The sequence below is a fragment of the Cherax quadricarinatus genome, chromosome 38 (assembly GCF_038502225.1).
Source record: "Cherax quadricarinatus isolate ZL_2023a chromosome 38, ASM3850222v1, whole genome shotgun sequence".
Classification (NCBI taxonomy): domain Eukaryota; kingdom Metazoa; phylum Arthropoda; class Malacostraca; order Decapoda; family Parastacidae; genus Cherax; species Cherax quadricarinatus.
In genome coordinates this window covers 32,744,667-32,888,845 of record NC_091329.1, presented here as the reverse complement: position 1 = coordinate 32,888,845, position 144,179 = coordinate 32,744,667, and the positions used below count along the sequence as shown (strand labels likewise).

Genomic DNA, 144,179 nt, shown 5'->3' with positions numbered 1-144,179 from the left:
ACTAAAGTTAAAATCCCCTACTATCACTATGTTATTGTGTCTAGAAGCCCTAACAGTTTTGCCCAATAGAAGTCTCCCTCTAGCGTGACTGTGATAGTGACTGTGATATTACATAATTTATCTTCTTCAGGCCCACTATAAAAGTTAATTACTGGGGTATTGTTAGTGTCTTCCTGTGTGAAAACCGAGAGAAAATAATTATTAAAAATCGAGCACATTTCAGTCTTCTTGTCAGTAAGATGCCCAGAGATATTTTTACGGGAACCTATCTTATCTCTAACTTTTGTTCTATAAATCTGACAAAAAAAACTTTTAGGTTTTCGAATCCCTAGCAACTTTTAATTTCGTAGTCCCATTTAGCTTTTCTTATTCCTTTTTTAACGTCCCTCTTAATGTCAATATATTGATTCAAAAGATGACCCTCGTCTCTTTTGATGCGCCTATAAACTCCTTTCTTCTGCCCTAAACGATATTTGAGCCTATTATTCATCCATTTTCGGTCATTTCTATTCGATCTAATTTATTTATATGGGATAAACGTTGTTTGGGCAGCATGTATAGTGTTCAGAAAACTCTCATATTGATAACTCTCTTTGTTACCCCAGTTAACAGATGATAAGTGTTCTCTAAGCCCATTGTAATCTGCTAAGTGAAAATCTGGAACCGTTACTGAGGTGTTCCTACTATCATACTTCTGGATGCTTGTGCCGAGTTCCTCAGTAATTTCTAAATTATTAGCAAGGGTTTCCTTGTTTGCCAGAACCGAGTCAAGCAGGTTATTTCCCCTTGTAGGTTCTGTAACAAACTGCTTTAAAAAACAATCCTGAACTACCTTTAAGAAGTCGTTAGACTCTAAATTCCCAGTCAAGGAATTCCAATCAGTCTGACTAAAGTTTAAGTCTCTTAAAATTACTACATTATCGTGCCTTGTGGCCTTAACAATTTCCCCCCAAAGTAGTCTCCCTTGGTCCCTATCCAAGTTTGGGGGACGGTATATCACGCTTAAAATTATTTTTTTCGTGCTCCTCTGAAAACTCTACCCAGACAGACTTTATACCAGTTTTTATGCAGCAATTCAGGTGATCTAAGACATACAAAGTGCCACCCCATCCCCATTTCCGATGTTTCTATTTATGTCTCGATTTTTCATGTTAAACCACTTCTCAATTATGACAAATACATCAATGTTACCCACACTTGCAACTAATCTCAGCTCATCCATCTTATTTCTAGCACTACAACTATTTGCATAATATAAACTTAGAAACCCTTCTTTCTCTTTTCTCTTCTTGTTCATTTCTGTTCTTCCACTATCCCTATTACTGTCCTTGTTACTTAGTGTCACTGGCTTTCCAATATTCACCAATAACTCTACCATATTCTGCCTATAACTGGTTTCCCTAAAACTCACAATATCACTACACTGAGACTTTGTTTCTTTTCCACAAAATCCCATATTACTATGTCTAGTTTAAACCCCTAACCACTCCCTCCAGTGCATTGGCCAGTGCCTCCACCCCCGGACCTAGATAAGTAAACTCCATCCCTGGCATACATGTAATTTCTGCCATAGAAGTCCCAATTATCTGAATGTTACTGTATTTTCCTTAGTGTTTGTCTAGACAGGAATTGACAGCAATTGCTCTGGACAACCATTGATTTCCAAGTTTTCACCTTGGCAAAATGCCACATATCACAGCTCTTCCTCCCTTCTTCCTAATTGTGTCTATCACTAACCTATAACTGCTAATCAGGTCCTCATTCTTACATCTGCCAACATTGTTGCCTCCTGCACAGAGACAAATAATAGGTTAACTCCCATTACCTCTTATGATGTAGTCCAGATGGCTATCAATATCTTTCATCCTAGCCCCTGGAAAACAAACCCTCTGCCTCCTGTTCCTATCTCTAAGACAAAAGCCCCTATCCATAAACTTGACCTGACTGCCTCCATCTGAAACAAAGTTCTTTCCTTGGCTGGTGGCGTGCATGACGTTCTCGGCGGTCCTTGTAGTGATGGCCTTTGCTGGGATGTCTTCACTGGCTGGTTTTGCTGGGTCGTTAAGTGTTCTTTGTTGGAACTGTCTTTGGCAAGAGGTCTTGAAAAGTCGATTCACATTTGTCCGATGACAAGGAAAAGAAGTTGCTGGCTTTCACAGCAGTCTCCTGGACCCTCTTCAGCTTCTGCTCTGTCTCTTCAGTTACAACTAGCATCCATTCATTGGTCCGATCATCAACGATGTTGCTCCGGGGATAATCCTTGCATATACCCTTTAGTCCTTGAATTTCTCCTCTTGCTTCCGTTAATTCGGCCTTAAGTTGGAGATATAGCTGTTCATAGTCGAAGGAAGCCATCATCACAGTCTCAGGTAGCACACTAGACACGTCTTGACAAATATCGTTGAAACAGAATTCAAAGGTCACAAGGAGGAGTAGGACTCTATGTGATAGATACTTTCTGTTGCACAGAACTGCTGAATCTTACGAATGATACCGTAGAAAATCTTGGCATTAAAATTGAAAATAGTAATTTGGTAATTATCCTAATATATAAACCACCGGCAGCAACTGCTAAGTAACTCCCAGATCAGTTAAGGAAGATGGGTAGATGTCTGGATTCACCTCATTTTTCATAGACTCATCTGCTGACACGTCCACTCCCAAATATCTGAATACATTCACCTCCTCCATACTCTCTCCCTCCAATCTGATATCCAATCTTTTGTTACCTAATTTTTTTATCCTCATAACCTTACTCTTTCCTATATTCACTTTTAATTTTCTTCTTTTACATACCCTACCAAAGTCATCCACCACCTCTGCAACTTCTCTTCAGAATCTCCCAAAAGCACAGTGTCGTCAGCAAAGAGCAACTGTGGTAACTCCCACTTTTTGCTAGATTCTTTATCTTTTAACCCCACACCTCTTGCCAACACCCGAGCATTCACATCTCTTACAACTCCGTCTGTAAATATAATGAACAACCCCATGGTTGTTCATTATAACATCACATTTCCATGTCTAAGACCTATTTTTACTGGAAAATAATCTCTCTCCCTCCTACATACTCTAACCTGAGCCTCACTATCCTCAAAAAACTCTTCACTGCCTTTAATAACTTACCTCCTATTCCGTACATTTGCAACAACTGCCACATTGTCCCCCCATCCCTATCCACCTTATCATACGCTTTTTGCAAATCCATAAATGCCACAAAAACCTATTTACCCTTATCTAAATACTGTTCACCCATGTGTTTCACTATAAACACTTGGTCTATACACCCCCTACCCTTCCTGAAACCTCCTTGTTCATCTGCTATCCTGCTCTCTGCCTTACCTGGAGTTTACCTGGAGAGAGTTTCGGGGGTCAACGCCCCCGCGGCCCGGTCTGAGACCAGGCCTCCTGGTGGATCAGAGCCTGATCAACCAGGCTGTTGCTGCTGGCTGCACGCAAACCAACATATGAGCTACAGCCCGGCTGATCCGGAACTGACTTTAGGTGCTTGTCCAGTGCCAGCTTGAAGACTGCCAGGGGTCTGTTGGTAATCCCCCTTATGTGTGCTGGGAGGCAGTTGAACAGTCTCGGGCCCCTGACACTTATTGTATGGTCTCTTAACGTGCTAGTGACACCCCTGCTTTTCATTGGGGGGATGGTGCATCGTCTGCCAAGTCTTTTGCTTTCGTAGTGAGTGATTTTCGTGTGCAAGTTCGGTACTAGTCCCTCTAGGATTTTCCAGGTGTATATAATCATGTATCTCTCCCTCCTGCGTTCCAGGGAATACAGGTTTAGGAACCTCAAGCGCTCCCAATAATTGAGGTGTTTTATCTCCGTTATGCGCGCCGTGAAAGTTATCTGTACATTTTCTAGGTCGGCAATTTCACCTGCCTTGAAAGGTGCTGTTAGTGTGCAGCAATATTCCAGCCTAGATAGAACAAGTGACCTGAAGAGTGTCATCATGGGCTTGGCCTCCCTAGTTTTGAAGGTTCTCATTATCCATCCTGTCATTTTTCTAGCAGATGCGATTGATACAATGTTATGGTCCTTGAAGGTGAGATCCTCCGACATGATCACTCCCAGGTCTTTGACGTTGGTGTTTCGCTCTATTTTGTGGCCAGAATTTGTTTTGTACTCTGATGAAGATTTAATTTCCTCATGTTTACCATATCTGAGTAATTGAAATTTCTCATCTTAATTCTTTCAATAATTACTCTACCATACACTGTACCAGGTATACTAAACAGACTTATTCCCCTACAATTTTTACAATCTTTTGTCCTCTTTGCCTATTTACAAAGGAACTATGCATGCTCTCTGCCAGTCCCTAGGTACCTTACCCTCTTCCATACATTTATTAAATTAAAACACCAACCATTCCAAAACTATATCCCCAGCTGCTTTAGCATTTCTATCTTTATCCCATCAATCCCAGTTGCTTCTCTGTCTTTCATTCTACCCACTGCCCCATGCACTTCCCCCACACTCACAACTGGGTCTTCCTCACTCCTACAAGATGTTATTTCTCCTTGCCCTATACACGAAATCACAGCTTCCCTATTAACAATTCCTCAAAATATTTCCTCCATCTTCTCGATACGTCTAATTCTCCATTTAATAACTCCCCTCTCTTATTTTTAACTATCAAATCTATTTGTTCCCTAGGCTTTCACAACTTACTAATCTCACTCCAAAACCGTTTATTATTTTCAACAGAATTTGTTGATAACATCTCACCCACTCTCTCATTTTCTCTCTTTTTACATTGCTTCACCACTCTCCTAACCTCTCTTTTCCTCTCCGTATACTCCACCCTCCTTGCATCACTTTTACTTTGTAAAAGCCTCTCATATGCTAACTTTTTCTCTCTTACTCTCTTGACATCATCATTCCACCAATCGCTCTTCTTCCCTCCTGCACCCACTTTCCTGTAACCACAAACTTCTGCCTATACTCTCACTAGCCCATCTATCCTTCAATAGTTGTTTATATCTTACCCTAACTGCCTCATCTTTTAGTTTATACACCTTCACCTCTCTCTTACTTGCTGCTTCTATTTTCCTTGTATCCCATCTACCTTTTACTCTCACCGTAGCTACAACTAAAACGTGATCTGGTGTATCTGTGACCCCTTTATAAACATATATATCCTATAATCTACCCATCAGTCCTTTATCTACCAATAATAATTTAATATAATTATAATTGTAATAATATTTTGTGGTGTGTTACAGTTGGTGGAGGTGTGACTGGAGGTGCACCTGCAAGAGGTATGAGTGAACGACGCCACGACATGGAGAGACGACTGGTCCTCCTTTTGGTCTCTATCACTGTCGCCTTTTTCGTCACCAACATCCCGGCTGCTGTTCTCTCCCTCACGTTTAGTGATGACAAGAGGAACGACCTCAACTATCAGATCTTTCGTGCCGTGGCCAACAACCTCGAGTTCCTCAACTTCGGTCTCAACTTCGTCTTGTATTTCCTCTTCAGCAAAGACATCCGCAATGCCTTCATGGCCCTTCTTCGGCAAACAGTTGATCGACTGAAGGAGCGTCTTGGAGGAGCTACAACGAAGTACACTGCTGCTAATTTATGATGCTTCAGTTGTCATGCAGCTGCTGAAGCAGAGATCAGCAGCTGCAGTCTGCAGCCTTTGGGGTTGCGAGACTGCACTGCTGGGTCCGTAGCTGCTGTTGGGCCCACAGCTGCTGCTGGATTAACAGCCTCTGCTGATTCCATGGCTGCTACTATGCCTGTGGCAAAAATGAAACCTGTCAGTGTCCCGTTAAGTAAAAGGAAGTAATGGTAAGTAAAAAGAGAAATTTATTAACTACCATTCATATTAAGGAAAACTACCTATTATTACCAATATCAGACTTGTTTTTAAGATTGTGAGGCTTCAGATCCAGAAGTTGAAAGTTTCTGTGAATAAATACATATCAATACGATACGGATTTACTGAACCGAAAGTAATGGAGAAAGTATTACTACTAAGTTTCGACGAGACCCTAAAGAAAAGTTTCTCGAGAGAGATCGACATTACCAGTGTGTAAGAACTGGCGAAGTGTGTCGAGGACACCAGCAGCTGACCTCTAAGAGATTCCAGAAAATTTGTTTACAATCTGGCTTTCCTCCGCAGGTTACATTGTATGTAGTATCACTCGTGAGGCTGGTACACAGATCTAGAGTGAAATAGCTAAGAACCATGTTTGAGTAAGTAAGTTTATTCAGGTATACATAAATACAGTTACATAGATTATCATACATAGCAGCATATGTGTAGAGAACCTGGGATAATCAAAAAAAAAGTCAGACAGAGTTATTTATTTCCACTAGGGTCCTTTCCCATATTGAGGCTCACATATACAATATATGTGCACTCAGTGGCCATTTTATTCCGTACACCTGTACACCTGCTCATTAATACAGGTTAATGTACCATCAAGTGGCACCTCAATGCCTGAAATCATGCAGAAAGGGTCAGTTGTTGCTGTCGTCGAACATCAGAATAGGGAAAGCCTTTAAGGGGGACGTGAGTTGAAACATATCGACTTCTTTATTTTTCAACCGATTACGTTCATTTTTGGTGTACTATTAGAAGCTTATATCGAGTATCCTGTTGCTAGAAAACTCGCATAAATGTCACCTTCAAACTTTCGTATCACTTTAAGTAATAATCAGATTTCACTCATTCTTGTCGTATTTCACTTCTGAAATCGGGGTGAACTTTTGAATAAGATACAGTACATTTTTTTAATCACAGGCAATAGGGAGCCCATTCATTCTGGACCCCTTTGCAGCTGGATGGGAAGTCCTTAACTATTTTCCTCTGGCTGGGAGAGCCATAATGAGAGGTGACTGGTGTAAGTGTCGGGAGAACTGAAATCCCAAGATCAGATCAAGAGTGTTGACAACACGGAGTCAACACCCCGTATATAAGACTATCTACCACCACCACTGTCACTAAGCTGCTGCTGCTGCTGCTGCTGCTGAAGCCATTGCTATCATTGCCTTTGTCACTATATATCTGCAACATTTATCGTATATTAGGAGGGAATATTTGGGGGGAAGATATATAACAACATTCAGCTCACCAACTTTGACAAGACATTCTAATGTTAACTTTCAACTCTCACTATTTTCAAGGGAATGAAAATCTCTTAAAAAATCCCATAAATCCTGTATTTATATATATGAAAAAAATAGATTAGCGTCTAGATTATTAATTTTATCTTAGCAAGAAGTGTTTTGGTATACTTAAGAAGATATATTTATCTTTTAAATGAATATTATATGGGAAGGGATATAAATGGCTTGGCTTCCCTTAACTTAGGAGCGTTCTGAGTGTTTGGCAGTGTTACTCATGCTAACATTCTGAGTGTTTGGCAGTGTTACTCATGCTAACATTCTGAGTGTTTGGCAGTGTTACTCATGCTAACATTCTGAGTGTTTGGCAGTGTTACTCATGCTAACATTTGGATTGTTTGGCAGCGTTAACCAGGGTCGGAAACAGGGCGATTAGATGCCCCAATTTCAGGCACCTCTCCCAGAGATGTCCGCTCACCAGCAGCTCCCTTTGATTCCCTACCAGAGGGTAGGGAAGTTGGAAGGCCACCAAGATCAAGTCCTTGTGCTCCAAGCGGTCGGTCCAAGTGTTCAAATTGAGATATTAGACTTGCCTCATCAGTATCGTCATTGTCATCCACCTCCCCTTGTTCCGGAAACAACATGTTGCTCAAAATAGATCGAGTGGTCTCGGCGGTGTAATATTTGTTATACTTCACTCCTAGGCGTACGACAATTTGCCAGCACTTCTGAAGTTTTAAAGACTTCAAATCTTCCAAGGTTAACTCACATATTAACTGTTGTATTTGAGCCTCCATAGTTAATTTTATGGGTACCTGAACAGCAGCTCGCTTTCATGGGATTGGCACTTACTTCCTAGGGCTGATATTTCCTCCAGTACCTTGGATCAGAGAGCAATTCCCGGACAAGCCCCCACTTTGTTACGAACATAGTCAGTTGGTCCCTGGGTTATAGTGCTTTTCATAACAAAATAAACTTAGTACGTCTAGGTACTCACTTCAGAGGAAAAGGAATTTTCTTAGTTTCTATTTAATTTATTAATAATCATAATAATCCCTTAAATTCACCTTCTCATATTTTGCACTATGAGTAGAATACTTTTACCATTCCTCATTAAAACAACACAGTACTGGGTTTAGTATTTACAAATGGCTCTGAGTGAGTCACGAAATATTAGTATAGGCACATGCACAGGCGTTGCCTAAAAACTCGAACACATTAATAGATTTCTTATGATAGGGTTCAATTTACTATAAGTCCTCATACACTACAGAGGCTTGCTCACTTGGCTTCACTTTCTCTAAGAGCTTCTCAACCGCCTTCTCCAACCGAGATAAGTCTTAGCAGTAAGCTCCCGAAAATTCCTGGGATTTTCTAGGGAGGCGAATGGTGGTTTAGAGGTGGATACTTCCCTCGACCCTTCCTGGTCCAAAGGAAGGTATAAACTGAAAATGTGAGGCTTTACCAGCCCACTTTGTCTCGGTCGGAACAGGGGTTGAGCAGCTCAAAACACCTACTGGTGCTTGGCCAGGTCACCAGCAGTTGACACTAATTAAACGACCTACCTAAATACAAAGCTAAGTAATACGACCAGATAATATTATAAAGTCGAGTAAATCCATTTTAGCTACTAATGGAATTGCTCCTGAACATAATATTTAATGAAATAGCAAAAATAACATGTAAAAGTATACCATTGTGATAAGAAACAGTACTTAAAATGAACAAAAGGGTGTAACACTGGGATAACCCAGTGCTCTGTGAAGCTCTGTGAAGACCTGTTTGTGTGCTCTCTGTGAATCTGAACCAGGATGCCCTCTCTTGAGCAGCTTTACCAGCAGCTGAGAGAAGAACTCAGAGTTGCTAAACTGGAGATACGGCGATTAACGGAGGAGAACAAGAGGATTCGTAGTAATCCTCCTGTTGTGAGTCCCCAGGTTAAGAGGGGAGCTTGGTCAGTGGTCGGGCAACATGGAACCAAGCTGAAGATTAAGAAAACGGTTGGAGAGGCAGAAACAACGAGAAACCAGAAGACTGCCGTGGAAACTTCCAACTCATTCTCGGTGCTACCTGACGAATGTGAGTGTTCTACTGGGAATGCCACAACGAGCACCAAGGAAGCATTGGCAGACGTGAGTGAGACATCCCTAGAAACCCCAACGAAGACCATCGAGAACGTCATGACGAATTCTACAAGTGGTGTAATGCTACCTGGCGAATGTGAGTCGACTACTCGGAGCATCACTACGGACGACGCCAAGGAAGGTAAAAACATTGTTGTTGTTGGGGATAGCCAGATTAGGTACATGGATAGGGCATTCTGTTTGAAGGATAGGAGTAGGAGGCAGAGAGTGTGTTTTCCTGGGGCTGGGATGAAGGATATTGTTAGCCGTCTGGATGACATCATGAGAGGTAATGGGAGCAATCCTATTATCTGTCTCAGTGCTGGAGGCAACGATGTTGGCAGACGTAGGAGTGAGGACCTGATTAGCAGGTATAGGTCAGCAATAGAGATAATTAGGAAGAAGGGTGGCAAACCTGTCATATGTGGCATTTTGCCAAGGAGAGGAGTTGGAAATGAATGGTTGTCCAGAGCAATTGGTGTCAATTGCTGGCTGGACAAATACTGTAAGGAAAATGCGGTAACATTCATTGACAACTGGGACCTCTTCTATGGCAGAAATGACATGTATGCCGGGGATGGGGTTCACTTGTCTAGGTGTGGGGTGGGAGCACTGGCCAACGCAGTGGAGGGAGCTGTTAGGTCTTTAAACTAGGAATAGTTAGTGGTATGGGTTTTGGCGGGAAAACTGTGAAGTCGCAGGGTAGTAACATGAGTACTAGGAGAACTAGTAATAGGCAAAATGAGGAGGATATTGGAAAGCCAGTGGCACTAATTGACAATGACAGTAATAGGTTTAGTGGAATAACAGAAAGGAGCAGGAAGGGTAAAGAGATAGGAGGGTCATTAAATATTTATTACACAAATAGTCGCAGTGCTAGGAATAAGATGGACGAGTTGAGACTAGTTGCTAGTGCAGGTAACATAGATGTATTTGCCATTACTGAGACGTGGTTTAATTCAAAAAGTCGGGACATGCCTGCAGAATGTCACATTCAGGGTTTTAAATTGTTCCAAGTAGATAGAAGTATCGGGAAGGGGGGTGGGGTGGCATTGTATGTCCGAGATCGCTTGAACTGTTGCATAAAAACGGGTATTAAGTCTGAAGTAACACATACAGAGTCTGTTTGGATAGAATTTTCAGAGGGGCATGAAAAATTAATTTTAGGTGTGATATACCGTCCCCCAAATTTAGATAGGGACCAGGGGAGAATACTATGGGAGGAAATTGTTAGGGCCACAAGGCACGATAATGTAGTAATTCTAGGAGACTTTAACTTTAGTCATATTGATTGGAATCTCTTGACTGGGAATTTAGAATCATACGATTTCTTAGAAGTAGTTCAGGATTGCTTTTTGAAGCAGTTTGTGACAGAACCTACAAGGGGTAATAACCTGCTTGACTTAGTTCTGGCAAACAATGAATCCCTTGTTAATAATTTAGAAGTTTCAGAGGAACTGGGTGCTAGCGACCACAAATCAATTACATGTAGAATTGAATGGAAGTATGATAGTAGGGATAACTCAGTAACAGTCCCAGATTTTCGCTTAGCAGATTACGATGGGCTTAGAGAACACTTATCATCTGTTGACTGGGGTAACGAAGAGAGCTATCAATATGACAGTTTTCTGAACACAATACATGCTGCTCAAAGAACGTTTATCCCTTATAAGGAAATTAGATCAAATAGAAATGACCCAAAATGGATGAATAATAGGCTGAAATATCTACTAGGGCATAAGAAAGGAATTTATAGGCGTATCAAAAGAGGCGAGGGTCATCTTATGAAGCAGTATATTGACATTAAGAGGGACATTAAAAAGGGGATAAGAAAAGCTAAAAGGGACTATGAAATTAAAGTTGCTAGGGATTCTAAAACTAACCCAAAAAGTTTTTTCCAGGTCTATAGAACAAAAGTCAGAGATAAGATAGGTCCCCTTAAAAATAACTATGGGCATCTTACTGACAAAGAGAATGAAATGTGCTCGATTTTAAATAATTATTTTCTCTCGGTTTTTACACAGGAAGACACTAATAATATTCCGGTAATTAATTTTTATAGTGGATCAGAAGAAGATAAATTATGTAACATCACAGTCACTAGTGAAATGGTTGTGAAGCAGATAGACCGACTGAAGCAAAATAAGTCACAGGGTCTTGATGAGGTTTTTTCAAGGGTTCTTAAGGAATGTAAAATGGAAGTCTGTGAACCATTAACTAATATTTTTAATTTATCTCTTCAAACAGGTGCAGTGTCTGATATGTGGAAGATGGCTAATGTAATTCCTATTTTTAAAACAGGGGACAAGTCGTTACCGTCAAATTACCGCCCAATAAGCCTGACCTCAATTGTAGGCAAATTACTAGAGTCAATTATAGCTGAGATTATAAGAAGCCATCTCGATAAGCATAGCTTGATTAATGATACTCAGCATGGATTCACAAGAGGCCGGTCTTGTCTAACTAATTTATTAACTTTCTTCAGTAAAGCTTTTGAGGCTGTTGACCACGATAAAGAATTTGATATTATTTACTTAGATTTTAGTAAGGCATTTGATAGAGTTCCGCACCAAAGACTGTTGAAGAAAGTAGCAGCTCATGGCATTGGGGGAAGGGTGCTCTCGTGGATCGAATCATGGCTCACAGACAGGAAGCAGAGAGTGTCCATAAATGGGGTTAAATCCGAGTGGGGATCAGTAACAAGTGGCGTTCCACAGGGATCAGTCTTGGGCCCGTTGTTGTTTATAATATATATCAATGATCTTGATGAAGGAATTACTAGTGATATGAGCAAATTCGCCGATGACACGAAGATAGGTAGGATAATTGATTCAAACGTAGATGTTAGGGAACTTCAGGAGGATTTAGACAAACTTTACTCTTGGTCAGAAAAGTGGCAGATGCAGTTCAATGTAGATAAATGCAAGGTTCTGAAGCTCGGAAGTGTCCATAACCCTAGCACTTATAAGTTAAATAATGTAGAACTTAGCCATACAGATTGCGAAAAGGACTTGGGGGTTATGGTAAGCAGCAACCTTAAACCAAGACAGCAATGCCTAAGTGTACGTAATAAGGCAAATAGATTACTGGGATTTATATCAAGAAGTGTAAGCAACAGAAGTCCAGAGGTCATACTGCAGCTTTATACATCATTAGTAAGGCCTCACCTAGATTATGCAGCTCAATTCTGGTCTCCATATTACAGAATGGACATAAATTCGTTAAAAAACATTCAACAGAAGCAACAGAAGTCCAGAGGTCATACTGCAGCTTTATACATCATTAGTAAGGCCTCACCTAGATTATGCAGCTCAATTCTGGTCTCCATATTACAGAATGGACATAAATTCGTTAAAAAACATTCAACAGAAGCAACAGAAGTCCAGAGGTCATACTGCAGCTTTATACATCATTAGTAAGGCCTCACCTAGATTATGCAGCTCAATTCTGGTCTCCATATTACAGAATGGACATAAATTCGTTAAAAAACATTCAGCGTAGGATGACTAAATTAATGATGATAAATTAGACACATGTGCAACTCTTGGGTATCTTTATTGAGGAAACGTTTCGCCACACAGTGGCTTCATCAGTCCATACAAAGGAGAATCTTGAAGAATAGGAGGAGAATGAGGTAATCAGTCCCTCAACCTTGAGTCGATGTGGTCAGTCCATCAATCTTGAATAGGTTGAGGGACTGATTACCTCATTCTCCTCCTATTCTTCAAGATTCTCCTTTGTATGGACTGATGAAGCCACTGTGTGGCGAAACGTTTCCTCAATAAAGATACCCAAGAGTTGCACATGTGTCTAATTTATCAACATGTCGGTTCTCTGAACCATTCATCTACATGACTAAATTAATACATAGCATTAGAAATCTTCCTTATGAAGAAAGATTGAAGACTCTTAAGTTACATTCACTTGTTAGACGAAGAAAGTGGTGACCTGTACTTTGAGTGCTGACCTGTACTTAACTCTGTGAAGAAGTGTCTTGTTTGCTCCCGTGGACTGAACCAAGATGCCCTCCATCGAGCAACTTTACCAGCAACTTAAGGAAGAATTGAAGGCAGCGAAGATGGAGATACGGCGATTGACCGAGGAAAACAAGAGGATTCGTAGTAGTCCTCCTGTTTCGAGTCCTCAGGTCAAGAAGGGATCGTGGTCAGTGGCTGGACAGCAGGGGACGACGAAGTTGACGATCAAGAAGACGAATGGAAAGCCAGAAACGATGAAGAAGAAAGAGACTGCTGTGGAAACTCCCGTGGAAACCTCCAACGCATTCTCGGTGCTACCCGACGAATGTGAGTCTACTACTGGGATCGTCACGACGAACGACAAGGAAGGTAAGAATATTGTTGTTGTTGGGGATAGCCAGGTTAGATACATGGATAGGGCATTCTGCTTGAAGGACAGGAGTAGGAGACAAAGGGTATGCTTTCCTGGGGCTGGGATGGAGGACATTGTTAGCCGGCTTGACAACATCATGAACGGTAATGGGATCAATCCTATTATTTGCCTCAGTGCTGGAGGCAATGATGTAGGCAAGCGTAGAAGTGAGGATTTAGTTAGAAAGTTCAGGACAGCTATAGACATGATTAGGAAGAAGGGGGGGCGCCCTGTTATATGTGGCATTTTGCCAAGAAGAGGTGTTGGTAATGAATGGTTGTCCAGAGCAATTGGTATTAATTGTTGGCTGGATAAACACTGTAAGGATAATGCAGTACCATTCATTGACAACTGGGACAACTTCTATGGCCGAAATGACATGTATGCCAGGGATGGGGTTCACTTATCCAGGGCAGGTGTGGGTTTTCTTGCTAACTCAGTTGAGGGGGTTGTTAGGACTTTAAACTAGGATTAGTTAGAGGTATGGGTTTAGAAATGATTAATAATGAGTATGGATATATTGACTTATGCTCTGATATTAAGAATCTTAATAGTAACTGTCATGGAGTAACTCTGGGTAATGATAATTTCAGAAATTGTGTAAAAACAAAGATGAATAGGAAAAATGTGCAGAAGAAAAAACATATGATGGTATTTTATGCTAACAGTCGAAGTGCAAGAAATAAAATTAATGAACTACGTTTGGTAGCATGTGCTGGGAACTTTGATATCATTGCATTAACTGAAACGTGGTATGATTTAAAGAGTCGGGATATGACTGCTGAGTGTAATATTCAGGGATTTAAGTTATTCAATGTGGATAGATGTAATGGGAAGGGGGGAGGAGTTGCATTGTATGTTCGAGAAAATATTAATTGTTGCATAAAAAAAGGTATAAAAATAGATGGAGCAGTAACAGAGTCTGTTTGGGTAGAGTTCGTGGAGGGTCAAGAAAAACTAATTCTAGGTGTAATATACCGACCTCCAGGCTTGGATCACGATAGAGGGAGACTTCTTTGGGACGAAATTGTTAGGGCTTCTGGACACAGTAACGTAGTCATAGTAGGGGATTTTAACTTTAGCCAAATTGACTGGAATTCTTTGACAGGTAATCTAGAGTCCAGTGACTTCATGGAAACAGTTCAGGACTGTTTTCTGAAACAGAGTGTAACTGAACCTACCAGGGGTAATAATTTGCTAGACCTAGTCTTGTCAAATAAGGAAACACTAGTGAATAATCTGGAGATCACTGAAGAGCTTGGCGCAAGTGATCACAAATCCATCACCTTTAGCATTAATTGGGAATGCAAGAATAATGATAATACAGTAAAAATCCCCGATTTTCGTTCTGCCGATTATAATGGACTTAGGGAACATCTGTCTAATCTTGATTGGGGTTATCTAGCTAATGATTTTATTGACGATAATCATACTTATGAATATGAAGGGATCTGCTTTTATGATTGTTTTCTTAATAATGTACACAGTGCCCAGAGTATATACATTCCCCAGAGAGAAATTAGGTCTAATAATAACGATCCCAAATGGGTTAACAGGAGGTTAAAGCATCTATTAGGGGAGAAAAGGGGAATTTATAGGCGCATCAGAAGAGGAGAGGTTAACCTTACTGACCAATATGTTCAGCTTAAAAGAGAAGTAAAAAAGGCGATTAGAAAGGCTAAACGTGACTATGAAATTAGAGTCGCTAATGAATCAAAGACTAATCCAAAGGGGTTCTTTCAAGTGTATAGGACGAAGGTGAAGGAAAAAGTAGGACCTCTGAAATCTGGGAATGGACAGCTGACGGATAATGAACTGGAAATGTGTTCCTTATTTAATGACTATTTTTTGTCAGTTTTTACACAGGAAGATGTAAATGAGATTCCAGTAATTAACAATTATTTAGTTCCTGATGAATTTAAGTTAACTAATATTACTGTCACGAGGGACATGGTTATTAAACAGATAGACAAACTGAAACAAAATAAGTCCCCGGGACCCGATGAGTTGTTTTCAAGGGTACTTAAGGAATGCAAGATGGAGCTTAGTCAGCCATTAACGAGTGTATTCAATGCGTCCATCCTTACCAGTGTTGTGCCAGAGATGTGGAAGATGGCTAATGTGGTTCCTATATTCAAATCAGGGGATAAGTCCACTCCTTCAAATTACCGTCCAATAAGCCTGACATCTATAGTGGGCAAGTTATTAGAATCAATTATAGCTGACATTATCAGAAGTCACCTTGAAGAGCATAACTTGATAAATGAATCTCAGCATGGATTCACGAGAGGTCGTTCCTGCCTGACAAACTTACTGACGTTCTTCAATAGAACATTTGAGGCAGTTGACAGTGATAAGGAATATGATATTGTTTATTTGGATTTTAGTAAAGCCTTCGACAGAGTACCTCACAAGAGACTCTTAAGAAAAGTGGCAGCTCATGGTATAGGAGGTAAAGTTCTAGCATGGATTGAGGCATGGCTTACCAATAGAAAGCAGAGAGTTACCATTAATGGAGTGAAATCTGAATGGGGATTAGTCACTAGTGGCGTTCCACAAGGATCAGTTTTAGGCCCTCTCTTGTTCATAATTTACATTAATGACCTTGATGAAGGGATTACTAGTGACATGAGTAAGTTTGCTGATGATACAAAGATAGGCCGTATAATTCACTCTGAGGAGGATATCAATGAACTCCAGGACGATTTGAACAAATTAATGTCTTGGTCTGAGAAATGGCAGATGAAGTTTAATGTGGATAAGTGTAAGGTACTTGCCCTTGGTAATGAAAATAACCCTCGAAGCTATAATCTAGGTGAAGTAGAGCTTGGTCATACAGAATGTGAAAAAGACTTGGGAGTCATGGTAAGCAGAAATCTAAAGCCAAGACAGCAGTGCCTCAGTGTGCGCAACAAGGCCAACAGATTACTTGGATTTATCTCAAGAAGTATAAGTAACAGAAGTCCAAAAGTTATTTTACAGCTCTATACATCACTAGTGAGGCCTCATTTAGATTATGCTGCTCAGTTTTGGTCCCCTTACTACAGGATGGACATAGACTCATTAGAGAACATACAGAGAAGAATGACTAAAATGATTTACTGTGTAAGGAACCTCCCGTATGAAGATAGACTTAAAGCCTTAAATCTCCACTCTCTGGAGAGGCGTAGAATAAGGGGAGATATCATTGAAGTGTATAAGTGGATGACGGGCATAAACAAGGGAGACATTAATAAAGTACTGAGGGTGTCGAACCAGGTAAGAACCAGGAATAATGGATTTAAGTTGGATAAATTTAGATTTAGAAAGGACATAGGTAAGTACTGGTTTTCTAACAGAGTTGTAGATGCGTGGAACAGTCTTCCCAGTGGGGTGATAGAGGCTAGGACCTTGGGTAGCTTTAAGAAGAGACTGGACAAATATATGAGTGGGAGGGGCTGGGTTTGATTGGTGTTGGGGGGTGCGGGAGTTGTTTCTTGAGTAGCTTTAGGTAGATGTCGTTTTGATAAGGACCTGCCTCGTATGGGCCAGTAGGCCTTCTGCAGTGTTCCTACATTCTTATGTTCTTATGTTCTTATGACCCCACCACCAGAGATATTACCACCACCAGGGATATTACCACCACCAGGGATATTACCACCACCAGAGATATTACCACCACCAGAGATATTACCACCACCAGAGATATTACCACCACCAGAGATATTACCACCACCAGGGATATTACCACCACCAGAGATATTACCACCACCAGAGATATTACCACCACCAGAGATATTACCACCACCAGAGATATTACCACCACCAGAGATATTACCACCACCAGAGATATTACCACCACCAGAGATATTACCACCACCAGAGATATTACCACCACCAGAGATATTACCACCACCAGGGATATTACCACCACCAGAGATATTACCACCACTAGAGATATTACCACCACCAGAGATATTACCACCACCAGGGATATTACCACCACCAGAGATATTACCACCACCAGAGATATTACCACCACAAGGGATATTACCACCACCAGAGATATTACCACCACCAGAGATATTACCACCACCAGAGATATTACCACCACCAGAGATATTACCACCACCAGGGATATTACCACCACCAGAGATATTACCACAACCAGAGATATTACCACCACCAGAGATATTACCACCACCAGGGATATTACCACCACCAGAAATATTACCACCACCAGGGATATTACCACCACCAGGGATATTACCACCACCAGAGATATTACCACAACCAGAGATATTACCACCACCAGAGATATTACCACCACCAGAGATATTACCACCACCAGGGATATTACCACCACCAGAGATATTACCACCACCAGACATATTACCACCACCAGGGATATTACCACCACCAGAGATATTACCACAACCAGAGATATTACCACCACCAGAGATATTACCACCACCAGAGATATTACCACCACCAGGGATATTACCACCACCAGAGATATTACCACCACCAGAGATATTACCACCACCAGAGATATTACCACCACCAGAGATATTACCACCACCAGAGATATTACCACCACCAGAGATATTACCACCACCAGAGATATTACCACCACCAGGGATATTACCACCACCAGAGATATTACCACCACTAGAGATATTACCACCACCAGAGATATTACCACCACCAGGGATATTACCACCACCAGAGATATTACCACCACCAGAGATATTACCACCACAAGGGATATTACCACCACCAGAGATATTACCACCACCAGAGATATTACCACCACCAGAGATATTACCACCACCAGAGATATTACCACCACCAGGGATATTACCACCACCAGAGATATTACCACCACCAGACATATTACCACCACCAGGGATATTACCACCACCAGAGATATTACCACAACCAGAGATATTACCACCACCAGAGATATTACCACCACCAGAGATATTACCACCACCAGGGATATTACCACCACCAGGGATATTACCACCACCAGAGATATTACCACAACCAGAGATATTACCACCACCAGGGATATTACCACCACCAGAGATATTACCACCACCAGGGATATTACCACCACCAGGGATATTACCACCACCAGAGATATTACCACAACCAGAGATATTACCACCACCAGAGATATTACCACCACCAGAGATATTACCACCACCAGGGATATTACCACCACCAGAGATATTACCACCACCAGAGATATTACCACCACCAGGGATATTACCACCACCAGAGATATTACCACAACCAGAGATATTACCACCACCAGAGATATTACCACCACCAGAGATATTACCACCACCAGAGATATTACCACCACCAGAGATATTACCACAACCAGAGATATTACCACCACCAGAGATATTACCACCACCAGAGATATTACCACCACCAGAGATATTACCACCACCAGGGATATTACCATCACCAGAGATATTACCACCACCAGAGATATTACCACCACCAGATATATTACCACCACCAGGGATATTACCACCACCAGAGATATTACCACCACCAGGAATATTACCACCACCAGAGATATTACCACCACCAGAGATATTACCACGACCAGGGATATTACCACGACCAGAGACATTACCACCACAAGAGATATTACCACCACCGGGGATAATACCACCACCAGAGATATTACCACCACAAGGGATATTACCACCACAAGGGATATTACCACCACCAGAGATATTACCACCACCAGAGATATTGCCACCACCAGGGATATTGCCACCACCAGAGATATTACCACCACAAGGGATATTACCACCACCAGAGATATTACCACCACCAGGGATATTACCTCCACCAGAGACATAACCACCACCAGAGATATTACCACCACCAGGAATATTACCTCCACCAGGGATATTGCCACCACCAGGGATATTACCACCACCAGAGATATTACCACCACCAGGGATATTACCACCACCAGGGATATTACCACCACCACGGATATTACCACCACCAGAGATATTACCACCACCAGAGATATTGCCACCACCAGGGATATTACCACCACCAGAGATATTACCACCACCAGAGATATTACCACCACCAGGGATAATACCACTACAAGGGATATTACCGCCACCAGAGGTATTACCACCACCAGAGATATTACCACCACCAGGGATAATACCACCACCAGAGACATTACCACCACCAGGGATATTACCACCACCAGAGATATTACCACCACCAGGGATATTACCTCCACCAGAGATATAACCACCACCAGAGATATTACCACCACCAGGGATATTACCTCCACCAGGGATATTGCCACCACCAGGGATATTGCCACCACCAGGGATAATACCACCACCAGAGACATTACCACCACCAGGGATATTACCACCACCAGAGATATTACCACCACCAGGGATATTACCTCCACCAGAGATATAACCACCACCAGAGATATTACCACCACCAGGGATATTACCTCCACCAGGGATATTGCCACCACCAGGGATATTGCCACCACCAGGGATAGTGCCACCACCAGGGATATTACCACCACCAGGGATATTACCACCACCAAGGATATTACCACCACCAGGGATATTGCCACCACCTGGGATGTGCCACCACCAGGGATATTACCACCACCAGGGATATTACCACCACCAGGGATATTACCACCACCATGGATATTACCACCAACAGGGATATCACCACGACCAGGGATATCACCACCACCAGGAATATCACCACCACCAGGAATATCACCACGACCAGGGATATCACCATCACCAGGAATATCACCACTACCAGGAATATCACCACCACCAGGGATATCACCACCACCAGGAATATCACCACCACCAGGAATATCACCACCACCAGGAATATCACCATGACCAATGATATCACCACCACCAGGGATATCACCACCACAAGGAATATCACCACCGCCGGGAATATTACCACCACCAGGAATATCACCATCACCAGGGATATCACCACCACCAGGAATATCACCACCACCAGGAATATCACCACCACCAGGAATATCACCACCACCAGGAACATAACCACCACCAGGAATATCACCACAACCAGGAATATCACCACCAGCAGGAACATAACCACTACTAGGAATATCACCACCACCAGGAATATCACCACCACTAAGAATATCACCACCACCAGTGATATCACCACCACTAGGAATATCACCAGTTCTTTCTGAGATTCTTGTATCCTATCAGATTCCTTAAGCTTAAGTTCGATATTTGCTATTTCTCTGACCAGTACCTCCCTTCATATTTTAGATATACTGGCCCATCCCAGCAGCTCTGTGATTCTTCACTTTCACTTGTATAGGAAGCGTCTCTCTCTTTCTAGTTTACATCTTTCTTTTTCTTAATGGAATGTGCCTTGAGCAGACCTCAAGTGCCCACAGAGTTAGTTTTTTTCAAGGTAAATGTTTGGATCCGTGTTTAGAATATTTTCCCAGCTTGTTTCATTTAGGACATGGTTGACTTGTTCCAAGTGTATGTTTTTGTTACTGAAGTTGAATTTTGTGAAGACACCTTCATAAATGATCACATTTTCCTGGTCAGGAGCCCTGTACATACATGTCTGTACCTCTATTATGTTGTGAACTGAGTGTATTGTCTTTGATACGGTTATATTATATATCAGATCGTTTTGTTAGTGAAGATGAGATCTAATGTACTTTCTAGTCTTGTGGGCTATATTATTTGCTGGTTTAAGGTGAATTTGGTGCAGAGATTTAGCAGTTCGTGTGTGTGTATGATTTTTCATCTGAGCTGCCTCCTGGGGTGATCTCTGCTAAAATATTATTTGCTATACTCCTTCATTTTAGGTGTCTCAAGTTGAAATCTCTCAGTAGCAAGATGTTTGGGGCAGGAGTTGGAAGATTTTCCAGACAGTGGTCAATTTTCTCAAGCTGCTCCTGGATTTGCTGGGAAGTTGCATCTGGAGGCTTGTATACTACCACAATGACAAGGTTTTGGTTTTCGATCTTTACCACCAAAACTTCAACTACATCACTTGAGGTGTTTGGTAGTTCTTTGCAAATGAGCGACTCTGTTTCAGTAACATCAAGAATATATAAGTAAGTTTATTCAGGTATACACAAATACAGTTACATAGATTATCATACATAGCAGCCTATGTGTAGAGAACCTCGGATAACCCGAAAAAGTCAGACAAAGTGACTTATTTCCATTGGTGTCCTTACCAAATTATGATCTTGGTGATATGTCCTAACGCTTCCCTGTAATAAGACTCACTAATATTGACCAATAACTAGCTACCTTACCTGTCATGTGGTTTTATACCTCATATAAGTAGGCGAACATAAATTATTGCAGTGGTCAACATTTCGACTAATTACGGCGTCCAGTATTATCATTCTCATCAGTTTTATTATGACGATTCCGTATATATCTGGACACTCCCAGATATAATTTTCCTCCTTGTATGCGGTCATTATAAAATTCGGTGGGTAATACTTTTATCGGCCTCGATGGCCCATGATTAATTATACCAGTCATTAGACCAATGTACACATTAATTATACCAGTCATTAGACCAATGTACACATTAATTATACCAGTCATTAGACCAATGTACACATTAATTATACCAGTCATTAGACCAATGTACACATTACGCCATATTCCCAGTTCCCCCCCCCTTCATCACTAAACGTTTATCTTATACACATAGATTTATTTATAATTAGAGATATTTCCAGGAAATAACCTCGAAATTACATTAATTAAGTTTTATTTAACCGATTACAATTAATAAGGAAATTGTGGGTAATATTGGTTCTCATGTGACTTAATGCTTTTCGAAAATCGCTTTAATGATACAAACTTATAATATTTTACAAACACTATTAACCCCATCAATTATTACACACAAATTACCGGAAAATCATCCAAACTTTCCACATAGATTAAAAACAAATTATCCTAAATGGGTAAATAATAGATTAAACTATCTATTGGGTTAAAAGAAAGGCATTAACAGGGGGATGAATGGGAGAGACGGGACACTTAAATAATCAATATATTCAGTCAAGAAGAGAAATAAGAGAAACCAAGAGATTATGAGGTTAAAGTCACAAGGGGTTCAAGGATTAACTCGAAAGATTTCTTTCATGTTTATAGAAGTAAGATTAGGGACAAGATAGGCACGTTTAAAAGTTGCTCAGGTCAGCTCACTGACAATAATGAAGAAATGTGTACAATCTTCTAAATTGTGTAGATCGGGATGAAAATAAGGTGTGTACGATCAAAGTCACTAGTGACATTGTTCTCAGACAAATATATTGAGACCTTAAATATATTGAAACCTGGCCTTGATATACTGTTCACAAAGGGTTATAAACATATCACTTCAAACTAACATAGTGCTAGATAAGTGGAAAACTTACTTACGTACTTACTTACTTAAAATGTGATACTTGTCTATAAAGCAGAAGACGGGTTCTTACCTTCGAATTATAGACAAATAAGCCTTAGCTCCATTGTGGGAGAATTGATGGAATCAGTAACTTCCTAAGGCTGTTCGAAGACACCTTGAAAGATATAAATTTACCTATGAATCTCAGCATTGGTTTTACAAAGGGGCGTTCCTGCCTTACAAATTTAGTAATTTTTATCATTGTTTTGCGTATAAGAACTTCAGATAGAGTTCCCCATCGGAGGTTCTTGGGGAAAGTAAAGGTACACAGAACAGTAGAATTTTTTCCTGGATAAAGGAGTGGTTGACAGATAGGCAGCAGAAAGTTTGCAAAAATGGAGAGAAATCGGAGTGTGGACGCATTACAAACGGTGTTCCACAGGGGGCCAGTGTTGGGTCCTTTGTTGTTCACAATATACATAAACGACATAAATGATGGAATAAATAGCTACATAAGTAAGTCTGTCAATGATACCAAAATAGGCTGTCGGATTAATTCTGACGAGGACACTAGAGCACTACAGGAAGATCTGAATTGGCTGTTGTAGATGTCGAAGAAGTGGCAGATACAGTTTAATATAGACAAATACGACGTTCTAAGACTTGAAAAAGAAAATAACCATGTCATTTATAAATTAAATAAAGTAAGATCTTAATCACTTTGAATGTGAAAAATATTTAGGAGTTCTGATAAGAACTCAATTCACATTCACAATGAGAATTTTTGGCTTCATATCAACAAGTATAAAAAACAAGAATCCTCAGGTTATTCTTTATCCCTACATATCATTAGTTAGGCATTATTTAGATAATGCTGCACGGGTCTGCTCACCATAGCACAGAATGGACATAAATACGCTGGAAAACTTACAGAGAAAGATGACAAAATTGATCCCATGTATCAGAAATCTTACCTACAACGACAGACTGAGGGAACCGAATCTACACGCTCTAGAAAGGCACAGAATTAGGGAGGATTTGATTGAAGAGTATAAATAGAAAACAGGAATAGGTAAAGGGGATGTAAATAATGTGCGAAATATTTTAGGAAGACAGAACTCGCAGCAATGTTTACAAGTTTGGAAATAAACAGTGAGTTTTGGTAATACAGAGGAACTCTACCATGGGAAAGGATTCCTCTCTTAAGCACTTAATGGCCAAGTATAATCACAGACGAGCGAATCCAAAGTATAAAAGAAGCCGAAGTAATTATGAGTTAACTGTGTCGTTCTTGGTAGCGGGCAGTGTATGATTAGGCTTCGGAGGATTCTTACTTTATTTGGAATATCGTGGGTACACAGGCAGTGTGTTAGTGCCCAGGCCCTGGGAGCTATGCCCACGAAGAAGTGAGGAGTAGGCCTTGTTGACTCTGGGATGCCCTGGACGCCGAGTGAGCGCGATGTAAGCCTGGTGTTTCTGAACTAGGTATGAGCCTATAAGTGACAGCACAAGCATGGCGGCACGAACAGCTGGCAGACAGAAGCAGCTTTATGTCTGAACGAGAAGGATGATGTACATTTATTAGTAAAAGTCTCCTATATATGAACTACGCTGATCATCCTTCCGGCTACAATGTGAAAAATGTTTACCATTTTCTGGGCTGAAGGTCCGTTAGTATAATTATTTTTTATCTGTATCTCATAAGAGAAAGAAGCAAAAATTATTGTTTAATGTACTCATTATGAAAGAGTTAATATATGTGCAGTTTTAATTAGCTGTTAAATAATATTTACGATTTATGTTGATAACATTATTCTCAAATGGCAAATTCGCCTGGAGGAATTATCTGTTAGGATGACCTAAATCACTGTTCCAACCGCCAGCTTATAAACTGCTGGTAAGTTCATAATTACTTAAGCTTAGTTTTAATAAAGGAAACGCAGATTGTAAACGAACACCTCAGAGAAATATTTATTAACTAAAGCCAAGAGTTTGGGATTGGAAGACGTGGCGTCCTTCAAGGTACGTAAACACGGTGTCAGTCACCCTCGGAAAGTCACATAGATGGTTGTGGTGTCCTTCAAGTCACGTCAACACGGTGTCAGTCACGCTCGGAAAGTCACATAGACGGTTGTGGTGTCCTTCAAGTCACGTCAATACGGTGTCAGTCACGCTCGGAAAGTCACATAGACGGCTGTGGTGTCCTGTGGCGTCAACACGGTGCCAGTCACGCTCGGAAAGTCACATAGACGGCTGTGGTGTCCTGTGGCGTCAACACGGTGTCAGTCACGCTCGGAAAGTCACATAGATGGCTGTGGTGTCCTGTGGCGTCAACAGGTGTCAGTCACTCTTGGAAAGTCACATAGACGGCTGTGGTGTCCTGTGGCGTCAACAGGTGTCAGTCACTCTTGGAAAGTCACATAGACGGCTGTGGTGTCCTGTGGCGTCAACACGGTGCCAGTCACGCTCGGAAAGTCACATAGACGGCTGTGGTGTCCTGTGGCGTCAACAGGTGTCAGTCACTCTTGGAAAGTCACATAGACGGCTGTGGTGTCCTGTGGCGTCAACACGGTGCCAGTCACGCTCGGAAAGTCACATAGACGGCTGTGGTGTCCTGTGGCGTCAACACGGTGTCAGTCACGCTCGGAAAGTCACATAGACGGCTGTGGTGTCCTGTGGCGTCAACACGGTGCCAGTCACGCTCGGAAAGTCACATAGACGGCTGTGGTGTCCTGTGGCGTCAACACGGTGTCAGTCACGCTCGGAAAGTCACATAGATGGCTGTGGTGTCCTGTGGCGTCAACAGGTGTCAGTCACTCTTGGAAAGTCACATAGACGGCTGTGGTGTCCTGTGGCGTCAACAGGTGTCAGTCACTCTTGGAAAGTCACATAGACGGCTGTGGTGTCCTGTGGCGTCAACAGGTGTCAGTCACTCTTGGAAAGTCACATAGACGGCTGTGGTGTCCTGTGGCGTCAACAGGTGTCAGTCACTCTTGGAAAGTCACATAGATGGCTGTGGTGTCCTGTGGCGTCAACAGGTGTCAGTCACTCTTGGAAAGTCACATAGATGGCTGTGGTGTCCTGTGGCGTCAACAGGTGTCAGTCACTCTTGGAAAGTCACATAGACGGCTGTGGTGTCCTGTGGCGTCAACACGGTGCCAGTCACTCTTGGAAAGTCACATAGACGGCTGTGGTGTCCTGTGGCGTCAACACGGTGTCAGTCACTCTTGGAAACTCACATAGACGGCATTATTTTGTAATGATTGTCGACTGCAACTCATTAATTTTGTTAAATAGCCCAGATAAAACTGTCGTCAACATATACAACTATCGTTGAGCATTTCATCGTGTATAACCAGAGGAATTGTCGTTGAAGGTTATTAAACGTCTACAACTCTGCCTCCCAGACAAGTATCCCTCTCTATTATTAACCATCTTTCCTACTTGTATATTCAGTCTTTGATAAGGACTGATGCTATGAGTGGCATCTGGGAGTTAATATTCTGAGTAGAACTTCGCCACAAACTGAGGTGAACTTAATGTATCTTGTATGTTTCTTGTCCATTCTTTACTACTGTAATTTATTCATTATTCAATGTGGTGCATAAGAATATTTGTTGTGTTAATATATCCTAAACATGTGTGATGTTTGATGAGGGGTAATAAGATTATTATAATTTCCCAACTGATCCTAGTTAATTCCAATGTAATAAACATTTCCTTCAGAATACATTCCTTAAGTGTTTAAGTGAGCAATTAAGAAGGTAATCTTATTTACCCAGTACGTTCTTTATAGTGTTAGTTCTAGGAGTGTCTTGGGTACTGAGAAGTAATAACAGGGAATATAATCCTGTATCATAGGATTGAAGAATCACTTCAGTTCTATGCATCAGTCTGTGTAATATCATTTGTGTAATATCATTGCGTATATCATTTACACTTAGGTTTCTGGCGTCTGTTGTTGTTACAGCGTCAGCTAAATAAACCAGATGTGTGTTACCGCTGCGTTTTGATTCTCCTTTAACCACAACTGTGATGATGATTAAGGGAGTTTAGAACAAGTGTTTAGCAAGGAATGGCTAGTTGAAGGTCAAGGAGACATCTCAAGTGTTACAGCTGGCACGGTGGTGTCTCTTCAGGCGAGGATGGAGCACTTTAATTCCTCAAAAATCTTGGAGCTTTGGGTGAGTTTGCTGGAATCCATTCTCGCTCATTTTGGAATTACGGGGAAGGAAAAGAAGAAAAAGTCATCGTTGGTGTTGATGGGCTGAGAAACATGCAGTGTTAGGTAATTTATGTGCACCAAATTTACCTCACATCATGGAATAATTATGATGACTTGGGGGAGAGGGTCATTGAAGGGTCATTAGACAGTAAAGTCATAATATCACTGCAGTCTCTTCGTATTTTAACAAAGGAAAAAAACACTGCAGGAATCTTTGTTTGAGTTATATGTACTGTGAAGGTTTACTCAGCCCTGTAACAACTTCAGACAGTATTACTAAGGCTGGCTCCTCCTCAGGAAAATTAATGAATAGAAAAAGAAATAATAGCAGACAAACATAAACACTTTATTATATAGAAATTTAAAATATAAAACACTTAAATATGAAATATTAATCCTACATTAAAGAAAATGAAAAATGAAAAATATAAATGATAACTTAATTCAGTGCTAATATATATATAGGGGTGTCTGGTGTTGGTGACACTGTGTTGTTGAAATCGTAGCCGTTGCTGATGATGGGGGATGGGGGTCGCAGGTGTTGGTTACGACTCACTGGCTAGTTCTTCACAGTAGATAGAGCCTTGAGTATTCTATCCCGATGACAGGTAAGCAGGTTCTTTACCGCTGCAATGATGTGGGGTTACGTCATGCAATTTCCTACAGGTGCACAGGTAATTAAATCCAAAATGAAGAAGTCTCTGGACGTTAGTCCTTCTCCATCATTTCTTCTCATTGATTGACAGGTGACCCTCTCTGTCATCCAAGCTGAAAAGATAGACAGGTTACCCACTGCTTAAGAAATCACTCTCCATGGTAAGTACAATACCCAAAAGATGTGGTGATTATTACAACAGTCAACCTAGAGCAAGACTGAAAGGACTAAGTTTATTATTGGTCAAAAGTGACGCTTTCAACCAATAAATCCACTAGAATACAAGGCAGGCATGTACTTACAGTAGTGTTGGGAGCTGTGAGTCGAGTGATTTACTGTTTGACCAGAGCCCCACACGTCACCTTTCGGGGGGGGGGAGAAGAGGGAGGGGGAGGGATAGTGGGAGCTAGACTGACCCTATGTTAACAAGCAGCCGGCAATCAAACTATCACTTTAGGGGTGGGGGAGAAAAGGCAGGAATAGCGGGAGCTTGACTTACCCTACTTTAACAAGTAGCCGGCAATGAAACTATTGTTACTATATACTCCCTCTCTATTCCTATCTATTGAACTTTTCCCTCACACTCCCCCATACCAAGACTTATAGTCAAGGAGTATAAGAAGAATAGGCGAGGAAAAAGTTCTAACATAAGGAAGTCGCATAAGGCAAGAAATCTTCTACTGACTGTCATGACTTAACCAGTCAGAGAAATAATTGGATGAACCATTGATATACACAATATGGAACTTAAAAGCCTGGAGTGCCAATGTCCACCTCAAGAGGCGACTGTTGGTTTCCTTAAAAGTTTCTAGGTATATCAAAGGTTTGTGGTTCATTTCTAAAATGAATTCTTCTCCCAGCAAATAAAATTTAAGTTTGGAGATACCCCACACAAGGGCCAAACATTCCTTTTCTATGGTGGAGTATCTCGTTTCTGCGGGAAGGAGTTTCCGGCTTAGGAAGCATACAGGGAAGGGAGTACCATCATGGTATTGTAGTAACACCGCACCTAAGCCAGTATTGGAGGCATCAGTTCTTAAACAAAATGTTTTATTAATATCTGGAATCTTAAGTATAGGGTCTTTCGAAAAGATACTTTTAATCTCATTAAACTTTTCCCGAGCTACGTCGGAAAGTTCAAGAGGTTCCTTCACAGAATTTTTAAGGAAGTCGGATAACATGCCTGTAAGATCAGTAAGGTTTGGGATAAACCGTGCATAAAAATTTACAGAACCAAGAAAGCTACGCATGAGCTTCTTGGTTTTGGGGAATTTAAATTCTAGTAAAGCTTTGATCTTACTGGGGAGAGGCTGCAGAGAGTTATTAGAAAGTATCAGTCCAAGATATCTAATCTTGTTATACCCAAGGAAGCATTTCTTCAGCTTGGCAGTGAGGCCATGTGAGCGTAACCTACGCAAAACTGATGTTAATGTTTGGATATGTTCGCCCCCTGTGGATGTCATTATGTAAATGTTATCAAAATAAACTGAAACATTTGGCATATTACCCAAGACCTTTCTCATCAGTCTCACATAGGTAGCACAGGCAGTTACCAAACCGAAGGGCATAGTTCTATATTGCATCAGTCCTTGGTGTGTAGGAAAAGCGGTGTACTGCTTAGAAGAAGGATCTAACATTACTTGATGATATGCCTGTGGAATATCAATCTCTGAAAAGAAGGAAGCGTCATAAAATTTGTGTAGATCGCTATCTGTTAAGGGCATAGGCTCAGCATCCCACCGAGTTATAGCATTAAGGCCTCTGAAGTCAATAGCAAGTCTATATGAATTATCCTCCTTATTAACCATGACTACTGGTGAACAATATGAAGATACTGAAGGTTCAATGATCTTTAGTTTTAATAATTTGTCTACCTCTTGGTCAAATGCATCCCTAAGGTGAACTGGAACTGGGTATAATTTCCGTTTGATAGGATTGTCCGTCACTAAGTCAATCTTATGGACTACTGTGGAGGTAACACCTGGAATATCAGTAAAGACGTCTGAAAAGTTACTCACACATTGAAGTAGTTCATGTCTCTTATGGTCATCCAAAGATTCATTAACATTAATGTTGGTTGCGCCCGAGTGGTCAAGAGTCACCAAGTCATGTAGTTCTTCATCATAGTCTAAGTTAGAGGTGTCAATTACGCACACTTTACATTCTTCAGTTGTCTTATCAAGTTCGTGTGGAAAAACTAAGTCAAAGTTATTAAGGCAGTTAACCGAATTTCTTCTGTAATATTTCTTAAGGATGTTGATATGATAAAGCTTAGGTTTCCCCTTGACTTCTATGAGGTAGTCAACTTTCCCACAAATTTTTAATACTTTATATGGACCTTTCCATGCTACTAATAATTTATTTGACTTGATAGGCAAAAGTACCAGAACTTCATCCCCTACTTTAAAACTTCTCCTCTGACTCTTGGAATCAAAATAGGTTTTGTACTGGTCCATTGACAAGCTTAGGTTTTTCGAAACTATGTCAGAGGTCTCCTCAAGTTTGGATCTAAGGTCAAGGAGAAACTGGTAAGAAGACTGAACCTCAGCATTTACCTCCTCATTAGTCCATAAGTCATGAAGGATGGCCAGTGGACCTCTGGCCTGTCTACCATAGAGAAGTTCAAAAGGTGAAAACCCCAAAGAGTCACTGGGAACTTCCCTCATGGCAAACAAAGCAGAGGGTAGATAACGATGCCACTCCTTAGGTTTAAGGGAGCAAAGTTTCCTTAAAATGGACTTGAGAATCGAATGCTGGCGCTCAATCCTCCCATTACAGCTGGGATGATAGGGTGTGGTGAAGAGAGACTTCACTCCCAGAAGTTGGTATAGATGTTGCATTAAGTCAGATGTGAATTGTGTCCCATGGTCAGACAAAATTTCTCTAGGAATGCCCACTCTGGAGAAGATGGACAAAAGGGCTTCAGCCACCTCTGTAGTAGTTATGGTCTTTAAGGGAACGGCTTCAGGGAAACTCGAAGCATAATCAACTAATGTTAATATATATCTATGTCCCCCAGATGAAAGTGGAGATAAAGGACCAACGATGTCAATAGCTACTCTTTCAAACGGTACCATAAAGATAGGCATTTTGACCATAGGTACTCGCCTGGTACCTCGGGAGGATGACAGTTGGCAAACTTTACACGATCTACAATAGGTAGTGATATCTGAGGACATTTTTGGCCAAAAATAGGTTTCCCTAATTTTATTTAAGGTTTTACGATGCGAGAAATGTCCGGCCACTGGCAGGTCATGAGCCATTTTAAGAACAGTCTCTCTGCATTGACTTGGAACAACTAAGATGAAATAGTCTAACTCATCTGAATTTAATTTGAATACTGACTTGTGCAAGATACCTTTTATATATTCAAATTTATATGAAAAGTTTTTCCTTTGGATAACTTGATTTTGTTTAGCGGCATTATGGCAATTCTGAAGAGAAGGGCAATTACGTTGTAACTTGACAAAGGAGTCCTTCGATATATATAAAGGCTTAAAGTCAGGGAAAATCAAAGGATGGACAGTAGGAGAAGCCTGGGCTTTGGTCTGAGCCCTAGTCAAGACATTTATGGTATCGGAGGTGATATCTTTACTTTCATCTAACAAGTGAACCGGTGATCCTACTACCTAGCTTTCGAGAGTAGCATCAATGGTTTTTAATCCCACATGAATCTCGCGAGGCATTGTCTCATCTGAACTTTCGAGGGGCTTCTCTGACTCTACAGGAAGAGGATCTGAAACACCTATGTCCATCTTTGGTGATGAAAGGTCAACCTCAGAAGGAAGAGTGGCACCTTTTACATTACCTATTAGTACGGATCAAGAAGTGATGGGAGCTAGTACGGCTTCAGACCAACCTGTGAACCATTTAGACCTAATGTAACAACGGATGGTAGGAAAAGTGTCCGTACGGCCCAAGTAGTCTGAAAGTATAGCAGAGGAATGAGTTTCTTTAAGGTTAGGGAACAGCTTATCAGAAATGACTATACATGTGCATCCAGTGTCTCGTAAAATGGTAGATACATTAAGTCCATTAACTGTTCCTGAACAGAAGGGTGCTTGGTCATTACAGTCTTTAAAACATCTTCCAACTTTTTGGACCTTCTTAGAAGGACAATCTGGACGTTTATGTCCCTTAACACCACACAAATGACAAACAGGAATAAAAGAAGTCATTTTACTTTCCACTAGAGGCTTTGATTTCTTAAGGTCTGATGAACCCTTGCCCTTAGGGTTCGATCCCTTTAGGTCTTTATAGGAATTGTGAGCCTCAGCATACAGGTCAGCAGCGTCAGCAACTTCCTCAGCTTTAATCAGGTTACGTTCTCTGATGAATGTTCGTATCTGATGGGGAAGAGCTGTCAGGAACTGGTCAGCAACCATGAAGTCTCTAAGAGATTCATAACTGTGATCAATTCCTGAACTCTCTATCCAAAAGTCGAACAAACGAAAGAGTGTTACCTGTAACTGTTGAAAGTTCTGGCCAGGCTGTAAGGTGGCATACCTGAAATTTTTCCTGTAAGAATTAGTGGTTTTTTGGTATGCTTTAAGGATTGCCTTCTTCAGTAGGTTATAATTACATATGATATCCTGTGACAAAGTTGCATAGATATTCAAGGCTGTACCAGAAAATAACATTCCTAACCTGGTAGCCCAGGTGTCAGCAGGCCATTCACAGAGGGTAGCGGTATTTTCAAACCTGATAATGTATGAAGTTATGTCTTCCCCCTCTGTGAAGGGAGGTAAATTAAGTGTTGGAATATGTGCACTGACTGCCCTTTGTTCCATTACTCCTTCCTCTAATTGTTGTTGTGTAAAAGTTAACTTTTTATTCTCTAATTCAAGGAGAGATTTTTCGAGCTCGCGATCCTTTTCTCTCTCTATTAACTCATGCTCTCTAGCTCTTTCCTCACGTTCTCTAGCTCTTTCCTCACGATCAAGTCTATCATGCTCTTTTTTGTCTTCGCGCTCTCTTTCTAACTGTCTTTCTTGGCTTTCTCTTTCAATTCTCTCTCTCTCTCTCTTTTCTCCTGTCTTTCAAGGTTCTCTTTCTCCTTTTTCTCTTCTCTTTCGATTTTCTCTCTCTCCTTTTTCTCTTCTCTTTCGATTCTCTCTCTCTCCTTTACTTCTTCTCTTTCCCTTTCTAACTGTCTCTCTTCTCTCTCAATTCTCTCTCTTTCAAGTCTTTCCTGGATCTTAGCACTAATGAAAGATTCTAAATTTTTCCCTGTTATTCCTAACTTACTTCCAGCATTCATCCAAAACTGGTATTCCTCCATGCTTGCAAGAATAACTTAAACTATCAGGGGAAATGAAACGGGTATTAAAGAAAACGGAGGGTTCAATTCCTGCTCCGCTCAAACTGTAAATAAACCAGAGGGCTCGATCCCTGCTTCAATTAAACAACATGTATTAATGAAAACGAAGGGTTCTATGCCGGCTCCGAGCAAACAGTAAGTAGAATGGGATCACTTGACCATCCAATCTTCTCACCAACAAATCAAGAGTGTCCTATGACAGTTCCCTTGATATAATAAAGAGCTCAATGAAACAAATTGTCACTGGAAAATCTCGGGTCCCTAGAGTCTAATCCTCAAAAGTGTTTCAAGCTCAAAGTGGCAGAATTAAATATTATATTCTGCCTGACTTGACTTACAATAAATTGAGACCATAACAATCACCAAATCTTTTAAATACCTGTACTGTAGTCCTACCATAAAGAATGATTACTCATGGCTGGTGGTAACCGTCTGTGGTATGCGGTGTTGAAGTTCCAATGGTAGATTCGAGATGGAGTTGAATCTTGATTCAGTAGAGTTGATCCTGGCAAGGTCGCCACTTGTGAAGGCTTACTCAGCCCTGTAACAACTTCAATAAGTATTACTAAGGCTGGCTCCTCCTCAGGAAAATTAATGAATAGAAAAAGAAATAATAACAGACAAACATAAACACTTTATTATATAGAAATTTAAAATATAAAACACTTAAATATGAAATATTAATCCTACATTAAAGAAAATGAAAAATGAAAAATATAAATGATAACTTAATTCAGCGCTAATATATATATAGGGGTGTCTGGTGTTGGTGACACTGTGTTGTTGAAATCGTAGCCGTTGCTGATGATGGGGGATGGGGGTCGCAGGTGTTGGTTACGACTCACTGGCTAGTTCTTCACAGTAGATAGAGCCTTGAGTATTCTATCCCGATGACAGGTAAGCAGGTTTTTTACTGCTGCAATGATGTGGGGTTACGTCCTGCAATTTCCTACAGGTGCACAGGTAATTAAATCCAAAATGAGGAAGTCTCTGGACGTTAGTCCTTCTCCATCATTTCTTCTCGTTGATTGACAGGTGACCCTCTCTGTCATCCAAGCTGAAAAGATAGACAGGTTACCCACTGCTTAAGAAATCACTCTCCATGGTAAGTACAATACCCAAAAGATGTGGTGATTATTACAACAGTCAACCTAGAGCAAGACTGAAAGGACTAAGTTTATTATTGGTCAAAAGTGACGCTTTCAACCAGTAAATCCACTAGAATACAAGGCAGGCATGTACTTACAGTAGTGTTGGGAGCTGTGAGTCTAGTGATTACTGTTTGACCAGAGCCCCACACGTCACCTTTCGGCGGGGGGGGGAGAAGAGGGAGGGGGAGGGATAGTGGGAGCTAGACTGACCCTACGTTAACAAGCAGCCGGCAATCAAACTATCACTTTAGGGGTGGGGGAGAAAAGGCAGGAATAGCAGGAGCTTGACTTACCCTACCTTAACAAGTAGCCGGCAATGAAACTATTGTTACTATATACTCCCTCTCTATTCCTATCTATTGAACTTTTCCCTCACATGTACAATTAAAAACTTTGGCAAAGGAATGTAACTTGAGGACTTACTTTGACCAAGTACTTATGACGGTGTAATTTGCAGTTTATTTCACTAATCTAGTGGCTGAGAGACTAGACTTGCAAAGTATTTCATCAATAAAGCTTTTACAGAAGATTCTGAATTTAGACAAAACTTTAGTTAGTGAAAAACAGATGTTCAGGAAGGTAAAGCAGTGAATATAAGAAAAAAATTGAACACTGACTGTTCAACTGCCTCCCAGCCTACATAAGGGGAATTACCAATAGATCCCTGGTTGTCTTCAAGAAAGCTCTGGACAGGCACCTAAAGTCAGTACCTGACTAGCCGGGCTGCGGTTTGTACGTCGGGTTGCGTGCGGCCAACAGTAACATCCTAGTTAATCAGACCCTGTTCCACCGTGAGGCTTGGTTACAGACCGGGCCATGGGGACGTTGACCGCCGGAACCCTCTCCAGGAATACTCCAGGTATACAACAGGCTCCCACGCTGGAGATATAAAGAGCTTACGTGTGATTCGTGTAATAAGAAGGGACAGGTAAAAAGATTTCGTAGAGAGGCATTAAAAGTGTCTGATATTTCTAGTAAGAATGTGAGCAACGTGACAGAGGATACCAATGGTACAAGACACTTGAAGATGGTACCAATGTTTCCCCCTCATTAAAAAGCCATTATTAGTTGCAAAAAGTATTCTCTTCTCTTAAAATATATAAATCACCTCAATTTTAACCAGTAATATAATATATACATATCAGCGTGCCTCGTTGTGCTCCGGGTTTTCTGGTGTTTTCACGGTCGCTCTTACATGCTAGAACTTTAATTTGTGTCATCAATCCTATACGATACATCCCTCTAGCGCCTGGAACCAATCTTGGGCAGAAAACATTATATACTGAGTCAAAAAAGGAGAATTAGTGTGCACTACCTAGCAGAGTTTACTGCCAGAGGGGAATCATAGGCCTGTGTCCCGTGTGAAAAAAATAATAATAAATGAACTTTTCGTGTCAGAGGAAAAAAAGTCTCCCTGATAACATTGAGTATACACAGTGTATAGTGTATACTACAGTGGCTCCCTAGTATATTGATGATAAAGGCTAAAGTGTCATTTGAAAACAGGTGAATTTGTAAATGAAGTGATAAGCCTATAGAGGCAGGTGCCAGAAGTCGCCAGAAACTTACCACAGGTCAGCTGTTTTTAATAATCTTCCTGGCCTGCTAGTGTACTCGCATATAATCTAGTGATACCAGTGAATAGCAGAATACAGTGTTGTAGTAGCAACTAACCAGTATTATAAAGGTACTTAGTGGAGTGGAGTGACTTTCATTAGTTTCTTTTTTTTGAAATACCAGACATATACTGTGAATTTCATATAACCTGTAGTTACCAGCGGTCGCAATATACACAACGAGAAGCAATCATTACTACAGAAAAAGCGTCCTTCCTCCAAAATTTGCACCAGTCAACTATAGTGATAATATAGCATTTATTGTGGTGGAGACGGAAAAAAAAATAGAAAAGCTAGATACAGCGATTGATAAACAAGGGTGGAAGTCGACCGTTCGTCATTGTAGGAGTTGCCAGCAGTCACCGGCTCTTCAACATGCAAGTTATACTTTTGTATCAATCAAATCACAGATTACTCGGGTAGATAATTTCCAGTAGATCCTTCATATGTTAGCTCAAATCACCGACCAGTATGGTTTAAATAAGTGACCCACTGATCAGATCAGATCGACTGGTCCGAACCCTTGACTGGTCCGAACCCTGGACTGGTCCGAACCCTTGACTGGTCCGAACCCTTGACTGGTTTCAAACGGTTTCGTTGGACAATAAAGCAGACTGTAAACGGATGGGGTTGTAGGCGCCCTTATAAACACAAACATTAAATATATACCAGGAACGTGCATGGTAAGCTGTCCAATATACAAAAACAGTTAGAAACAGAAATACAAATAGCTAGAGCTTCATTTAAGGAGGTTATTAATAGAATATTCAAGAGGTTGCTAGTAGAATTGCAGTAAATCAACCATTCAAATCATTATGAAGCTGTGTGTAGTCTGTGGTCAGTCAAACAAACGGGCTTCCACATGCATAAATTGACATTTTTGTGGAAATTGGTGTCACGTCCCTTGTGCAGATATCCAAGAACTAGCTACAAGCAGTATTAAAACAGGGAAGTGTTTTTGGGTATGGCCAAATGAGATAAATCTGTGGACTAAAATCACAAGGGTATTAAAAGAGGTCAACATCAAAGCTGCTTTCATAGAAAACCTGGAAGCTTTCTACAACAGATGGGAACATAAAAAGTCTGGGCTGAATGGTACTGCCCTTGATACTGGCCATGTAGTCAGAAACTGTAAGGCTGGAGATGATGTCCTGGTAGTCAGTAAATGTGGGGCTGATAGTGCTGTCCTGGGAGACAGTAATGCTGAAGCTGGAGGTGCTGTCCTGGGAGACAGTAATGGTGAAGCTGGAGGTGCTGTCCTGGGACACAGTAATGGTGAAGCTGGAGATGCTGTCCTGGGAGACAGTAATGGTGAAGCTGGAGATGCTGTCCTGGGAGACAGTAATGGTGAAGCTGGAGATTTTGTCCAGGTAGTCGGGAATTATACGCAGGAAGGAATACATATAAATGACCTCATAGGGGACAGGAACCATAGTAGGGAAACAAGTGTAGTCAAAGATAAGATAAAACCAATATTGCAAACTAGAAATACCGCAGGAAATAGCAAACAAGAGGACTCCACTAGCAATAGTGAGGATATATTACCAAAAACAACTGGTGGGAGCTCCATTGTTGGTGGTAGGGAGGATAGAAGTAAGACAGGGAAACATGCACCAACAGGGAGTACAGTCACAGAAACCCAAGGCAAACGGAAACCAAGCCTGTGCACATACTATGCACTTGGTATCTGCTGGCATGGGAAATCTGGAAAAACAGACGGGACGTGCAACTATGACCACCCTAGAAAATGCCATGCCCATAAGACAACAGGAAAATGCAAACTCCCTTCCTGTAAGCTTTTTCACCCTGAACTGTGTACCTCTTCAGTACAGGAAAGACTGTGCTATAACTTAAATTGCCAGGCATATCATCTAAAGGGGACAAAAAAATACAAAACATCCAGGCCATGGGAAAACCTGGGTAGCTACAGCCACTCAAGAGGGAGAGGTTTTTTAGTGCCAGGAAGGAAAAAAAAACTGGCAGGAAATGGCAGAAATCGTACACCAAATCCAGGCATTCCTGGAGTGGAACCACAGTCGATGGCCTCCACTCCAAACCAACAGATACAGATACTAATGCCGGAAAAAAAATCCCCCCCCCAGTACCAACAATACCACCAGTCCAATAACATTCTTCTTGGCAAATATACAGGGTCTAAAGCCAGCAACAAACAACAAAATACCTTTCATCCGTGGACTGCTTGCAGAGGCAAAGGCAATGTTCGCGGCTTTCAATGAGACCCACATAAAGGATCACTTGGACAACGAAATATGGATCCCAGGTTACAACCTATACAGATATGACAGAGTGAACAGGCAAAAGGGGGGGGTTGGCATGTACATTGCAGAGTCACTTGTTTGCACAGAACTGCTAAATGCCTCAAATGATGTAGTGGAAGTTTTAGCAGTAAAGGTCGAGAACCAAAACCTAGTCATTGTGGTAGTCTACAAGCCTCCGGATGCAACATCCCAGCAATTCCAGGAACAGCTGTTAAAAATTGACCACTGTCTGGAAAATCTTCCAGCTCCTGCACCCAACATCTTGCTCCTGGGGGATTTCAACTTAAGGCACCTAAAATGGAGGAATATAGCAAATAATATTGTTGCAGTAATAACACCAGGAGGCAGCTCTGATGAAAACTCACACTCACGCGAGCTTTTAAATCTCTGCACAAAATTCAATTTAAACCAGCAAATAATAGAGCCTACTAGACTGGAGAATACACTAGACCTCATCTTCACTAACAATGATGATCTGATAAGAAATGTCACCATATCAAAAACAATATACTCAGATCACAACATAATTGAGGTTCAGTCATGTATGCGCGGAGCCCCAGACCGACATAATGAGATTAGTCACGAGGGAGCATTCACCAAATTCAACTTCAATAACAAAAACATAAAGTGGGACCAAGTAAACCAAGTCCTAACCGATATAAGCTGGGAAGATATACTAAGCAACACAGACCCCAACTTATGCCTAGAACAGATTAACTCGGTGGCACTCGATGTATGCACAAGGCTTATTCCTCTAAGAAAAAGGAGGAGTAGATGTAAAATAGAAAGAGACAGGCGCTCCCTTTACAGGCGACGGAAAAGAATAACAGAGCGGCTAAAAGAGGTCAATATATCTGAAATGCGTAGGGAGACACTGGTCAGAGAAATAGCAAGCATCGAACTTAAGCTAAAAGAATCCTTTAGGAGTCAGGAATCGCGGGAAGAACTAAAAGCCATAAATGAAATCGAAAGAAACCCAAAGTATTTCTTCTCCTATGCCAAATCAAAATCGAGAACAACGTCCAGTATTGGGCCCCTACTTAAACAAGATGGGTCCTACACAGATGACAGCAAGGAAATGAGTGAGCTACTCAAGTCCCAATATGACTCAGTTTTTAGCAAGCCGCTAACCAGACTGAGAGTCGAAGATCAAAATGATTTTTTTATGAGAGAGCCACAAAATTTGATTAACACAAGCCTATCCGATGTTATCCTGACGCCAAATGACTTCGAACAGGCGATAAATGACATGCCCATGCACTCTGCCCCAGGGCCAGACTCATGGAACTCTGTGTTCATCAAGAACTGCAAGAAGCCCCTATCACGAGCCTTTTCCATCCTATGGAGAGGGAGCATGGACACGGGGGTCGTCCCACAGTTACTAAAAACAACAGACATAGCCCCACTCCACAAAGGGGGCAGTAAAGCAACAGCAAAGAACTACAGACCAATAGCACTAACATCCCATATCATAAAAATCTTTGAAAGGGTCCTAAGAAGCAAGATCACCACCCATCTAGAAACCCATCAGTTACACAACCCAGGGCAACATGGGTTTAGAACAGGTCGCTCCTGTCTGTCTCAACTATTGGATCACTACGACAAGGTCCTAAATGCACTAGAAGACAAAAAGAATGCAGATGTAATATATACAGACTTTGCAAAAGCCTTCGACAAGTGTGACCATGGCGTAATAGCGCACAAAATGCGTGCTAAAGGAATAACAGGAAAAGTCGGTCGATGGATCTATAATTTCCTCACTAACAGAACACAGAGAGTAGTCGTCAACAGAGTAAAGTCCGAGGCAGCTACGGTGAAAAGCTCTGTTCCACAAGGCACAGTACTCGCTCCCATCTTGTTCCTCATCCTCATATCCGACATAGACAAGGATGTCAGCCACAGCACCGTGTCTTCCTTTGCAGATGACACCCGAATCTGCATGACAGTGTCTTCCATTGCAGACACTGCAAAGCTCCAGGCGGACATCAACCAAATCTTTCAGTGGGCTGCAGAAAACAATATGAAGTTCAACGATGAGAAATTTCAATTACTCTGATATGGTAAACATGAGGAAATTAAATCTTCATCAGAGTACAAAACAAATTCTGGCCACAAAATAGAGCGAAACACCAACGTCAAAGACCTGGGAGTGATCATGTCGGAGGATCTCACCTTCAAGGACCATAACATTGTATCAATCGCATCTGCTAGAAAAATGACAGGATGGATAATGAGAACCTTCAAAACTAGGGAGGCCAAGCCCATGATGACACTCTTCAGGTCACTTGTTCTATCTAGGCTGGAATATTGCTGCACACTAACAGCACCTTTCAAGGCAGGTGAAATTGCCGACCTAGAAAATGTACAGATAACTTTCACGGCGCGCATAACGGAGATAAAACACCTCAATTATTGGGAGCGCTTGAGGTTCCTAAACCTGTATTCCCTGGAACGCAGGAGGGAGAGATACATGATTATATACACCTGGAAAATCCTAGAGGGACTAGTACCGAACTTGCACACGAAAATCACTCACTACGAAAGCAAAAGACTTGGCAGACGATGCACCATCCCCCCAATGAAAAGCAGGGGTGTCACTAGCACGTTAAGAGACCATACAATAAGTGTCAGGGGCCCGAGACTGTTCAACTGCCTCCCAGCACACATAAGGGGGATTACCAACAGACCCCTGGCAGTCTTCAAGCTGGCACTGGACAAGCACCTAAAGTCAGTTCCTGATCAGCCGGGCTGTGGCTCGTACGTTGGTTTGCGTGCAGCCAGCAGCAACAGCCTGGTTGATCAGGCTCTGATCCACCAGGAGGCCTGGTCACAGACCGAGCCGCGGGGGCGTTGACCCCCGGAACTCACCACGTAAGCTCCACATAACATATCCTAATAAGCACAGGAGAGAGTCCACCACCATGTTGACCTTCTCACAGATGTGCCTGGTTGAGAAGTTATCTGGTCGGAGTTTTAAAGACCATTCTATGAGACCAATGTTTCTATTCCACACAGAGCTCAGTTATGTCAGTGGATTATTGTTGCTGACTTCCTGACTCCCATGTAGTAAGCATGACAAGTACTCATTGAAGTTCTCCAGTGGTAAGACCAGAGGAAGAGGCCTCCTCTATTGTGCAGTAGGTCCTCTGGTATGATTTTTAACTTAGCTGAGAAGTATGGAACAGAATGGAGGACTTCCTTTTCAGAAGCTTAAAGAAAAGTTTTGCCAGCTGCTTGACCACAGGCATGTCAACCTATACCAGAAATACACTTAAATAATCTGGTGATAATAATCTGGTGATAATAATCTGGTGATAAAAATCTGGTGGTAATAATCTGGTGATAATAATCTGGTGATAATACTCCGTGAGCCATGCACAGTAATCTTTTTATATTATGAATTGATTCTTGGTACTCAGCTGGCCACTTAAAGTCGACTTTCTCACTGGTAAGAGATTAAATTGTCCACAATGACTGTGAAATTATGGCAGAAATTGCAGTAAAACCCTATCACCCTACCTGGAGGTCATACCGGGGATCAACGCCCCCGCGGCCCGGTCTGTGACAAGGCCTCCTGGTGGATCAGGGACTGATCAACCAGGCTGTTATTATTGGCCGCACGTGAACCGACGTACGAGCCATAGACCGGCTGGTCAGGTACTGACTTTAGGTGATTGTCCAGTGCCTGCTTGAAGGGAGCCGTCGGGCAAAATCTGTAACTCTGTTGTTTACTGTCTGATTTTCTCCAGTTTTGGTACACAGGACAAAGTCGTTTCACTCTTTCTTGAAAATATTTATCAAAAATATACCTCAAACAACAACTGAGAAATGACTGATTTACTGAAAATGCCCTTGTGGCCAAGCTTTCTCTTATATGGGACTACATAAGGTTGTTTGGACACTTGGTGCCGAGAGAACAATGTTTATACTATTTTTCTGTGACCCCTGCTCTCTAAATAAACTTATCTTTATTTCACAAAAAAATAAAGTTTGTTAGTTCCTGGAATATTGCACAAAAATCTGCCCTTTACTCCCACATAACTCCCAAAGTATTTGGAATATTTCCAAAATTTGGTCACCGAAAAATGGAGAAATCATTATTCTACAACTTTTGTGAGTATTATATTCCATTTAATTCAGTAATAAAGCGAGAGGTTTCGACTTTAGGTGAATAAGTTCTTCCGAGATATCGGCCGGGAGCGCCGGCCGGCCCCCGTCTCAAAAAAAAAAAAAATCGCGAAAATCGCGTTTGTTTGGGTGTATTTCTTAGTAAAAAGATGTTCTAGTGCAGTTAGCCTCTAAACACCGTTTTCTCTTACTCAGAGACGACAGGGTGATCAGTTACACTTTTATATCGAAATATTCCCGATAATCTCTGGGCCATATTATGGCCTATTTTATTCAGTCTAGAGTATATAACATGTTTGTATGTTATTTAGAGTGTTTATTATATCATATTAGATCAATTCTGATAGACAAATAAGCCGTAGAGTTGATATATAAGCTGATATAAGCGTAATAATGGGCGATTCCTGGCTGGCACCTCGGGCGCGGGAACACTGCCGAGCGTTCCCATCTAGTTCCCAGCTGTCGCTCAGTCTACGGATAAGTCCCGCCTACTGTTTTATAATGCCAAATAGTCAGTAATTATATTAGAAAGAATAATGCAAGAAAAGGCGATAAAAAACAAGGAAACAACTCCAAAATATATATAGGCCGTGAGCAGACTCGGTACCAACATCGCCGTCACCATACCTGATATAAATAACTATAATTTCTTGTAGAAACGTCGTAGAACATTCATTCTGGTACCATTGTGTTGCCAAAGAGTTGAGCTATTTTTCAGTATATATAACTCAATTTCCATATTTTTACGATTTTTTCGGTGAGCGCGCTCGGAAATTTGCCCTACGGCCCCCTGAAGACAGCCAGGGGTCAATAGGTAATCCCCCTTATGTATACTGGGAGGGAGTTCAACAATCTTGGGCCCTTGACACTTATTCTGTTGTCTCTTAACGTGCTAGTGACACCCCTGCTTTTCATTGGGGGGATGTTGCATCGTCTGCCAAGTCTTTTGCTTTCGTAGTGAGTGATTTTCGTGTGCAAGTTCGGTACTAGTCCCTCTAGGATTTTCCAGGTGTATATAATCATGTATCTCTCCCTCCTGCGTTCCAGGGAATACAGGTTCAGGAACTTCAAGCGCTCCCAGTAATTGAGGTGTTTTATCTCCGTTATGCGCGCCGCGAAGGTTCTCTGTACATTTTCTAGGTCGGCAATTTCACCTGCCTTGAAAGGTGCTGTTAGTGTGCAGCAATATTCCAGCCTAGATAGAACAAGTGACCTGAAGAGTGTCATCATGGGCTTGGCATCCCTAGTTTTGAAGGTTCTCATTATCCATCCTGTCATTTTTCTAGCAGCTGCGATTGATACAATGTTATGGTCTTTGAAGGTTAGATCCTCCGACATGATCACTCCCAGGTCTTTTACATTTGTTTTTCACTCTATTTTGTGGTTAGAATTTGTTTTATACTCCGATGGAGCTTTAATTTCCTCACGCTTTCCTTATCGGAGTAATTGAAATTTCTCATCATCGTACTGTTTTCTTCGGCCCATTTAAAGATTTGGTTGATGTCCGCATGGAGCCTTGCAGTGTCTTCAATGGAAGACACTGTCATGCAGATTCGGGTGTCATCTGCAAAGGAAGACACATTGCTGTCGCTTATATCCTTGTTTATGTCAGATATGAGGATGAGGAACAGGATGGGAGCGAGTACTATGCCTTGTGGAACAGAACTTTTCACCACAGCTGCCTCAGACTTTACTCTCTTTAATACTACTCTTTGTGTTCTATTTGTTAGGAAATTATTGATCCATCTACCAACTTTTCCGGTGCACTATTACACCATTACCTGGAGTTTACCTGGAGAGAGTTCCGGGGGTCAACGCCCCCGCGGCCCGGTCTGTGACCAGGCCTCCTGGTGGATCAGAGCCTGATCAACCAGGCTGTTGCTGCTGGCTGCACGCAAACCAACGTACGAGCCACAACCCGGCTGGTCAGGAACCGAATTTAGGTGCTTGTCCAGTGCCAGCTTGAAGACTGCTAGGGGTCTGTTGGTAATCCCCCTTATGTATGCTGGGAGGCAGTTGAACAGTCTTGGGCCCCTGACACTTTTTGTATGGTCTCCTAACATGCTAGTGACACCCCTGCTTTTCATTGAGGGGATGTTGCATCGTCTGCCAAGTCTTTTGCTTTCGTAGTGAGTGATTTTCGTGGGCAAGTTCGGTACTAGTCCCTCTAGGATTTTCCAGGTGTATATAATCATGTATCTCTCCTGCCTGCATTCCAGGGAATACAGGTTCAGGAACCTCAAGCGCTCCGAGTAATTGAGGTGTTTTATCTCAGTTATGCGCGCCGTGAAGGTTGTCTGTACATTTTCTAGGTCAGCAATTTCACCTGCCTTGAAAGGTGCTGTTAGTGTGCAGCAATATTCCAGCCTAGATAGAACAAGTGACCTGAAGAGTGTCATCATGGGCTTGGCCTCCCTAGTTTTGAAGGTTCTCATTATCCATCCTGTCATTTTTCTAGCAGATGCGATTGATACAATGTTATGGTCCTTGAAGGTGAGATCCTCCGACATGATCACTCCCAGGTCTTTGACGTTGGTGTTTCGCTCTATTTTGTGGCCAGAATTTGTTTTGTACTCTGATGAAGATTTAATTTCCTCGTGTTTACCATATCTGAGTAATTTAAATTTCTCATCGTTGAACTTCATATTGTTTTCTGCAGCCCACTGAAAGATTTGGTTGATGTCCCCCTGGAGCCTTGCAGTGTCTGCAATGGAAGACACTGTCATGCAGATTCGGGTGTCATCTGCAAAGGAAGACGCGGTGCTGTGGCTGACATCCTTGTCTATGTCGGATATGAGGATGAGGAACAAGATGGGAGCGAGTACTGTGCCTTGTGGAACAGAGCTTTTCACCGTAGCTGCCTCGGACTTTACTCTGTTGACGACTACTCTCTGTGTTCTGTTAGTAAGGAAATTATAGATCCATCGACCGACTTTTCCTGTTATTCCTTTAGCACGCATTTTGTGCGCTATTACGCCATGGTCACACTTGTCGAAGGCTTTTGCAAAGTCTGTATATATTACATCTACATTCTTTTTGTCTTCTAGTGCATCTAGGACCTTGTCGTAGTGATCCAATAGTTGAGACAGACAGGAGCGACCTGTTCTAAACCCATGTTACCCTGGGTTGTGTAACTGATGGGTTTCTAGATGGGTGGTGATCTTGCTTCTTAGGACCCTTTCAAAAATTTTATGATATGGGATGTTAGTGCTATTGGTCTGTAGTTCTTTGCTGTTGCTTTACTGCCCCCTTTGTGGAGTGGGGCTATGTCTGTTGTTTTTAGTAACTGTGGGACGACCCCCGTGTCTATGCTCCCTCTCCATAGGATGGAAAAGGCTCGTGATAGTGGCTTCTTGCAGTTCTTGATGAACACGGAGTTCCATGAGTCTGGCCCTGGGGCAGAGTGCATGGGCATGTCATTTATCGCCTGTTCGAAGTCATTTGGCGTCAGGATAACATCGGATAGGCTTGTGTTAACCAAATTCTGTGGCTCTCTCATAAAAAAAATCATTTTGATCTTCGACTCTCAGTCTGGTTAGCGGCTTGCTAAAAACTGAGTCATATTGGGACTTGAGTAGCTCACTCATTTCCTTGCTGTCATCTGTGTAGGATCCATCTTGTTTAAGTAGGAGCCTAATACTGGACGTTGTTCTCTACTTTGATTTGGCATAGGAGAAGAAATATTTTGGGTTTCTTTCGATTTCATTTATGGCTTTTAGTTCTTCCCGCGATTCCTGACTCCTATAAGATTCCTTTAGCTTAAGTTCGATGCTTGCTATTTCTCTGACCAGTGTCTCCCTACGCATTTCAGATATATTGACCTCTTTTAGCCGCTCTGTTATTCTTTTCCGTCGCCTGTAAAGGGAGCGCCTGTCTCTTTCTATTTTACATCTACTTCTCCTTTTTCTTAGAGGAATAAGCCTTGTGCATACATCGAGTGCCTCCGAGTTAATCTGTTCTAGGCATAAGTTGGGGTCTGTGTTGCTTAGTATATCTTCCCAGCTTATATCGGTTAGGACTTGGTTTACTTGGTCCCATGTTTTTGATAAGGTGACATTTCTTATCAGATCATCATTGTTAGTGAAGATGAGGTCTAGTGTATTCTCCAGTCTAGTAGGCTCTATTATTTGCTGGTTTAAATTGAATTTTGTGCAGAGATTTAAAAGCTCGTGTGAGTGTGAGTTTTCATCAGAGCTGCCTCCTGGTGTTATTACTGCAACAATATTATTTGCTATATTCCTCCATTTTAGGTGCCTTAAGTTGAAATCCCCCAGGAGCAAGATGTTGGGTGCAGGAGCTGGAAGATTTTCTAGACAGTGGTCAATTTTTAACAGCTGTTCCTGGAATTGCTGGGATGTTGCATCCGGAGGCTTGTAGACTACCTCAATGACTAGGTTTTGGTTAGTAAGTAAGTAAGTAAGTTTATTCAGGTATACACAAATACAGTTACATAGAATTATCATACATAGCAGCATATGTGTAGAGAACCTAGGATAACCCAAAAAAGTCAGACAGAGTGACTTATTTCCATTGGGGTCCTTTTACCTTATTATTATTATAATATAAAGGTTATAATATGTTCTTATTATTCTACAATGAAGATAACATCTTATTATCATACTAAAAAGACTATCTACTACACGAGGGTCATTAAGACTATCTACAATACGAGGGTCATTACTGGGAATAAGGTAAAATTTACACGTATGTTAGCTAAAAAATAGAAAATCATTCCCCTCCGTTTCTGTAGCTACATTCATCAGACACCTTTTGGCACTCTTCTTGAACTGGTTCATGCTATGACTGGCTTTGACATGTGCGGGCAGTCTGTTCCATTCCTTTATTGCTGTACAATAAAAAGTGTTTGAAGCCTGGCCACTGACTGTGGGTACTACAAAGTTGTGTTCTCTCCCCCTAGTACTATGATTGCTTTGGTTCCCAACCTTGACAAAATTGACAGCAAGATATTCTGGACATTGTTTGTGAGCAATTTTATAAACATGATTTATCTTCAGTTGTTTTACTCTGTCTTCAACATTCAGCATATCCAACTTCTGTAATTCATCCTGGCCTACATGTTCTCTTGGTCCCAGCCCCAGGATGAATCTTACGATTTTGTTCTCGACCTTTACTGCTAAAACTTCCACTACATCATTTGAGGTATTAAGCAGTTCTGTGCAAACAAGTGACTCTGCAATGTACAGGCCAACCCCCCCATTTTGCCTGTTCACTCTGTCACATCTGTATAGTTGTAACTTGGGATCCATATTTCGTTGTCCAAGTGATCCTTTATGTGGGTCTCAGTGAAAGCCGCGAACATTGCCTTTGCCTCTGCAAGCAGTCCACGGATGAAAGGTATTTTGTTGTTTGTTGCTGGCTTTAGACCCTGTATATTTGCAAAGAAGAATGTCATCGGACTGGTGGTATTGTTGGTACTGGGGGGGGATTTTTTTTTCCGGCATTAGTATCTGTATCTGTTGGTCGACTAACACCCAGGTACCCAGTATTACTGATGGATGAACATAAACAACGGGTGTAAAGAAACACGCCCAATGTTTCTACCCTTGCCGGGAATCGAACCTGTTCCCTGGCCGTGTGAAACGAGAGCTTTAACCATCAGGCAACTAGACTTCAGGCAACTGCTACACTCCAACCAAGTGCTAGAGTCTAGCAGGATGAACATGGACAACAGGTGTAAGGAAACAAGTCCAATGTTCCTACCCTTGCCGGGAATCGAACCCGGACGTCAGTGTGTGTAGCAAGTTTTACCTAGCTGGCAAAACACCACAAGATGGTATCTACATAATGTGCACTTCGACTCGACTGTCTATAATCCTGTTAGGGGACTCACGAGCAGTGACAGTAGTGCATATATAACTCCTCCAATACAGTATACCTTTAAGTAAATCAGTTAAGTGATCTGTTAGCTGTACAGTGTGCTAGCATCACCAGGCCTGGTGGGTAAAGCTCTCGCTTTACACACGGAGGGCCCGGGTTCGATTCCCGGCGGGTGAAAACATTTCGACACGTTTCCTTACACCTGTTGTCCTGTTCATCTATTCTAGCAGCAAATAGGTACCTGGGTGTTAGTCGACTGGTGTGGGTCGCATCCTGGGGGTAAGTAAGTAAGTAAGTAAGTAAATTTATTCAGGTATACACAATACAGTTACATAGAATTATCATACATAGCAGAATATGTGTAGAGAACCTAGGATAACCCAAAAAAGTCAGACAGAGTGACTTATTTCCATTGGGGTCCTTTTACCTTATTATTATAATATAAAGGTTATAATATTTTCTTATTATTCTATAATGAAGATAACATCTTATTATCATACTAAAAAGACTATCTACTACACGAGGGTCATTAAGACTATCTACAATACGAGGGTCATTAAGACTATCTACTACCCGAGGGTCATTACGACTATCTACAATACGAGGGTCATTACTAGGGATAAGGTAAAATTTACACGTATTTTAGCTAAAAAATAGAAAATCATTCCCCTCCCTTTCTGTTGCTTCGTTCATCAGACACCTTTTGGCAGTCTTCTTGAACTGGTTCAAGCTATGACTGGCCTTGACATTTGTGGGTAGTCTGTTCCATTCCTTTATTGCTGTACAATAAAAGGTGTTTGAAGCCTGGCCACTGACTGTGGGTACTACAAAGTTGTGCTCTCTCCCCCTAGTACTATGATTGCTTTGGTTCCCAACCTTGACAAAATTGACAGCAAGATATTCTGGACACTGTTCGTGAGCAATTTTATAAACATGATTTAGCTTCAGTTGTTTTACTCTGTCTTCAACATTCAGCATATCCAACTGCTGTAATTCATCGTGGCCTACATGTTCTCTTGGTCCCTGCCCCAGGATGAATCTTACGATTTTGTTCTGGGTGATTTGCAGTCTATCTTTTAGTTTTTTTGTCAAGGCAGAGTACCAAGAAGAGCAAGCGTAATCCATATGGCATTGTATAAGGGCTAGACATAGGGTCCTGCGAGCCTCAGTAGGTAGACACTGTGCTTGTCTATACAGGAACTTCAGCCTGGCATTCGCTTTCTTTACTACACTGTTCCCTATCAATTCTCCTGACATGCATGGGTCAAAGGGGATTCCCAGATATTTAACTGATGAAACCAAAGTGATGGACTCCCCATTACACTGAACATTAAAATTATTTACCCTTCTCAGTTTATGTTTCGTTCCAAAGAGAATGGCTTCAGTTTTCCCTAGGTGTAATGATAGTTTGTTGTCTACTAACCATTTGCTGCAGGACTCCAGTTCCAGTGTTAAAACATTAGCAATATCTTGTGGGTCTTTACCTGTCACTAACAGAGCACTGTCATCTGCATACAGTAGGAGTTTGCACTTGACACTGATAGGCATATTATTGACATAACATAAGAATAGTAAGGGACCCAGAATACTACCTTGGGGAACTCCACATGTTATCGGCAGGGGTTCTGATTCTGTTTTGTTGATTTTGACTATTTGTCTCCTGTTGCTAAGGTAGGACTTAAACCAGTCTACAGAACCTATACCGATAGTTTGAAGTTTATTACATAATATATTGTGGTTGACAGTATCGAAGGCCTTTTGCAGGTCTAAGGTTACCATACCTATGAGGTTCCCTTTTGACATTTCAGTTCTCAGGTAATCCATCAGATTAATAAGGGAGGTATCGGTTGAGTAGGATCTTCTAAAGCCCGATTGATAGCTATGGAGAATGCTGTTGTCATTAAGGTACTTAACTACTTGAGAATACACCGCCCTCTCCAGAATTTTAGATATTATACTGAGTATACTAACAGGTCTATAGTTGCTTACATCAGACCTATTATTTTTCTTGAAGATAGGAGTAACTCTGGCCTCCTTGAACCCCTCTGGTACGGTATTAGTGGTGATTGATAGATTTATTATGTGAGCAATAGGGATTGACAGTTCAAAAGCACCATCTTTTAGGAACTTAGACGGGATGTTATCAGGGCCTGTGCTCTTAGTTGGGTTTAACCTGCTTAGTTCTTTTTGAATGAAGTCATGAGATACACGTACTAGTTGACAACTGTTTGGGGTTACCCCTTTATTGGTATAGTATGTTTGAAACTTATCAGAGTCTGTGTTAAAGGTATTTGATGCAGCTGGTAGTTTACTTACTAGTGTTGATGCAACAGATGTGTAGTAGGAATTAAAGCAATTTGCCACCTTAGATGTTTCGTGGTATACCTCATTATCGATAGTGAGTACTATGTTAGACCTATCTACTGGCTTATGGCTATACCCCAACTGTTTTAGTTGTTGCCAGAGCTTTCTGGGGTTATGCTTATATTCTTCAATTTTTGAGCAATAGTGCTTTGCCTTTGCTCCTTTTATAAGCCTCGATGACACACTGACTTCCTTGGGTTATCCTGGGTGGCTAACCCTCAAGGGTTAAAAATCCGAACTATATCTTATCTCTTAGCTAAGAAATCAGTTAACGGTGGTGTTAGCAGTGACGGTAATACATACACGACTCCTCCAGCTGCTGCTGCTCCCTTACATCCAACAATAACAACAACACAGCTGCCTGTCACTGTCGTCACCTTTGTTTACCTCACTAAGAACACCACCAAGAACACCACCAAGAACACCACCAAGAACACCACCAAGAACACCACCAAGAACACCACCAAGAACACCACCAAGAACACCACTTAACAGTGTTCACCAGTCATCCTGGATACACAGGTGAAAGAGGTAAGCAACAACGATGGTATTATGTATTTGGTGGATAAAGTGTGCGAGGTGAGGATGATATTGAACCAATGACATCCCTCCGGTGGCTCTCGCTTCACACACGGAGGGTCCGGGTTCGATTCCCGGTGGGGTGGATACATTTCGACGTGTTTCCTTACACCTGTTGTCCTGTTCACCTAGCAGCACATAGGTACCTGGGTGTTAGTGGACTGGTGTGGGTGGCATCCTGGGGGACAAGATTGAGGACCACAATGGAAATAAGACAGACAGTCCTCGATGACACACTGACTTTCTTGGGTTATCCTCGGTGGCTAACCCTCTGGGGTTAAAAATCCTGTGCAGATGCTCTTGCAGCTCATCAATGGTTAGTTCTTCATCATCGTCCTCCACCAACTCTTCTACATCCTCCCCACTAACCTCCAACCCCATGGACTTCCCCAATGACACAATAGATTCCACAACTGGTATAGGTTCCTCAGGGTTAGCCCCAAGCCCTTCAAAATCCCTCTCTTGTACACATTCTGGCCACAATTTCCTCCAATCAGAGTTTAAGGTCCACTTAGTCACTCCCTCCCAAGCCTTACCTATAAGGCTTATGCAATTGAGGATATTGAAGTGATCTTTCCAAGAGTCTCTTAGGGTCAATTGAGTGTCTGAGGTCACTTCAAAGCACTTTTGAACCACTGCTTTGGTGTACAGTTTTTTTGAAATTTGATATGACCTGCTGGTCCATGGGCTGGAGGAGAGGAGTGGTATTAGGAGGCAAAAACTTCACTGTTATGAAGCTCAACTCCCCCACAATTCGTTCTGGCAAGTCTGGAGGATGAGCAGGAGCATTGTCTAATACCAGGAGGCACTTGAGGTCCAGTTTATTTTCCAAGAGGTAATTTTTCACAGTGGGGCCAAACACATGATAGAACCAGTCATAGAAAATGTCCCTAGTGACCCATGCCTTACTGTTTGCCCTCCACATCACACACAAATTAGCCTTGACAACATTGTTTTTCTTGAACACTCTGGGAGTTTCAGAGTGATACACGAGTAGTAGCTTCACTTCAAAATCCCCACTGGCATTACTACAAAACTTTAGAGTTAGCCTGTCTTTTATAGGCTTGTGTCCTGGCAGTGCTTTTTCCTCCTGTGTAATGTAGGACCTGTTTGGCATTTTCTTCCAAAACAGGCCTGTTTTGTCACAATTAAACACTTGTTGGGGCTTTAATTCTTCATAGTCTATGTACTCCTTGAATTCCTGCACATATTTTTCAGCCACTTTTTGGTCACAACTGGCAGCCTCACTATGCCTTATCACACTGTGTATGCCACTATGATTCTTAAATCTCTCAAACCAACCATTGCTGGCCTTAAATTCACTAACATCACTAGTTGTAGGCATTTTTTTAATTAAATCGTCATGCAACTGTCTTGCCTTTTCACATATTATTGACTGAGAAATACTATCTCCTGATATTTGTTTTTTGTTTATCCACAATAACAAAAGCCTCTCAACATCTTGGAGTATTTGCGATCTCTGTTTCGAAAACATACTTGCACCTTTCGCAACAACAGCTTCCTTGATTGCCTTTCTGTTGGCCAAGATAGTAGTGATGGTTGATTGGGGTATGTTATACAGCCTGGCCAGCTCAGAGGCATGCACTCCACATTCATACCTTGTAATTATCTTTCTTCAATTCAACTGTAATTCTCACCCTTTTTACCACAGGGTTGGCACTAGAAGCTTTCTTTGGGCCCATGGTGGCTTATTTAGCAGTTACAAGCACAAAAAGCAATGAAATAATACAAAATGTATCGAATGTATGCGTGAAAGCGTTTGCAGTGGCTTGTAAACAGTGGCACACTAGCTGAAGGCAGGGCAGTTGAGGCGCACTCAGGCCGGACGGCCAGGCAGACGCATTTGGGATGAATGTTGTTAGTCGAGTTTTTCATCGTTGGTCGAGCCAAAATTTTTACGCTCAAACACATCGTTAGCCAATTTTATCATTAGTCAATGCCATCGTTGGTCAAGGGTCCACTGCATCTGTTATTGCCTTACTAACTTTAAGTTAATATTAAGTTCACCATGTGCTAAAATATAATACTGTACCTACCTCTGTTGATATATAAAAAGTGAATGCTCAATTCAAACCAACTATGACCAATATATCTAGTAATAAGTATAGTCTGTAATGTATTAGGCTTAGTCTGCCGGAAATGCCTCGGCATGATAGTGACTGTTTTTGTGTACAGTGGAACCTCAAATGTTGAACGTATCGCTTATCGAACTCTTCGAAAATCGACCGCTTTTTTCGAACCAACTTTGTCCCTATTATCGAACTCACCCCTATTTTCAAGCCGCCAGGTACTGGACCTGTCCGCCAGCCTGCTCTGTCCGTGTTCCCATGCAGGCATCGTGAGCCAGTCTAGCTTTGTTGATGCTTGAGTGAACACTAACCTGTGCTCTCATTCAAACATTTTACGATTAATTCATTGTGTTTAGTGCTTATGGGACTGTGAAATAAGCTACCATGGGCCCAAAGAAACTTGCTAGTGGTGCCCCTGTGGTAAAGAAAGTGAGAAACACCATAGATGTGAAGAAGGAAATAATACAGAATTAGTATGAGAGTGGTGTGAAACTTGCTGAGCTTCCCAGGATGTATGGGAAAAACAAGTCGACCATCACTTCTATCCTGGCAAAGAAAGAACAAATCAAGGAAGCTGATGTTGCAAGAGGTGTTAATATGCTAACCAAAAAAAGATCACAGACAATCGGTCAGGTTAAGAAGTTGTTGCTGGTGTGGATCAAGGATAAAGAGATGGCAGGTGATAATGTTTCAGAGACGATTATTTGCGAAAAGGCAAGGAAGTTGCATGCCGATTCAAAGATTAAGGAGATTTGCGCCAAGTGGAATGATGTCCAAATTTTTGTGGAGAAGTACCATCCTGAGCAAGCTGATACAAGCCATCTTTGCAACAAGTTCAGTGACAGGACCATGTCCCATTTTAGGGAAATCTTAAAGAGGCGCCAGAAACAGAGGACTGTGAACAGTTATTTTGTGAGACAGGGGTCCAGTGACTCTCAAGCTGGTCCTAGTGGCATTAAAAGACAGAAGGGAAGTAACCCCAGAGAGGACTTTGATACCTAAAGTCCTTATGGAAGGGGATTCCCCTTCCAAACACTAACCCCAACTTCCTCTCTCCTCCTCCCTATCTTCCAGATGCCATCACCAATCTTCAATAAAGGTAAGTAAAAATGTTATGTCATATGTTTATTTAAATTTATTAATGCATAATTGTACACTATATTTTTTGTGTGTATGTAAAACTATAATTAATCTCTATAAAATTTATTTTTTTGTGTGAATATTTTTGGGTTTCTAGAATAGATTAATTGTATTTCCATTATTTCTTATGGGAAATATTGCTTCGCTTTTCAAACTTTTCGAATTTAGAACTAGCTCCTGGAACGGATTAAGTTTGAAATTTGAGGTTCCACTGACTTGCAGATCAATATTGTAATTAAACATTGCAAACTATGCATGGAAATAGACTCCTTATAACATGTCAATCACACATAGTAAACTTTGCAAAGAAATAAAAATCTGAATTTGAATTTGAACATATTGGTGCTACTGGTCCATGTTAACCTTTATCTAGCTGATGATTATATCTTTACTGACCCATGAGTGAGACATTACCCGTGAGTGAGACACTACCCATGAGTGAGACACTACCCATGAGTGAGACACTACCCATGAGTGAGACACTACCCATGAGTGAGACACTACCCATGAGTGAGACACTACATGTGAGTGAGACACTACCCATGAGTGAGACACTACACGTGAGTGAGACACTACCCGTGAGTGAGACACTATCCGTGGGTGAGAAACTGTCCATGAGTGAGACATATTACCCATGAGCGAGACACATTTTATTTTTATTTATTTATTTATTAATTTGAACATGATACATAGAAGTACAAGGAAATACAGTGGTTAAGTGTAACATGCCAAAGCCTCTTGTATGCAGAGCATTATGGGCAAGCTTAAAATTAACTTAAGATTAACTAAGCAATGATATATTCAGTGGTAAACATTGTTGTAAAAGTTAATAATTAAGCACAAATGAGTATTTCAAAGACAGGTCATATGGTCATTTACTGTGTTGCTGTGCATTCAGTAGAATGGAGTATTCTGTTAGGTAATGTAATTAAAAATAACAAAGTTTGATTGGGTCACAGATTAAACATTTATGAGATACAATTTATGAGATACAATTATTCAGTATTTATTTAGTTGTGGGTGAGTAAGTGATTTTTAAAAAGAGACTTGAATTTATAAACAGACAGTGTTTCTTTTATATTCACAGGTAATGAATTCCAGATTTTTGGCCTTTTATGTGCATTGAGTTTTTGCATAGTGTGAGATGGACACGAGGAATATCAAAGAGTGATCTGTGCCTTGTGTTATGGTCGTGTGTTCTGTTGAGGTTGGTAAGGAGACGTTTGAGGGAAGGGTTTATATCAGAGTTAAGTGTTCTATGTATGTAGTAGGTACAATAATAAGTATGGATGTTTTGTATGGCAAGTAGGTTTAGAGTTTTGAATATTGGTGGAGTGTGCTGCTTGTAGTGCGAATTTGTTATTCTGACTGCAGCCTTTTGTTGGGTAATTAATGGTCTGAGATGGTTTATTGTTGTTGAGCCCCATGCACAAATTCCATAGGTGAGATAGGGGTAAATAAGTGAGTGATATAGGGCCAGGAGGGCTGACTGTGGAACATAGTACCATATCTTCGATAGTATGCCTATGGTCTTGGAAATTTTCTTGGAAATTTGTTGCATATGTGTTTGAAATTTGAGTCTATTATCAAGGTGGATTCCTAAGAATTTTCCCTCTGAGAGCTTTGTAATAGGTGATCCGTTTATCATTATGTTAAGAGGGACATTTGTAGCTCTGTTACCAAACTGAATGAAGTAGGTTTTGTCAATGTTGAGAGTAAGTTTGTTAGTCCTCATCCAGGTAGATATTTTCTGTAATTTGGTATTCACAGTATTGGGTAGCATGACTGGGCTTGGGTGAGAGAAGACGTATGTAGTGTCATCTGCAGATAGTGTGGGTTTGAGTAGTTGCGATGTATTTGGTAGGTCATTTATGTAAACGAGAAAGAGAAGAGGGCCAAGGACACTTCCCTGTGGGACACCAACTGTAATTGGCTGTGCGGAAGAGTTTGCTCCATTTGTGTACACATATTGGCTTCTGTTGCTGAGGTATGACTTTAGGTAGTTGAGGGAGTGCCCTCTTATACCATAGTGTGACAATTTTATGTGGAGCAAGTCATGGTCAACTGTATCAAAAGCTTTGCGTAAATCAATGAAGATTCCCAGTGGGACTTCTTTTTTCTCTGGTGCAGTATATATTTGTTTTAGCATGTGTATAAAAGCATCATTTGTATTTTTATTAGGCCTGAACCCAAACTGACAGGGGTTGAGTATGTTGTGGGAGATGAGATAGGAATAGATTCACTTATGAATTAATTTTTCGAAGATTTTAGAGAGAGGGTGTAAGTTGGATATTGGCCTATAGTTATTCAAGCCTGTTTGGTCTCCTCCTTTATGGATCGGGGTAACCCTCGCTATTTTGAGAACTGTAGGGAAGGTAGAGGATTCGATGGATTTGTTAAAGAGTGTTGCAATGATTGGTGACAGCACTTGCGACGCTTTTTTGTGTATAAAGGGTGGTAAGGTATTTAAATCTCCTGTCTTGTTTTTTAGTGTGTTGATAATAAGGGAGACTTTTGTTGGGTTAGTCGGAGCTAGGAACAGTGTGTTCGGGTAGTTGCCAGTGAGGTAGTCATTGGGTGGGGTATTTGAGCTTGGGATTTTATTGGCAAGGTTTTTTCCTATGATGGAGAAGAAATCATTGAGTCTGCTGTTTCAGTTGGTGGGGGTTGGGGTTCATCTGGTTTTGTTAGTTCAATTGCGCTGTTTTGTGATATCTTTTTTGTTCCTAGGATTTCTGATAGGGTTTTCCAGGTCTTTTTTATATCACCTTTTAAGTTGGATAATCTGTTCTCATAATACAATTTTGTTTACTCTTCTTATCAGGCTGGTTAGGATTGACGAATAACGTTTTGTTTGATCTCTGGTTATGTGACCCATTTTGTACTGTTTTTCGTATAGGCGCTTTGTATTTATGGATTTGAGGATGCTGGGTGTTAGCCAGGGACTGTTCAGTCTCTTAGCTGTCATCTGTTTAGTCTTTTTAGGGCAGTGCTTGTTATAGAGGCATTGGGTCTCTTTTAGAAAATTATTAATACTTTCGTCAATATCTGTATAGATTTCTAGCTCAGTGTACCAGTCAATGTTTGTCACTGCTGTTGTGAAGTTATTAATGGCTGCCTCATTGTGAAGTCTGAAAGTGACTTTAGTAGTGTCTTGGGGTAATTTGCCTAGATTAGTTATGAGGAAGGTAGGGTAGTGGTCTGTGGTATTATCTGTGATTACGCCTGATTTTAAAGGGGATATGGTGTTGGTCCAGATGTGGTCTAGTAGGGAAACACTAGTCTCTGTAATTCTTGTAGGTTTTGTTACTGTTGGTAGCAACAAGCAGTTACTCATAGTGTTTGTGAATTCAGTAATGTGTGGGTCCTGGTCTTGCAGGAGATTTATATTGAAGTCACCTGAGAGTAGTAAGTGATCTTTATTCATGCGTGCATCAGTTATCATACTTCCTAGGTTTTCACTAAAACGGCTAATGTTTGACTGTGGTATTCTGTAGATGTTTATCACTGTGAAAGGTTTTTGTAGGTACATGTATTTGGATTTGAATTTAGATATTATATATTCCCCATGTTCATCCCCTGTGCAAGTATTAGTGATACATTCTAGTTGGTCTGAGTAGTATACAGCTGTGCCACCCTCTTGTTGATCTGGCCTACAGTTGTGTATGGCTGTGTAACCAGGAATGGCATAGACATCTGTAGTATCAGGCTTTAGCTAGGTTTCGGTGAGAGTAATGATGGACATACTGGCATGCAGGGAATTTAGTAATGCTATGAGGTCATCGTAATGTTTACTTAAAGATCTGATATTGTAGTTAACCCTTTGACTGTCGCGGCCGTATATATACGTCTTACGAGGTACTGTGTTTGACGTATATATACTCATAAATTCTAGCGGCTTCAAATCAAGCAGGAGAAAGCTGGTAGGCCCACATGTGAGAGAATGGGTCTGTGTGGTCAGTGTGCACCATATAAAAAAAATCCTGGAGCACGCAGTGCATAATGAGAAAAAAAAAAGCTCCGACCGTTTTTTTTTAGTTAAAATGCCGACTTTGTGGTCTATTTTCGTATAGTATTTATGGTTGTATTCTCGTTTTCTTGGTCTCATTTGATAGAATGGAAAACATATTATAGAAATAGAGGTGATTTTGATTGATTTTACTATAAAAAGAACCTAGAAATGGAGCTCAAAGTAGGGGAAATGTTTGATTTTTGCCAATGTTGAAAAGTAAACAAATGATGCCATTGTCCAATAAATGTCCAACTAGCCATTCTAATATGCAGTCATGAATGGGTTCATGGTATTTATACAATTATTACAGTATTGCAATAGTCTGCATAATAGTAAGTCTTCTATTTGTTGTTTGAATAAAAATTCAAAATAGAAAGCAAGAGTAATATCAGAGGGGCCTGGAGACATGACTGATGAACAAAGAAAATGTTATTTTAGAGCCAGGAATGTCTACATTGTTCATTCTGGACCTTATTTTGAAATTGTCATATATTTTAGTTTTCGTGAAATTGGCCAAATTGCAAATTTCTGACCACATTATTAGGTAGTTGAAATCGGTAAATGGGCAGTTTCTTGTACTCAATCGATAGAAAAAATAGAGTTCTAAAGAAATAGCTATGAGTTTGGGCGACTGGAACAACGGACTTAGCCGAAAATAGGGCTCAAAGTGGGCGAAATCGCCGATTTGTAAACAGCGCTGAGGTCGCTAACTTCGCGAGAGCATAATTCCATCAGTTTTCCATCAAATTTCGTTTTTTTGGTGTCATTACAATCAGGAAAAGATTCTCTATCATTTCATAAGAAAAAATAGTTTTTTTTTTTTTTTAAATTTTGCGACACCAGGAGACACCTCAGGATTGAGGGTTGCGACAGTCAAGGGGTTAAAGACAGTTATGTTGTTGTTGGCTCTGAGAAGTGCTTTTGATTGTTCTGCTGTGTAGTAATTACAGTTACTGTTTGATTCATTTAAGTCATTCAATAAGAGGTTGGTATTAGGATCAATGCTTGTAATCATAAGATTTATAGTGAATCTATAGTTAGAATTAAGTACAGGCCCTCCATCACAAATCCAGCATCACTGGGACCTGTAGTGTGCTAGATTACTGAGTTTGCCAGATTACAGAGTGGTTAGGTTAGAATACACTTAATAAAATTAACCAACTTGACTTACACAGTTCATTGAAAATCGGCAAAAATCGAACATTTTCGCTATTTTGAGCTCAATTTCAAGGTACTTTTCATCATGAAAGCAATCAAAATCATGTCTATTTCTGTAACAGATCTTCCATTCTATCAAATGAGTCCAAAAAAATGAAAATACAACCATAAAAACCATACAAAAATATTCTGCAAAGAGGCGGCTAATGGCTGAGAAGTGAACTCCCTTATTTATCGTCCGTCTTTTTTTGTTGTTGTTGTACGTTAAGAAGCATCTTTCCATCATACATTGCCCAAGTTTCAATGAGATAGCCCAACAAACAACCGAGAAAAAAAAATATTTACCAAAAATCATATTTGGCAAGCCCAAGCCAGGTACTGGAAAAAAGTCACTTTGTCTGACTTTTCTGGGTTATCCTAGGTTCTCTATACATACACTGCTATGTATGATAATCTAACTCAAGAAATCGTAATGACACGATTGCAAACAAATCATACCCCCGGCCGGGATTGAACGCGACGGGCTGGAGTTTTGAGACTCTATGACCGGGGGTTCAATCCCGGCCGGGGGTATGGTTATGATAATCTATGTAACTGTATTTGTATATACCTGAATAAACTTATTTACTTCTAGTCTGTCAACTGAGTACAAGAAACTGCCCATTCACTTATTTCAACTACCCAATAAAGTGGTCAGAAATTGGCAATTTGGCTGATTTCACACAAATTTCAACAGATGCCAATTTCAAAATAGGATCCAGAATAAACAATGCAGACATTCCTGGCACTAAAATAACATTTTCTCTGTTCATTAGTCACGGCTACAGGCCCGTCTTATATTACTCTTGCTTTTCATTTGGAATTTTTATTACAAAAAAATAGAAGATTTACTGTTATGCAGACTGCTGCATTATTGTAATAATTGTATAAATAACGTCAAGCCATTCTTGACTCTGTACTGGAATTTAGACTGGCAGGCGGACAGGTATTGGACGGTGACGTCATTTATTTACTCTTGAGCTTCGCTAAAGAATAGAACATTTTTGCTACTGTGAGCACAATTTCAAGGTACTTTTCGTCATGAAAGCACTCAAAATCATATCTATTTCTGTAATAAATCTTTCATTCTATCAAATGAGACTGAAAAAATGAGAATATAACCATAACAACCATACAAAAATATACCGCTAAGCGGCTGCTAATGGCTGAGAAGTGAATTCCGCTATTTATCGTCTGATTTCTTTCATTTTTGGTGTACGTTAAGAAGTATCTTACCATCATACATTGCCCAAGTTTCAATAAGATAACCCAACAAACAACTGAGAAAATAATATAATAATAATAATATCTTTATTTACTACATGTACATGTACAAGGTATACAGGCCTAGCTGACATCAGTGACAAGAAAATTAGGCCAGTGTCCCAGGATAACACCCACACTAGTCAGCTAACACCCAGGTACCCATTTACTGATGGGTAAACATAGACATCAGGTGTAAAGAAACACGCCTAATGTTTCTACCCTGGCTGGGAATCGAATATTTACCAAAAATCATATAAGGCTAATCCAAGCCAGGTACTAGAAATAAGCCATGTTGACTTTTTTTGGGTTATCCTAGGTTCTCTATACATATGCTGCTATGTGCGATAATCTATATAGAGAAAATAACTTTTGTTTCAGGTTTATGGTGCAGTACGAGTGTATATCACAGTTAGCCCTGTGCTATACTCCGTTTTCTCTATGTATAAGCCCCAAGACAGGGATAGGAGAATGGTATTTGTATACCATATCCTCTTCATACCTCTGTCGAACTGCTCGGTATTATGCCAAATATTATTCATTCTGGAGTATTTAACATGTTTTATGTTATTTATATTGTTTCTTATGTCATATTAGATCATTTGTGATAGGCAAATAAGCTGTAGTGTTGATATTAGCGTAATAATAAAGCATATTCTCCTGCTTCATGAGACTGAGCTCATGACAACCGACAGTGGCTTCAAAGCCACCTTATCTTTAATGGATAATGTACTGTGTAGGTGCTTTACATAATGAGAAGCATTTCTTTTATTCATTGGAACCATGGCTAGGGCTAAAAGTAAGCAGGTTAAACCAATAAATGGAGAAAAAGAAATTGGAATGACTTATGCAGCAAGTAGCGCCATCAAACAGTACCAGCAGGTTGGTGTGGCGACCCTGGAAATTTGAAATTATGCTAGCCAAAATTAGTGCCGAATAACTGAAGGAACCCAATAACTGATTGCCGGATTTGTGATGGCGAACCTTTATAAGACAAAGTAAATATTCTAAAGCTTAAAAAATAGCATCTGAATTATTTTAACAAATGTAAAAATATGAGCTAAGGTAGCTCTTTGAAGCTAAAATGAAGGAGGCAGTATAAAAGGGACTAAAATAATTTGTGGTGAACAAATAAAGTGGTAATCAGATAAATGAGTTTGGGAATATAATGGCAAAATAGTGAACTTATTACACTTTAGCACCTGAGAATAGCACCTTGATTATTTTAACAATTGTGAATATATGAACTAAGGCTGTTTTATAAAGCTAATATAAAGGAGAAAATATATAAGGGACTAAATTAAGTAATGATAAACAAAGTTCAATGGACAGATAGTCACTATGATATAATATTGATTTGGGAGTAAGATCTGGTCACAGACCGGGCCGCGGGGGCGTTGACCCCCGGAACTCTCTCCAGGTAAACTCCAGGTATAATAAGTTGAACAATTAATTGCACTATAAAAAGTAAAAAAAATATGAGGTAGTTGGTACTAGCTAGCAAAAGATAGTTTTGGGACTCACACAATAATATAATTGGAATATACACTAATTGCACACACAATATAAAAGGGACTAAAAAGAGTAGTGGTAAACAGAATTAAATGGACATTACCCGTAAGTGTGACACTACCTGTGAGTGAGACATTTCCTGTGAGTGAGACACTACCCGTGAGAGTGACATTACCCGTGAGAGTGACATTTCCTGTGAGTGTGACATTACCCGTGAGTGTGACATTACCTGTGAGTGTGACATTACCCGTGAGTGTGACATTACCCGTGAGTGACATTACCCTTGAATGTAACATTACCCACGAGTGTGACACTACCCATGAATGAGACGTTATCCATAAGTGAGACATTACCCGTGAGTGTGACACTTCCCATGAGTGAGATATTACCTGTGAGTGAGACACTACCTGTGAGACACTGCCTGTGAGTGAGACACTGTCTATGAGTATGACATTACCTGTGAGTGAGACATTACCCATGAGTGAGACACTACCCGTGAGTGAGACATTACCCATGAGTGACACACTATCCGTGAGTGAGAAACTATCTGTGAGAGTCTACCAGTGAGTGAGGCATTACCTGTGAGTTAGACATTAGCCGCGAGTGTGACATTATACTCATGAGTGAGACACTACCTGTGAGTGTGACATTATACCTGTGAGTGAGACACTACCTGTGAGTGTGACACTATCTGTGAGTGAGACAAAACCCATGAGACAATACCTGTGACTGAGACATTACCCATGAGTGTGACACTATCTGTGAGTGAGACACTACCCATGAGTGAGACACTACCTGTGAGTGAAACACTACCCATGAATGAGACACTACTCATGAGTGAGAGACATTACCTGTGAGTGTGAGACATATGTTAGTAAGTAAGACATTATAACAAACAGACAAATTATAAACAAACAGACAAATGAATAAGCACCACCTTCTCTTAGCTGGAGACTTCAACATCAACCTTGGCCTACTAGATGATCAGCCTGTAACTGATTTCATCAACAATATGAACAACACACTTCTCATACCAACAATAACTAAACCAACCAGGCTCACTGAGACAAGTGCAACCATGATAGACCACATATGGACCAATATACTAGCCCCCCTTAAATCAGGGATAATCACGGATAGCACTACAGACCACTACCCTACCTTCCTCTTGACAAACATTAGTAAACCACCACTTGAATACAACAAAGTTTCATTTAGACTCCATGATGAGGCCTCAATAAGGAAGTTCACAGCTGACCTAGAGACTGTTGTCTGGCCTACAGAATTCTCCAAGGCCAATGGTATTGATGACTGGACAGACATTTTTCTTAACAAATTACTTAGACTATACAACAAACATTGTCCTATAAAAACGAAACAGATCACAAACAAATGGCTTGGTTGCCCATGGCTAACCAGCACCATTCTGAAATCCATTGATAAGAAACACCAATTTGAAAAGCATTATAGACAAGGCTTAATACACAAAGATATTCTTAAACACTATTCATCAGTCCTCACCAAAGTAATAAAGAAAGCCAAACAACTATACTACTCCAGTAGATTCACTGACACAAGAGGAGATATAAAAAAGACCTGGAAAACACTCTCTCAGATTCTAGGGACCCACAAACTGAAAAAAAAACAAGAATATTGTCCTAACTAAACCTAATGAAACACCACTGCATCCCACTGACACAGCTAACAAGAAAAACGACTTCTTCTCAACCATAGGATCTAATCTCGCCAATAAAATCCCACGTACCAATGCCCATGCCGGGGACTATCTAGATGGGAATTTCCCAAATTCCTTCTATCTTGCACCAACTGAGCCCACGGAAGTCACCGAGATTATAAAGTCACTTAAAAATAACTCATGGAATCTGTCTCATGTCCCACCATTATTGTACAAGCGAGCGGCCCATGTCCTTTCGCATGCTATCTCATTACTTTTTAACAAGTCACTAGAAACTAGCACCTCCCCAAAACTACTCAAAATGGCAAGGGTTACACCAATACATAAAGGTGGTGACCCTACAGATTTAACCCTTTCAGGGTCCGTCCTGTAGATCTATGGCTTTATGTTCAGGGTCTAAACCGTAGATCTACACCATGAGCTCAGCTCACTCTGATAAACTGTGAGGGGTAAATTTGGGCCTAGATATGAGAGAATACATCTATGTGGTATGTGTGCACCACATAAAACAAATCCTGCAGCACTGTGTATAATGAGAGAAAAAACTGAGACCGTGATTTTCGATTAAAACAAAGACTTTGTGTTTTTTCGTATGTTTTCATAGTTGTATTTGCGATTTCTTGGTCTCATTTGATAGAATGGAAGACATATTACAGAAATAGAGATAATTTTGATTGGTTTTAGCACTGGAAATGGCTTGAAACTGAGCTCAAAGTAGCGGAAATGTTAAATTTTGGCCAATGTTCAAGAGTAAACAAACGACCTCACACATCTAATACACGCCAGCTGGTGGGTCTAATATACATTCACAAATGTGGTGATGATATTTATACAATTATTACAATATTGCATAACAGTAAATCTTCTATTTTTTGGTGTGAATAAAAATTCATTATGTGAATAAAAAATCAAAATGGAATTTATTTGTAAAGCCTCAAAATGTAACTAATGAACATAGGAAATGTTAGTTTAGTGCCAGGAATACCTACATTGTTTATTTTGGACCTTATTTTGAAATTGGAATATTTTGAACTTTGTGTTAAATTGGCCAAATTACCAATTTCCAATCACTTTATTTTGTAGTTGAAACAGTTGACTTGGCGATTTCTTGTGCTCAATCGATAGAATAGAAGTAATACTAGTGAAATAGCAAAGAATTTGGTCGACTGGGATAATGTAATTGGCATAAAATGAGAGTCAAAGTCGGCAAAATCGCCGATTTGTAAATGTCGCTGACACATCAAAATTCGCAAGAGCATAATTTCGTCAATTTTCCATCAAATTTCGTACTTCTTGTTTCATTACCTTCACAAAAAGATTCTCTACCATTTCATAAGAAAAAAATAAAAAAACATTTTTTTAAATTCTTGGACACTGGGGCACCACTTCAGATTTTGGCCTTGGACCCTGAAAGGGTTAAACAACTATAGGCCAATATCAAACTTACCATTGCTATCCAAAATCTTTGAGAAACTCGTGCACAGGAGACTATATTCATTTATAACGGCACAAAACATACTCAACCCCTGCCAATTCGGATTCAGGAAAAATAAAAGCACTAACGATGCAATCATAAAAATGCTAGATCTGCTTTACACAGCATTGGAAAATAAGGAATATCCACTAGGAATTTTTATTGACCTAAGAAAAGCTTTTGACACAGTAGACCACGGCATCCTACTCCACAAACTTGACCATTATGGTATAAGAGGCCATGCGCTTGCATATTTCAAATCTTACCTTACTAATAGGTATCAGTATGTCACCATTAAAGACACAGCATCAACAACATGGCCACTTGATACTGGAGTTCCGCAGGGAAGTGTCCTTGGTCCCCTGCTCTTCCTCATATACATCAATGATCTTCCAAACGTATCTCAACACCTGAACCCCGTTCTCTTTGCTGACGACACGACTTATGTCATCTCTCACCTTAATCTTGCCACCCTCAACACCATTGTTAACGAGGAACTGATCAAAATATCGACTTGGATGACAGCCAATAAACTTACGCTTAACACTGACAAAACCTACTACATTATGTTTGGTAGCAGAGCAGGAGATGCGCAAATCAACATTAAGATCGACAACACTCTAATTGCCAGACATAATGAAGGCAAATTCCTAGGCCTATACCTCGACAACAACCTGAATTTCAGCACCCATATCCAACACATAACCAAAAAAGTTTCCAAAACGGTTGGGATCCTCTCCAAGATACGATACTAAGTGCCACAAACTGCCCTTCTCACACTATACCATTCACTTATATATCCATGCCTCACCTATGCTATCTGTGCTTGGGGTTCAACTGCAGCAACACACCTAAAGCCAATAATAACCCAACAAAAAGCTGCAGTAAGAATAATCACTAAATCCCATCCCTGGCAACACACCCCCCCACTCTTCATAGATCTAAACGTACTCCCTGTTCAGTACATCCACACTTACTACTGTGCAATCTACATCTACAGGACCTTAAATTCCAATATTAACCTTGACCTAAAACGCTTTCTTGATAGTTGTGACAGAACCCACAGGCATAACACCAGACACAAACATCTCTATGACATTCCCCGTGTCCGACTAAACCTTACAAAAATTCAATGTATATCAAAGGCCCTAAAATCTTGAACACCCTACCTGAAAACTCTAGAACTGCAGATACATTCATCATCTTCAAAACTACCATCAGAAAACATCTTATCTCCCTAATACACCCTGTCAACTAATTACACGAATACCACCTGGTGGTTCACACTTACACTCACTCACCCATTTGACCATAAACAGAAATATCAATCTCAATCTTAAAATAATGAATCCTAACTAGTCATAAGTTGGCCTGTGATACTCCAATACTGAAACTATGTGTTGTGCCAAAACAAAAGCCTTCACATTGCTAAATTCACAAACTAGTATTAAGTCACTTAGCCATAATACCAACTTACTTCATAATTTGTAATATTTTAAACTTAAGGTTTAATATAAGTCTGCCCGAAATGCCTAGCCATGCTAGGTGTTCTAGTGGTACACTCTGTAATTATTATTTTACTACATGTAAACCACACAATAACCAAATTCTGTAAACTCAGCATTGTAATCCTTATAGAGAATAAACTTTGAGTGGGTGAGACATTATCCGAGGGACACACCATTTGTATTAATAGGTTTTTCATACAGGTACTGATAAGTACAACTATCATTCATTGTAGCACATGTGTCATGTCCAAATAAAAATAAATAAATAAATAAATTACCCAGGATAACCCATTACCTGTGAGTGAGTAACATTATCATTTGGTAGGTGAGACATTACCTGTAGGTGAGTAACCCATTCTCATATTGTGGATGAGACATTTTCCTTTAGTAGGTGACACATTGCCCGTTGGTGGAAAAGACATTACCCATTAGCAGGTGAAACATTGTTCATAGGTGGATGAGACATATGTACAATTACAGCACTGTTATCCAGTTATTAATCTTAAGTTTGTCAGAAATGTTCTGCATATAAAGGGACTCTTGGCATGTACACTCAAACGTTATAGTTCTTTGTACAAACATGTATCATGCTAAAATAAAATTATTATTATTATTTATTATTACCTATTAGCAGGTGACACATTGCCCATAGGTGGATAAGACATTGCCCTTTTTTTTTCAATGTTTGCTATCCTGGTTACCAGTTCCTTTTGTAGCGTCTTACCTTGTACATATTTTATTAAATTTGATGATCTCAAACATTTGTTAACTAATCTGCAAGTTTTTTACCATAATTTGTTATTACTGACAAATTCTGTTGCCATTGTTATCCTGGTTACTGGTCTAGTGTATATTACAGCCTCTCCTCACTTAGCGATGTACTCGTTTACCAACGCCTCGGACTTACAGTGGGCTCTCTGACCAGTATTTATACCTGAATGATATATATTAGAGGTGATTTCCTCTATTTTTTCAATGTAAAGTACACTACTGTAAAACATTTAAAACTATACCAGAAATGTTATAAATGGTGCAAAGGTGACAGTAAAAAAATACCAAAGGTTGACACAAACCCACTACCATTATAGTCTGCTCCTCACTTAGCGACGAATTCGTTTAACGACGTGGTCTTAGGAACAGAACTCTATCATTAAGTGAGCACCCACTACCATTATAGTATGCTCCTCACTTAGCGACGAATTCGTTTAACGACTTGGTCTTAGGAACAGAACTCTATCATTAAGTGAGGAGAGACTGTATATTTACCCTGTATTTCATGAATGTTGACATTGACCCTGATATAAACCTATACAGTGGACCCCCGCATAACGATATTGATCCATTCATGAGAGTTCATTGTTATGCAAAATTATCGTTATGTGAATGAATTTTCCCCATAAGAAATAATGGAAATCAAATTAATCCGTGCAAGACACCCAAAAGCATGAAAAAAAAAATTTTACCACATGAAATATACATTTTCCTACACACAAAGAGAAGGATACATGCACAATAGTAGAGTAGTACATGCACAATATATATTGTGCATGTACTACTCTACTAAATGAAGAATAAATGACACTTACCTTTATTGAAGATGCAGCAATGACTGATGAGACACTGTGTCCTGGGAGTGCCTTTTCCTCCTGAGTACTGTAGGTCCTGTTTGGCATTTTCTTCCAGAACAGGCCTTATCACACTGTGTATGCCACTACGATTCTTAAATCTCTCAAACCAACCTTTGCTGGCTTTAAATTCACCAATATGAGCACCTAGTTCCAGGCGTTTTTCCCTGTTCACCTGGGTGTTAGTCGACTAGTGTGGGTTGCATCCTGGGAGACAAGATTAAGGACCCCAATGGAAATAAGTTAGAGAGTCCTCGATGATACACTGACTTTCTTGGGTTATCCTGGGTGGCTAACCCTCCGGGGTTAATCGTTTCTCGGTAATTGTTTCACGTTAAGCCACACCAACAACACTCTCTCCACATCTTCGAGTAATACAGCTGATGGTGGTGCAGCAACAACAACAGCTGTGGTGCAGCTGACCATGGTGCAGCAGCAGCTGACTGTGGTACGATAGTATTTATCACCCTTTTTACCACAGGCTTGGCACTAGAAGCTTTCTTTGGGCCCATGGTGGCTTATTTAGCAGTTACAAGCACTATAAATAATGGAATAATACAAAATGTATCGAATGTATGCATGCAACCGGCCACCCTGGCTTGTAAACAATGATGGCAGGGCTGGCGCTCAGGCTGGACGGACAGGTTCGGGACAGGTTCGGGACAAGTCATGTTCAGAAACAGCTGATGGTGCAACAGCAGCTGACCGTGGTGCAGCAGCAGCTGACTGATCCAGCAATAGCTGACTGATCCAGCAACAGCTGACTGATCCAGCAACAGCTGACTGATCCAGCAACAGCTGACTGATCCAGCAACAGCTGACTGATCAAGCAACAGCTGACTGGTCCAGCAACAGCTGACTGATCCAGCAACAGCTGACTGATCCAGCAACAGCTGAATGGTCCAGCAACAGCTGACTGATCCAGCAACAGCTGACTGATCCAGCAACAGCTGACTGATCCAGCAACAGCTGACTGATCCAGCAACAGCTGACTGGTCCAGCAACAGTTGACTGATCCAGCAACAGCTGACTGGTCCAGCAACAGCTTACTGATCCAGCAACAGCTGACTTATCCAGCAACAGCTGATTGTGGTGCAGCAGCAGCTAACTGATCCAGCAACAGCTGACTGGTCCAGCAACAGCTGATCGTGGTGCAGCAGCAGCTGACTGATCCAGCAACAGTTGACTGGTCCAGCAACAGCTGATCGTGGTGCAGCAGCAGCTGACTGATTCAGCAACAGCTGACTGGTCCAACAACAGCTGATCGTGGTGCAGAAGCAGCTGACTGATCCAGCAACAGCTGACTGGTCCAGCAACAGCTGATCGAGGTGCAACAGCAGCTGACTGATCCAGCAACAGCTGACTGGTCAAGCAACAGCTGACCGTGTTGCAGTAGCAGCTGACTGTGGTGTGATAGTATTTCTCACCCTTTTTACCACTGGGTTAGCACTAGAGGCTTTCTTGGGGCCTATGGTCATTTATTTTGCAGATGAAATCACCAAAAACGCTGTAATAATACGAAATGTTCCGATTGTATGCTTGGATGTTACCACGGAGGTTGGCTTGTAAACAATGCCACCGGCGGAACGTGTGAAGCTGGCTCAGGCTGCACATTAGAAGCGTCTCGGACGAATAGTGTTGAGCGAGTTTTTTAGCGGTATGCGAGGCAAAATTTTAGTGATAAAACGTATCGGTATGCGGATTTAACGTTATGTGATGCCAACGGTATGCGAGGGTCCACTGTATAGTCTAAATCCTAACCAACACTTACTTAAAAGTGTTAACTTGATAGCAAGGCAAGCAAAAACTGTCCTCAGCAATGCCAGGAATATAATAGTTTTAATTACAGCATTAGATCCCTGAGTAAACACTTTGATAAGCTCCTGGTTCTCCTGGATTCTTTAAATTCACCCATTTCTTGTTTTTTACTTAATGAGACCTGGCTTAACCCTTTCAGGGTCCCTGCCGTAGATCTATGGCTTTACGTTGAGGGTCCAAACCGTAGATCTACGCCATGAGCTCAGCTCACTCTGATAAGCTGGGAGCGGTAAATTTGGGCCTAGATATGAGAGAATGCATCTATCTGGTATATGTGCACCACATAAAACAAATTCTGCAGCACACATTTCATAATGAGAGAAAGAAAACTGAGACCATAATTTTTTATTAACCCTTTGAGGGTTTTCGTCGTACTAGTACGTCTTACGTGTATGGGTTTTTGACGTACTAGTACTCATAAATTCTAGCGGCCTCAAATCTAGTGGGAGAAAGCTGGTAGGCCTTCATATGAAAGAATGGGTCTATGTGGTCAGTGTGCACAGTCTAAAAAAATCCTGCAGCACACAGTGCATAATGAGAGAAAAAAAAACTTTGACCATTTTTTTTTAATAAATCAGCGACTTTGCAGTGTATTTTCGTATGGTATTTATTGTTGTATTTTAGTTTTCTTGGTCTCATTTCATAGAATGGAAGACATATTACAGAAATTGAGATGATTTTGACTGGTTTTACAAAGAAAGGTGCCTTGAAATTGAGCTCAAAGTAGCAGAAATGTTCGATTTTTACCAAACTTCAAAAGTAAACAAATCGTGCCAAGCGTGCAATACACGTCAACTGGTGAGTCTAATATTCTTTCACAAGTGCACCAATAATATTTATATCATTTTTTACACTAATGCAGTAGTCTGCATAACAGTAAATCTTATATTTTTTGTGAAAATAAAAATTCAAAGTGGAAAGCAAAATAATATAAGAGGGGCCTTGAGACATGACTAATGACTAGAAGAAATGTCATTTTAGTGCCAGGAATGTCTTTCTTGTTTATTCTGGACCCTATTCGGAAATTGGCATCTTTTGAAATTTGTGTGAAATTGGCAAAATTGCTAAATTCTGACCACTGTACTGGATAGTTGAATTTTATAAATGAGTGGTTTCTTGCACCCATTCGATAGAAAGAATGGAGTTCTAGCGAAATATTCATGTTTTTTGTCGACTAGTACAGTGAAATTGGCCGAAAATGGGGCTCAAAGTGGGCAAAATCGCCGATGCGTAAACATCGCCGAGACCGCTAACTTTGCGAGAGCATAATTCCGTAAGTTTTCTATCAAATTTCAAACTTTTGGTGTCTTTATGATCGGGAAAAGATTCTCTATCTTTTCATAAGAGAAAATAATTTTTTTTTTTTTTAAATTTGGCCGACCCTGAGAACGAGTTTCGGAGAGGGCCTGTCGACCCTCAAAGGGTTAAAACAACGACTTTGCAGTGTTTTTTCGTATGTTTTTTATAGTTGTATTTGTGATTTCTTGGCCTCATTTGATAGAATGGAAGATATATTACAAAAATAGAGATGATTTTATTGGCTTTAGTACTGAAAGTGCCTTGAAACAGAGCTCAAAGTAGCCGAAATGTTCAATTTTTGCCGATGTTCAAGAGTAAACAAATGACCTCACACGTCTAATACATGCCAGCTGGTGGGTTTAATATATGTTCACAAATGTGGTGATATTATTTATTCAATTATTACAATATTTCATAACAGTAAATCTATTTTTTGGTTTGAATAAAAATTTATTATATGAATAAAATATAAAAATGGAATTCATTTGTAAAGCCTGAAAACGTAACTAACGAACAGAGGAAATGTTACTTTAGTGCCAGGAATGCCTGTATTGTTTATTCTGGACCCTATTTTGAAATTGAAATATTTTGAACTTTGTATTAAATTTGCCAAATTACCAATTTCCGATCACTTTATTTTGTAGTTGAAACAGTTGACATGGAGATTTCGTGTGTTCTTTCGATAGAATAGAAGTAATACTAGTGAAATAGCTAAGAATTTGGTCGACTGGAATAATGTAATTGGCCTAAAATGGGAGTCAAAGTCAGCAAAATCGCCAATGCGTAAATATTGCTGACACATCAAAATTCGCGAGAGCATAATTTCGTCAATTTTCCATCAAATTTCATACTTTTTCTTTTATTACCTTCAGAAAAAGATTCTCTACCAGAAAAAAATTATTATTTGAAAATTCTTGGACCCTGGTGCACATTTTGAAATTTGGCCTCTGGATCCTGAAAGGGTTAAGCTAGATATGACAGACATCTTCTCACTACTGGGATACACAGCCATTCATAACTGGTGGACAGATTAAGTGGGGGTGGATTACCATCTACTATTCTAATAAACTGTTATGTTATAACTCTACATGCTTCAGAGTTGAATATAAGAACATAAGAAGAACATGAGAAAGAAGGAACACTGCAAAAGGCCTACTGGCCCATGTGAGGGAGGTCCAATTCCCCTACCGGCTTAAGCTCACTGACCGTCTGACCTCACTGACCTAGTGAGGTCAGACACGTCATTTAAAGGAGGGACACAGCATCCGACCTAGTAGCACAAGCTAGTTAGATCCAATTCACACCCACCCACACCCACTCATGTATTTATCCAACCTGTTTTTAAAACTACACAATGTCTTAGCTTCTATGACGGTACTCGGGAGTTTGTTCCACTCATCCACAACTCTATTACCAAACCAGTGCTTTCCTATATCCTTCCTGAATCTGAATTTTTCCAATTTAAAGCCATTGCTGCAAGTCCTGTCTATGTTAGATATATTTAGCATGCTATTTACATTCTCTTTATTAATTCATGTTTTCCATTTATAAACCTCAATCATATCCCCCCTAATTCTGTACCTTTCAGTCTATCCTCATAGGGAAGATTTCTGATACATGGGATCTACTTTATCATCCTCCTTTGTACGTTTTCCAGTGCATTCTGTAATTCGGTGACCAGAACTGTGCAGCATAATCTAAATGAGGCCTAACCAAAGATATATAGGGTTGAAGAACAACCTGAGGACTTCTATTATTTATACTTCTTGCTATGAAGCCAAGGATTCTGTTAGCTTTATTGCAAACACTTGTGCACTGTTGTCTTGGTTTCAGATTACTGCTAATCCATAATATTAAGATCTACATTATTTAATTTATATTTGGCATGGTTATTTGCCTGTCCAACATTTAGAACTTTGCATTTGTATATATTAAACTGCATCTGTCACTTCTCCGACCACAGCATCAGTCTATTCAAATCATCCTGGAGTGCTCTAATGTCCTCATTAGAATGAATTGGACAGCCTATTTTGGTGTCATCAGCAAATTTGCTTATGTCTCTATTTATTCCCTTATCTATGTCGTTTATGTAGATTGTGATCAACAAAAGGCCCAACACTGACTCCTGTGGAACACCGCTTGTGACGTGCCCCCATTCTGATTTCTCCTCATTTATGCAAACTCTCTGCTGCCTATTTGTCAACCATGCCTCTACCCAGGAAAAAATTTCTCCTATTCCGTGTGCCTTAAGTTTCCTCAATAGTCTCTGATGTGGAACTCTATTGTAAGCCTTACTAAAGTCCATATATACAATATCATATTCAATACCATGATCTACCTCCTCAAATTCCTTAGTGAAGACAGTTAATAAATTTTTAAGACAGGAACACCACTTTGTAAAACCATGCTGAGATTCATTAATCAATTTATAAATTTCAAGATGGCTACGAATTGCTTCGGCAATTATTTATTCCATAAATATACCAACTGTGGAAGTAAGGTTTATGGGTCTATATTTCGAATCTAAGGACCTGTGCCCTGACATGTAAATAGGTATTACATTTGCCATTTTCCACTTGTCTGGTGCTATGCCAGTTTGTACTGATATATTAAAAAGATTAGCCAAAGGTATGCTATGTTCCTCTTTACATTCCTTTAAAACCCTTGCAAACAGTTCATCAGGGCCTGGGGATTTGTTAGGTTTTAATTTCTCTATTTGTCTGAGGACCATGTCACTAGTTACCCTAATTGTGCATAGTTTATTATCGTCCTGTTCTACATAATTTATTATTTCTGGAATTTCACTAGTACAGTAGGGCCCCGCTTTACGGCATTTCGCTTTATCGCGTTATGCTAATACAGTGGACCCCCGCATAACGATATTAATCCGTTCATGAGAGCTCATTGTTATGCGAAATTATCGTTATGCGAATGAATTTTCCCCATAAGAAATAATGGAATTCAAATTAATCCGTGCAAGACATCCAAAAGTATGAAAAAAAAAATTTTACCACATGAAATATACATTTTCCTACACACAAAGAGAAGGATACATGCACAATAGTAGAGTAGTACATGCACAGTATACGTATACAGTGGACCCCCGGTTAACGAACTTTTTTCATTCCAGTAGTATGTTCAGGTGCCAGTACTGACCGAATTTTTTCCCATAAGGAATATTGTGAAGTAGATTAGTCCATTTCAGACCCCCAAACATACTCGTACAAACGCACTTACATAAATACACTTACATAATTGGTCGCATTTGGAGGTGATCGTTAAGCGGGGTTCCACTGTATTGTGCATGTACTAATCTACTAAATGAAGAATAAATGATACTTACCTTTATTGAAGATGCAGCAATGACTGATGAGACACTGTGTCCTGGGAGTGCCTTTTCCTCCTGAGTACTGTAGGTCCTGTTTGGCATTTTCTTCCAGAACAGGCCTTACCACACTGTGTATGCCACTACGATTCTTAAATCTCTCAAACCAACCTTTGCTGGCTTTAAATTCACCAATATGAGCACTAGTTCCAGGCATTTTTCCCTGTTCACCTGGGTGTTAGTCGACTGGTGTGGGTTGCATCCTGGGAGACAAGATTAAGGACCCCAATGGAAATAAGTTAGACAGTCGTCGATGACACTGACTTTTTTGGGTTATCCTGGGTGGCTAACCCTCTGGGGTTAATTGTTTCTTGGTATTCTCAATAAGCCACACCAACAACGGTGCTACAGCAGCAGCAGCAGCAGCTGACAGGGCTACAGCAGCAGCAGACGATGCTACAGCAGCAGCAGACGGTACTACAGCAGCAGCAGCAGCAGCAGACGGTACTACAGCGGCAGCAGCAGCAGACGGTACTACAGCAGCAGCAGCAGCTGACTGTGGTACAGCAGCAGCAGCAGCTGACAGTGCTACAGCAGCAGCAGACGATGCTACAGCAGCAGCAGACGATGCTACAGCAGCAGCAGACGGTACTACAGCAGCAGCAGCAGCTGACGGTAGTACAGCAGCAGCAGCAGCTGACAGTGCTACAGCAGCAGCAGCAGCAGCTGACAGTGCTACAGCAGCAGCAACAACAGCTGACAGTGCTACAGCAGCAGCAGCAACTGACAGTGCAGCAGCAGCTGACAGTGCTACAGCAGCAGCAGATGATGCTACTGCAGCAGCAGACGATGCTACAGCAGCAGCAGATGGTACTACAGCAGCAGCAGCAGCTGACGGTGCTACAGCAGCAGCAGCAGCTGACAGTGCTACAGCAGCAGCAGCATCAGCAGTTGACCATGGTACCACAGTATTTCGATAATATTTCTCACCCTTTTTACCACAGGGTTGGCACTAGAAGCTTTCTTGGGGCCCATGGTCACTTATTTTGCAGATAAAATCACCAAAAACACTGTAATAATACGAAATGTTACGATTGTATGCTTGGATGTTACCGCTAAGGCTGGCTGGTAAACAATGCCACCGGCGGAACATGTGAGGCTGGCTCAGGCCGCACATTAGACGCGCCTCGGACAAGTAGTGTTGAGCTGGTTTTTTAGCGGTATGCGAGGCAAAATCTTAGCGATAAAATGTATCAATGCGGATTTAACGTTATGTGATGCCAACGGTATGCGGGGGGTCCACTGTACAGTGATTTCAGATTATGACCAAAACTCTCTATATAACGGGCTTGTTTGGCAGTCTGGTAGCGGGGTGTTAATGATATACTTCTTCGGAGGCTTCTTACTTTATTGATAAGTAGTGGTGGGTTACACAGGCTTGTGTGTTTGTGCCCATGGCCCGGGCAGGGCCATGCCCACGAGAGAGAGCTGGGAGTACTTGTGTGTTGATGCCAGGCCGCTGTGTGAGTGAGAGCGAGGCAAGTCTGGGCATACTGAAGTGGCAAGGCCTATAGATGGCAGCACCTGAGTGGCGCGAAATATGAACTAAGCTGACAGACAGCATGGGCTGTCTGTGCAGACAGTACAGGCTGTCTACATACGCTCGGCCACCTACCGCGCGTCGTCCCGACGCGACAATACTGGTAGTAAAAGAAACTCGGTCTCTCTCTCGTAGGAACAGGGCACAGAACACAAAATAAAAACATATATATACATATGGACATGGAAAAAAAACTTCCTACAGGGAGGGAAGAAAAAAACATGTGGGGTGTGCTAAACATCGTGGTCAAAGGCAGTGAGCATCGAAGTGTATCACTGCACGCCTTCCTGCGTCTGGACAGATACTGCAACACGGGAGACATCGCTGCGGCTGAGCTGTGACGTAACAGGGTACGGTCTCCTCTGGAACGGTGAAGCAGACATCGTAGGAGTCGCTGCAGGTTTTCACTCAACCTGGGGCACGACATGCTGGTGCCCTCGAGTGAGGCGTCGACAAAACTCGGCAACTGGGCAGGACTTCTGGCAAGCGACTCAGGAGGACACTTCTCGACTGGTACTGTCGCTGGGCTGTCACTGCCGGCGAGCGTGGAGCGAGTCGTGGCAGAGACGACTGGGCGAAACATCTGGGAGTCGTAACATCATACACCAGACTGTAGTGAGAGAGCTAGCAGTCAAAGTGACATCTTCTTTGTGCAGGCTGCTCACTGAAGCTTGTGACACGAGGCTGACACAGCGCCTGCCGACAGGCCTGGCTGCGGCTTGACGAGTATCATCTCTCGACAGTTGGAGTTATAGCAGAGGTTAGCCTAAGCGTCCCCAGACTTGTTTCTCTACATATAACTGCACTCTGAAGGTCTGGAGGTGAAGTGAAACAAATCTCGATGGGAATCGTAGCAGGTACGATTCTGCAGAACATCACGAGCGACGAGCATAAAAGCTTTCTGTACAAGGGGGCTCATACGCTCAGGGCTGAGTAATCAGCTGTCAAACGTATGGTCATGCGGGTGACTTAACACTGTGGTGCTACTCATCCCACCGCTGCCACCATTTATAACGGGCTTGTTTGGCAGTCTGGTAGCGGGGTGTTAATGATATACTTCTTCGGAGGCTTCTTACTTTATTGATAAGTAGTGGTGGGTTACACAGGCTTGTGTGTTTGTGCCCATGGCCCGGGCAGGGCCATGCCCGCGAGAGAGAGCTGGGAGTACTTGTGTGTTGATGCCAGGCCGCTGTGTGAGTGAGAGCGAGGCAAGTCTGGGCATACTGAAGTGGCAAGGCCTATAGATGGCAGCACCTGAGTGGCGCGAAATATGAACTAAGCTGACAGACAGCATGGGCTGTCTGTGCAGACAGTACAGGCTGTCTACATCTATATGGCTCCCCCACCTGACTTTCTAATACGGTCACCGCGCCCCACCCGGGTTGTTTACATTCTCTGTGAGATCCGTAAGCGCTAAGTCTCTCCATTATGTCTGGAAACTCCAAAATTTCAAGTTTTTTTAAAAGTTATTTTATAATTTATATATACTCTGATGATTATGCTTATGTATACCTGTACCTAAATAAACTTACATACTGTGCTGGCGTGCAGGTACACATTAAAATCAGTAAGAGTGTCGTATGTATCGAGATGTCATATTAGTAATGATAATAATAATCACCGAGTCTCATTAAATGTCGTATATTACGTTATTATATACTTTCTCATTAATGCATCCATGATATTTTTTCAAAATTATATAATAAACATGATACATAACATATAAAGATGATAAATACACCCCACAATAGAATAAATAAACATAAATATGAGATGTGGGAGCCAGACTTTTATGAGTGATGGCAAGAATAACACTTTCTCTAGTCCATCATCAGAGAAAATGTGTTACTGGGGGTAATTGTAGAAAATTATTCCTTTCGTATGTCAGTAAGTTTATTCAGGTATGCACAAATGCAGTTGCATAGATTATCATACATAACAGCATATGTGTAGAGAACCTAGAATAACCCAAAAAAAGTCAGACAGAGTGACTTATCTCCATTGCCTTCACTCAGAACGCCATTTCTTCTAAAAATGGTGTTACATGAGAATGGGAGTGTTCTTCTTTATTTATTCTACCCTATCAATGTAGAGACAACTTGTACACAATGTAACTTGTACACAAACCAGACGTGTACACTTTGTTTGTTTACAAAACTTGCGTTCGCCTGGTTTGTTTACAAAACTCTGCGCCTCCCCTCCCTCATGTACTCATTCTCTCTCTCTCTCTCTCTCTCTCTCTCTCTCTCTCTCTCTCTCTCTCTCTCTCTCTCTCTCTCTCTCTCTCTCTCTCTCTCTCTCTCTCTCTCTCTCATTTATTCGTTTTATCTCGTTTACTCACCCCTGATCCCACATTAAGACTACAAATATTTTAAGGTAAATAAAGAGTGAACTATATATGCATTTTATTGCTCTGGGATGCTTAAATGTAATAAAATATTATGTGTAGGTGGGGTGGCCTGGTATGGTAGCCCGGCTGACTACCATACATACCACACTTGATTTCTTATAATAAATACTACTTGTCTCACCCTAGATTAAGACTACAAATATTTTAAGGTAAGTAATGAGTGCGCTATAGTATATGTATTTTGCTTTTTTATTGTCTTTTGATGCCTAGTTCTATTGCTAACTTAATTTATGTTAGTGTAAACTTGTTATCTAGTATTTGTATGCATTTATAAGGGACAAAAAAGGGTGTTCCACTTTACGGAGATTTCTGCTTTATGGCGGTAACCTGGAACCTAACCTGCCGTATAAGTGGGGCCCTACTGTATCTTCCTGAGTAAAAACTGAGGAAATAGGTATTGAAAAGTTGACACATTTCCTTATTCGTCAGTGACCTGACCTGAGTTACTTAAATGGGCCAATATTGTCCTTAATCTTATTTCTGTATGCCTGAAAGAACCCTTTTGGGCTAGTCTTCGAATCTCTTGCAATTTTAGTCGCATAATCCCGTTTTGATTTTCTCATTCCTTTTTGTATTTCTTTAATTGAATATATTGATTTCTTAGCTGCACTTCCCCTCTTTTGATATGCCTAAATATACCTCTCTTTTGACCAGTGAGATGTTTTAATCTATTGTCTATCCATTTGGGGTCAATTTTGTTAGATCTAATTTTCCTGTTTAGGACAAAAGTCATCTGGGCAGCCAGCACTATGCTCTGAAATATATCATATTGGCAACCAACTCTATGTACCTGACACATAGTAAGGTCGACCCAATTTAGCCCATCCACGTAATTTCTCATACTCATGAAGTCAGTCAAGCGAAAATCTGGGACAGCAACTTGATTGCAGTTATCTGGGTAATTCCGTGATATATTGAAACTAAGTGATTTGTGATCACTTTCCCCTAGCTCATCACTAACATTAACATTTTTAACTAGTGAATTTTGTTGGCAAGAACCAAGTCAAGCAGACTGTTTCCTCTAATCAGTTATCACAAACCGTTTTAACCCTTTGACTGTTTTCGACGTATAAATACGTCTTACGAGCCAATGTTTCTGGGTCATAATAAGCGTGTATGCACCTGGAGAAGAGAGGAATGCAGAGGTGAGAGAGAGATTTTGGGAGATGTTAAGTGAAAGTATAGGAGCCTTTGAACCAAGTGAGAGAGTAATTGTGGTAGGGGACCTGAATGCTAAAGTAGGAGAAACTTTTAGAGAGGGTGTGGTAGGTAAGTTTGGGGTGCCAGGTGTAAATGATAATGGGAGCCCTTTGATTGAACTTTGTATAGAAAGGGGTTTAGTTATAGGTAATACATATTTTAAGAAAAAGAGGATAAATAAGTATACAAGATATGATGTAGGGCGAAATGACAGTAGTTTGTTGGATTATGTATTGGTAGATAAAAGACTGTTGAGTAGACTTCAGGATGTACATGTTTATAGAGGGGCCACAGATATATCAGATCACTTTCTAGTTGTAGCTACACTGAGAGTAAAAGGTAGATGGGATACAAGGAGAATAGAAGCATCAGGGAAGAGAGAGGTGAAGGTTTATAAACTAAAAGAGGAGGCAGTTAGGGTAAGATATAAACAGCTATTGGAGGATAGATGGGCTAATGAGAGCATAGGCAATGGGGTCGAAGAGGTATGGGGTAGGTTTAAAAATGTAGTGTTAGAGTGTTCAGCAGAAGTTTGTGGTTACAGGAAAGTGGGTGCGGGAGGGAAGAGGAGCGATTGGTGGAATGATGATGTAAAGAGAGTAGTAAGGGAGAAAAAGTTAGCATATGAGAAGTTTTTACAAAGTAGAAGTGATGCAAGGAGGGAAGAGTATATGGAGAAAAAGAGAGAGGTTAAGAGAGTGGTGAAGCAATGTAAAAAGAGAGCAAATGAGAGAGTGGGTGAGATGTTATCAACAAATTTTGTTGAAAATAAGAAAAAGTTTTGGAGTGAGATTAACAAGTTAAGAAAGCCTAGAGAACAAATGGATTTGTCAGTTAAAAATAGGAGAGGAGAGTTATTAAATGGAGAGTTAGAGGTATTGGGAAGATGGAGGGAATATTTTGAGGAATTGTTAAATGTTGATGAAGATAGGGAAGCTGTGATTTCGTGTATAGGGCAAGGAGGAATAACATCTTGTAGGAGTGAGGAAGAGCCAGTTGTGAGTGTGGGGGAAGTTCGTGAGGCAGTAGGTAAAATGAAAGGGGGTAAGGCAGCCGGGATTGATGGGATAAAGATAGAAATGTTAAAAGCAGGTGGGGATATAGTTTTGGAGTGGTTGGTGCAATTATTTAATAAATGTATGGAAGAGGGTAAGGTACCTAGGGATTGGCAGAGAGCATGCATAGTTCCTTTGTATAAAGGCAAAGGGGATAAAAGAGAGTGCAAAAATTATAGGGGGATAAGTCTGCTGAGTATACCTGGTAAAGTGTATGGTAGACTTATTATTGAAAGAGTTAAGAGTAAGACGGAGAATAGGATAGCAGATGAACAAGGAGGCTTTAGGAAAGGTAGGGGGTGTGTGGACCAGGTGTTTACAGTGAAACATATAAGTGAACAGTATTTAGATAAGGCTAAAGAGGTCTTTGTGGCATTTATGGATTTGGAAAAGGCGTATGACAGGGTGGATAGGGGGGCAATGTGGCAGATGTTGCAAGTGTATGGTGTAGGAGGTAGGTTACTGAAAGCAGTGAAGAGTTTTTACGAGGATAGTGAGGCTCAAGTTAGAGTATGTAGGAAAGAGGGAAATTATTTCCCAGTAAAAGTAGGCCTTAGACAAGGATGTGTGATGTCACCGTGGTTGTTTAATATATTTATAGATGGGTTTGTAAGAGAAGTAAATGCGAGGGTCTTGACAAGAGGCATGGAGTTAAAAGATAAAGAATCACACACAAAGTGGGAGTTGTCACAGCTGCTCTTTGCTGATGACACTGTGCTCATGGGAGATTCTGAAGAGAAGTTGCAGAGATTGGTGGATGAATTTGGTAGGGTGTGCAAAAGAAGAAAATTAAAGGTGAATACAGGAAAGAGTAAGGTTATGAGGATAACAAAAAGATTAGGTGATGAAAGATTGAATATCAGATTGGAGGGAGAGAGTATGGAGGAGGTGAATGTATTCAGATATTTGGGAGTGGACGTGTCAGCGGATGGGTCTATGAAAGATGAGGTGAATCATAGAATTGATGAGGGAAAAAGAGTGAGTGGTGCACTTAGGAGTCTGTGGAGACAAAGAACTTTGTCCTTGGAGGCAAAGAGGGGAATGTATGAGAGTATAGTTTTACCAACGCTCTTATATGGGTGTGAAGCATGGGTGATGAATGTTGCAGCGAGGAGAAGGCTGGAGGCAGTGGAGATGTCATGTCTGAGGGCAATGTGTGGTGTGAATATAATGCAGAGAATTCGTAGTTTGGAAGTTAGGAGGAGGTGCGGGATTACCAAAACTGTTGTCCAGAGGGCTGAGGAAGGGTTGTTGAGGTGGTTCGGACATGTAGAGAGAATGGAGCGAAACAGAATGACTTCAAGAGTGTATCAGTCTGTAGTGGAAGGAAGGCGGGGTAGGGGTCGGCCTAGGAAAGGTTGGAGAGAGGGGGTAAAGGAGGTTTTGTGTGCGAGGGGCTTGGACTTCCAGCAGGTATGCATGAGCGTGTTTGATAGGAGTGAATGGAGACAAATTGTTTTTAATACTTGACGTGCTGTTGGAGTGTGAGCAAAGTAACATTTATGAAGGGGTTCAGGGAAACCGGCAGGCCGGACTTGAGTCCTGGAGATGGGAAGTACAGTGGACCCCCGCATAACGATGGCATCACATAGCGATTATTTCGCATACCGCTTACTTTAATCGCAAAATTTTTGCCGCGCATACCGATTAAAAACCCGCTCACCGATTTTCGTCCGAGACGCGTCCAATGTGCGCCCTCAGCCAGCCTCACATGTGCCGCCCGTGCCATTGTTTACCAGCCAGCCTCCGCGGTAACATCCAAGCATACACTCGGAATATTTCGTATTATTACAGTGTTTTCGGTGCTGTTTCTGGAAAATAAGTGACCATGGGCCCCAAGAAAGCTTCTAGTGCCAACCCTACACCACTAAGGGTGAGAATTACCATTGAAATGAAGAAAGAGATCATTGATAAGTATGAAAGTGGAGTGCGTATAGCCGACCTAGTCAAGCTGTACAAGAAACCCCAATCAACCATCGCTACTATTGTGGGCACCAGAAAGACAATCAAGGAAGCTGTTCTTGCCAAAGGTTTAACTGTGTTTTCGAAACAAAGATCGCAAGTGATGGAAGATGTTGAGAGACTCTTATTGGTGTGGATAAATGAAAAACAGCTAGCAGGAGATAGCGTCTCTCAAGCGATCATATGTGAAAAGGCTAGGAAGTTGCATGAGGATTTAATTAAAAAAATGCCTGCAACTAGTGATGATGTGAGTGAATTTAAGGCCAGCAAAGGTTGGTTTGAGAGATTTAAGAAGCGTAGTGGCATCCATAGTGTGATAAGGCATGGTGAGGCTGCCAGTTCGGACCACAAAGCGGCTGAAAAATATGTGCAGGAATTCAAGGAGTACATAGAAACTGAAGGACTGAAACCTGAACAAGTGTTTAATTGTGATGAAACAGGCCTGTTCTGGAAGAAAATGCCAAGCAGGACCTACATTACTCAGGAGGAAAAGGCACTCCCAGGACATAAGCCTATGAAAGACAGGCTTACTTTGTTGATGTGTGCCAATGCTAGTGGTGATTGCAAAGTTAAGCCTTTATTAGTGTATCACTCTGAAACTCCCAGAGCGTTCAGGCAAAAGAATGTCCTCAAGGATAATTTGTGTGTGCTGTGGAGGGCAAACAGTAAGGCATGGGTCACTAGGGAATTTTTCTATAACTGGTTACACCATGCATTTGCCCCCAATGTGAAAGATTACCTAACTGAAAAGAAATTAGAACTTAAGTGCCTCCTGGTGTTAGACAATGCCCCTGGTCATCCTACAGACGTGGCAGAGCGACTTTATGGGGACATGAGCTTCATTAAGGTGAAGTTTTTGCCTCCTAATACCACTCCTCTCCTGCAGCCCATGGACCAGCAGGTTATTTCCAACTTCAAGAAACTGTACACAAAAGCTCTGTTTGAAAGGTGCTTTGTAATGACCTCAGAAACTGAACTGACTCTAAGAGAGTTTTGGAGAGATCACTTTAATATCCTCAATTGTGTAAACCTTATAGGTAAGGCTTGGGAGGAAGTGACTAAGAGGACCTTGAACTCTGCTTGGAAGAAACTGTGGCCAGAATGTGTAGACAAAAGGGATTTTGAAGGGTTTGAGGCTAACCCTGAGAGGATTATGCCAGTTGAGGAATCCATTGTGGCATTGGGAAAGTCCTTGGGGTTGGAGGTTAGTGGGGAGGATGTGGAAGAGTTGGTGGAGGAGGACAATGAAGAACTAACCACTGATGAGCTGATAGATCAACTTCAAGAGCAAGAGGCCAGACCTGGGGAAACTGGTTCAGAGGAGGGGAGAGAGAAATTGAAGAAGTTGCCTACTACAAAGATAAAGGAAATCTGTGCAAAGTGGCTTGAAGTGCAAACCTTCATGGATGAAAATCACCCTCACACAGCTATTGCAAGCCGTGTTGGCAACCTGTACACTGACAATGTTGTGAAACACTTTAGGGAAGTGATAAAGGAACGAGAGGTACAGGCCACTATGGACAGATATGTTGTGCGAAAGAAGTCCAGTGACTCTGAAGCTGGCCCTAGTGGCATTAAAAGAAGAAGGGAAGTAACCCCAGAAAAGGACTTGCTACCTCAAGTCCTAATGGAAGGGGATTCCCCTTCTAAACAGTAAGAAGATAATGCTCTCCCCTCCTCCCATCCCATCAATCATCACCAGATCTTCAATAAAAGTAAGTGTCATGTAAGTGTGCATGCCTTTTTCAGTTTGTGTGTATTAAAATTAACATTTCATGTGGTAAAAAATTTTTTTTTTCATACTTTTGGGTGTCTTGCACGGATTAATTTTATTTCCATTATTTCTTATGGGGAAAATTCATTCACATAACGATTATTTCGCATAACAATTACCCCTCTTGCACGGATTAAAATCGTTAACCGGGGGTCCACTGTACAGTGCCTGCACTCTGAAGGAGGGGTGTTAATGTTGCAGTTTAAAAACTGTAGTGTAAAGCACCCTTCTGGCAAGACAGTGATGGAGTGAATGATGGTGAAAGTTTTTCTTTTTCGGGCCACCCTGCCTTGGTGGGAATCGGCCAGTGTGATAATAATAAAAAAAATATACTCAATAATTCTAGCGGCTTCAAATCAAGCGGGAGAAAGCTGGTAGGCCCACATGTGAGAGAATGGGTCTGTGTGGTCAGTGTGCACCACATAAAAAAATCCTGCAGCACACATTGCGTAATGAGAAAAAAAAAACTCTGATCGTTTTTTTGGAATAAAACGCCGACTTTGAGGTGTATTTTCGTATAGTATTTATCGTTGTATTCGTGTTTTCGTGGTCTTAGGTGATAAAATGGAAAACATATTATAGAAATAGAGATGATTTTCATTACTTTGACGATGAAAATGACTTTGAAACTGAGCTCAAAGTAGCGTAAATGTTCGATTTTTACCAATGTTCAGGAGTAAATAAATCACACGACACGTCCAATACACGTCAACTGGGGAGTCTGATATTCTTTCAGTAGTGCACTGATATTATTTATACCATTTTTACAATAATGCAGTAGTCTGCATAACAGTAAATTTTGTATTTTTTTGTATGAATATAAAATCAAAATAGAAAGCAATAATAATATAAGAGGGGCCTAGAGATGTGACTAATGAACAGAGCATATGTTATTTTAGTGCCACGAATGTCTACCTTGTTTATTCTGGACCCTATTTTGAAATTGGCATCTTTTTTTAGTTTGCGTGAAATTGGCCAAATTGCCAATTTCTGACCACCATATTGGGTAGTCCAAATTAGTATATGGGAGGTTTCTTGTACTCAGCTGATAGATAAAATGGAGTTCTAAAGAAATAGCTATGAGTTTGGTCAACTGGAACAATGGAATTGGCTGAAAATAGGGCTCAAAGTCGGCAAAATCGCCGATACGCCTATGTCGCCGAGACCGCTAACTTCGCGGGAGCATGATTCCATGAGTTTTCGACCAAATTTCGAACTTTTGGTGTCATTACCATCGAGAAAAGATTCTCTATCATTTCATAAGAAAAAATATTTTTTTTTTTTTTTTCAAAAATTGAGCGACATAGAATGAGTTTCAGAAAGGGGCCTGAAACAGTCAAAGGGTTAAATAGCAGTCTTGAACCGTATCAAGAAAGCCACTCGACTCAAGATTTCCTGTCATGTTGTTCCAGTCAATTTTTCTAAAGTTAAAATTTCCCATTAATGCAACATTTTCATATCTAGATACCTTATGAATTTCATCCCATAGCAGCCTACCACACTCCCTGTCAAGGTTTGGGAGCCTATAAATCACACCCAAAATTAATTTTTCATGACCTTCGAGAAACCGTAGCCAAACAGATTTTGTGTCCAATGTTTCTAATCTTACATCTTGTCTAACACAACAGAATGACTTCAAGAGTGTATCAGTCTGTAGTGGAAGGAAGACGGGGTAGGGGTCGGCCTAGGAAAGGTTCGAGGGAGGGGGTAAAGGAGGTTTTGTGTGTGAGGGGCTTGGACTTCCAGCGGGCATGCGTGAGCGTGTTTGATAGGAGTGAATGGAGACAAATGGTTTTTAATATTTGACGTGCTGTTGGAGTGTGAGCAAACTAACATTTATGAAGGGATTCAGGGAAACCGGCAGGCCGGATTTGAGTCCTGGAGATGGGAAGTACAGTGCCTGCACTCTGAAGGAGGGGTGTTAATGTTGCAGTTTAAAAACTGTAGTGTAAAGCACCCTTCTGGCAAGACAGTGATGGAGTGAATGATGGTGAAAGTTTTTCTTTTTTTGGGCCACCCTGCCTTGGTGGGAATCGGCCAGTGTGCTAATAAAAAAATAAAAGTAATGAGTGAACTGTATATGCATTTTATCACTCTGGGATGCTTAAATGTAATGGAATATTATGTGTGGGTTGGTTAGCCTGGTATGGTAGCCCGACTGACTTCCATACATACCACACTTGATTTCTTACAATAAATACTACTTGTCTCACCCTAGATTAAGACTACAAATATTTTAAGGTATGTAATGAGTGCACTGTGTGTGTATTGTACTTTTTTATTGTTTTTTGATGCCTAGTTCTATTGCTAACTTAATATATGTTAGTGTAAACTTGTTATCTAGTATTTGTATGCATTTGTAAGGGGAAAAAAAGGGTGTTCCACTTTACGGCAATTTCAGCTTTACGGCAGTAGCCTGGAACCTAACCTGCCGTATAAGTGGGGCCCTACTGTATTTTCATTCTTAACTTATAGTGAATGGTGAATATATTTATTGTGGGAAGTCTGACTAAATAAAAAATTTTATTTTAGTGAAATGTTGTAAAGTGAGGCTCTCCTGTATTACTTTTTCAAAAATTTTGGATAACAATGGTAAGTTAGATATTTGCCTATACAGTGGACCTCTGTTTTACGATCACCTCCCAATGTGACTAATTATGTAAGTGTATTTATGTAAGTGCGTTTGTACATGTATGTTTGGGGGTCTGAAATGGACTAATCTAATTCACAATATTCCTTATGGGAACAAGTTCGTTCAGTACTGGCACCTGAACATACTTCTTGAATGAAATAATATCGTAAACCGGGGGTCCACTGTAATTATTTACATCAGTTGGGTCTCTACCTTTGTTTATTGGAGTAACTCTTGCTGTCTTGAGTAATACCAGGAAAGTACTGGTTTCTAACGATTTGTTGAATAGTAATGTAATGGGTGGATGAAAGGATGTAAGCTGCTCTTTTGAACAGTAGTGCTGAAAATTAAGCTAAATTTCCTGATTTATTTTTCAGTGAATTAATAATCAGAGTGATTTCAGTGGGCTTGGTTGGAGCGAAATGAGAATGGAGGAACACTGCAGCAAGCCTACTGGCTCATAGAGGATGTTGGCAAGTTTGCATCTCTAGGTAATCACTCACTCAGGTGTAAGTACTTGGAATTTTGTTTGCTAGATTTGATCCTATGGTAGAGAAGAAGTCATTTAACTTATTGCCTGTTTTAATAGGCTGGAGATGTGGTTCACTGGGTTCAGTTAGAACAATATCTCTGGTTCTAGTCAGCTTTTAGAACCCAGGATAAGAAAGTGTTTTCCAGGTTTTTTTTTTTATATACCCTCTTGTTTCATAATGTTCAGCCCAGTTCAACATTGTGATTGACAACACTCTTATTGCTAAACATAATGAAGGCAAATTTCTTGGCCTGTACCTTGACAGCAGCCTGAAAATCAACACCCATATCCAACACACAATAATAAAAAGTATCCAAAACAGTTGGGATCCTCTCCATGATACATTACTACGTACCACAATCAGCCCTACTCACACTATACTATTCACTCATCTATCCCTACCTCACCTATGCTATTTATGCTTGGGAATCAACAGCAGCAACCCACCTAAAGCCAATAATAAACCAACAAAAAGCTGCAGTAAGAATTATCACACAATCCAGTGCTAAGCAACACACCCCTCCACCTTTCAAAGACCTAAACTTACTGTACAAAACATTCACACCTACTACAGTGCAACCTACATTTACAGAACTATAAATTCTAATATTAACCCGGAACTAAAACACTTTCTTGATAGTTGCAACAGACCCATAGACAATACCAGACACAAAAATCTCTGGGCAGGCAACACCTGTTCTGTTCCCAAACATAATGTAGCAGGTTTTGTCAATATTAAGTGTAAGTTTATTAGTAGTCATCCAGGTCGATATTTTTACAAGCTCTTTGTTAACAGTAGTGTTGAGTGAGGCAAGATTCGGGTGGGAGATGGCATAAGTCGTGTCATCAGCAAAGAGAATAAGTTTAAGGTGTTGTGATACATTAGGAAGAGCATTGATGTATGAGAGGAAGAGCAGGGGACCAAGAACACTTCCCTGTCCAGTGGTCTTATTGATGAGGTTGTGTCCTTAATAGAGATGTATTAATGCCTGTTAGTAAGGTAGGATTTGAAATATGTAAGTGTGTGTGTGGCCTCTTATGCCATTATGATCAAGTTTGTGGAGTAGGATGCTGTGGTTTACTGTATCAAAAGCTACACGCCAAGGTATTGTCCAGTGTGGGTAGATTGGTAAAGCACTGCGTACCTTGTCCCAAGGTTCGTAGGTTCGAGTCTCCTTCAGCCAGAGATAAGTGTTTGTGTATATTTCGCCTGCTCTTGCGAATTCCTTGCATTGTTAATAGTCCTAGAAACAGTGTATCATGCCAAGACAAAATCATTCCCATTACTAAATTTACTAATTGTAATATTGTTATATGTTCTGTACTTCCTCACTATTATAAATCTAATTAATCACTTCAGTTACCTAACTTTTATATCAGTATGCAATAAGGTACAGTGGACCTTTGATTTTCATGATTAATCCATTCTAGAGAGTCTGCCAAAAACCCAAATTCACGAAAACCAAAACCATTTTCTCCATAAGAAATAATGTAAATCCAATTAATCCGTTCCAGACACCCAGTGTAATATAGGAGAGACCTGGGGATGACTAGTGTAATATAGGATAGGCCTGGGGATGGCAAGTGTAATATAGGATAGTCCTGGGGACGTGATTAATGAACAGAGGAAGTGCTGTTTTAATGCCAGGTATGTCTACATTGTTAATTATGGACTATTTTTAAATTGGCATTTTTTAATTTTATGTGAAATTAGCCAAATTACCGAATTCTGATCACTTTATAGGGTAGTTGAAATAGTTGAATGGGTGGTGTCTTGTGCTCAGTCAATAGAATGAAAGGCATAGTGGTGAAGTTGCTAAAGATTTTGGTTGATTGAAAAATGGAATTGGCCTAAAATAGGACTCAAAGTGGGCAGAATTGCTGGTGCGTAAATTTCTCTGAGACTGCAAACTTTGTGCCAGTGTTCATCAGCTTCGTACTTTTGATATCATTACTTTCAGAAAATTTTTTTTCTTTTATTTCCGAATATTTTTTTCTGCTTAGGGAAGGTGGGGGATTTTTTGGATACCGAGAGCAAGTTTAATTTTGGAGAGTCTGAACAATTAAAGGGTTTAAATTTAAAGGATGCAAGTGCCCTTGTAGATTTTATTGATATGTATTAATTTATATTCTATTTAATATGTCAGTTCTTTTTTCTTTTTTTTTTTTTGCAGTTGACCCTTGCACCAGAAAAAATACTACTCATGGAGTTCCAGTACTCAGTAACATAAGGCTCATGTAAGTGGCATAAATAATGAAATGTGTATAGTGACAGCACTCTGTAATTGCAGTGTTAGAAATACTACATTTACAGTTTAAACATCAGTGTCATAAATCTCTTGTAACATGAATCCTGTTACATCCTTAGCAGTCTATTGAAACTTGTTAATTCAGATAGTCTTATGTACATCATTATCACTGCTACACAAGTACTAGAATCAATATGAACTGTGCTAAAATTCATCCCTTAAGAGTTTATGTACCTGATTTCTTTGAAGTTTTTGGTAATGGCTATGCATAGAGTATGAGTACTGTAAAAGTTAAATGTATTAATGGCATGGGAAGGTACTGTTTTTGTGATTACTGAACATGAGTAATAACTATTGAACTGTATCATGGTTAAGATACGTTTTATGTGACCACTGTGCGGCAGTAATTAATGTTTGTAGCTTGTATTATGGTGTAGATACTATGTGTCCAAAGTGTAGTATTAATAAATGTAGATTTGATATTGTGCACCACACTCATTTTATTGACATTATTTTGACCTGGTGCTCAGTGTCAGTTTCTGAACACCTGTAGTTCTTGGGGACAAAAATGGGCTGTATTACGAGGAAAGTATCATTTATGTAGTGAAAATGATGTAGTAATAAAGTGTATAGCTTGTATTATGAAGAAGTACTGTTTGTATGAACAGTGTGGCACTTATAATTGTATATCTGGTATAAATGGGAAGGTACTGTTTATGTGACTATTATGCAGTAGTCATTAACATATATATCTGGTATTATGGTATAGGTACCATTGTGCAGCAGTAATTATAAAAGTAATTGCAATGTTTTAAGTAAAAAATTTTCTATCTGTCTTATTTACCCCGCCTCCGTCCCTCGCTTCACCCTCCTCTTCTGTCTCACTGTAACATCTTCAGTATACCAGCTTAGTGCTCCCACATATAATAATTTCATGTAGTCTTATTTTCTCCATAATATTTTTGCTTTTCACAATCATTGGATCATTCTTTGTCTGGCATTTGTTGAAGTTTCATTTTTGAATGAATAATTATATTTATCAAACTATATACAATTTATTTACTACATTAAATGCTTATTGCTATAGAAAATTTAACTTAAATACCTTGTAGGAAAACTCAATATAACACATTTTTTGCGTGTGTCATAAGTCAGTTTATGTAAGGCCGTTGTAACTATAAGTTGAGTGTATATGTAGTATCAAGATTGTAGTAGAGAATACATTGTAGCAGTGTATCAAGACTAGTAGAGAATACATTGTAGCAGTGTATCAAGATTGTTGTAGAGAATACATTGTAGCAGTGTATCAAGATTGTTGTAGAGAATACATTGTAGCAGTGTATCAAGATTGTTGTAGAGAATACATTGTAGCAGTGTATCAAGATTATAGTAGAGAGAATACATTGTACTATTTAGTGACCTGATGATCATTATCAATCTAGTTTTGTAACAAGCATAAGAGGGTATAAAATACAATTTATATCAACATTAGTGATTTCAGAACTGTTGTTTAATCTTTAGGAACAAAGAATTGAATTCATATAGAGTACCAGAGAAGTCTTCATAAAGGAAGTATCATGCTGGTAATAAAGTGCTCTTTATCCAAGACCTTGAAGTTACCCTTCTGTGTCTCAGGCATTGTATGATCCTTACATGCATAGCACTTCCATATATTTTTTTTTATTTTTATTATCACACTGGCCGATTCCCACCAAGGCAGGGTGGCCCGAAAAAGAAAAACTTTCACCATCATTCACTCCATCACTGTCTTGCCAGAAGGGTGCTTTACACTACAGTTTTTAAACTGCAACATTAACACCCCTCCTTCAGAGTGCAGGCACTGTACTTCCCATCTCCAGGACTCAAGTCTGGCCTGCCGGTTTCCCTGAACCCCTTCATAAATGTTACTTTGCTCACACTCCAACAGCACGTCACGTATTAAAAACCATTTGTCTCCATTCACTCCTATCAAACACGCTCACTTTGTTAGAGAAATGGGGATTTTATTGTGAACAAATATTCATAAAAACGTGTTCTGGTTAAGCACTGTATGATTCATATGAAAAGATATTAAATCAGTGTTCATTCAATATGTCTGACGTGCATGAACAAGAGTCTGTTCCAGCATCACAAATTGTAGTTCAACCAGAAGAAAAACTGTATCAATATTCAGAGTGTTTGAAAGACTTTTCACCGAAGTCTCAGTGTGTATCACGTACGAACATTAATAATGGCAAAAAAACACTTCAGTGTTCAGTGTGTCTAAAAGAATTTTCATATAAATCTGGTTTAACAAGACACATGATTGTTCACACTAGAGAGAAACCATATCATTGTTCAGAGTGTTTACAAGATTTTTCATATAAATCTGGTTTAATAAAACACATGATAATTCATACTGGAGAGAAACCATATCAGTGTTCAATGTGCCTGAAAGGTTTTTCCAAAAAGTATAATTTAAAAGAGCACATGACAATTCATAGTGGAGAGAAGCTATACCAGTGCTCAGTGTGTCTAAAAAACTTTTCACGAAAATCTTACTTAGATGCTCACAAGAAAATTCATACTGGAAAGAAACCATACCTATGTGCAGTGTGTCAGAAAGAATTCTCAAATAAATCTAATTTAGTAAGTCACATAAAAAGTCATACTGGAGAGAAACCATACCAATGTTCTGAGTGTCTCAGATACTTTATGCAAAAATCTGATTTAATAAAACACATAAGAACTCACACTGGAGAGAAGCCATACCAGTGTTCAATGTGTCTAAAAGATTTTTCCCGAAAATCTTACTTAGAAACACACAAGAAGATTCATACTGGAGAGAAACCTTATCAGTGCTCAGAGTGTCAGAAAGAATTCTCAAATAAACCTAATTTAATTACTCATATGAGAATTCATACTGGAGAAAAACCATTTAAGTGTTCAGAGTGTCCAAAAGACTTTTACCAGAAATCTGATTTAATAAAACATTTAAGAATTCATACTGGAGAAAAACCATATCAATGTTCTGAGTGTCTAAAAGACTTTTCCCGAAAATCTCATTTAGAATCACACATTAAGAGTCATACTGGAGAAAAACCATATCAATGTTCGGAATGTCTAAAACACTTTTCTCTTAAGTCTAATTTGATAAACCATATTAAAATTCATACTGGAGAGAAACCATACAAGTGCTCAATATGTCTAAGAGACTTTTCTCATAAATCTTATTTAATAAGTCACCTAAGAGTTCACACTGAATGAAAATCATATCAGTTTTTAGAATGCCCAAAAGACTTTAACAAAAAAAAAAGAAATTTAAAAAAAATGTGTGAAAATTTATACAAGGGAGAAATTGCATCAGTGTTCAATTTCTAAAAGAGTTCTTACAGAAATATAATTTACTAAAACATTTCAAAAGTCATATGGGAAAAGAAATATTGCCAATGCCGTGTATGATTAGAAGATAATAAATTTTTCTGATCTGCATGCAGAAGCGAGGTGTCAAATGCTAACAGATGATAAAGTCCTCCAGAGCATAGGCAAAACGTTGGAATTATAAAAGTTTCCCTACATTTAACATCTTACCAATTTTTGATATGGTAAGAGGCATGAAAATTAACAGAGGAAAATTTGTATCAATCTCCCAAGTGTACCATAAATCCCAGTGTACAAATGGAGTTTTGATGCTCATTTTTTTTTTTTTAAGCTGAGAGGTCAGCTTATATGATAGGTATAAAATGGCAAACACTAAATAGCATCTTCAAAAATCACTCAGTCATGGGTTGGTACCTCCACCTTTCCTCTCCTCTCTCCATTCTACCTCTATTTGAGGATATTTCCTCCTTGTGAATTTCACCTCCTAGGCAGTGGGTAAAAGGGATCGTTATTCGTCCCATTCCATTGTGAGCCTCGGCAGTGGTGCTGTTAAACATAGGAATTGAATTATCTGGGGACATGCTGGACCATCTTCAGGGCCCTGGTGGACAGCTGGGCCCCCTTCAGTGCCCTGGAAGGTGGCATCTAGTGGGGCACAACTCGTATTTCCTTGCATAAAGTATTTTGGAGACAATCTTGGATGAAATTCTTTTCCATTCAGCCAGTGACACCTATTGATTATCTGATAATGACATTAGCAAGGCACTTGTGAGGCATGTTGGTCAAACTGTGTCCTTCCATGCTTTCAAGAAAAGAATGCACTTTGTTACTGTGAAAGATGTTGAACACCTGGCAATCCTTCCCTGTCACAATACAGTCACAGACACATTTACACACTGATAGGTGAATGTGTTCACCTGCCTTGGTCACATGTTATTATCTATAAATTTATACAAATTATTTACAGGTCCTGGCTATGTTTTCAGAAGTGCTGGATTGTATGAAACTCCTTGAAGCATAGTGTCAGACAAAGTGGCACCCTCATTGCTAAAGGGGCACTACACCATCAGCAATGCCCCCAGTCAGCCTTGGCATATGTTTTGCACTGATTCTCACTGTTCCACACACTGGTATTGTTCACATGGAGGAAATCAGTGAACATAGGGAAGTAACCAATTGCCAGTGAATGGCCATTGCCGAAGTAGGCACTTAATTCATTTAGGTTCATAAACACTTCCTTGATTTTGTATAGCAGGTTGTTTATGTTGGGTGTATTCCTGTCTTTGAGACATGCAATACTCATAGCAAAAGCGTGAATCTGTTGCAAGGGAGGCGGTCGTGGAAGTTTGGGGTACTGATGTGGTAGTCTGTAAACCAGTACTGTTCTGTATTGTGCTTGTAACATCAGGCATAAACATGAATGTGGTAATGAATAGACATATTTTGGCCACAGTTGTATGTTTGCACTAGTGCAACCATGATGATTCTGCAACATGTGTAATGTCTTTTCATCTGGCTGATGATCAGATTTATGGGCAGCTCATCAAAGTAGCTGGAAATACTCTAATCTCTCTCTCTTGACTAACTCTTGGGACTCGTTGGTGATAGTACATTCTGGCAGGATGCCACTATCAATGGCTTCAAAATTGAAAGGATGTGGCACGAATGCTGCATGCGGATCATCTGGGTTATCATTGAAGTTTTCAATATTTCCTCAATCACTTGTGGCCACATTTGTCTCAAATCTACTAAACTTGGGGTCAGCATCAATTTCCTCGAAAAGGAGTGTGTTAATATGTCTTGGCATTAGTAAATTTGTGGGGTTTGCCATGCTGTTTGCTCTAGCTGGTGTTTAATTGAATTGGTTCTTCCATGAGATACTACATACCTGGAGAGTACCTGGAGTGGGTTTTGGATGTCATTGCTGCCGTGGCCCAGTCTGAGACGAGGCCTCATGGTGGATCAGGGTTTGATCAACCACACTGTTACTGCTAGCTGCATGCAAACTGATGTACAATCCACAGCCCAGCTGGTCAGGTACTGACTTTAGGTGCCTGTCCAGTGCTTTCTTGAAGACAGCTAGGGGCCTATTGGTAATCCCCTTATGTATGCTGGGAGGCAGTTGAAGTCTTGGGCCCCTGACACTTATTGCGTTGTCTCTTAGCATACTCATGGCACCACTGCTTTTCTTTGGGGGAATGTTGCATATGCTGCTGAGTCTTTTGCTTTCATAGGGAGTGATTTTCTTGTGCAAGTTTGGTACTAATCCCTCTAGGATTTTCTATTATCAAGTATCCCTCTCACTTGCATTCCAGGGAATACAAATCAAGGGACTTCAAACATTGCCAGTAATTTAGGTGCTGTATCATACTTATGTGTACTGTGAAAGTTATTTGTACACTCTCCAGGTTGGAAATTTCGCCTGCCTTGAAGGGAGCAGCTAGTGTACAGCAGTATTCCAGCCTAGAGAGAACAAGTGAGTTGAAGAGGATCATCATGGGCTTGGCATCCTTAGTTTTGAAGGGTCTCATTATCCGTCCTATCATTTTTCTAGCAGATGCAGTAGATACATTTTTGTGGTCTTTGAAGGTGAGATCCTCTGACGTTATCACTCCCAGATCCTTCACATTACTTTTTCACTCTATTGTATGGTTAGAATTTGTTACATACCCTGATTTGGTTTTCATTTCCTCAAGTTTTTCATATCTGAGTAGCTGAAATTTGTCTTGGTTGAACGTCATATTGTTTTGAGTGACCCATTTGAAGATTTGGTTGATGTCCGCTTGGAGTCTTGCAGTATCTTTGATGGAGGACACTGTCATGTCAATTTAGGTGTCATCACAGATTTTTTAATATGGCACATGTGGAGTGTGCAGACCAATTCTGTACTTTTTACCAAATTTGGATGCAGGAAAAATAGTGCATTGATCAATGCTTGGAGAGCTAGCTGAAATATGAAGATCAACTCCTTGACAATTAAAGGGTTAATTTACCTCCACTTTATGTTCACCTGCATATTGCTTTTTCCATCCCTCTTTGTAAAGTTTTGACAGTTCATGTTTGCTTCTTCCAACTTCCAAGTGTGAAGGCAATCGTGCCTCCTACAACTTTATGCTTATTCTTTGGATCAGTGCTGTGACAGTTATGTCACAGCATTGATCCATGCTTCTTTGATAGCCCTCTTTACGTTGATCATATTTGGCCCTCTGGTGCCAGATAGGCCTAGGTCTGTCTGGCCTTTGACAGTGGACTGCCAGTTTATTTCAGCATCAGCTGGTCAAACAGCATGGCAGACACCAGCTGTTCACTCATCCCCTGTTGTATAAATACTTCTATTCAAGGAAAGTGATGTTGACCTCAAGTTTAGTGCCTTCTAGATGAATGTGGCCACAAGTGATCAAGGAAATAATGCAACCCTCAATGTTAACCCAGATTACCCTCTGCCCACCACATTTGGGTTGTCCCCCATGCCACTCCAGACACTAAGACCAGCACAACTGGGGTGTCCACCATGGCTACACCAAACCCTAGGCCCAGCACTTCAGGGGTGGCTGCCATGGCCACACCAGACCCTAAGTCCAACAACTCTAGGGTAGCTAGCATTGCTAGTCAAAGGCCACAATGGGATTGAAAATTAATCAGAATCAAATCAAATCAAATCAAGTTTATTCTCTATGAAGATTACAATGTGGTGTTTACATACTATAGGATATTGTGTGGTTTACATGTTATATAAAACTAATTACAGGGAGGGCCACTATCACACCTAGCATGACTAGGCATTTTGGGCGGACTATGATTAATTCAAAACTCTATTATTACAGATTATGGAGCATATTGGTATTAAGGCTGAGTAACTGCATTACAGTTCATAAATTTAGCAATGTGAATGGTTTTGTTTTGGTACAACACATAATTTCTATTGAAGCTCCTATATTGGAGTATCACAGGCAAACTTATGACCAGTTAAGATTCATTAGGTAATAGCTGTATTACGTATTTCTGTGTTTATAGTCAATTGGGCGAGTGTAGGTGCGAATTGTGGGGAATCACAGATATCGAGGAGAGGTCTAGGTTGTTTTTTATGTGGGTATGATGCAAGAGAATAGGCAGTTTTCATGTAGTTAGCTGATGGTAGGGTGTGTCAGGGAGATAAGATGTTTTCTAGTGGTAGTTTTGAAAGTGATGAATGTGTCTGTAGCCCTTTTATGTACATTGAATTTTTGTATAGCTTTAGCCGGACATGGGGAATGCCATAGAGATGTTTGTGTCTGGTGTTATGCCTGTGGGTTCTGTCACAACTATCAAGAAAGTGTTTTAGGTCAGGGTTAATATTGGAATTTAAGGTTCTGTAAATGTAGATTGCACAGTAGTAAGTGTGGATGTTCTGAACATTGAGTAAGTTTAGATCTATGAAGTGTGAGGGGGGGGGGTGTTTCCTGGGATTGGATTACATGATTATTCTTACTGAGGCTTTTTGTTGGGTTATTATTGGCATTAGGTGTGTTGCTGCAGCTGATCCCCAAGTGCAAATAACATAGGTGAGATAGGGATAAATGGGTGAATGGTATAGTGTGAGAAGGGCAGATTGCGGCATGTAGTAACGTATCTTGGAGAGAATCCCAACTGTTTTGGATCCTTTTTTTGTTATGTGTTGGATATGGGTGCTGAAATTCAGGTTGCTGTTGAGGTGCAGGCCTAGGAATTTGCCCTCATTATGGCTGGCAATAAGAGTGTTGTCGATCTTAATGTTCTGAGGACATGTACATAACCTTCATGACTACGACAACTACTACTACAACTAACCCATCTCTTTGGGAAGGACCTACTTCCACTGGGGAATCCCGCCTACCAGTGACTATGGCCTTGTCTGCTACACCTGACGTTAGTATATAAGCGCCAGGCTCCTTGCTTCTGCTTCAGAATCTCCACGACTACGGTGCTCTTCGCACCTACTCCTAGGTTGAGGGACTGATTACCTCATCTTCTGTATATAGTCCTACTGTCTTCAAGTTATGTCATGGAATTTTTATTGATAAAGCCACTGGATGGCGAAACGTCTACAATAAAGAGACCCAGATGTTGCAAATATGTCTTAATTTCATCTTGTTGGCATTATATACCATTCCTGCACAATTGGTCTTACGAACTGAACTCCATCGTTAAGTGAGGAGAGGCTGTATATAAATAATTAGTGTTTCAAAGCTGATATGTACAAAACGTAGGGGAGGATGGTGCTGTGCCAATGTTCTGGGCACATAGCTCTGAATCGTGAAAGGGGTCACAACTGGTCATGACTGTAGACACAGAAGACAGTGTCCCCGGCATGCTTATATATTTGGCCAAGGAGAGGTTGACTGATCCTCTGACCACCACAATACTCTTGAAGCAGTTAAGTGGCCAGTCAAGAACCACCATGAACGCTGGTGTAGTCACAACTGGGAGAAGGCTGCTTGAATGGCATGTAGCTGACTGGGTGGTTGGCTATGTGTGGAAGGGGGACCAGTGTAGGTAGAGAGGTCCATGTGACATCTCTGATCTTGGCAAGATCAGTGCTGTCTTTATCTTTATCCCGCATGAGCTGGATGACTCAAGCTGACAATCAAGGCTAAAATGAAGAAAACATACAGTTATACACTACACTCAATAAATCATTCACACAATAGGCTTACAGCCTTTAGAAAAAATGGTGAGGATTAAGATGACAACACTGCATAAATTCAAAACAAGGCTGGAATAAATTGGAGTCTAAAACCCTAAACAAGAGTGAAGTTCTTGTTGAAACCAACTTCACCAAAACAGATGATAGACAGGAGTGAAATGAATACTTGTAGATTTGATGGGAGCCACAGGTCTAGCGACTAACACCACAGGTCAGAGATGCACTCGTCACCTCCCAGGGAGGTTAGTACCAAACTTGCACATGAAAATCACTCCCTACGAAAACAAAAGACTCTGCAGACAATGCAACATCCCCCCAATGAAAAGCAGGGGTGCCACTTGGATGATAAGAGACAGCACAGTAAGTGTCAGGGGCCCAAATCTGTTCATCTGCCTCCCAGCATACATAAGGGGGATTACCAATAGACCCCTGGCTGTCTTCAAGCAGGCACTGGACAGGCACGTAAAGCCAGTACCTGACCAGTCGGGCTGTGGTTTGTATGTTGGATTGCGTGCGGCCAGCAGTAACAGCCTGGTTGATCAGGCCCCGATGCACCATGAGGCCTGGTTACAGACTGGGCCATGGGGGCATTGACCCCCAGAACTCTCTCCAGGTATACTCCCACTGGGTGCAGAAGGGGGGGTAGCAGGAACTATGCACCCACCCTAACTGAACAAGCAGAATGCCCGACTAACGACCACCACCGTGCATTAATACTTCCCCTACTCCTATCTAATGAACTTTTTCCTCACAGATGTACTGTAGGGTAAAAGAGCCTAGAGATCCATTACAGAATTTATCCATACTCCAGTACAACCATCGACTTTAGTACAGAACCTCAGCCAACAATCAACAACCATTCACCTCAGCTGACAATCAATAACTCTCCACCTCAGCCCAGTAGGGCCACAGTATCCCTCTCCACTCTCTTCGCAATCATCGACAAATGCCAACAACCACAATTTAACCCCTGTGCCATTCATGCCATAGTTCTAAAGGTTTGTACTCTCAGTTCGTGCTGTAGTTATACACCATGAGCTCAGCTTACTCAGATAAGCATTGAGTGATAAATTTAGGCCTATATAGTGGACCCCCAGCTTACGATATTAATTCGTTACAGGAGGCTGTTTGGATGCCGTTACCGAATGAATTTGCTCCCATAAGGAATATTGTAAATTAGATTAATCTGTTTCAGACCCCCAAAAATACACTTACAAAAGCACTTACAAAAATACACTTACATAATTGTTCGAGTTGGGAGCTGATTGTAAGTCGGGGGTCCGCTGTATATGAGAGTATGGGTTAGCCTGGTAGGTGTGTACCATGTAAAAATAATCCTGCCCCACACAGTGAATAATGGGGGGGAAAAAACTTTTTTTGGTTTAAAGTAGCAACCCTGCAGTGTATTTTCAGATGGTTTTTATGGTTGCATTCTTGGTTTCTTGATCTCATTTGACAGAATGGAAGATATATTACAGAAATAAGAGGTGATTTTGATTGGTTTCAGGACTGAAAGTAGCTTGAAATTGAGCTCAAAGTAGCAGGAATCTTTGATTTTTGCCGATATTCCAGAGTAAATCAATTGCTTCACTTGTCCAATACACTTCCAACTGGTTAGTCTAATATGCATTCACATAAGAACATAAAAACATAAGAAAGGAGGAACACTGCAGGAGGCCTGTTGGCCCATACTAGGCAGGTCCTTTACAATTCATACCACTAACAAAACATTTGCCCAACCCAATTTTCAATGCCACCCAAGAAATAAGCTCTGATGTGAAAGTCCCACTCAAATCCAACCCCTCCCACTCATGTACTTATCCAACCTAAATTTGAAACTACCCAAAGTCCCAGCCGCAATAACCCAACTAGGTAGACTGTTCCACTCATCAACTACCCTATTTCCAAACCAATACTTTCCTATGTCCTTTCTAAATCTAAACTTATCTAATTTAAATCCATTACTGCGGGTTCTCTCTTGGAGAGACATCCTCAAGACCTTATTAATATCCCCTTTATTAATACCTATCTTCCACTTATACACTTCGATCAGGTCTCCCCTCATTCTTCGTCTAACAAGTGAATGTAACTTAAGAGTCTTCAATCTTTCTTCATAAGGAAGATTTCTAATGCTATGTATTATTTTAGTCATCCTACGCTGAATGTTTTCTAACGAATTTGTGTCCATTCTGTAATATGGAGACCAGAACTGAGCTGCATAATCTAGGTGAGGCCTTACTAATGATGTATAAAGCTGCAGTATGACCTCTGGACTTCTGTTGCTTACACTTCTTGATATAAATCCCAGTAATCTTTTTGCCTTATTATGTATGCTTAGGCATTGCTGTCTTGGTTTAAGGTTGCTGCTCACCATAACCCCCAAGTCCTTTTCGCAATCTGTATGGCTAAGTTCTACATCATTTAACTTATAAGTACTAGGGTTATGGGCACTCCCAAGCTTCAGAACCTTGCATTTATCTACATTGAACTGCATCTGCCACTTTTCTGACCAAGAATAGAGCTTGTTTAAATCCTCCTGAAGTTCCATAACATCTACGTTTGAATCAATTATCCTACGTATCTTTGTGTCATCGGCGAATTTGCTCATATCACTAGTAATTCCCTCATCAAGATCATTGATATATATTATAAACAACAACGGGCCCAAGACTGATCCCTGTGGAACGCCACTTGTTACAGATCCCCACTCGGATTTAACCCCATTTATGGACACTCTCTGCTTCCTGTCAGTGAGCCATGACTCGATCCACGAGAGCACTTTTCCCCCAATGCCATGAGCTGCCACTTTCTTTAACAGTTTGACTGTGAAGCGAACTCTATCAAAAGTGTCCTTACTAAAATATAAAAAAAAAAAATCAAATTTTTATTATGAAAATGTTAAGATTATTTTTCTGATTGTTTTAGTCCCAAAAAAAATTTTTCCCATCAGTACTTACCGAGATATAGAGGGTGTCATACACAGTGGTGTTTTACACTCTCACACATAAAATCAGTGTGTGTGCATTTTTGTTGAAGTTTTTTTTTATGTACAAAGACAAAACACCTCGTCTGAGCAGTTTTCTTCAAAGTATTAGCAGGCAGTTGTGTTATGTAGTTATCCTAGGTAAATGGTCGTGTGTCATCATTCCTTCCTAATTTCCTTCATTCCTTTCCTACCTGGAGGCTACCTGGAGGGCATTCCACCTCTCTTCCTACATTCCTTCATCTGTCCTTCATTACTTTTTTCCTTCCTTTCATCTAGTCCTTCCTTCATTCCTGCCTTCCCTTCTTGCTTCTGGTTTCTATAATATATATACACATATATAGTCACTAGATACTTTCATAAAACTGCTATTATCACCCTTCAGCAAGCTTGTCTTGTGTGCCAGTGTGTGGCTTATAATTGTTTTGAGTCAGGAGTGGGCAGCTGTCAAAATGACATATTGTCTCATTAGTCACTCCCCCTACCGCTGTCAAAACAATGGGGTCGGATGCTGCTTCCCCCTCCATTCTATCTAACGTGGTCAACAGCTTCAAAAGCTTTACTGAAGAAAGTTAATAAATTAGTTAGACAAGACCGGCCTCTTGTGAATCCATGCTGAGTATCATTAATCAAGCTATGCTTATCGAGATGGCTTCTTATAATCTCAGCTATAATTGACTCTAGTAATTTGCCTACAATTGAGGTCAGGCTTATCGGGCAGTAATTTGACGGTAACGACTTGTCCCCTGTTTTAAAAATAGGAATTACATTAGCCATCTTCCACATATCAGACACTACACCTGTTTGAAGAGATAAATTAAAAATATTAGTTAATGGTTCACAGAGTTCCATTTTGCATTCCTTAAGAACCCTTGAAAAAACCTCATCAGGACCTGGCGACTTATTTTGCTTCAGTCTGTCTATCTGCTTCACAACCATTTCACTAGTGACTGTGATGTTACATAATTTATCTTCTTCTAGCCCACTATAAAAATTAATTACTGGAATATTGTTAGTGTCTTCCTGTGTAAAAACTGAGAGAAAATAATTATTTAAAATCAAGCACATTTCATTCTCTTTGTCAGTAAGGTGCCCATAGTTATTTTTAAGGGGACCTATCTTATCTCTAACTTTTGTTCTATAGACCTGGAAAAAACTTTTTGGGTTAGTTTTAGAATCACTAGCAACTTTAATTTCATAGTCCCTTTTAGCTTTTCTTATCCCCTTTTTAATGTCCCTCTTAATGTCAATATACTGATTCATAAGATGACCCTCACCTCTTTTGATATGCCTATAAATTCCTTTCTTATGCCCTAGTAGATATTTGAGCCTATTATTCATCCATTTTGGGTCATTTCTATTTGATCTAATTTCTTTATATGGGATAAACGTTCTTTGAGCAGCATGTATAGTGTTCAGAAAACTGTCATATTGATAGCTCTCTTTGTTACCCCAGTCAACAGATGATAAGTGTTCTCTAAGCCCATCGTAATCTGCTAAGCGAAAATCTGGGACTGTTACTGAGTTATCGCTACTATCGTACTTCCATTCAATGCTAAATGTAATTGATTTGTGGTCGCTAGCACCCAGTTCCTCTGAAATTTCTAAATTATTAACAAGGGATTCATTGTTTGCCATAACTAAGTCAAGCAGGTTATTTCCCCTTGTAGGTTCTGTCACAAACTGCTTCAAAAAACAATCCTGAACTATTTCTAAGAAGTCGTATGATTCTAAATTCCCAGTCAAGAAATTCCAATCAATATGACTAAAGTTAAAGTCTCCTAGAATTACCACATTATCGTGCCTTGTGGCCTTAACTATTTCCTCCCATAGTAGTCTCCCTTGGTCCCTATCTAAGTTTGGGGGACGGTACCTGGACCTGGTATATCACTCCTAAAATCAGTTTTTCATGCCCCTCTGAAAATTCTATCCAAACAGACTCTGTGTTTCTTCAGACTTAATACCCGTTTTTATGCAACAGTTCAAGCGATCTCGGACATACAGTGCCACCCCACCCCCCTTCCCGATACTTCTATCTACTTGGAACAATTTAAAGCCCTGAATATGACATTCCGCAGGCATGTCCCGACTTTTTTAATTAAACCACGTCTCAGTTAAGGCAAATACATCAATGTTACCTGCACTAGCAACTAATCTCAACTCGTCCATCTTATTCCTAGCACTACGGCAATTAGCATAATAAACATTGAAAGACTCTCCTTTCTCTTTACCCTTCCTGCTCATTTCTGTTTTTTTACTAAACCTATTACTGTCCTTATCACCCAAAGTCCCTGGCTTTTCAATATCTACCTCGTTCTGCTTATTACTAGTTCCCCTGGAATTCGTAATAATACTACACTGGGACTTCACTGTTTTCCTGCCAAAACCCATACCACTAACTATTCCTAGTTCAAAGTCCTAACTGCTCCCTCCACTGCAGTTGCCAGTGCTACCACCCCAGACCTAGATAAGTGAACCCCATCCCTGGCATACATGTCATTTCTGCCATAGAAGAGGTCCCAGTTGTCAATTAATGTTACCGCATTTTCCTTACAGTATTTGTCCAGCCAGCAATTGACACCAATTGCCCTGGACAACCATTCATTTCCAACTCCTCTCCTTGGCAAAATACCACATATGACAGGGTTCCCACCCTTACTCCTAATTATTTCTATTGCTGACCTATACCTGCTAATCAGGTCTTCACTCCTACGTCTGCCAACATCGTTGCCTCCAGCACTGAGACAGATAATAGGATTGCTCCCATTACCTCTCATGATGTCATCCAGACGGCTAACAATATCCTCCATCCCAGCCCCAGGAAAGCAAACTCTCTGTCTCCTACTCCTGTCCTTCAAGCAGAACGTCCTATCCATATACCTAACTTGGCTATCCCCAACAACAACAATATTCTTACCTTCCTTAATGTCTTTCGTCGTGACGTTCCCAGTAGTCTACTCACATTCGTCGGGTAGCACTGAGAATGTATTAGATGTTTCCACAACAGTTTCCACGGCAGTCTCTTTCTTCTTCATCGTTTCTACCTTTCCATTCGTCTTCTTGATCGTCAACTTTGTTCCCTGCTGTCCAGCCACTGACCAGTTTCCCTTCTTGACCTGAGGACTCAAAACAGGAGGACTACTACGAATCTTCTTGTTTTCCTCGGTCAGTCGCCGAATCTCCATCTTCGCCATCCTCAATTCTTCCTTAAGCTGTTGGTAAAGTTGCTCGATGGAGGGCATCTTGCTTCAATTCGTAGAGAGCGCGCAAACAGGTCTTCACAGAGCTAAGTACACGTCACCACTGCGCAAATGCCAACTCAATCAGGAGCTACTGCGCAGCACGTCCGCACGGCCCAATAGCGATGCGAACAATCAAATAGCGATGCGAACAATGCACTGACATTATGCACTGACATTATTTATACAGTAGGGTCGCGCTTTACGGTGTTTTACTAATACGGCGATGTCAAATTATGACCAAAATTTGCTATACAGCGTGCGGTCTTTCAAATATGGTACGCCCCACCCAGTTTGTTTATATTCTCCGTGAGCACAACTCTACTATGTCGGGAAATTTTCCAGAATGTCAAGTGTTTTAAAGTTATTGCATATTTTATATGTACACCTACCATCCGACTTACGACCAAGCTTGGTTCCGACCAACTGGTTGTAAGTCAAAATGGACGTAAGTCAAACCTTTGAAAATTGCCGACATACTGGGTAGGGCATAATGTCAAATTTTTCCTATACAAACTACCTACATAGTACTGTAATGTAATGTACAATCATTATTTCATTCTTTTTACCATAATTTACTTCTATTGTTATATTTTAATTATTTATTTACTGTATATAATGTATACATGGTAGTGAACTGTATTGTAAATTTTACATCGCATACACTATCATATGTTACTGTTATCTTTATGTATTGTCGACACAGTGGAATGGGAGAATGCCACTGGTAGTGTCATCCTGCCAGAATGTTGTATAACCTATACCCTAAGTAAAGAGAAACAACTCTGGCTGGCCTTGGCCGGGTGAGTGGGTGGGTGGCCGTGTGGGTGGGTGGGAGGCCGGGTGGGTGATTGGGAGGCCAGGTGGGTGATTGGCTGACTGAATGTGTGTGTGTGTGTCTGTCTCTCTCTCTCTCTCTCTCTCTCTCTCTCTCTCTCTCTCTCTCTCTCTCTCTCTCTCTCTCTCTCTCTCTCTCTCTCTCTCACAGGTACACGTAAGTAATCATACATAGTATAAATTACCTAGGATAACCCAAATAATCCAGACAAAGTGCTACACAGTGGATCTGTGCTCCAGTGCCCTAAATTAATAATAATATTAATAATAATTATTATTATTATTACAATAATACATATGTACTAATATTAATAATAATATTATTATTAAACTATAATATAATAATCGTGTCCACTCATTACTTACCTTAAAATATCTGTAGTCTTAATGTAGAGTGAGAGGTGAGTAAACAAGATTAAATGAATAAACGAATGAGTGTGTAGAAGGTTGGCGAGTTATGTAAACAAATGTTGTTGTTGTTGTTGTTGTTGTTGCCAGCCCGGACATGAATGGTTCCTGTTCACTCTGTCAAGCCGACCAGAAAAACATCTCATATTTATTAATTTATATGTTTATATGTCATGTAGCATGTTTATTATGTAATTTTGAAAAAAGAAATCATAGATGGATTAAGCAAAATGTCCATATCAACGTTTTATACACATTTAATGCGCCTCAGTGATTATTATTGTGTTATTATCATTATTAATATGGCATCTTCAAGACCAATTACACTCTTAATGAGTAACTCTGAGACAGACAAGCAGACAGAAAGACAGACACTCAGGTAGACAGACACACAGGTAGACAGAAAGACACACACAGGTAGACATAAAGACAGACACACAAGTAGACAGACACACAGGTAGACAGAAAGATACATACAGATAGACATAAAGACAGACACACAGGTAGACAGAAAGACAGACACACAGGTAGACATAGACACAGGTAGACAGAAAGACAGACACACAGGTAGACAGACAGGTAAACAGACACACAGAGATACAAAGATATACAGGCAGACAGATACAGACAGGTTTATGTGCAACAGTGAAAACAAATAGAGAGTTTGAGAGTAAGAGCCTTTCTTGCCACAGACTTAATCTTAGGGGCCATGGTGAAATTTACTGTCCAGTTAGTACAGTTAATACAGTATGATGCTGCTGATAGGGCAGGGTTACTCAAACTGATGCTGCCTGCATGACGCATTGCCGCCGCGAGTATTGTCAAATATTGTACAGTGGTGTGCATCAGCTGGCCCAGCCCAGCTGCCAGATGCACGGTCGTAAGTCGAGTGGACGTATGTCGAGTAGGTCGTAAGTCGGATGGTAGGTGTACTCTGATAATTATATTTATGTGTGCCTGTACCTAAATATACCTGCACACTGTGCTGGTGTGCAGGTACACATTAAAATCATTAAGAATCTCTTTACTCGACACCATATAAGCTCTTGGGTGAATTAAATGTCATAGATTACTTTAATATAGACATTTCCATTAATCCATCTATGATATTTTTTTTTTTCAAAATTATATAATAAACATTCTATGTAACATATAAACATAATGTATACACCCACATTATAAAAATTTACATAAATATGAGATTTGTTTACCAAGCATTTGGTAGGAGAGTCGAAGAATTATATTTCTCTAGTCAAATACCAGAAACTTAACTAGAAATTTATTCCTTTCATATGCCTTCACTCTGTCTATAGATATTCACGACCCTTGTGGGTTTAGCACTTCTTTTTTATTATGATTACAATAATAATAACTTGTAATAATATTATGACTTGTAATAATAATGATTTGTAATAATAATAATAATTTGTCACAGCATCATTCTAAAAATTACATGAGAAAGGAAGTGTTGGTCTTTATTTATCCCACTGTATCAACATGGAGACAACTTGTACACAATATAAAGTGTTTGTATTATGGTATAATACAAACATGTATGAATGAATACTAGACGTGTTTGCCTGGTTTGTTTACATTGTGTGTGGGTGGGGTGGGGTGGGGAGGACAGCCTTGGCTGGCTACCATACTTCCCAAACCAGACTTCCTACAAATAAAACTCACCTCTCACCCTACATTAAGACTACAAATATTTTAAGGTAATTAATGAATGTACTGTATATGTATATTATCGCTCTGGGGCACTTTAATTAAATGTAGTATATTACACGTGGGTGGGGTGAGGCCGGCTGGCCTGGCTGGCTACCGTGCCTCCCAAACCCGATTTCCTACAAACTCACCTCACCTTCCATTAAGATTACAAATATTTTAAGGTAAGTAATGGGTGTACTGTGTGTGTATTATAATTTTTATTGTTTTTAACCCTTTCAGGGTTTCAGCCATACTAGTACGGCTTAACAGATATATCAGATCACTTTCTAGTTGTAGCTACACTGGGAGTAAAAGGTAGATGGGATACAAGGAGAATAGAAGCATCAGGGAAGAGAGAGGTGAAGGTTTATAAACTAAAAGAGGAGGCAGTTAGGGTAAGATATAAACAGCTATTGGAGGATAGATGGGCTAATGAGAGCATAGGCAATGGGGTCGAAGAGGTATGGGGTAGGTTTAAAAATGTAGTGTTAGAGTGTTCAGCAGAAGTTTGTGGTTACAGGAAAGTGGGTGCAGGAGGGAAGAGGAGCGATTGGTGGAATGATGATGTAAAGAGAGTAGTAAGGGAGAAAAAGTTAGCATATGAGAAGTTTTTACAAAGTAGAAGTGATGCAAGGAGGGAAGAGTATATGGAGAAAAAGAGAGAGGTTAAGAGAGTGGTGAAGCAATGTAAAAAGAGAGCAAATGAGAGAGTGGGTGAGATGTTATCAACAAATTTTGTTGAAAATAAGAAAAAGTTTTGGAGTGAGATTAACAAGTTAAGAAAGCCTAGAGAACAAATTGATTTGTCAGTTAAAAATAGGAGAGGAGAGTTATTAAATGGAGAGTTAGAGGTATTGGGAAGATGGAAGGAATATTTTGAGGAATTGTTAAATGTTGATGAAGATAGGGAAGCTGTGATTTCGTGTATAGGGCAAGGAGGAATAACATCTTGTAGGAGTGAGGAAGAGCCAGTTGTGAGTGTGGGGGAAGTTCGTGAGGCAGTAGGTAAAATGAAAGGGGGTAAGGCAGCCGGGATTGATGGGATAAAGATAGAAATGTTAAAAGCAGGTGGGGATATAGTTTTGGAGTGGTTGGTGCAATTATTTAATAAATGTATGGAAGAGGGTAAGGTACCTAGGGATTGGCAGAGAGCATGCATAGTTCCTTTGTATAAAGGCAAAGGGGATAAAAGAGAGTGCAAAAATTATAGGGGGATAAGTCTGTTGAGTGTACCTGGTAAAGTGTATGGTAGAGTTATAATTGAAAGAATTAAGAGTAAGACGGAGAATAGGATAGCAGATGAACAAGGAGGCTTTAGGAAAGGTAGGGGGTGTGTGGACCAGGTGTTTACAGTGAAACATATAAGTGAACAGTATTTAGATAAGGCTAAAGAGGTCTTTGTGGCATTTATGGATTTGGAAAAGGCGTATGACAGGGTGGATAGGGGGGCAATGTGGCAGATGTTGCAAGTGTATGGTGTAGGAGGTAGGTTACTGAAAGCAGTGAAGAGTTTTTACGAGGATAGTGAGGCTCAAGTTAGAGTATGTAGGAAAGAGGGAAATTTTTTCCCAGTAAAAGTAGGCCTTAGACAAGGATGTGTGATGTCACCGTGGTTGTTTAATATATTTATAGATGGGGTTGTAAGAGAAGTAAATGCGAGGGTCTTGGCAAGAGGCGTGGAGTTAAAAGATAAAGAATCACACACAAAGTGGGAGTTGTCACAGCTGCTCTTTGCTGATGACACTGTGCTCTTGGGAGATTCTGAAGAGAAGTTGCAGAGATTGGTGGATGAATTTGGTAGGGTGTGCAAAAGAAGAAAATTAAAGGTGAATACAGGAAAGAGTAAGGTTATGAGGATAACAAAAAGATTAGGTGATGAAAGATTGAATATCAGATTGGAGGGAGAGAGTATGGAGGAGGTGAACGTATTCAGATATTTGGGAGTGGACGTGTCAGCGGATGGGTCTATGAAAGATGAGGTGAATCATAGAATTGATGAGGGAAAAAGAGTGAGTGGTGCACTTAGGAGTCTGTGGAGACAAAGAACTTTGTCCTTGGAGGCAAAGAGGGGAATGTATGAGAGTATAGTTTTACCAACGCTCTTATATGGGTGTGAAGCGTGGGTGATGAATGTTGCAGCGAGGAGAAGGCTGGAGGCAGTGGAGATGTCATGTCTGAGGGCAATGTGTGGTGTGAATATAATGCAGAGAATTCGTAGTTTGGAAGTTAGGAGGAGGTGCGGGATTACCAAAACTGTTGTCCAGAGGGCTGAGGAAGGGTTGTTGAGGTGGTTCGGACATGTAGAGAGAATGGAGCGAAACAGAATGACTTCAAGAGTGTATCAGTCTGTAGTGGAAGGAAGGCGGGGTAGGGGTCGGCCTAGGAAGGGTTGGAGGGAGGGGGTAAAGGAGGTTTTGTGTGCGAGGGGCTTGGACTTCCAGCAGGCATGCGTGAGCGTGTTTGATAGGAGTGAATGGAGACAAATGGTTTTTAATACTTGACGTGCTGTTGGAGTGTGAGCAAAGTAACATTTATGAAGGGATTCAGGGAAACCGGCAGGCCGGACTTGAGTCCTGGAGATGGGAAGTACAGTGCCTGCACTCTGAAGGAGGGGTGTTAATGTTGCAGTTTAAAAACTGTAGTGTAAAGCACCCTTCTGGCAAGACAGTGATGGAGTGAATGATGGTGAAAGTTTTTCTTTTTCGGGCCACCCTGCCTTGGTGGGAATCGGCCGGTGTGATAATAAAAAAAATAGTACGGCTTACACACCAGTGTCCATGACGTACTAGTACGCATAAATTCTAGTGCCTTCAAATCTAGTGAGAGAAAGCTGGTAGGCCTACATATGAAAGAATGGGTCTATGTGGTCAGTGTGCGCAGTATAAAAAAAATCCTGCAGCACACAGTGCGAAATGAGAAAAAAAAAACTTGGACCGTGTTTTTGGATTAAAACAGGGATTTGCACTATATTTTCGTATGGTATTTATTGTTGTATTCTAGTTTTCCTGGTCTCATTGTATAGAATGGAAGACATATTACAGAAATTGAGATGATTTTGACCGATTTTACAAAGAAAAGTACCTTGAAATTGAGCTCAAAATAGCAGAAATGTTCGAATTTTACCAAAGTTCAAAAGTAAACAAATAATGCTAAGCGTCCAATACACGTCACCTGGTGAGTCTAATATTCTTTCACAAGTGCGCCGATATTATTTATACCATTCCTACACTAATGCAGTAAGCTGCATAACAGTAAATCTTATTTTTTTTGTGAGAATAAAAATTCAAAGTGGAAAGCAAAAGAAATGTAAGAGGGGCATGGGGACGTGACTAATGAGCAGAGGAAATGTTATTTTAGTGCCAGGAATGTCTTTCTTGTTTATTCTGGACCCTATTTGGAAATTGGCATCTTCTGAAATTTGTGTGAAATTGGCAAAATTGCTAAATTCTGACCACTGTATTAAATAGTTGAAATCGGTAAATTGGTGGTTTCTTGTACTCAATCGATAGAAAAAATGGAGTTCTAGCGAAATAGTTATTATTTTTGTTGACTAATACATTGGAATTGGCCGAAAATAGGGCTCAAAGTGGGCAAAATCGCCGATGCGTAAACATTGTCGAGACCGCTAACTTCACGAGAACATAATTCCGTAAGTTTTCCATCAAATTTCATACTTTTGGTGTCATTATGATCGGGAAAAGATTCTCTATCTTTTCATAAGAAAAAATATTTTTTTTTTTGTTTTTGAAATTGGGGGGACCCTGAGAACAAGTCTCTGAGAGGGACTGTGGACCCTGAAAGGGTTAATGCCTAATACTATTGCTAATTTAATATATGTTGGTGTAAATTTATATCTGGCATTTATATGCATTTATAAGTGGAAAAAGATGGCATTCTGCTTTCTGGTAGTAGCCTGGAACCTAACCTGCAGAATAAGTGGGGCCCTACTGTATAATTTTTACAATAATGCATTACACTAAATCTATTTTTTGTGTGAATAAAAATTCAAAATGGAATTCACATGTAAAGCCTGGGAACATAACTGATAAGCAAAGGAAATGTTATTTTAGTGCCAAGAATGCCTGCATTGTTTATTTTGGATCCTATTTTGAAATTGGCATACAGTATTTGGAAATTTGTGTGAAATTGGCCAAATTACCAATTTCTGATCACTTTATTGGGTAGTTGCTAGTTGAAATAGCAAAATAACTAGGAATTTAGTCTGTTTTAATTGGCCTAAAATAGGACTCAAAGTGGGCAAAGTCCCCGATGCGTAAATATCGCTGACACAGCAAAATTCACGAAAGTGTGACTTTTTTTAATTTTCCATCAAATATTATTACCTTCAGAAAAAGATTTTCTGCCATCTCATAAGAAAAGATAACAAAATTTTTTTTTTAAACTTCTAAGACGCTGTGGACAAGTTTTAGTTCAGGGGTTTGGACAATGAAAGACTTAAAGTTTGAAATATTATTTCTGTTGTATCTGTAGCATTAAGCAATAGAAAACACATAATACATTGCAACAGTGAACAACAGTTACATTGTCATTTTTATCTATGTAAGATTTGGAGGCCTACAGAAAAAAAAAAATTGACTTCTTGGGTGTCTCAGGAATGTAACCTTATTTTTTCTATAAGCTCTTCAGTTTGTTTAACACAGATTCGTCTAACACTGAGTTTTCAGGTACATATATAAAATCTAGAAAGTGTTTACATACCTCAAACAAAAATTTAGCACCTGCTTTTATCCCTTCAGGAACCTTGTCAGTGAGTTTTTTTATTCTGTTCAAGGGATGTATGTTGTTCAAGCAATATAAACCAAGCAAACATATTGCTTTGGTCTAAAACATTTTATATGTGACTGTAATACTGGCCTGGTGTTGGATGTCATTGTCTGCACTGGGAGAAACACACTGGATGATGCCAGGCAGATGTTGGGCATTTTTGGTGATGTTCAGATGATGATGGAACCATATCTTGGCAAGGGTCATACATTGTTCACAGATGACTGGTATACAGGCCCTATGCTCGCTGATATCCTCCTGATGACACCATCCTGATGCACCATCCCCCTAATGAAAAGCAGGGGTGTCACTGGCACGTTAAGAGACCATACAATAAGTGTCAGGGGCCCGAGACTGTTCAACTGCCTCCCAGCACACATAAGGGGGATTACCAACAGACCCCTGGCAGTCTTCAAGCTGGCACTGGAGAAGCACCTAAAGTCAGTTCCTGATCAGCCAGGCTGTGGCTCGTATGTTGGTTTGCGTGCAGCCAGCAGCAACAGCCTGGTTGATCAGGCTCTGATCCACCAGGAGGCCTGGTCACAGACCGGGCCACGGGGGCGTTGACCCCCTGAACTCTCTCCAGGTAAACTCCAGGTAATAGCACTACCGTGGCATGAGAAACAGTATGTGATGTTCTATCAGCCATCCACAGAAACAAGAAGGTACAAGATGAATAGGGACACCAATGAACCCAATGTAAAGTCAGCTGCTTGTCAATGACAAAACCAAATGTACAGTGGACACTCGAATTTCATAATTAATCCGTTCCAGAGAGTCTGACAAAAGGCGAAATTTATGAATGGCAAAACCATTTTCCCCATAAGAAATAATGTAAATCCAATTAATCCGTTTCAGACACCCAAAAGTATTAACAAAAAAAATATGTACATTTTTTTTACAGATTAAATGTAGATTTACATACTATTACAAAACACTAAACATAAAAACACCTCTACACAGGTAGAGTGTTATTTTTTCATTAGGCTGTTACTAGTGTTGTAACATGGGCGGGTTCAGGATTACACATAAACACTACAGTTTATAATCTTTACCATAAATATATATTTCTGTATAAAATCATAAGGAGTATAGATATATCACATACACAGTAACAAATAACATAAAGTAAATTGTCATGACCCTGTAGTGCCTCAGTGTCTCCTGTCATTGCCATCTTCTGGTGTCTCACGACACTACCAATCCCAGTGTCATGACACTCCATCATCGTGTCCCATGACACCACCTTGTCACCTTGTTATGACACTCCATCATGATGTCCCATGACACCACCTATTCTCTGTGTTCCATGACACATTCTCTGTGGTGCATCTACAACATTGCCTTTTCTCTGTGTCATAACACTCCATCTCTGAACTGCCTTTACTCCGTGTCATGACCGTCAGTCTCTTTACTTCCTTTTCACCGCATCATTTGGCACTTCAACATAATGCCTATAATGCCCATAATGCCTAGGCATAATAGAGGCTCTCTTTGCATTGCAACCCATTATTGTAAATATAAAATCTCAATGTACTGTTTGCAAAGACACAAAATAAGTGAATAAATAAAATTCACTGGGTTACACGACATTTAAGGATACTTTTGTATCACCGTGTCACTTGACACCACTCACCTGGTTACCCAACACCCTTACGTTCCACAACGCTTCCTTATCACCGTGTCACCTGGCACTACAACACTCACCGGGTTACACAGCAGACTGAGGTGAGGCTCGCAGGTAACAAAAGCCAGTGAGGAACTAAGGTCAACAGACTGAAGTGAGGCTCGCAGGTAACAAAAGGCGGTGAGGAACTGAAGTCGACAGACTAAGATGAGAGAGACTCACAGGTTCCAGAGGTCTGCTACAGAAGCCTGCGAGGAACTGAAGTCAGCAGGTGTCACCTTCAGGTGTACTCCGTGAGGCAGTCTGATGAACACTCAAAGGCCGAGAGTCTGGTGAACACACTCAAAGGCCAGTCACCAGTAGGTGTAGAGTCTGATGAATACTGGCAATAAGGCCCGCTCAGCAGTCCCCACATTGGGTTTTATGATGTACCCAGTGGTACTGCCGGCCAGCAGGTTAACTACTTTACCACCAGTTTGGTAGGAGGCCACAACACATACAGAAAACAATGAGAAATAAATATAAAGCACTAATGAAATGGATAAATGAACATTTAAATCAATATTACATACCTTTATTGAAGACTCTTGTTGGGAGAGGGAGAGTGTTTGGAGACAGGACAGAATGCTTAAATATGACGAGCTAATATCAACTCTACGGCTTATTTATCTATCATAATTCATATAATATATGACATAATAAACAATATTAATAACATAGAAACATGATACATACTCTAGAATGAATAAAATGTCATTACGTACGTCACAGGTGATGGTGGTGTTGAGTTTATAAGGACCACTGAGAGCATAAGCCGTACATATATTAGTGATAAAGTGGAGGCAGCAAAGGCCACTACTACTATTCACACAAACAATGTACATAATTTATAGATATGAAATATTTACACTTACCTTGGAGGAGATGCTGGCAGAGGGCGGCATATGTTGTCAGTGCCCTATATACCTCAAACAACAATGGAGGAGTTAAGTTTCGTGTCATTTTCTGTCGCTTAATCACTTACTTTCTACACTTTATCACTGGCTGGCACTATAGCCTTTATTGATTCCTGCTGCTTTAGTATCATACATATCATAGAATCACTGAAGAAGACGCATTCTCCCCTCTCTCTTCCTCCTCCACTTTGGTACTTTGCTACGAGTTCTTGAATTCTATCATGTTTCTCACCTTTACCATAGGGCTGGCACTAGAAGCTTTCTTTGGTCCCATGGTGGCTTATTTAGCAGATGGAAGCAGTTGCGGATGGTGGAGGTCGCTCTCAGATGGCTGACGAATTGTGAGGCAAATGATGAACCGCGAGGCTATGTTTTGACAAAAAATGTTACGAAAGCCAAAATTTACGAAACGCAAGGCTTATGAAACTCGAGGGTCCACTGTATGTGACTAGTTGACGAGTATGACATGCAAATAGGCTCATTGATTGTGTGCATAGGAGTTGCAAGTGGTACATGAAATTATTTTTTCACCTTGTAGACATATCATGTGAGTATCCTGCACCAACTTTGCTGCCATATATCTCAGTAAGCACTGACCATAAAAAATTAAATTAAAATGCTAAGTAAATCACCCTCGTTTTATTTTTTTATTTATTTATTTTTTTTTATTATTTGGAGTGCTAGCATGAATGTGTGGATAAACATTGTGACAGTTAACCCTTTGTCTGTCACAACCCCAAATCCTTAAGTGTCTTCTGGTGTTGAAAAATATTAGAAAAAAAAAATTTTTATCAAAAAGTTAAGATTAAACCATACCACGGGCGGGGCTGGAACCCGCGGTCAGAGAGTCTAAAAACTCCAGACCGTCGCGTTAGCCGCTGGACCAGCTAGCCACAATAAGATTCATCCAACTAGGTATATTTCTACACCATAGGAAGGTTAGCCATCATGTTAACGGCTTTGAGGGGACTTGAGCTAGAGTTCGTCACGGCCACGCTAGCTGGAGACTCGTCTGTAAAAACTTGCATTTGTGGTCACAGTGGTGCCTATGCTAACCTTCCTATGGTGTAGAAATATACCTAGTTGGATGAATCTTATTGTGGCTAGCTGGTCCAGTGGCTAACGCGACGGTCTAGAGTTTTGAGACTCTCTGACCGCGGGTTCAAATCCCGCCCATGGTATGGTTTGTTTGTAATCATGTCATTACAATTTTGTGAGTCAAGTTAAGATTAATTTTCTGATTGTTTTAAGTCCCCCAAAAAAATTTTGTGATCAGTACTTACCGAGATATAGAGGAGTAAAGTTGGCCGAGAATGAGCCATGTACGGCAACAGTCGCGAAAGCCACTCATTCCTACCTACCTACATACCTGTCTTTCTTTCTTTCTTCATTCTTTCTTTCATTCTTCCTTCATTCTTTCTTTCTTCATTCTTTCTTTCTTCATTCTTCCTTTCTTCATTCTTTCTTTCTTCATTCTTTCCTCCCTTCTGATTTGTATAATATATATACACATACATGTATATATAATCACTGGACACTTATATAGAACTGCTATTATTATCTTCTGGAAGCTTGTGTGTGTGTGTGTGTACTCACCTAGTTGTGCTCACCTAGTTGAGGTTGCGGGGGTCGAGTCCGAGCTCCTGGCCCCGCCTCTTCACTGATCGCTACTAGGTCACTCTCCCTGAGCCGTGAGCTTTATCATACCTCTGCTTAAAGCTATGTATGGATCCTGCCTCCACTACATTGCTTCCCAAACTATTCCACTTACTGACTACTCTGTGGCTGAAGAAATACTTCCTAACATCCCTGTGATTCATCTGTGTCTTCAGCTTCCAACTGTGTCCCCTTGTTACTGTGTCCAATCTCTGGAACATCCTGTCTTTGTCCACCTTGTCAATTCCTCTCAGTATTTTGTATGTCGTTATCATGTCCCCCCTATCTCTCCTGTCCTCCAGTGTTGTCAGGTTGATTTCCCTTAACCTCTCCTTGTAGGACATACCTCTTAGCTCTGGGACTAGTCTTGTTGCAAACCTTTGCACTTTCTCTAGTTTCTTCACGTGCTTGGCTAGGTGTGGGTTCCAAACTGGTGCCGCATACTCCAATATGGGCCTAACGTACACGGTGTACAGGGTCCTGAATGATTCCTTATTAAGATGTCGGAATGCTGTTCTGAGGTTTGCTAGGCGCCCATATGCTGCAGCAGTTATTTGGTTGATGTGCACTTCAGGAGATGTGCCTGGTGTTATACTCACCCCAAGATCTTTTTCCTTGAGTGAGGTTTGTAGTCTCTGGCCCCCTAGACTGTACTCCATCTGCGGTCTTCTTTGCCCTTCCCCAATCTTCATGACTTTGCACTTGGTGGGATTGAACTCCAGGAGCCAATTGCTGGACCAGGTCTGCAGCCTGTCCAGATCCCTTTGTAGTTCTGCCTGGTCTTTGATCGAGTGAATTCTTCTCATCAACTTCACGTCATCTGCAAACAGGGACACCTCAGAGTCTATTCCTTCCATCATGTCGTTCACAAATACCAGAAACAGCACTGGTCCTAGGACTGACCCCTGCGGGACCCCGCTGGTCACAGGTGCCCACTCTGACACCTCGCCACGTACCATGACTCGCTGCTGTCTTCCTGACAAGTATTCCCTGATCCATTGTAGTGCCTTCCCTGTTATCCCTGCTTGGTCCTCCAGTTTTTGCACCAATCTCTTGTGTGGAACTGTGTCAAACGCCTTCTTGCAGTCCAAGAAAATGCAATCCATCCACCCCTCTCTCTCTTGTCTTACTGCTGTCACCATGTCATAGAACTCCAGTAGGTTTGTGACACAGGATTTCCCATCCCTGAAACCATGTTGGCTGCTGTTGATGAGATCGTTCCTTTCTAGGTGTTCCACCACACTTCTCCTGTGTGTGTGTGTGTGTGTGTGTGTGTGTGTGTGTGTGTGTGTGTGTGTGTGTGTGTACTCACCTAATTGTGGCTGCAGGGGTCGAGACTCGGCTCCTGGCCCCGCCTCTTCACTGATCGCTACTAGGTCCTCTCTCTCTCTGCTTCCTGAGCTTTGTCATACCTCGTCTTAAAGCTATGTATGGTTCCTGCTAGGCTATTCCACTTCCTGATGACTCTGTGACTGAATAAATACTTCCTAACATCCCTGTGACTCGTCTGAGTCTTCAGACTCTAATTATGACCCCTTGTTTCTGTGTCCCCTCTCTGGAACATCATGTCTCTGTCCACCTTGTCTATTCCTCGTAGTATTTTGTATGTCGCTATCATGTCTCCCCTGACCCTCCTGTCCTCCAGTGTCGTCAGACCGATTTCCCTTAACCTTTCTTCATAGGACATTACCCTTAGCTCTGGAACCAGCCTTGTTGCAAACCTTTGCACTTTCTCTAATTTCTTGACGTTTTTGACCAGGTGTGGGTTCCAAACTGGTGCTGTGTGCTCCAGTATGGGCCTGACGTACACAGTGTATAAAGTCTTGAATGATTCCTTACATAGGTACCAGAACGCTATTCTCAGGTTTGCCAAGCGCTCATACGCTGCAGCAGTTACCTAGTTAATGTGTTTCTAGCGATGTACTCGGTATTATACTCACTCCTAGGTCTTTCTCCTTGAGTGAGGTTTGCAGCCTTTGGCCTCGTAGCCTATACTCTGTCTGTGGTCTTCTTTGCCCTCCTCCGATCTTCATGACTTTGCATTTGGCAGGGTTAAATTCTAGGAGCCAGTTTCTGGACCACGCATCCAGCCTGTCCAGGTCTCTTTGTAGACTTGTCTGGTCTGCGTCTGATTTAATTCTCCTCATTAACCCTTTCAGGGTCGACAGGCCCTCTCAGAGACTTGTTCTCAGGGTCGACCAAATTTCAAAAAAAAAAAAAATTATTTTTTCATGTGAAAAGATAGAGAATCTTTTTCCGATCATAATGACACCAAAAGTATGAAATTTGATGGAAAACTTACGGAATTATGCTCTCGCGAAGTTAGCGGTCTCGACGATGTTTATGCATCGGCGATTTTGCACACTTTGAGCCCTATTTTCAGCCAATTCCAGTGTACTAGTCGATAAAGATCATAACTATTTCGCTAGAACTCCATTTTTTTCTATCGAATGAGTACAAGAAACCAGCCATTTACCAATTTCAACTATCCAATACAGTGGTCAGAATTTAGCAGTTTTGCCAATTTCACACAAATTTCAAAAGATTCCAGTTTCCAAATAGAGTCCAGAATAAACAAGAAAGACATTTCTGACACTAAAATAACATTTCCTCTGTTCACTAGTCACGTCCCCACGCCCCTCTTACATTCTTTTGCTTTCCACTTTGAATTTTTATTCTCACAAAATAATAGAAGATATACTGTTATGCAGACTACTGAATTAGTGTAGAAATGGTATAAATAATATCAGCGCACTTGTGAAAGAATATTAGACTCACCAGTTGACGTGCATTGGACGCATAACATGATTTGTTTACTTCTGAACTTTGGTAAAAATCGAACATTTCTGCTACTTTGAGCTCAGTTTCAAGGTACTTTTCTTTGTAAAACCAGTCAAAATCATCTCAATTTCTGTAATATGTCTTCCATATTATAACATGAGACCACGAAAACTAGAATACAACAATAAATACCATAAGAAAATGCAGTGCAAAGTTGCTGTTTTAATCCTAAAACATGGTCAAAGTTTTTTTTTCTCATTATGCACTGTGTGCTGCAGGATTTTTTTTATACTGCTCACACTGATCACATAGATCCATTCTCTCATATGTAGGCCTACCAGCTTTCTCTCACTAGATTTGAGGGCGCTAGAATTTATGTGTATTAGTACGCAGGAAGGAATACATATAAATGACCTCATAGGGGACAGGAGCCATAGTAGGGAAACAGGTGTAGTCAAAGATAAGATAAAACCAATATTGCAAACTAGAAATACCGCAGGAAATAGCAAACAAGAGGACTCCACTAGCAATAGTGAGGATATATTACCAAAAACAACTGGTGGGGGGCTCCATTGTTGGTGCTAGGGAGGATAGAAGTAAGACAGGGAAACATGCACCAACAGGGAATACAGTCACAGAAACCCAAGGCAAACGGAAACCAAGCCTGTGCACATACTATGCACTCGGTATCTGCTGGCATGGGAAATCTGGAAAAACAGATGGGACGTGCAACTATGACCACCCTACAAAATGCCATGCCCATATGACAACAGGAAAATGCAAACTCCCTTCCTGTAAGCTTTTTCACCCTGAACTGTGTACCTCTTCAGTACAGGAAAGACTGTGCTATAACTTAAATTGCCAGGCATACCATCTAAAGGGGACAAAAAGATACAAAACATCCAGGCCATGGGAAAACCTGGGTAGCCACAGCCACTCAAGAGGGAGAGGTTTTTTAGTGCCAGGAAGGAAAAAAAACTGGCAGGAAATGGCAGAAATCGTACACCAAATCCAGTCATTCATGGAGTGGAACCACAGTCGATGGCCTCCACTCCAAACCAACAGATACAGATACTAATGCCGGAAAAAAAATCCCCCCCCAGTACCAACAATACCACCAGTCCGATAACATTCTTCTTTGCAAATATACAGGGTCTAAAGCCAGCAACAAACAACAAAATACCTTTCATCCGTGGACTGCTTGCAGAGGCAAAGGCAACGTTCGCGGCTTTCACTGACACCCACATAAAGGATCACTTGGACAACGAAATATGGATCCCAGGTTACAACCTATACAGATGTGACAGAGTGAACAGGCAAAAGGGGGGGGTTGGCCTGTATATTGCTGAGTCACTTGTTTGCACAAAACTGCTAAATGCCTCAAATGATGTAGTGGAAGTTTTAGCAGTAAAGGTCGAGAACCAAAACCTAGTCATTGTGGTAGTCTACAAGCCTCCGGATGCAACATCCCAGCAATTCCAGGAACAGCTGTTAAAAAATTGACCACTGTCTGGAAAACCTTCCAGCTCCTACACCCAACATCTTGCTCCTGGGGGATTTCAACTTAAGGCACCTAAAATGGAGGAATATAGCAAATAATATTGTTGCAGTAATAACACCAGGAGGCAGCTCTGATGAAAACTCACACTCACGCGAGCTTTTAAATCTCTGCACAAAATTCAATTTAAACCAGCAAATAATAGAGCCTACTAGACTGGAGAATACACTAGACCTCATCTTCACTAACAATGATGATCTGATAAGAAATGTCACCATATCAAAAACAATATACTCAGATCACAACATAATTGAGGTTCAGTCATGTATGCGCGGAGCCCCAGACCGACATAATGAGATTAGTCACGAGGGAGCATTCACCAAATTCAACTTCAATAACAAAAACATAAAGTGGGACCAAGTAAACCAAGTCCTAACCGATATAAGCTGGGAAGATATACTAAGCAACACAGACCCCAACTTATGCCTAGAACAGATTAACTCGGTGGCACTCGATGTATGCACAAGGCTTATTCCTCTAAGAAAAAGGAGGAGTAGATGTAAAACAGAAAGAGACAGGCGCTCCCTTTACAGGCAACGGAAAAGAATAACAGAGCGGCTAAAAGAGGTCAATATATCTGAAATGCGTAGGGAGACACTGGTCAGAGAAATAGCAAGCATCGAACTTAAGCTAAAAGAATCCTTTAGGAGTCAGGAATCGCGGGAAGAACTAAAAGCCATAAATGAAATCGAAAGAAACCCAAAGTATTTCTTCTCCTATGCCAAATCAAAATCGAGAACAACGTCCAGTATTGGGCCCCTACTTAAACAAGATGGGTCCTACACAGATGACAGCAAGGAAATGAGTGAGCTACTCAAGTCCCAATATGACTCAGTTTTTAGCGAGCCGCTAACCAGACTGAGAGTCGAAGATCAAAATGAATTTTTTATGAGAGAGCCACAAAATTTGATTAACACAAACCTATCCGATGTTATCCTGACGCCAAATGACTTCGAACAGGCGATAAATGACATGCCCATGCACTCTGCCCCAGGGACAGACTCATGGAACTCTGTGCTCATCAAGAACTGCAAGAAGCCTCTATCACGAGCCTTTTCCATCCTATGGAGAGGGAGCATGGACACGGGGGTAGTCCCACAGTTACTAAAAACAACAGACATAGCCCCACTCCACAAAGTGGGCAGTAAAGCAACAGCAAAGAACTACAGACCAATAGCACTAACATCCCATATCATAAAAATCTTTGAAAGGGTCCTAAGAAGCAAGATCACCACCCATCTAGAAACCCATCAGTTACACAACCCAGGGCAACATGGGTTTAGAACAGGTCGCTCCTGTCTTTCTCAACTATTGGATCACTACGACAAGGTCCTAAATGCACTAGAAGACAAAAAGAATGCAGATGTAATATATACAGACTTTGCAAAAGCCTTCGACAAGTGTGACCATGGCGTAATAGCGCACAAAATGCGTGCTAAAGGAATAACAGGAAAAGTCGGTCGATGGATCTATAATTTCCTCACTAACAGAACACAGAGAGTAGTCGTCAACAGAGTAAAGTCCGAGGCAGCTACGGTGAAAAGCTCTGTTCCACAAGGCACAGTACTCGCTCCCATCTTGTTCCTCATCCTCATATCCAATATAGACAAGGATGTCAGCCACAGCACCGTGTCTTCCTTTGCAGATGACACCCGAATCTGCATGACAGTGTCTTCCATTGCAGACACTGCAAAGCTCCAGGCGGACATCAACCAAATCTTTCAGTGGGCTGCAGAAAACAATATGAAGTTCAACGATGAGAAATTTCAATTACTCAGATATGGTAAACATGAGGAAATTAAATCTTCATCAGAGTACAAAACAAATTCTGGCCACAAAATAGAGCGAAACACCAACGTCAAAGACCTGGGAGTGATCATGTCGGAGGATCTCACCTTCAAGGACCATAACATTGTATCAATCGCATCTGCTAGAAAAATGACAGGATGGATAATGAGAACCTTCAAAACTAGGGAGGCCAAGCCCATGATGACACTCTTCAGGTCACTTGTTCTATCTAGGCTGGAATATTGCTGCACACTAACAGCACCTTTCAAGGCAGGTGAAATTGCTGACCTAGAAAATGTACAGAGAACTTTTACGGCACGCATAACGGAGATAAAACACCTCAATTATTGGGAGCACTTGAGGTTCCTGAACCTGTATTCCCTGGAATGCAGGAGGGAGAGATACATGATTATATACACCTGGAAAATCCTAGAGGGACTAGTGCCGAACTTGCACACGAAAATCACTCACTACGAAAGCAAAAGACTTGGCAGACGATGCACCATCCCCCCAATGAAAAGCAGGGGTGTCACTAGCACGTTAAGAGACCATACAATAAGTGTCAGGGGCCTGAGACTGTTCAACTGCCTCCCAGGACACATAAGGGGGATTACCAACAGACCCCTGGCAGTCTTCAAGCTGGCACTGGACAAGCACCTAAAGTCAGTTCTGGATCAGCTGGGCTGTGGCTCGTACGTTGGTTTGCGTGCAGCCAGCAGCAACAGCCTGGTTGATCAGGCTCTGATCCACCAGGAGGCCTGGTCACAGACCGGGCCGCGGGGGCGTTGACCCCCGGAACTCTCTCCTGGTAAACTCTAGGTACGTCAAAAACCCTGGTGTGTAAGCCATACTGGTACGGTCGAAACCCTGAAAGGGTTAACTTCACATCATCTGCAAACAGGGACACTTCTGAGTCTATCCCTTCCATCATGTCGTTCACATATACCAAGAATATCATTGGTCCCAGGACTGACCTCTGTGGGACCCCACTCATCACCAGCGCCCACTGTGATACCTCATCACGGACCATGACTTTGCTGTTGCCTCCCTGTTAGGTATTCTCTGATCCATTGCAATGCCCTTCCTGTTATATGTGCCTGTTCCTCTAGCTTCTGTACTAATCTCTTGTGAGGAGCTGTGTCAAAGGCTTTCTTGCAGTCCAAGAAAATGCAATCAACCCACCCCTTCCTCATTTCTTTCTTCAGTTACCTTGTCATAAAACTCTAGTAGATTTGTGACACAGGATTTGCCTTTCATGAATCCATGCCAGCTGTCATTTATAATCTTGTTCTGCTCCAGGTGCTCCACCACTCTCCTCCTGATAATCTTTTCCAAGACTTTGCATACTATACACATAAATGACACTGGTGTATAATTTAGTGCTTCATTTCTGTCTCCTTTCTTAAAGACGGGGACTACATTTGCCTTCTTCCATACTTCAGGTAGTTGCCCAGTTTCAAGGGAAGTGTTGAAGATTTTGGTTAGTGGCACACATAGTGTCTCTGCTCCCTCTCTAAGGACCCACGGAGAGATGTTGTTCGGTCCCACCGCCTTTGAGGTATCAAGGTCACTTAGGAGCTTCTCCAACTCCTCCTCAGTTGTGTGTAATTCATCCAACACTTGTTGGTATATCCCTTGTTGATGTACCCCACTGTTTTGTCTTCCCAGTGTCCCTTCAGCCTCCACTGTAAATACTTCCTGAAATCTCATGTTGAGCTCCTCACATACTTCCTGGTCATTTCTTGTGAGGTCCCCACCTTCTTTCCCCAGCCTGATTACCTGGTCCTTGATTGTTGTCATCCTCCTGATGTGGCTGTAGAGTAGGTTTGGGTCAGACTTGACTTCCAATGCTATGTCATTTTCATACTGCCGCTGCGCCTCCCTCCTTATCTGTGCATGCTCGTTTCTGGCTCATCGACTAATCTCTTTATTTTCTTGAGTCCTTTGCCTTCTGTAATTTTTCCATTCTCTAGAGCACTTAGTTTTTGCCTCCCTACACCTTCGGGCAAACCAAGGGCTCGTTCTGTCCTTCCCATTATTTCTGTTACCCTTGGGAACAGAACTTTCCTCTGCCTCCTTGCATTTTGTTGTTACAAAGTCCATCATTTTGTTTACTGATTTTCCTACCAACTCCTGTTCCCACTGAACCCCCTGCAGGAAGGTCTTCATTCCTGTGTAGTCCCCCCTTTTATAGTTTAGCTTTTCCCTTTCTACTCCTGTTACCCTCTCCACTTTTAGCTCCACAATGTATTCAAAGCTCATAACTACGTGGTTACTAGCTCCAAGGGGCCTTTCATATGTGATGTGTTCTATATCTGAGCTACTCAGGGTGAACACAGGTCCAGTCTTGCTGGTTCATCCTCCCCTCTCTCTCTGGTAGTTTCCCTTATATGTTGGTGCATGAGATTTGCCAGCACCACATCCATCATCTTGGCTCTCCATGCTTTGGGACCCCCATGTGGCTCCAGGTTTTCCCAATCAATCTCCCTGTGATTGAAGTCACCCATGACCAGTAACTTCGCTCTACTCAAGTGAGCTCTTCTTGCCACCTCAGCTAGTGTGTCCACCATTGCTCTGTTGCACTCATCAAATTCCTCTCTTGGCCTCCTGCAGTTCTGTGGTGGGTTATACATCACTGCAATGACTACCTTGTGTTCCCCTGACTGAACTGTACCTACTATGTAATCCCTTTCTCCAATCTCGTCCATTCCTTCCATTTCTTGATAACTCCACCGGTTTTTAGTTAGTAGTGCAACCCCTCCTCCCCCTCTGCTCCTTCTACCCTTCCTCAGGATCTGATATCCAGGTGGGAAGATTGCATCTGTTATTATCCCAGTGAGTTTTGTTTCTGTAACCGCTACAATGTCTGGGGACATCTTGATTCTTTCATGCCACTCCTCACATTTATTCGTTATTCCATCCGCGTTCGTGTACAAAACCTTCAATTTCTTTTCAATAACTGTGGTCTGGGGAGAGAGGTGGGCTAGGGGGAGCAATTGCCCTGGCAGGGGCCTATAGGGGGATGCTGCCAGAGCACCTGCTCCCCCTAGCCCACCTGTGTGTGTGTGTGTGTGTGTGTGTGTGTGTGTGTGTGTGTGTGTGTGTGTGTGTAGACTTCTAAATGTGCTGAGTCAGGGTCTGGCAGCTGTCAAAATAACATATTTCTGGCTGTCAACACCTATGGGGTCGCATGTCTTCCTCCACACCTCCTTCTAACTACCTACCAGTATTTCTTTCTTTCTTCATTATTTCCTCCATTCTGGTTTCTATAATATTTATACACATATATATAATCACTGAACACTTATATAGAACTGCTATTATTATCTTCTGGAAGCTTGTGTGTGTATGTACTCACCTAATTGTGGTTGCAGGGGTCGAGACTCAGCTCCTGGCCCTGCCTCTTCACTGATTGCTACTAGGTCCTCTCTCTCCCTGCCCCATGAGCTCTATCATACCTCGCCTTAAAACTATGTATGGTTCCCGCCTCCACTACGTCACTTTCTAGGCTATTCCACGGCCTGACTACTCTATGACTGAAGAAATACTTCCTAACATCCCTTTGATTCATCTGAGTCTTCAACTTCCAATTGTGACCTCTTGTGTCTGTGTCCCTTCTCTGGAACATCCCGTCTTTGTCCACCTTGTCTATTCTGCGCAGTATTTTATATGTCGTTATCATGTCTCCCCTGACCCTCCTGTCCTCCAGTGTCGTCAGGCCGATTTCCCTCAATCTTTCTTCGTAGGACAATCCCCGTAGCTCTGGGACTAGTCTTGTTGCAAACCTTTGCACTTTCTGTGTGTGTGTGTGTGTGTGTGTGTGTGGACTCCTAAATGTGCTGAGCCAGGGTCCGGCAGCTGTCAGAGTGGCTGTCAACACCCATAGGGACATACGTCTTCCTCCCCACCTCCTTCTAACTACCTTCCATTCTTTTTCTTTTTCTTTCTTTTTTTCTTTTTGTTTCTCTTTCTTTCTCTTTCTTCCTCTTTCTTTCTCTTTTTCTTTCTTTTTCTTTTTCTTTCTCTTTCTTTTTCTTTTTCTTTCTTCCTCTTTCTTTCTTTGTCTTTCTTCTCTCTTTCTTTTACTTTCATTCTTCTGGTATCCTGGGCATTGCTTTCAATCACAATCTCTTCAAAAACATGAAATTCGTCTTCACTGACACTTCCATCTGAGTTAGAGTGATCACTTGGGAAGAGAAGAGGCCCAGATTCACTGGGGAGTCATATATTTCTTACTGCTTGGCATGTTGAACAAGGACTACTGAAATGGCATTCCCACAATGTACCACTGGCTCCCCGATTTTTTTTATAGTGTGCACACTGACCATGGAGACCCATTCTCTCACATGTGGGCCTACCAGCTTTCTCCTGCTTGATTTGAAGCCGCTAGAATTTTGGCGTATACGTCAAACACATTGGCTCGTAAGACGTACATATACAACCAAAACACTCAAAGGGTTAAAAGGTTGATGATCACTTTCATTCTCATTCCCATGCTATTGTAGTGTACACTGATGATTTTTAAATCCCCTGATGTTGTTGGGTAAGGAGCAGGTTTTCCTGAAAGAATAATCCAAGGTAATTTGATAGAATTATCCATTGTTTTCACATCAGGGTTACAGTAGACCATCGTTTAACATGGTAGTTACGTTCCTGAAAACACTGTTGTAGTTAAAACCATGTTAGACAAACTGAGAGACTTATGGGAAAAATAGGGTTACACAAATAACCTGCACATAGAAGAGAGGAGCTTACAACTACGTTTTGGTCTGACTTGGACCATTTACAAAGTCATGCTAACGAGAAGTAGGGCAGGACGGGTATATATAGGTGGGCAGCGGCAGTGGAGGAGGAGGAGGAAGAAGAAGAAGAAGAAGAAGAAGAGGAGGAGGAGGAGGAAGAAGAAGAAGAATAAGAAGAAGAAGAGGAGGAGGAGGAAGAAGTAGTAGTAGTAGTAGTGGGGTAGAAAGGAGGAGGAGCCAGTCAAATACTAAGAGAGGGGAGCACTGCAAGGGAGCTAGGTGCCCACAGAGGGAGAGCGAGAACACTGAGGTGGGGGGGTAAATAATAAAATAAATAAATGGTCCAAGTCGGACCGAAATGTCGCCATAAGTAAGTTTATTCAGGTATACACAAATACAGTTACATAGATTATCATACATAGCAGCATATGTGTAGAGAACCTAGCATAACCCAAAAAAGTCAGACAGAGTGACCAAAAAAGTCAGACAGAGCCGTAAGCTCCTCTCTTCTATGTGCGGGTTATTTATGTATCGTTCTAGTCATGGTATTGTGCCTTTCTTTGTTATTAAAATGGGGTTACGCTCCTGGGAGCCCCCAAAAAGCCAAACAACTTTTTTTTAGACCAACAGATCTTACAAAAATGGAAGTAAATATGTAATTGTAGTTCATTGTCATGATACATTACTGCTTAAGACTACAAATGTGATAGAAATACAATGGACACTCGGTTATCAGCTATAATCAGTTCCAGAAGCTCGGCCTAAAACCGAAGTAATATTTCCCATAAGAATTAATGTAAATACAAATAATCCGTTCCAGACAAAAATATTCACCAAAAAATAATTTTTTTAACAAATCAGTATTACATACATTTATTGAAGACTAATGCTGGCTTCTGGAATGCCTGCTACACTTCCTGCATGCCTGCTACACTTCCTGCATGCCTGCTACACTTCCTGCATGCCTGCTACACTTCCTGCGTGCCTCCTGCATGCCTGCTACACTTCCTGCGTGCCTCCTGCATGCCTGCTACACTTCCTGCATGCCTGCTACACTTCCTGCATGCCTGCTACACTTCCTGCATGCCTGCTACACTTCCTGCATGCCTGCTACACTTCCTGCATGCCTGCTACACTTACTGCATGCCTGCTACACTTCCTGCATGCCTGCTACACTTCTTGCATGCCTGCTACACTTCCTGCATGCCTGCTACACTTCCTGCGTGCCTCCTGCATGCCTGCTACACTTCCTGCATGCCTGCTACACTTCTTGCATGCCTGCTACACTTCCTGCATGCCTGCTACACTTCCTGCGTGCCTCCTGCATGCCTGCTACACTTCCTGCATGCCTGCTACACTTGCTGCATGCCTGCTACACTTCCTGCATGCCTGCTACACTTACTGCATGCCTGCTACACTTCCTGCATTCCTGCTACACTTCTTGCATGCCTGCTACACTTCCTGCATGCCTGCTACACTTCCTGCATGCCTGCTACACTTACTGCATGCCTGCTACACTTCCTGCATGCCTGCTACACTTCCTGCATGCCTGCTACACTTCTTGCATGCCTGCTACACTTCCTGCATGTCTGCTACACTTCCTGCATGCCTGCTACACTTACTGTATGCCTGTTACACTTCCTGCATGCCTGCTACACTTACTTCATGCCTGCTACACTTTCTGCATGCCTGCTACACTTACTGCCTGCCTGCTTCACTTCCTGCATGCCTGCTACACTTACTGCATGCCTGCTACACTAACTGCATGCCTGCTACACTTCCTGCATGCCTGCTACACTTCCTGCATGCCTGCTACACTTCCTGCATGCCTGCTACACTTCCTGCATGCCTGCTTCACTTCCTGCATGCCTGCTAGACTTCCTGCATGCCTGCTTCACTTACTGTATGCCTGCTACACTTACTGTATGCCTGCTACACTTACTGTATGCCTGCTACACTTACTGCATGCCTGCTACACTTCCTGCATGCCTGCTACACTTCCTGCATGCCTGCTACACTTCCTGCATGCCTGCTACACTTCCTGCATGCCTGCTACACTTCCTGCATGCCTGCTACACTCCCTGCATGCCTGCTACACCTCCTACATGCCTGCTACACTTACTGTATGCCTGCTACACTTACTGCATGCCTGCTACACTTCCTGCATGCCTGCTACACTTCCTGCATGCCTGCTACACTTCCTGCATGCCTGCTACACTTCCTGCATGCCTGCTACACTTCCTGCATGCCTGCTACACTCCCTGCATGCCTGCTACACCTCCTACATGCCTGCTACACTTCCTGCATGCCTGCTACACTTATTGCATGCCTGCTACACTTCCTGCATGCCTGCTACACTCCCTGCATGCCTGCTACACTTACTGCATGCCTGCTACACTTGCTGCATGCCTGCTACACTTCCTGCATGCCTGCTACACTTGATGCATGCCTGCTACACTTACTGCATGCCTGCTACACTAACTGCATGCCTGCTACACTTCCTGCATGCCTGCTACACTTCCTGCATGCCTGCTACACTTCCTGCATCCCTGCTACACTTCCTGCATGCCTGCTACACTTCCTGCATGCCTGCTACACTCCCTGCATGCCTGCTACACCTCCTGCATGCCTGTTACACTTCCTGCATGCCTGCTACACTCCCTGCATGCCTGCTACACTTACTGCATGCCTGCTACACTTTCTGCATGCCTGCTACACTCATTGCATGCCTGCTATACTCCCAGCATACCTGCTACACTTTCTGCATGCCTGGTACACTTTCTGCTTGCCTGCTACACTTCCTGCATGCCTGCTACACTTCCTGCATGCCTGCTACACTTACTGCATGCCTGCTACACTTGCTGCATACCTGCTACACTTGTTGCATGCCTGCTACACTTACTGCATGCCTGCTACACTTGCTGCATGCCTGCTACACTTACTGCATGCCTGCTACACTTCCTGTATGCCTGCTACACTTACTGCATGCCTGCTACACTTCCTGCATGCCTGCTACACTCCCTGCATACCTGCTACACTTACTGCATGCCTGCTACACTTCCTGCATGCCTGCTACACTCCCTGCATGCCTGCTACACTTCCTGCATGCCTGCTACACTCCCTGCATGCCTGCTACACTTGCTGCATGCCTGCTACACTTGTTGCATGCCTGCTACACTTAATGCATGCCTGTTACACTTCCTGCATGCCTGCTACACTCCCTGCATGCCTGCTACTCATACTGCATTCCTGCTACACTTGCTGCATGCCTGCTACACTTCCTGCATGCCTGCTACACTTGCTGCATGCCTGCTACACTTACTGCATGCCTGCTACACTTGCTGCATGCCTGCTACACTTACTGCATGCCTGCTACACTTACTGCATGCCTGCTACACTTGCTGCATGCCTGCTACACTTAATGCATGCCTGCTGCACTTCCTGTATGTCTGCTACACTTACTGCATGCCTGCTACACTTCCTGCATGCCTGCTACACTTACTGCATGCCTGCTACACTTCCTGCATGCCTGCTACACTTCCTGCATGCCTGCTACACTTACTGCATGCCTGCTACACTTGCTGCATGCCTGCTACACTTATTACATGCCTGCTACACTTGCTGCATGCCTGCTACACTTATTGCATGCCTGCTACACTTCCTGTATGCCTGCTACACTCCCTGCATGCCTGCTACACTTCCTGCATGCCTTCTACATTTCCTGCATGCCTGCTACACTTACTGTATGCCTGCTACACTCCCTGCATGCCTACTACACTTCCTGCATGCCTGCTACACTTCCTGCATGCCTGCTACACTTCCTGCATGCCTGCTTCACTTACTGCATGCCTGCTACACTTACTGCATGCCTGCTACACTTCCTGCATGCCTGCTACACTTACTGCATGCCTGCTACACTTGCTGCATGCCTGGTACACTTGCTGCATGCCTGCTACACTCCCTGCATGCCTGCTACACTCCCAGCATGCCTGCTACACCCCTTGCATGCGTGCTACACTCCCAGCATGCCTCCTACACCTGCCTGCCTGCTACACCACCTGTATGCCTGCTACACCTACTGCATGCCTGCTACACTTATTGCATGCCTGCTACACTTGCTGCATGCCTGCTACACTTATTGCATGCCTGCTACACTTCCTGTATGCCTGCTACACTCCCTGCATGCCTGCTACACTTCCTGCATGACTGCTACACTTCCTGCATGCCTGCTACACTTACTGTATGCCTGCTACACTCCCTGCATGCCTACTACACTTCCTGCATGCCTGCTACACTTCCTGCATGCCTGCTACACTTCCTGCATGCCTGCTACACTTACTGCATGCCTGCTACACTTCTTGCATGCCTGCTACACTTCCTGCATGCCTGCTACACTCCCGGCATGCCTGCTACACTCCCTGTATGCCTGTTGCACCCCTTACATGCTAGTTACACTCCCTGCATGCCTGCTACACTGACTGCATGCCTGCTACACTGACTGCATGCCTGCTACACTGACTGCATGCCTGCTACACTCCCAGCATGCCTATTACACTGATTGCATGCCTGTTACACTCCCTGCATGCCTGCTGCACTTCGTGCATGTCTGCTGCACTCCCTGCATGCCTGCTACACTTTCTACATGTCTGCTACACTCCCAGCATGCCTGTTACACTCCCTGCATGCCTGCTACACTCCCTGCATGCCTGTTACACTCCCTGTATGCCTGCTACACTTCCTGCATGCCTGCTGCACTTCCTGCATATCTTCTACACTCCCTGCATGCCTGTTACACTCCCTACATGCCTTTTACACTGGGGAGGCAGTGTGTGTGGTAGGGAAGGGAGTGTGGGTTTGTGTAAACAACATGGCTGGCTGGCTGGTCAAGTGGCTGGCTGGATGGATGGCTGGTCAGGTGGCTGACTGGATGGCTGGCTGGTCAGGTGGCTGGCTGGTCTGATGGCTGGCTGGTCAGGTGGCTGGCTGGTCAGGTGGCTGGATGGCTGGCTGGTCTGGTGGCTGGCAGGATGGCTGATTGGTCAGGTGGCTGGCAGGTCTGGTGGCTGGCTGGCTGGTCAGGTGGCTGGCAGGATGGCTGACTGGTCAGGTGGCTGGCTTGATGTCTGGCTTGATGGCTGGCTTGCTGGCTGGCTGGCTGGGTGGCTGGCTGGCTGGCTGGTCAGGTTGCTGGTCAGGTGGCTGGCTGGATGGCTGGCTGGTCAGGTGGCTGGCTGGCTGGCTGTCTGTCTGTCTATCTATCTGTCTGTCTGTCTGGCTGTCTGTCTGTCTGTCTGTCTGTCTGGCTGTCTGTCTGTCTGTCTTTCTGTCTGTCTTTCTGTCTGTCTCTCTTAACTAGAGCACATATCCAATTCCCTAGATCAAGAGACCCTTACCTGCATGAAGGAACCTTGATGCTGGTGAGGGTCTCTTGATCTAGGGAATTGGATATGTGCTCTAGCTTCCTAAATTAATAATAATAATAATAATTATAATGATAGAGCTTCAGGTCCCTAAATTATCAACAATAATAATAATTGCAATAACGCTTGAGCTTCAGTTCCGTAAATTAATAATAACAATACATGTACTACATTATTATAACAACAGTCATTTGGCTAAATTTCGCTTTTTTAACTATGGGTCCTAAGAAAGTAAGTGTAAAGGACAGTGCTGATAAGAAAAAAGGATGATTTCCATGGAATTAAAGCATGAAACCACAGGTAAAGAAGAGAGGTGTCCAGGTTTTGGGTTGAGGGGGAAGTGGGGGGAGCTGGCTCGTAACTCAAATGTTAGTTCGTAACTCGGAGCAAAAATCGACCGATCGATGGCTCGTATCTCAAAAAACTCATTCATTGGAACACTCGTAAGTCAAGGTTCCTCTGTATATTCAATCTCCCAGATATGGTGGCCTTAGCACATTGTATCAGCTACTCTCACTATACAGTTTCATTTGTGTGCACTTCTGTGTGATAGGTGATTATATAAATACACCTACCATCCGACTTACGACCTGCTCGACTTACAACCACTCGACTTACAACCGTGTTTTTTATGCCAAATCTCTGGGAAATAAACAACTATTTGTGTTGTACACAGTGTTTATCCTAAACCTTACAATATAAAATACAGTACTAACAACATAAAAAGTAAAATAAAACATGAAATACCAAAATAAAACAATAAAATAAAGTCATTACAAAAATGTTTTGTTGATATTCAGTAGTAAAGTTCGACTTACGACCGGTTTCTCGGAACCGAACTCGGTCGTAAGTCGGATGGTAGGTGTAAGTCCTTTTTTTTCTTTTACATGTGGAATTATAACCAGTAACACAACTACAAAGCTTTGATTTTTTATTATTTTCACAATGTCATGTGTCTCCTAGTTAGTTCCCTGCAAATGCCATTTAAAACATAAATAGTAAAGTTATGAAATAAGTTTTGTCCGTTTTTTAAGGAAGAAATTAGTAGTTTCCTTATCTAGCATTTACTTTCCTTATAAACTGAATATGTGGCCAAAGCAAGTGATGGTTGAATAAGTACTGCCGTACTTGCTTGCTGTACATGGTCTTACATTATTTAATTGATTACACATACTCACAGGCCTCCATATCAAGCTCCTTTATCCCACAGTGGCATCTTAGCTCTGTTAAAATATGAGGGACTGTAACCACCCCTTCTGAACTCCTCAGCTTCTACTCTATATTAGTGTTTTTCTTTATTTACACTGTTATTTTATGTTTTGAGTTATTATTACATGTGTATAAGGTCATATAAATTAATAAGTGGATAACTTATTTCTGTGACCATACACAAGATATCTGTTAGTCAAGGGTATGAAGTATCATTCAGAAGAATACCACTTGTAAAGGTATGGCAAATATCACCATAGATGATATTAGGAAAGAAGTAAATAATGAAAATGATTGTTATAGGAATGCAGTTAGGAGTCTGAGTAGATCTATAACCCACTATGACAACATGAACATAGATAAGTAGTATGTTTATGGAGCAACTTGCAATATGAACAGACTGACTGTTGTTGTAGTGGCCAGGCTTAGGCTTGGTTACAAGTACTGACTGTTGTTGTAGTGGCCAGGCTTAGGCTTGGTTACAAGTACTGACTTTTGTTGTAGTGGCCAGGCTTAGGCTTGGTTACAAGTGCTTCTGGCAGTTTACAAGTACTTCTGGCAGTTTAGGAAACACACAGATGATGATCAAACTAAATGCAAATTATGTGGTCACTCATATGATCACTGTCTTGAACACTATGTGCTTAATTGTCCACTTATTGAGGAATACAGAGATTGACAGTATAATAACCTATGTGACATGTCAAGATATCTTATTAATGAAAATAAGATACCAGATATACTCAGCAAATTTCCTAAATTTTCTTGTAACAAATAAGTGAACTGTAGATATAAATCCAAATGTACACCTATTAACCCCTTTTGGGGCCTAGTTCCTAGGCCTTTTGTGTATCCATATGCTCTTGCGCTACCGTCCACAGGATGGACATGGGGTGCACAATAAACTAGCCATTTCGGTGGCAAAATCTAAAGATGATTATGTCAAACCACAGCACACCCTCAGCAACAGTAATGGTCTCCAACACAGCATACCCCCAACAACAACAATGGTCTCAAACACAGCACACCCCAACAACAATAATGGTCTCAGGGAAACAGCTGTATAATAAAATACTCACATCGCTAAACGTGAGGGAGAGAACAGCAGCCGGGGTGTTGGTGACGAAAAAGGCGATAGTGATAGAGACCAAAAGGAGGACCAGTCATCTCTCCATGTCGTGGCGTTGTTCACTCATACCTCTTGCAGGTGCACCTCCAGTCACACCTCCACCAACTGTAACACACCACAAAATAATTGGTAGATAAAACAATGTTGAGTAGACTTCAGGATGTACATGTTTATAGAGGGGCCACAGATATATCAGATCACTTTCTAGTTGTAGCTACACTGAGAGTAAAAGGTAGATGGGATACAAGGAGAATAGAAGCATCAGGGAAGAGAGAGGTGAAGGTTTATAAACTAAAAGAGGAGGCAGTTAGGGTAAGATATAAACAGCTATTGGAGGATAGATGGGCTAATGAGAGCATAGGCAATGGGGTCGAAGAGGTATGGGGTAGGTTTAAAAATGTAGTGTTAGAGTGTTCAGCAGAAGTTTGTGGTTACAGGAAAGTGGGTGCAGGAGGGAAGAGGAGCGATTGGTGGAATGATGATGTAAAGAGAGTAGTAAGGGAGAAAAAGTTAGCATATGAGAAGTTTTTACAAAGTAGAAGTGATGCAAGGAGGGAAGAGTATATGGAGAAAAAGAGAGAAGTTAAGAGAGTGGTGAAGCAATGTAAAAAGAGAGCAAATGAGAGAGTGGGTGAGATGTTATCAACAAATTTTGTTGAAAATAAGAAAAAGTTTTGGAGTGAGATTAACAAGTTAAGAAAGCCTAGAGAACAAATGGATTTGTCAGTTAAAAATAGGAGAGGAGAGTTATTAAATGGAGAGTTAGAGGTATTGGGAAGATGGAAGGAATATTTTGAGGAATTGTTAAATGTTGATGAAGATAGGGAAGCTGTGATTTCGTGTATAGGGCAAGGAGGAATAACATCTTGTAGGAGTGAGGAAGAGCCAGTTGTGAGTGTGGGGGAAGTTCGTGAGGCAGTAGGTAAAATGAAAGGGGGTAAGGCAGCCGGGATTGATGGGATAAAGATAGAAATGTTAAAAGCAGGTGGGGATATAGTTTTGGAGTGGTTGGTGCAATTATTTAATAAATGTATGGAAGAGGGTAAGGTACCTAGGGATTGGCAGAGAGCATGCATAGTTCCTTTGTATAAAGGCAAAGGGGATAAAAGAGAGTGCAAAAATTATAGGGGGATAAGTCTGTTGAGTGTACCTGGTAAAGTGTATGGTAGAGTTATAATTGAAAGAATTAAGAGTAAGACGGAGAATAGGATAGCAGATGAACAAGGAGGCTTTAGGAAAGGTAGGGGGTGTGTGGACCAGGTGTTTACAGTGAAACATATAAGTGAACAGTATTTAGATAAGGCTAAAGAGGTCTTTGTGGCATTTATGGATTTGGAAAAGGCGTATGACAGGGTGGATAGGGGGGCAATGTGGCAGATGTTGCAAGTGTATGGTGTAGGAGGTAGGTTACTGAAAGCAGTGAAGAGTTTTTACGAGGATAGTGAGGCTCAAGTTAGAGTATGTAGGAAAGAGGGAAATTTTTTCCCAGTAAAAGTAGGCCTTAGACAAGGATGTGTGATGTCACCGTGGTTGTTTAATATATTTATAGATGGGGTTGTAAGAGAAGTAAATGCGAGGGTCTTGGCAAGAGGCGTGGAGTTAAAAGATAAAGAATCACACACAAAGTGGGAGTTGTCACAGCTGCTCTTTGCTGATGACACTGTGCTCTTGGGAGATTCTGAAGAGAAGTTGCAGAGATTGGTGGATGAATTTGGTAGGGTGTGCAAAAGAAGAAAATTAAAGGTGAATACAGGAAAGAGTAAGGTTATGAGGATAACAAAAAGATTAGGTGATGAAAGATTGAATATCAGATTGGAGGGAGAGAGTATGGAGGAGGTGAACGTATTCAGATATTTGGGAGTGGACGTGTCAGCGGATGGGTCTATGAAAGATGAGGTGAATCATAGAATTGATGAGGGAAAAAGAGTGAGTGGTGCACTTAGGAGTCTGTGGAGACAAAGAACTTTGTCCTTGGAGGCAAAGAGGGGAATGTATGAGAGTATAGTTCTACCAACGCTCTTATATGGGTGTGAAGCGTGGGTGATGAATGTTGCAGCGAGGAGAAGGCTGGAGGCAGTGGAGATGTCATGTCTGAGGGCAATGTGTGGTGTGAATATAATGCAGATTACAATTATAATTATATATTATTATTGGTAGATAAAAGAATGATGGGTAGCCTATAGGATGTACATGTGTCGGAACCCAAACAACCTTCGATGTAAACCTGATAACAGTCCTTTAATCGTAACTGAGGATGAGGCCATCCAGTCTACCATAGCCAGAGCTGAGATTGAACCTCTGCAAAGTGCGGAAGTACCCAACCTCACTGCAAAGGATTCTGGTGATACCAGAATGCCATCGCACACACTAGTTGTGGAGGAGCTAGCCATCCCTGCTAGCACATGTGGAACTACTGATCTGCCACTACTGATACCTAAGCCTACACCTGAATATGGGGATGACCTTGTCATTTTTGCCAACACACACAACTACAACAGTCAGACGGACACCACACAGGTAACCCCCCTGGAAACTGGAGATGAGTCAGATGCGCAGGACCTACCTGAAATGAATAATGATGAGGCAGACTTGCCACAGGCACCATCAGAGAACACTAATGTAACCATGGTACCTGTTAAGGTGATAGGTGTTAAAGAAAGCACTAACTCAGAAGTGCCATCCTCCGGAGAGGCATTGGATTCACCTGACCTTCCTCGTATTATAACAAATTTGCAGAAAAAAATTGAGCATCTTGAACAGATCCTGACAAGTTTAATAAATATATGTAATCAGGATGATGCTCTTGAGCATGGTAATGATGTCAAAAGTGCAGCAATCTCCGTTCAGTTTCAAGCAATTTGTAAGAGAGAAGCCCATGACTCTTGCCTTCAAGACTTGCCTTTTAACTGGCTGCCAAGATGCTGAAAAATGTTTAAAAATAAAAGTCCTGAAGATAAACACATACAAACTATGCTATTTGCTCTTAAGTGCCTGCACACTATAGCCAAAGCATAATAGTTTTACCATCTTATGAGCAAGAGATTGTAATAACTCACTACAATGGATACATTACAAATCTTTTCATGGAACATTGCTTCCATCAGGAAGCGGTTGCCTGACTTACATCATATTAGTGCAGCCAAGAATACTGATGTCATCTGTTTGCAGGAATGTAGACAAAGATGGAGCATCTCCACCAAAGTTGTCTGGATATGCAGCTTATAACCTAAGGTCAACCAACTGTTGTGTGGTGTATGTCAGAAAGAACTTGCCACATTCACTTCTTTCCTTGCAGAGTCGAGTTAACATGCAGTATCATGGTGTCAAAGTATATGCAGGCGATTTTTCCATAAACATTTTTAATCTCTATGCCCCAGTGAACCAGCTTCGACCTGATGCTTTACCAGGTCGCATCAGTAGTGAACCTACCCTCATTCTTGGAGATTTTAATGCCAGACATAAGAATATTGGTGGGTCTATAACAAACACCAATGGAACTAAACTAGTGAAATTGCTATATGAGCATGATAATGTTTGAATTGTGGGCACTCCTGAGCCTACTCACATATATGGTGGCATACTAGATCTGTGCCTTGGATTTAATACATCATATACGATGCATGACTCTGTCATAGTTGATGATCTTCTATCTGATCACTTCCCAAGACTAACAACTGTCAATCTTGATCATATCTCCAGCAATCAAGAAGCTAAATTCAGAAGGAAGAAACTTATTCTCAACCAAGAACACAGAGATAACTTTATTAACCACTTGGAACAATGGTATAAGAATAACCAGCCCATTTTCACACAAAAATTCAATGATTTAGTTACCACTATTGAGACTGTCCTCACAGATCAAGTGGGCAGGAAAAGGAAACATAGACCCTCCTCTATAAATAACAATAAAAACCAATGTAAATACTATAATGATTCAGAGCTACGCAATATAACACATGCAGCTCCTCTTCAAAGGGGGCTCCTTGGTGTGGTGAAGAGGCTCTTGGTCTGAGGAATTAGACCTGTCGATCTCCTTCCTCAGACTGAACCTAATTACCCCACAATCCCCCCTTCCCTATCCTTTCCTCCTCCTCCTCCCCACCCCTCCCTTTTGCCCTTCCTCTTTTTGAACTTTAGGATTTTTCCCACAGGCTCGCTAGTTCCTAGGTAGGGGAAAGGGTACCTGGGTCCATCCCATTCCATTGAGGTTCTTGGCGGTGGCGTAGTTTGCCATGGAATCTGGACCGCCTGGAGATGTCCCGATCCCTCTCCGGTATCCTGGAGGGTGACTTTGGGTGTCTTTCGGGCGATGGGTGTATCTCTGGAAGCCACCTTTCGGATTCCAGGGGTGGTGGCCAAAGGAGGTATGCTTTGTGGCAGATATCCAGCCGCCCTCTCTTTTGTCCACCGAGGTAGCTCGGCAGATGTGAGGTTGCTATCCCGGATTGCTGGTTTACTGGCATGAAGGGTAGGGTATGGCACGGGTTCCATGCTGTATCTGCGCTACTTGCAGTGCTGAGGTCCTCTTGGGCGCGGAGGGAGATTTCTGGCCCTTTCATTCCTCCTAGGAACTATCCCTCCCCGGTCCCCCCTTTTTTTATTTTTTTTTTATTTTATTTTCTTTCTTTTTTTTCTTAAAAACAAAAAGAAAGAAGAAACCTAACCATGGAGTCCCCAATCCATGACCCTGCTACCCCCGGGCCCCTTATTGTTACTGCACCCCTTTCTGACCTCGCCTCGTCTTTTGGCAACTCTTCGGACACTCCTAAGGCCCCTGTACCTCTTGCTGGTGCTGTTTCGTCACCCGCTTCAGGTGCTGGGGTTTCGACTGACTCCTTTGATTTGTCTGACTTCTGCTTTCCTTTGACTATGCTTCCGGCCTCTCCCTCTACGGTTTTGTGATTTTCGAATCGCCAGCCTGTCCCACGTCGGACCAACTCTGGTCCCACTTCTAAACACCAACGACAATCTCCTGATGATGTTACTTCGTTACCTTCCCATTCTACTCGGAAAAGACCGACACGTCAAGCACTCCCTCTCCACACTCAGTTCCGGACGACACAATTTATTTATTTATTTATTTAATGTCTTTGCAAACAGTACATTGAGATTGTGTATATACAATAGTGGGTTGCAATGCAAAGAGAGCCTCTATTATGCCTAGGCATTATGGGCCAACTTAACATTATTGGCTTACATTCTACTTAATACTAAGGAATAGTATATCATAGTTGTACAGTAGGAAAGTACAGTGGTCCCCCGCTTTTTGTAGTTCCCGGCAATCGTAAAATTCGCCAATCATAGGGGTATTTTCGTATAAACATGGACTCGCTTTTCATAGGTTGACTCGCGAGTCATAGTTCGTCCGGGATGCGTACCCACGGAGTGAGCCGGGGCAGCAGCCAGTCTGGCATTGTTTACCAGTGAGCGAAGGTCCCCTCACGTGCTCCAGCGAAATATTTCATAATCCATTTATTTTAGTGCTTGCAAGTACTAAATAAGCTACCATGGCTCCAAAGAAAGCTCCTAGTGCCAAGCCTGTGGTAAAGAAGGTGAGAAATACGATTGAATTTAAGAAAACCATCATTGAACATTATGAAAGTGTTACAAGTGTGGCTGAACTGTCCAGGATGTATAAGAAACCCTACACAACCTTATGTTCCATAGTGGCCAAGAAAAAGGAAATAAAGGATACTGTTGTTGCAAAGGGAGTAACTATGCTGACAAAAATGAGATCACCAGTACTGGAAGAGGTTGAGAAGTTATTATTGGTGTGGATAAATGAGAAACAGTTAGCAGGAGATACTCTTATGACTTCATTTATTTGTGAAAAGGCTAGGCAGTTGCATGAAGATTTGGTAAAGAAATTGCCTGCAAATAGTGGTGAAGTGAGTGAATTTAAGGCCAGCAAAGGCTGGTTTGAGAGATTTAAGAACCGTACTGGCATACACAGTGTGGTAAGGCATGGTGAGGCTGCCAGTTCGGACCACAAGGCAGCTGAAAAATATGTGCATGAATTCCAGGAGTACATAGAGGCTGAAGGACTGAAACCTGAACAAGTGTTCAGTTGTGATGAAACAGGCCTCTTTTGGAAGAAAATGCCTAAGAGGACCTTCATTACACAAGAGGAAAAGGCAATGCCAGGACACAAGCCTATGAAAGACAGGCTGACGCTAATATTCTGTGCTAATGCTAGTGGGGATTTCAAAGTGAAGCCATTACTAGTGTACCATTCTGAAAATCCCAGTGTGTTCAGGAAAAACAATGTTATGAATAGTAAATTGTGTGTGTTTTGGAAATCTAATAGTAAGGCATGGGTCATGAGGGAAATTTTCGTTGAGTGGTTCAATGAAGTGTTTGGCCCTAGTGTGAAAGAGTATCTCCTGGAAAAGAAATTGGATCTCAAGTGCCTGCTAGTAATGGACAATGCACCTGCTCATCCTCCAAACTTGGATGACCTAATTTTCGAGGAGTTTGGGTTCATCACAGTAAAGTTCTCGCCCCCGAATACCACTCCTCTCCTCCAACCCATGGACCAGCAGGTTATTGCAAACTTTAAAAAACTCTACACAAAAGCAATGTTTCACAGGTGCTTGACTGTGACCACAGACACTCACTTGACCCTAAGGGAATTTTGGAGAGAACACTTCAGCATCCTCCACTGCATAACCCTTATATGTATGGCTTGGGAGGGAGTGATTACCAGGACTTTGAGCTCTGCCTGGAGAAAATTGTGGCCAGATTGTGTCGACAAGAGGGATTTTGAAGGATTTGGGACTGACCCTAATGAGCCTATGTCTGTTGTAAAATCAATTGTGGCACTGGGGAGTTCCATGCGGTTGGATCTGAGTTTGGAGGATGTGGAAGAATTGGTGGAAGACCACAATGAAGAGCTCACCACTGAGGAGCTGCAAGAGCTTCAGCAGGAAGAGCAAGAGATCGTAGCTCAGACTCTTGCTGCAGAGGAGGAGGAAGAGAGATGGAAGAAATTAAAGAGATTTTTACTATGTGGGGTAAGATGGAAAGCTTTATGGAGGAACATCACCCTAACAAGGTTGTTGCAAGCCAGGTTGGCAACATGTACAGTGACAAAGTCTTGGGCCATTTTAGGGAAGTGTTAAAGAGACGCCATAAACAGAGCTCTCTCCACAGTTATTTTGTGAGACAGGACTCCAGTGACTCTCAAGGTGGTCCTGTGGCATTAAGAAACAGAGAAGAGAAGCAACCCCAGAAAAGCAAATGGTACCTGAGGTGTTGATGGAAGGGGATTCCCCTTCTAAACTATAAACAATCCACTCTTTCTCCTCCAGTCTCCCATACACTAAGAAATATCTCCAATAAAGGTAAGTGTTATGCTGTTAATGTTTCATTCATCATTTCCCATTGTATTGCTTATGTACTACATGTATATTTCATGTTAAAAATTTTTTTGTTTTAATACTTCTGGGTGTCAGGAACGGATTAATTGTATTTACATTATTTCTTATGGGGAAAATTGATTCGTAAATCGTAAATTTCGTTTATAGTAACGGCTCCAGGAACGGATTAATTACGAAAAACGAGGGACCAGTTGTACAGTAGAATATTAATTATAAATGAATCAAAATTTGTATAATACAAAGATATACGTATTTATATTCTAAAATGCTTTTGTGAAAAAAAGATTCAATTATATTCCTGTCAACAATGGATAAAAGGTTCAATGTGATTGTTCCAGTTATGATGTGGTAGTACATAGGTGAGTAAATGTGTACTGAGTATTTAGCAT

At 41.3% G+C, this 144,179-nt stretch overlaps 1 protein-coding gene across 2 annotated transcripts; it reads left to right on the top strand.

The window, feature by feature from the left end:
- The first annotated feature begins 50,928 nt into the window (after positions 1-50,928).
- LOC128693080 (zinc finger protein 84-like) lies at positions 50,929-101,999 on the top strand. 2 transcript variants are annotated; one of them, XM_053782576.2, is made up of 3 exons: positions 50,929-51,143; positions 88,187-88,292; positions 90,490-101,999. In XM_053782576.2, exon 3 carries the CDS (start codon positions 92,656-92,658, stop codon positions 93,808-93,810), a length of 1,155 nt encoding a protein of 384 aa, XP_053638551.1. In that variant the 5' UTR covers positions 50,929-51,143; positions 88,187-88,292; positions 90,490-92,655; the 3' UTR covers positions 93,811-101,999. The 2 variants fall into 2 exon arrangements, with proteins under 2 accessions (XP_053638551.1, XP_053638552.1); XM_053782577.2 differs by having other exon boundaries at positions 88,161-88,292.
- The last annotated feature ends 42,180 nt before the right edge of the window (positions 102,000-144,179 follow it).

Excerpts from the sequence above, each read along its gene's own strand:
- LOC128693080 (XM_053782576.2), top strand. The coding sequence starts at position 92,656 with ATGTCTGACGTGCATGAACAAGAGTCTGTTCCAGCATCACAAATTGTA.